Source organism: Rattus rattus, chromosome 9 (genome assembly GCF_011064425.1).
Source record: "Rattus rattus isolate New Zealand chromosome 9, Rrattus_CSIRO_v1, whole genome shotgun sequence".
NCBI lineage: Eukaryota > Metazoa > Chordata > Mammalia > Rodentia > Muridae > Rattus > Rattus rattus.
Window position 1 is genome coordinate 7,446,502 of NC_046162.1, and position 127,623 is coordinate 7,574,124.

At 44.0% G+C, this 127,623-nt stretch overlaps 2 protein-coding genes, 1 non-coding gene and 3 pseudogenes across 4 annotated transcripts in view; 2 read left to right on the forward strand and 4 right to left on the reverse strand.

The window, feature by feature from the left end:
- LOC116909251 (dedicator of cytokinesis protein 2) overlaps positions 1-11,542 on the reverse strand; it is a 148,809-nt gene extending 137,267 nt beyond the window's left edge. Inside the window, exon 1 of the mRNA XM_032912772.1 lies at positions 11,455-11,542. Coding sequence (XP_032768663.1) covers positions 11,455-11,497 — 43 coding nt within the window. The 5' untranslated portion in view covers positions 11,498-11,542. The remainder of the gene's footprint in view (positions 1-11,454) is intronic.
- A 25,029-nt stretch (positions 11,543-36,571) lies between these two features.
- Spdl1 (spindle apparatus coiled-coil protein 1) lies at positions 36,572-58,800 on the reverse strand. Its single transcript, XM_032913741.1, has 11 exons — positions 58,606-58,800; positions 54,710-54,886; positions 52,621-52,818; positions 52,016-52,165; positions 51,838-51,936; positions 51,647-51,757; positions 50,346-50,486; positions 49,352-49,461; positions 48,697-48,884; positions 39,708-40,023; positions 36,572-37,236 (listed from the first exon to the last, which is right to left on the reverse strand). The coding sequence occupies exons 1-11, from the start codon at positions 58,759-58,761 to the stop codon at positions 37,089-37,091; spliced, it is 1,794 nt and encodes a 597-aa protein (XP_032769632.1). The 5' UTR covers positions 58,762-58,800; the 3' UTR covers positions 36,572-37,088.
- A 2,057-nt stretch (positions 58,801-60,857) lies between these two features.
- LOC116909211 lies at positions 60,858-120,442 on the forward strand (annotated as a pseudogene).
- On the forward strand, positions 67,878-68,002 carry LOC116910721 (annotated as a pseudogene).
- Positions 69,386-69,513, reverse strand: LOC116910711. The gene has a single exon (XR_004389238.1). It is a non-coding gene; the product is annotated as a small nucleolar RNA SNORA17 (small nucleolar RNA).
- A 2,093-nt stretch (positions 120,443-122,535) lies between the features above and the next one.
- On the reverse strand, positions 122,536-123,135 carry LOC116909384 (annotated as a pseudogene). The gene has a single exon (XR_004389069.1). The product of XR_004389069.1 is annotated as a 40S ribosomal protein S10-like (transcript).
- Positions 123,136-127,623: the final 4,488 nt, after the last annotated feature.

Below are 127,623 nucleotides of genomic sequence, written 5' to 3' on the forward strand. Positions count from 1 at the left end.
CCACCCTCTGTTTGTTTCTGACCAGGCTGAGGGAGGGCCTACTTGTTCCCACTCTACAAAGGCACAGCCCCTGTCGGCATTCTAAGCGTACAATGGAAAAGGCAGAAAATCATCTAGGACAGGAGCTGGTGGTGTGGCTTGACAGGTCAAGGTCCCTAATGTCAAACCTCACAACCTGTGTTCGATTTCCCAGGACTTGTATAGCCAAAGGAAAGAACCAACTCTTTCAAGATGTCATCCGACCTCCACACTAGAGCCTTGGCATACACACACACACACACACACACACTAAACAAACAAATGTGGGCAAAGGACACTTCTAGAACAAGCACCATTGATATCCTGGCCATGACATAGGCAAATGGGAGACTTTACTCCTAGCCTCAGTCCTTAGCCAATTTACAGCCAACGTCCCATTTTAGCCTCCCCATCACGGATGGTCCCATCTCAGGGGCCTAGCTCCTCACAAAGGACTTGAACATCTCCTGCCTCAAGTGCTACACCCAGGAACAGCAGCAAAAAGTCAGTGAGAACCCATGAAGACATTGTTCTCACAGCCAAGGACTGAAGAGGTGTCTCCAAGGACTGCAACCACCCGAGGCCACTCACTCCAGCAAGGACACATATAGAAATCCCAAACTGGCAATCCTCAAAACAGCTATTGTGAGGCTATGATGGGATGCCTATCAATCCCGGAAACTGAACCATCCAGAGAGGGCCTTGGAGCTTGGGTCCTGGGGCTGCACATCCCCATGTCGTCTTTAGTGAGTCAAAGTGATCCCACTGAGTGAACAGGAATCAGGTTGGGATTCCAACTCTGAGTTCTCTAGTCCAGAGGTCCTCAGTTTGGGACTATTTTCCCTCTGATGATATTTACCTTTGCCCTAATTTGGAGCCAGGTAGAAGGCTGGATGCTGCTTGGTTCACACATGGACTGAGTATGTACCGCAATGGCTCAGGAATTGGAGGTGGGTCCCAGAGTGGCAACACTAGGACATGGTGGAACCCTCAAGAGGCTGAACTCAGTGGAAGCTGGAGAGGTCATTGGGACGTGGCTTTTGGAAATGAGATTGATTTATTCCCCCAGAGAAAGTTGTTATAAAAAGAAGCACTTGGCCCCTTCCCAGTCTCTGTCTTCTCTTCCTCTCATCTCTACTCTTAGCCTGGCAGCACAGGCAGCCCTGAAATCATCACCTGCTGCTGAATAGACAAAGCCAATGATCACTCTCAGGTCTTCAGCCTGAAAGCTGTGACCTAAATAAACCTCTTTCCTTTGTTAAGTATTCCGCTTTGGGTATTTTGTTACAGCAACAGAAAATGGACCGACACAGCACTGTATAATTGAAGAGATAGACCTATATCAAAGAATCACGTCCAACTCACAGTATCAAGGCGGGTAAATCCTGTTCAGAATGATGTAGATGTTTTCCATAGCACAGGCGCACGCAAGTGCATGCACACGACTTTCACATATACACTGTGCAGTTAGAAAGAATAAAATCGACCACATAACCTCAAAGTCTCTGACAGTCTCATGAACCCTTCAGGTTGGAGGATTAAATGTCTCTTGTTCTCCTGCACCCTCTGAAATCTGGTGGAAGAGCCACACAAAGGAGAAACAAGGAGCTCCCTGAACTCTGTGGTAGGGAGCTGCAGGGCACAGCAGCTGTGGTCCTGTGAGGGAAGTGAGACTATGAAGAGAGGGAGGAGTAGAGCAGGGGCAAGGAGCAGAAGAAGAGCGGTGGGAGGGTCGGGAAGGGCGGGGTGGGGAAGGAGTCAGAATGACCTGTGAGGACACAGCAGCGCCATCTCAATGGATTTCCAGCCTGTGAACAAGTGGGATTGATTGGCCCAGTGGCTGGCTGAAAGGGTCATCATCAGGAAAGACGTCAAGATCTGTGGTGCTTTCATAGGGCACAGCCTCTTGGAAGGAAAGGGATGGGGTGAGAAAATGGAGGCCGGATGGAATAACTCAGTCCATCTGAACCTTGTAAGGCCCAGAAATGGGAAAACTTTGGTTCTACCTCCCTGGTCCCTCCCTCATCTATCCATCCATTTATCCCTTCATCCATCTATCCACCCACGCACTCATCCATCTATTCATCCTTCCACCCAGTCAGCAACAGTTAAAGAAGCAGGTTACATAACAACTCCAGATAGAGGGTCAGTCTTGGCATTATATTCTATGGAGGGTCCCAGACAACTCAACAGAGGACTGAAATGAAATATGATAAAGTTATAGCAGGATCCTGGTAATATGATACAAGGGATCCACCTGCCCCAACCTGAGAAACGGGATTAGTAGTAACTGTGGGATATTTGTAACCTCGTCCAGAGATTAACTACTGGTCTGCATCCTCAAAGGCAGGGTTGCTCTGTCACTATCCATCGGGGCATCATGGAGGCAAAGTGATCTAAATAGATCTGAATAGATTGGAAACAAAATGAAGAAAGAAAGAGGAAGAATGTTTTAAAAAAATGTTTTTCCGACTCTTGGCAGCTCTTGAGTTCAAGAATACTTTGACACACAGAGTCTTGGCTATATCCATTATGACAGTTTACAGAGTGGTTACTGAGTTCGCTTTCTCGGGAACTTGAACTAGCTTCCACAGATGGGGTGACTGACTTGTAACACAGACTATGCATGTACAGATGGGCCTACAGCTTCTGCTGGGCTCTCAAGGAACCCATTGTTGAACAATTAGATTCTCTGCCCTCCCATGTTCTATTACTCTTGGGCTGGATGGACTCATAATGAATCCCAGTGGAGCTCTGCCCTCAGACAGCAGACCCCCCTACCTGGAAAGGCAATACATACTTATTAATTCAGATATGATGGGTGCCCCACAAGCTGGTGATTTGGAAATGTAATTCCTGAGTCCTTGCATTACGATTTGATGACATCATGAGTGTAGAGCCCAAGGTGGCTAGGGTTACTTTGAACAAGAACGAAGACTTGAGTCGGTGTACATGTGATGTAGGGCACGTGGTACCGCCCGCCATGTTTGTAAGCTGCAAGAACCCTCAGCAAATGCCAGAGAAGGTGCCCATGCCAAGTTCTCAGACTTCCCAGCCTCTAAAACGATAAGCTAAGCCAACTTCTATTCTTAAACAATTTCCCAGTCTGCAGGTGTGCTGTTATAGCAATAGAAAGAGGGCCACAGTGCCAAGTGGCAAGGCAAAAGGACTGAGGTGTGATTTGCAAAGAACCTAAAGTGGGCTGGGACCCTCTCTCAGCTTCCTCACCTATAAAGGTAAAAACATCCTCCTCCAGGGTACTGGTGAGGTTCGGACACTGAAACACAGGTCTTTCTAGATGCACTGTGCTATGAAAGGGTGAGGCAATTCACTGTTTAAAGGGAGGCTGGTGACAGCTTAGACCAAGAGCGAGTAGAGAGATCCCGCACGCTGTTGTGGCTCTTCCAGATGTTTATGTCGGAAGCCATGAGGACCACCTCAGACACCTCTCTGCCTCTCACATCCCACCTGCAGTACTATGTCCAGAAGTGAGGTTTCTGTGTCAGCACACCTGAAGCCACCCTCGAGGGTGAGCCACTGCCGCCGCTGTCTCACCAGCCTCTTGGCTATGACACTTAACTCCCTTTTCACATCCCGTGAAACCATCAGCCTGAGCATAAGGATGTGACAATTCTCTACTCTGCCTCAACCCCCGAAATACCTCATCCCACTTTCCCATCAAGAATGAAGTCTCCACAATGCACAGAAGTCATTACTCCCCATGACCACCTGCCACGCAGTCCATTCTTACGCTTCCACCCTTAATCCAGCCGCCGGCCTCCCACTCAGCAGAGGGACTTCCTCCTGGAGACGTTATTGCTTTCTTACTGCCTTACAATCAAGGATAGTCTTCCCTCAGGAAACTCCCTCGCTGCTGCAGCCGGTGAAGCAAGCACAAAGTCTCACTTGGCAGGTGTGGTGGCTTGAATGAGAATGGACCCTAGGGCTTCATACATTTGAATGCTCCGTGCCCAGTTGGTGGGACTGTATATAAAAAGGATTGGGAAGTTTGGCCCTGCTGGAGGAGACCTGTCACTGGGAGTGTGCTTTGAGGTTTCTGAAAGCCCACACCAATCCCAATTAGCATCTCTCTCTCTCTCTCTCTCTCTCTCTCTCTCTCTCTCTCTCTCTCCTCCCTCTCTCTCTCCTCCTCCTCTTTCCCTCCCCCCCCTCTCTCTCTCTCTCCTCCCTCTTCTTTCCCCCCTCACTCCCCTCCCTCCCTCCCTCCCTCTCTCTCTCCTGCTCCAGCACTGTGCCTTCTGCCATGCTCCCTGCTGTGACAATTGTGGATTCTGATCCTCTGGAACCAGGAGCCCAAGTTAATTGTATCGTTTTATAACTCGCTTTGGTTGCAATGTCTCTTCAGAGCAATGGAAAAGTAACTGATACCAGGTAGACCCACAGCACTCAGCCGAAACCAGTGTTTCCGCTCCATGGTGGCTGATCACACCAGTGAGGGTGTCTCAGGGTCTGCCCCACTACAAGTCACCCCTGGCCTTCCACCCTCCACCCTCATGTTACAATGCAACTAGAACCTCTTTCCTTCCTGCAGCGTAACCCATGACCCAACAGCAGCAGTGTGTGGTCAGCACTATGAGTTCTCCGAGAATAGATGCCAGAGAGACATCTGTGACAGCAGCCATCCACATGTTGGTCACATCCACATCCCGCTCCTCCAAGCTCAGCTTCTGCCACTGTGAATTTAAGCCAGTGCTGAAGCTGCCTTGTCCTTGTTGGGGCAGGGAGACAAAGGATGCACTTCTCTGAGAACAACAAACAGGACATCTTCAGCAGCTCAGCGACTCAGCCTGACTGCTCTTGCACTCACAGCAATCACAGGAGGGAAGGATGGAGGGAGGTAAGGAAGGGGGAGGAAGAAAAAGAAGGAGGGAGGGTTGGAGGGAGAGGGATGGAGTGGCTAATAGAGGTGGCATTTGAGGTGTCTCTACTTAGATTCCTCAAGAGTTGGGTACCAATGACAAACAACATCACCCCCATTTGTTCATTATATACTACAGAATATAGGCTGTGGTGCCCGTTATTGACAATTAAAGGTCAGTAAGCTTTAGAAGCAGCAGCCTATCCAGACATCCAGAAATGAGCAGAACATTATGGTACCACACTCCCTGTCTCAAGAGACAACAAATCCATGAGGATGCTGGATGCAGGAGAAAGCCGAGTTTGGAAAAATGCATCTTTCAATGGAAATTGAAAACTGGATATTGACTGGTGAGGTTCCCCTATATCTGCGTAGTAGGCTTTTACATGGACTTAATCAATGCACCCAAAGGGTATTGTTGCTGACACATCACAAAGGAAGAGGCCAGGGACCAAAAAATTAGCATCGGGAAGGAACTAAGCTTTCAATCTCGTGTTTTTGTTGCACCAGATGAATATCTTGGGACAGGTCCAAAGACACAGTTGGCCTCTCTTCCAAAGACAGGTGTCCCAGGATGCCTGCAAGCATTTCCTTTAGAACTATGTTCCCACTGCTCCGGGACCTGCAGACGATGCATGTTAAGACCCTTCTCCATAACATGCTCCCCCATGGATAAGTATTCATGTATTTCAGCAGGACAGCGCATAGTTTCTAACTGTATGCTTGTTGATTGACCCACAAGGTTCATTACCAGAATATAAGCTCCTAGATGGTAGGGCCCATATAGGGCTAATTCTAGCAGCCCCTGGTGACTAACACGGTGCCTGGGACTTGGGGGATAACCAACAACTATGCAAGAAACAAGGGAAGGACGAACTAGTGAGCCAGCAAGCGAGTAAACAGTGTTTCTTGTTGCCTTGATGACTAGGGCAGTTGAACCAGTTCCTCTAAAGGAGTGTTCGCTCTCACTATTAGGGAAGCCTGTTGCAGGCATGCCACACATGCAGATGGCATGGTCCCCTACACAGACCTCTACCTAGAAGAGTACTGTGACAAGTCCTATGACCCAAATATAGCCATTAGCAAATTGAACTAGACCAGGACAATGCCTCCGAGTAGAGGAGAACCTGTATGTAGGTTAGCAGTGACTTGGGTGGTCTTTTTAAAATTAAAATATTCCTTAGGAAGCATTTACTTTTTTTTTTTCTGCTTTGAATGATTTTATAAAAGGGCTTTGTTTCTGTAAAGTACAGACTTCGAAATAAACTCTTTGAGTTCCCAAGTACGATAGTTAAGGTAATAACCATTTCTTGTGCTAGTATAAGATTTGTCTTTGTTTTTTCTTATATTTTTGAAATTAAAATACAATTACAATATTTTACCCTTCTATTTCCTCTTTAATCTCTCCCCATGCCCACTCCATTCCCTACCCCTACCCCCACACACACATACAGATTCCCTTTCTCCTTCTCAAAATCATGGCCTGTTTCATGGGTGGCCATCTTAAAAAGGTGAAACGGGTCCCCACTCTGGATCTTCCCTCTTGGAACACAGAAGATTCTATGGATGACTGAAACCATACAGATTTCAAGCAGGGGTCATGGTGGGGTGATTGAGAAAGAGTGATGGACTCAGATGGCCAGGATAGTCTGGAGAGGAGGGCTGAGGTATTTAGTGAGGCTGGGAAGCCAGGAGAGGAGGCGTTGGTTTCCAAGGCTGCCCACGTTCAGACCCTTTGGGAGGCCAATTGTTGCATGTCTAGCAGTCTTTTTGCTAGACTTCCTGGATTTCTGGGTGATCCTCTTGAGCCTTAAAAGTGCATCACTTGCCACACACCACACATGTCTAAAATGAAGTATTTGAATAAAGATTGTTCCTCACAGAAAGAGCCCGGAGTACAATAAAATTCCCGCGTAAACTAGCTCTGTCCAAGGTTCTGAGCTATAAGCGTCTCCATATCCCTGAACTAGGAAGTAGGCAAGAGCCCTTCCATAGCTTTCCCGCTGAGACACAGAAGACCGACCTTTCTCTGCATCTGTAGAGCCCGCCATGACTTCAACCTTGGCCCCCAACCTTTAGAAACAGAGTGACCTCAGTATCCGAGAACATGAACCTATGTCAACACACTGGCTTTCTGGAAGTAATGGGGTTAAAATGGGGTCACTAGAGAGGGTTTCCTCTAATCCAGTAGAACTCAGTGTTCTCATTTAAAAAGGAAAGGTAGGGGCATACTAGCCTGGGGGAAATGTTGAGTGAAGATGGAGGAGACGTACTAACAAACTAACAAACTCAAATACCAGCCATCACAGCACTTGAAAAAGAGGCTCAGGAAAGATTCCTCACCCCTGAGCTGGAGACAAACTGTAAAGGACAAACATCTCACCTTTAAAGGATCAAACTATGCCATCTCCCCCCTCTTTTTAAGCTAGAAGAGAGGGAAACGAGAGCTACACAGAGAAACTCTGGTGGGTCATCTCTTCTCTGACAAAAATTAGGTAATTCTAAAAACAGGAAAGCCATAAATCCTCCCTCAAAGAGGCATTCTGTGGCCATGCAAACCACAGGAAGTAAACTCCAAGATAGATTGAGGGAGCCCTTCCCTGAGTCAGCCTCTGCTGGAAGCCCACACCCATTGCTTTTATCCTGGCACTTGGCTGAGACTTTTTTCTCCCTGGTTAGGCTGCCATATAAGGGCATACTCACAGCAACCCTGAGCTGCTCTTTCCTGGGTGCCCCGGGCATTAGTATGACGTACACTCTAATAGCCCTCTGCTCATTTCTTTTTCTTGTTAATCTGCCCTTTGTTTGTATAAATTACAGGGCACTGGCCAAGATAGGGAAAAACAGATTTTTTCCCCCTTCCCATTGAGTATAAGTGAGGCTCCATACAAATTTGCCTAAGGGCCTCACTTTAGAGGAAATATCATTCCATTTTTTCCACCATAATTCTCAATCAGAAGACTCCTGCCTTGAGGACTGACTTAGTCCCTGGCCACCGTGTGGCAGAGACCTCATGCGATCTGTTGTGGACTTAACTATGTCTCCTTGAAGTGCAAAGGCTAAAAAGTCTCAGTCCCTCCTATCTTGGAATAGAACCATATTTGCAGCAAGCACTTTGAGGAGATGAATAGGAAGGCCTTGGGGGAGGCCCTAACCCATTCTGATCAGCGTCCTTATGAGCAGACAAGGAGATGCCAATGGTACAGCTATAGAGAGGAGCAACCGTGGAAAAAGGCAATGACGTGCCCATTTGCCAATCAACTGGAGGCCACACAAGAAACCATCCTTCCTGGCAGGTTGGGCTTTCAGCTTCCAGAAACATGGAAAAAATGAGTGAAATTACTGAATATTAGCTAGGTCCATGGCTGTTTCTAATACAGACTACATCTCCCAGTTCTTGCAGGTAGGTTTGGTCATGTGATTAGGTTTTAGCCAATAAGGTTCTAAGAGGAAATGTGTGAAGTTGGATCTTCAGAAAAGTGTTCTTAAAGGGAAAGACCAGGCCTTCCACTTTCCCTTTATCAGTCCTGATGGCTGCAGAAAGAACCTGGTGGGTGGAGCTTCCGCGCAGCCTAGATCAGGAGGCAGAGCGTACATGCCAAGGAAGCAGCATGGAAGATATAATGGGCTGCTCGACCTCTCCAACTCACAGCATCTCTGGGTGGAGGCTTCCAAGGGCAGCAAACTGTGACTGGTAAATACAGGAAAGAAACTAATCGGGAATGAGTGTTATTCGATCAAGTCCACCTTGGAGTCGAGGTTCTGTGGATTTTGTGAGCAGCAAAATGAGCGTGTACCTCAACCAATCCACGACGTCACAGGTTTGCTTTCATCCTTAATAAACTTAAGCCCAACCGATACCACTTTGTCTTTCTGCCTCCTCCGTCCCTCCCTTCCCACATCACTGGCCAGTCTCACAGAGGATCAAGATTGCAAATGACAAAGGTCATGCTAATTTTGAGTGGATTTGGGTTGGACCTACTAAGTAGACAGTTAGAGACACGCAGAATTATTATTCATTGCCCTGCTAGTCTATGTCCAATCCCTGCCCATCTCTCCAATGATCTTAGTGGCTTTTTTTTTTCTTTTTTGGTTCTTTTTCTTCAGAGCTGGGGACCGAACCCAGGGCCTTGCGCTTCCTAGGCAAGTGCTCTACCACTGAGCTAAATCCCCAACCCTTCTTAGTGGCTTCTTATATGGGATATTCCTACTCAAAAAACCATAGAACCAGAACCACAGAAGGAAGTCCACTCAAGCCCCTCCTCTCCCCGGCTTTTTCTCTACAAACATCTACTAAAACCAAACCGGACTTCTTGCTTCATCCAATTGCTACTCACAAGCTTTCTACTTGTACCCATGGCACACCCCTTCGAGGGACCTCCTGGTATGGCGAAGAATGTCTGTCTATAGTACTTTAGAGTCTGAGGGCAATGGGATGGAAGAACCAGTTTCATTATCACCAAGGTACAAAGAACCTGGGCGGGGAGGGAGTCTTCATCTATAAAGTAGGAATAATAATACACCCTCACATAGATGTTCCAAAGTCAAAGACAAGAAGGGGTCCTGTAAACTTAAACCACTACCCTCTCAGTAGGCACAGCTGTTCCAAAATTGGCATTGGGAGTATCCTTTTGTGTCCATCTTGATTCTGCAGTTGTTCATTTTTAAGGTAAGTCCCTTGATTTTGGCCAGGAGTCCTCCCAGGTGCTTTACAATTGTGACTCCAGGTAGTGCCCAGAACAATATCATCATCATCATCATCATCATCATCATCATCATCATCATCATCATCATCTCCACCTCATTACAGATGAATAAACAAGTCTGGATTTGAACTTGAGTTTGGTTTCACAACCCACCCTTCTAACCTTCTCTAAACTCCTCAAGGCAGAAGCTGTGCCTTTCTTAAGCACACTGCCTTGCCTGGGAGGAGTCTACCCTAGGCCTTCTCTAGACCTCTGATGGAGTCCTGTGTCAAGGGTGCAGCAAGAATGGGAAATAACCTGGTAGGGAATTGCCTGCTGCCCAGTAGACCTCAAGGTGGCTAAGGATGGTTCTGGTGCCAAAGGAGCTTTAACAGGAGACATCAGCACCCCTTTCAATGGGGCTAATGGCACCCATTCTAAAGAATGAATCATGTAGAAAGGCACCCAGAGAAGGCCCAGCCGTCTTACCTCCTCACACTTTTGCCTCCCTCCAAGCCCTTGGGCCCACCCTGTCCAGCATCCTTCACAATGGAATGCTATGGAATAGGAAATAGTTAACCTGTCATTGAGTAGGGGAAGACGGGTGTGGTCAAGGTGTGGTTTTCATTTACCCTGCACTACACCATTGCCTCTTCTCACAGCAGATTTAAGAGCCCTTCCTTTCTGCGCATGCGTCCCCAGGCCAGCTCTCATGCCCTAGGACACAAGGGTTGCTCCGCCCATACCTCCTGCCCCTTTTCACTGTTTCTCTGTTCATGTGGAGATTGCTAGCAGGGTACCCCAGCTGGATAGGCCGGAGTTGGAGAGGCTTTAAGGTTTTAAAGGAGCCTTTATTGAGTCAAGTTCAAACTTCCCATTTTATAGACAGAGAACCTGAGACCCCTTGTGGATATGATTTGTCTGTTCTCCGGTGGGGACTTTTCATCTCAAAGTGCCTCAAAGTGCCAAATGCTCACTTGTGAATGGATAGATCTGAGAAACCCATTAGCCCTCTCAATCTGTGGCTCCAGGAACACAACATGTGGCACACACACACACACACACACACACACACACACACACACACACACCTCCTCCTGAATCTATCCTCCCCACCTCTGAGTTGCCCCTCAGGCCTGGCTTATTGACCTCTTGGGGAGGTCTGCGATCTGGCAGTGTGGAAATCCCCCAATCAACCTTTAAATTCTCACTTAGAGTTGGCAGGATTGCATCACTGGTGCCACTTAGAGTCACATTACCTGACACCTCCCTTCCCCCAGCCACCACTTCCGCCCCCAATTTGAAGCAGAGGCTTCTGGGAGCTTAGACAGCTGAAGCTGATGAGGCCGTTTTCACGGCGATCCTCGGATAATTTGACAGGACCCATTCTCTCTTCACAAGCTCTAACGAAGGACCCCCATTGGCTTCAGGCCGGCTCCAAACTGGATACCTGGGATGTTAGAGCAGATAGATCAGGGGTCACCTGACTCAGAGCAAACAAGCAGAGCAAACCAGCAAACGAGCCGGCTTTGGAGACAGGAGAGGGAGCCATGATGGCTTGAAGATTGGCCAATGGAGAATGCTCTGTGTAAAAAGCAAAGTCTGGCGCACCGGGCTGACTAGTACAAGGTCAACAAGGACACTTCATCTTAAGGATGTGTGAGGGAGCACTTGGGAGAGATACACTTTCTCTGCCTTCGTTTTCTCCTTCAACCCAGCGACTGCAGCAGAGAGAAGCCCTGTGTCCCAGACCATAAGTTAGCATGGTACTCCCTGTCCCCACCCGTGCTTGAGTTTCTGTCACATCTACCTGCATGAGGCCCTCCAGCCACCTGCCCTCCTCTACAGCGCAGACCCAATGCCCACACCTACCCACTCCGTGCCGCTCCTTGTCAGTTTTGCGCCAGGGGGCCATGGCTAGACCCGAGCCTTGAGAGCCTCCTGTCCTCTAGTGAAGAAGCTGACTGGGGTGGTTAGGCGCCTTGCAGGGCCCCACTTCCTTCCTCTTTTTAAACTCTCTCTCAAGGTCCGCCTTCCCCTCCTCTGGGTTCCCACTCCCTCCTCCCCCTTCTTCTTGAGCAGGGGCACACTCTTTTGCCAAGAGCTAGAAGACTGCCCGAAAAACTTGGAGACCACCCTCACTTGTCTCTTCCTCGGGCAAGTGGCTACAAGGCAAAAAGGTACTTAAAGTCAACTCAGACCACATGTACAGAGTTTCCCTGTCTTCTGAACCCTCTTAGTGACTAAGCATAAGCTTTTGGGGCTCATCCTCTGTGATCCGGGTTCTTCATCAGGAAGATGGATAAGTGCCCCCCCCCTCCCTGCCCACCCCTCCCGTGCTTCACCTGCTGTTCCTGAGGATTAGAAAGAACCTGTGCTCAGTGGTGACACGATAGAGATGAGGTCACTTTAGTTAGCATTCTCTGTCCCATTGAGAGCCCAGGAGACTCCCATCCAGCACTATTCAAGCAGACCATTGGTCAACAGCACCAGGACGTCAAGGGCATCCTCACCACCAGCAAGCATGGGCTGGGGAAGAGGCAGCCAGGGTGAATTAGACGGACGTTTCCCCACAAAACCCCAAGTTGGTTCTTGGAATAGATTCTATTGAAAAGGAAAATATCTCTCAGGGCTACTGTTACGATGATCTAAGTCTCCTTGAATCTTCCCTCTTTATTATTATTTCCCACAACCTCTTTCTTGTCCTACCCCAGACACATTAGGAAAGACTAGGCAAAATCACCACTGACAGCTCTCACAAAATACCAATTTTCTTTCATTTTAATTTATTGCCTTTTTTCAGTTTCTGACAGCACAAGTTGGGTGCATCTGTTACGTGAATTTTTTTTCCTAGGAGCACACGAATCCCTCAGCTCGCCTCAGATATGGCTCTAATGACAAACCTTAGTAATAATTCCTCTCAAGTCTAGGTTGGAAAAATGAAAGATTTTGTTAAACTTGCTTATAAGAACACAACTGAGAGGTTACTTATAGGAGCATGGGTGAACCCCAAAAATAGTTCCATCACTAAAATGCCTCACTCCAACCTGGATGAAAACTTCCTCATAGCTGCATAAGTGCAGTCTCCTCTTATGTTAATTCCCATCACATACTCTGTCACATCTCAGACTATGTGACTATGTATACCTGGGACAGAGTTACATGCAGCTGCCAGAAAGACTCAGAAAGGAGTGGCTAAAATCCCTGAAGGGGTTCTAATGACTCCCCCACAGTCCCTTGTCAACAGGCCAAATCTTGATGGTCTCTTGGGAATAGTCACAACTTCTCTAATGGCCCTGGTAAGAGTTGGAGGACCCGGAGGACAGTACTCCACACCACCATCATTAAGCAACTGTATTATGGCTTTGTCAGAAGATCGAAGCCAGGAGAATGTGCACATGTTCACAACTTAGTAAATTTGCTGTGACAAAACATGAACTATGACCAAGGCAACTTACAATGAAAGCATTTCATGTAGGGCTTACAGTTCAAGGGGGTAGTACGTCCATGATCATCTTGGCAGAGACCATGACGGCAGGCAGGAAGACAGACATAGGGCTGGAGCAGTAGTAGAGCACTTCTATCTGATCCACAAGCATGAGACAGGAGAGTTAACTGAGAATATCATGTGCTTTTGAACTTCAAAGCCTACCCCTAGTGACGTATCTCTTCCAACAGGGCCATACTTTCTAATCCTTCCTAAACAGTTCCACCAATTGGGAACCAAGCCTTTTAATTTGTGAGCCTATGGGGACAATTCTCAATCACCAACTCCACCACAACACACACACACACACACACACACACACACGTACACATGCACACACTCATGCACATATAAATATTACATTGAGCTGGAGAGATGGCTCAGTGGTTAAGAGCACCGACTGCTCTTCTAGAGGTCCTGAGTTCAAATCCCAGCAACCACATGGTGGCTCACAACCATCTGTAATGGGATCCGATGCCCTCTTCTGGTGTCTGAAGACAGCTATAGTGTACTCATATACAAAATAAATAAATAAATCTTTAAAAAATAAATAAATAAATAAATATTACATCTATTAAGTCTGAAATCTGCGTTTCAGACTGCAAAAGCTTCATTTCTCATATAAACTACATGTATATTAATCCCTTTAAAATTCCCATTTACTTTAAAAAAACTGAAAGGATATAGATCTGAGATTGTGGGGCAGGTTGAAAAGCCAAGCAAGAGCTAAGAGATACAATTTCTTCTTTGTCAAGGACCCGCAGCCTTGTCTTTAAAGCCTGTACACTGATTGGGTGCTGAACTCATAGGAGTGCTATCATGGCCTTGGTAGGACAGAATGACATAGTTCCTGCCCCTGGGATAGGGCCAGCAGGTATGGTCCTCTGGGAGTGCCAATGGCTGCTGTGGGCAGAAGATTTGTTTGTATAATAATGTACATAGCTTCATGTTCCTCCAATGAATGTCCTGCCTGTTAATGTTAATGACTCCATGATAATCAGAGACAGATGAGTGAAGGAGGTGAAGGTGTGGTTCACGTCTCAGCAAAATGATAAACACTAGGACCTTCTGGAGAGCCTGTAAGGCTGTGGGAAAGAGCTCTAAAAATATGAATTCGAAAATATATAATTTCTCAACTATGCAAAAATATAAGGATGCAATATGAGTTGCATAAGGGGCTTCACAGATCCAAAGGAACAGAGGCGACGACTCTATGAGCCAGCTTGTCAGAAAGATACCAAGGAAGGATATTTAGGGAGTGGCAAGCACACAGCTAAGGTTCTGTTTGTTTGTTTGTTTGTTTAACCTTACAAATAATGGCATCCCGAGTTCAGGGTCAACCTGGAACAGAGCTAATTTAGGTCCAGGTGTGGTGAGAACTGTAATCTCTGGACAGGGTCCCACTGGGCTAAATTTACAAAGGCAGGCAGATCTTTGAATTCTTTTGCAATGTTAAAAAAAAAATAAGTGTACTTGCTATCCTTTTCCTAAGAATCAAAGGGCTAGGTAGAGAGATGCTGCTTCATAGGATAATCAAAAGGGAAACTGGAATAAATAGCCCCATTGATGTGTAAATTTTAAAAACTGTGCTTTTTGGCCTTTGTGAGATGAGCTAGCAGAAAGAGATAGCATTTCTTTGGAATTTTTTTCTCTAGTGAGATCTGAGCTGTCTGGAGATCTCCGGAGAGCAAACACAGCTCTTCAAGATTCTTTTTCTAACAGGATTTCTGATTTTAGTCAGAAAATCCATGGAGAGCAAACACAGAATTTCTGATCATGCCCAAGAATTACATAGAGAGTGCCACACCTTTTTTTTTAGAATGTTTTCTAGCAGCTACCTAGAGAAGGCTGTCTGAAAAGTGAACACAGCTCTTTTAGAATTTTTTTCTAACAGGATTTTTGACGTGGTAGGAAGATCCATGAATTTTTTACAGCAGTTTTTCTTTGGTCAGAAAACCCATGAGCTATGTAGAGAGCTTTTAGAATTTTTACTAGTAGAGAGAGCTGTCTCAAGCAGAAAAAAAAAAAAAAGCTGTCTTGGGCAGAGAGAACAGAGAGAGAGACAGAGAGAGAGACAGAGAGAGAGAGACAGAGAGAGAGAGAGAGAGAGAGAGAGAGAGAGAGAGAGAGACAGAGAGACAGAGACAGAGACAGAGACAGAGGGAGGGAGGGAGGGAGGGGAGGGAGGCAAGGAAGGAGGGAGGGAGAGGGGGGAGAGGGAGAGCACACCAGTACTCAATCTAGAAAGCCATCTCAGCAGAACATAGGCTGTCAGCTTGGATCTACTATCTGACTTGCAGTCCTTTGTTTCACGGCTCTCAAACACACCTTCTCTCAGAGCCTGGACCTAGCTGAGGCCAGTCCTTGGCAGTTGGGTCACCTAGATCATTGAGAATTATCTCTCTGAAGGCCTAATGAATGATAGGTGAAAATCACATCTATAAAGTTTGTACTAACACCTTGGTGGATATTTGATGGAAAGCCTTGTCAAGTCTCAATCATCATAACAGTATAACAATTTGACACTACACATGAGAAACCGGCAAACATTTCTGCAAATAGCCAAGATAGTAAATATTTCAGTCTTTGAAGGTAAATTCAGGGATACTGTGAAAATACTTACATAATGACAGGCATGTAATTCTGCCTTATGGTTGCAGTCAATATCTAGAAGCCAATGTAGGATTGGGAAAGGCCAAGGGTTGAAAGCTTTCCTGCCTATCAACAACTGTGGTGATTTGAATACGCTTGGCCCAGAGAGTGGCACTCTTAGGAGGGGTGGCCTTGTTGGGGGAAGTGTGTCACTGTGGGCAGGACTTTAAGATCTTCATCTTAGCTGCCTGGTAGCCAGTCTTCTCCTATTGCCTTTGGAACAAGATGTTGAACTCTGAGCTCCTCCTGCGCCATGCCTGCCTGGGTGCTGCCATGCTCTGGCCTTGATAATAATGGATTGAACCCTGAACCTGTAAGCCAGTCCCAGTTAAATGTTGTCCTTATAAGTGTTGCCTTGGTCATGGAGTTTGTTCACAGCCGTAAAACCCTAACTAAGACAATAACTTACTTTATACCATTAACTGCTGTTCTTCCTCAACGTTTATTTTATGTGTGTGGGCATTTTGGCTGCATATATGTTTGTATACTACATGTACACAGGGCCCATGGGGGCAAGGAGAGGGCATCGGTCTTGTTGGAACTGAGGTTACAGTGTTTGTGACCTGCTATGTGATTGCTGAGAGCTGAACTGAGGGTTCTCTAGAAGAGAAGCTAGTTCATCTTTCTAGCCCTTCAGTGCATTTTAAAACTTACTGCTAATGAGGCATACCATAGGGCTGCAATGGGGTTTCTCTCAGTTGTAAGACTAAACTGCCAAAGTCCTAACTAATACTTCTCAATGAATCTCCCATACCCACTAGAACACCAAACACACACACACACACACACACACACACACACACACACACACACACACACACATCATGATGAGGTTCTAATTCCCCTCTAGAGTTTGATTTTTTGTCTCCTCCGACATTTCTAACCCCATTCTTTTCCCTATACCACATACACAATCGCCCTTAACTAGTAACCAGATAGTACTCTCTGAAGACTTTTAAACATGCCACAGAGTTCTACAGCCTGCATGTTCTACCATTCCTCCAGAGAGAATGCGCCATTTCTCCAGATTGGCCTGTTCCCTATCTCCTAAACTGTCCCCATGGTACCTGCAAGAGCCGCGCTCCAGAGCTATTCACTTCCCCCATCCATCTGGAGGACAACCTTTCTCTTCCTGCAAAGTTCCTGAGTGTGGGGCTCTTGTGCATGGGGGGGGGGTAGTGTCTCCACAGCGACCTCTCGGGGCTAGGTGCATGGGTTCAGGGGCGAGGGAAAGAACTCAGGCAGAGAGGAGGACTGCTTCCACCCCCCCCCTCTCCCCCACCCCCCACCCCGCTGCGGTCCTCCTTCGCGTGCTGCCTGTTGGGTTGCTCAGCCCGGCTGAGGCAGCAGGAGACTGACTAGCCAGTGAGGGGTGCAGGGGAGCTTCTGGCAGCAATTTCGGGAGAGCAGATCTCTTCCCCAAGCAGCGGTGTTACAGCTCTTAGGACAGAAGCTCTCAGACGATGGGATAATTCCTACACACCTTTAATTCTGACCACGACTCTTAAATACAGTTTTGACAGCAGGTGGCCTGAGAGCTTGGGAAGACCTCATTACGCATTCAGGGGGCCTGGTCCTGTCTCTACAACTGATCTATCTTGAGCCTATGTGACCTATGGTCATGTCCTCACCTGTGGAGGAGGGGTTTGAGGCACTGCCCTACATGACTGGTCTGTCTCAAACCTCTCTACAGGGGTCTTTGGGGGTCGCAGCCACGTGAGGCCCTGATATCCTGGGAGAATGGGAATGAGCCTGCAGTCTTCGGTGGATTCGACCTATCTCCAACAGGAATCAGGGTACCTTTCACCGCCCGCCACCTCACAGCTGAGGCTCAATTTTTTGTGTGTGATGACATCACCCTTTTCGGTGTATGATTGACAACGAGTAAATCCTCACCTAGACACGTTTATACAGAATAAATCCCAACACTAGCAGTGCAAGGCCAAACAGGAGGGTGGCCTCTTGAACAGTCATATTGGGGTCTCATAGTGTTTAACATTTTTTTGTAATTGCCGATGTTCAACAGTGAAGGGATTTCACCTAAATTCTTCCCTTTCTGGTTTCTAAATAACTGTGGAGCCTGCCTTGTGACAGAGTCACGGAGAGAGGGTTAGCAGCCATCCTTCAGCCAGAGCACACACACTGGTTTGTCCCGTGCACAGTGTTCTCCTTTTCCCTAGAACTGAGTCTACACTCAACTGGCCCTGCTTCTTCGGTGCACATAACTGCTTTTCCTAAGGTCAAAGCAATGGAACACTACTGGGGCTCGTGTTCCACCAAAAGTGGGGAAATAAAAGAGACTGGGAAGAGACAAGATAGGAAAGGTGTGCATATGCACATGAGTGAAGAGGCTTAGATGTCCATTCACGATGAAAGAATACTTCTTTCTTTTGTTTTTAAAGATTTATTTATTTTATGTATGTGGATATACTTTAGCTGTCTTCAGACACACCAGAAGAGGTCATCAGATCCCATTACAGATGGTTGTGAGCCACCATGTGGTTGCTGAGATTTGAACTCAGGACCCCTGGAAGGGCAGTCAGTGCTCTTATCTTCTGAGTCATCTCTCCAGCCCCCGAAAGAATATTTCTTTACCCTTTATTATTTTACTATTACTTAGCTTGCAAAGTCACAGGTTTCTTCATGGAGATTTTAGACGCCCTGAGTTTGAGTTGGTTCCCCCCCAAATTCCTGTCTACCCCTATCTCCAAGTTCCTCACTTCCCCCTTTATATCCCTCCATGACCTGTAACTACTCCTACTTTTATACCTCATGTGCTCTGTTATCCTTCCCACAAATTTAGCAATTAATAAGTTGCATTTTTCTTGCATCTGAGTGAAATTCCATTATGTATGTTTTGCATTTTCATTACCCCTTCTTGTGATGGACATCTAAGATGACCCAGATTCCTTGCTACTATAAATAGAACAACAGTAAATGTGGATCTGGCTCAGTGGTTAAGAGCATTGACCGCTCTTCCAGACGTCCTGAGTTCAATTCCCAGCAACCACAAGGTGGCTCACAACCATCTGTAATGGGATCGATGCCGTCTTCTGGTGTGTCTCAAGACAGCTACAGTGTACTCATATACATCAAATAAATAAATGAATCTTTAAAAAATAAAAATAAAAAAAAATATGGACCTGCAAGTGCCTGTGGTAGGATGTAGAGTCGGTCCCTTGGGTACATGCCCAGAAGTCATATATCTGGGTCATATGGTAGTTCTATTTTAAGTTTTTGTAGCAACTCCAAGCTAATTTCCATAATGGTCACACCAGTTTACGCTCCCACCAACAGTGAATGATGATTCCTCTTTCTGGAATCTTCTCTGCACTTGTCCTTTCCTTTCTTGATGGTAGCCATTCTGGGTGAGATGGAATCTCCATGTAGTTGGAATTTGTGGTAAAATGGATTATATTAAGCACGATCCAAACGAAGAAAGAGCACTCCTTGATCTGTCGTCATGAACACAGACCGAGTGTGCTGGCTAACTTAAGTTCCCTACCTCATCCTCAAATGAGTACATGGATTCTTGACCTCTGGCGGATGTACTGGAAACGAGGGAGAACAATATTTTTGTCTACTGGGGCATATTTGTTTTGGGCGAGAAGCCTACTTAGTCAGGTCATCTTGTTCTGGGCCTCTTACGATCCTTGTCTTCTAGGAGGGAAAGGATGCACATACAGAGACACAGTTTAAGCCGAAGTTTATTTAATAAAGCAGATTTTTGGAATCAAAGACAGGTTGGATACCTTGAAGTGTGGTGGAAGCATAGTGAGTTCTGCGTGGTGGATTTTTAAAGACGATTCTGTGAATAGTCAGAAAGTATGAGCAATCCTCGCAGGGTAACCCTTTACACTCCCAAATCATGGGTGGATCTCCCGTTTAAGGTATTCCTTCCTATCCCACCAGGGAAAGAGTGGGTGTAGGCCTCTTTAGTTTGCATATGTGGAAAAGGGGGCCCGGAGTTTTACATAACAGGCATAACCTAGCTGCAGCTTCAAGGTCATTTAAGTACAAATGGGCATTCTGATTGACAGAAGACACAGCTACTTAGACGCGGCTGGAGTTTCCTTGGTTACCTCGAAACTATCTCCTTTGTGAGCCTGTTTAAAGCCCACATGGATTCGATGGTTCAGATAACTGAGACTATCACGGGAGCTCTGGCCAGGGCTTTACAATAGGACTGGCAGGCATTGCTAGCAGAAAATAAGATATGGACTGTCAGCTGGACTCCCTTCCCACTACTCCACCATTCATGTTTATGTTCCCGTGACATTCTACAAGTGTACAAGGTATGTATTCTTGAGCAAACAAATTTCAAGGGCCACAGATGCCTCGGTCCTGGAGGAGTCACCCCAGAGCAGGAGGAGTCACCCCACAGCAATCGCACACTGCAGAGGAAGGCCTAAATCTCATGAGCCAGCTTCCGTGTTCTGATCAGAATCCTCCCACCACATGGGCTGATCCCCTTCCCAAGAGGCCCAGCACACAAGTCTGTGTGCGCTCCATGCTGTAACTGTTGACTTTCTGAACCTTCATTCCCTGTCCCCTACTCCCAAGCTGATACCCTTTGATCCACATTTATTGAGAATCCATTCTTGTGAAAAGCCAGTTAAGGTAGTAAAGTTTCTATCTTAGGGAACAATGACAGCCCTGTTCTCATGAATGTGGCAGCAGAGAGGTGGGAAAGCAACATGTGTTAAGTAAGGCTAAAGAAAGCAGAGTAGAAATATGACAGGGTGTCCTGACATGAATGGAAAAAGGAGAGGCCAGGGAACCGCTCTTTGAGGAAGTGATATTCAAAAGGTGATTTAAGAAGTGATACCTGGGAGGTGGATGACTGGGAGGTGAGCCACACATATAAGAGTCCTGGTGGTAAAACAAGATTAGAGCATTTGAGGACCAGAAAGGAGCTAGCTAGTGTTATGGGAAGGTGACAGGGCAGCAGTTCTCAACCTATGGGCAGGGTTCTTATATCAGATAATCCTGCATCTCAGATATTTACCGTCCAGTTCTTTTTTTTTTTTTTTTTTTTTTTTTTTTTTGGTTCTTTTTTTTTTTTGAGACTGGGGGGCCAGGGACGCTTCCCAGGTAAAATTTGGGCTTACCACTGAGCTAAATCCCCCAGCCCTACAGTCCAGTTCTTAACAATAGCAAAATTACCGTTGTGAAGTAGCAATGAAATAATTTTACAGTTGGGAGTTGTACTGGCTGGTTCTGTGTGTCAATTTGACACAAGCTGGAGTCCTCACAGAGAAAGGAGCCTCCCTTGAGGAAATGCCTCCATGAGATCCAGCTGTAAGGCATTTTCTCAATTAGTGATCAGTGGGGGAGGGCCCGGTCCATCATGGGTGGTGGTGTTCCTGAGCTGGTAGTCCTGGGTTCTATACGAAGGCAGGCTGGGCAATTCAGGGGAAGCACCCTTCCATGGCTGCTGCATAAGCTCCTGCCTCCAGGTTCCAACCCTGCTTGAGTTCCTGTCCCGACTTCCTCCAATGGTGGATTGTGATCTGGAAGTATAAGCCGAATTAACCTTTTCCTTCCCCAACTTGCTTTTTGGCCATGGTGTTTCATGGAAGCAATAGGAACCCTAACTAAGACATGATGAACTTAAAGGGTCGCAGCACCAGGAAGGTCGAGAACCACTGCTGTATAATCTTGAAGGCCACGAGGGAATTTGAGGCTCACCCTAGGCACTGGAAAGTAAAAATGATGCTGGTGGGCCTCGCTACTGGGCTCACTGCTCTAGTGAACAGGAACACTTTCTCAGAACCTGAGAAAAGGCCACTCCCACCCTGATGGGTCAAGACAAAAGCAAGCCCTTAGATAAGTAGGTGTGACCACTTACTGTAAGCACTGTGCCTATGGGAGAACTGCCACATATCACCCTGCCTGGAGAATGTGATGAATGCTAACTGAGGAAACAAGCAAGGTCAACAGGTGCAAGGGTTCAAACCTTCACTCCCTGCACTCAGTAGGCAGAGGTAGGTGGACCTCTGTGATTTTGAGGCCAGTCTGGTTCACATAGTAACTTACAGACCAGCTAGGGTTACATCGTGAGACCCTGTCAAAAAGATTGAAAAAAAAAAAGTCAAGTTCAACTTTAACCTCATTCTAGTAGTCTTCCATTGGGACTTGATTTTTTTTAAATATATTGTCCTGGAATTAACTCTGTTTTGTTGTTGTTTTATTCTCTCTCTCTGTCTCTGTCTCTGTCTGTCTCTGTCTGTCTCTCTCTGTTTCTCTCTCTCTCTCTCTCTCTCTCTCTCTGTGTGTGTTTAGCTGCATGTATGTATGTGCACTATGCACATGCTTAGTGCCCAAGGAATCCAGAGGAGGGCATCGGGTCTCCTAGAACTGAAGTTGAGAATGGTCGTAAGCCACGTCAGGGACACTGGGAATGGAACCTGAGTCCTCTGCAAGAGCAACGAGTGCTCTTAACAGCTGAGCCATGTCTCCAGACCCCTTATTTTTTATTTATATGTATGTCTGTGTGAGTGAATGCCATGGATAAGTGTAGGGTACTCACAGAAACCGGAGGACGTCATTGGAGTCTCTGGAGATGGGGGTGGGGTATAGGCAGTTGTGAACCTATGTGTCGGGGCTGGGAACGAAACTCAAGTTCTCTGGAAGAGCAGCAGGTGTACCTAACTACTGAGTCATCTCTCGTGCCCTGCCATGCTTTCTTAAGGACAACCCTAAATCATATAAAGATTAAATCCTATAATAAAGTCCCTTTAACAAACCTCTGCTGAGATACCCAGGTTCTCTGTAGTCTGTACGGACCAGCAATAAACCCTACTCTTTCTAGGATTGGCATATTCCAGGTGGTCTTTGAGTAGAGAACAGGGCAAATGTCACCGGAAGACTGTGGACAGCTCTACTGAGACCGTCTCTGAAATGTGTCTTTATTTCATGATTGCACCCCACCACCTAGGTCCAATCCATAGTCGGCAGTCCCTGGATGCTGAGAGACCTTTAACTGCTCTTACCATGTCTACTCCTGAGTTATGAGGCTGATTTTCCAATGATAAAAGTAATGCTTCTTATTTAGTATTTCACTTTTTGAATTTCCCATGGTCCAAAAAATATTAATTAGAAAATTTCAGAACAATACAATCTGCGGGTGCAATATAATTTCTTTAAACAAACAAACAAACGAAGGAACAAACCAGTTGCAATAGCTCCCCACTCCTTTACCTGACTAAGATGAGTACCTGAAGCTGGGCTCTGCATGCTGCCTTTTTCCTGTTTCCTGTAGTGATAAAGCAGAGCATCCAAGTCAATGTGGCTTCCCACGCCTTCTCCCTCTGTACTGGCTGGTTTTGTGTGTCAACTTGACACAGGCTGGAGTTATCACAGAAAAAGGAGCCTCAGTTGTGGAAAGGCCTTCATGAGGCTGTTGTAAGGCATTTTCTCAACTAGTGGTCAAGGTGGGAGGACCCAGCCCATTGTGGGTGGTGCTGGCCCTGGGCTGGTGGTCTTGGGTTCTATAAGAGAGCAAGCTGAGCAAGCCAGGGGAAGCAAGCCAGTAAGTAACATCCCTCCATGGCCTCTGCAGCAGCTCCTGCTTCCTGACCTGCTTGAGTTCCAGTCCTGACTTTCTTGGGTGAACAGCATGGAAGTAAGCTGAATAAGCCCTTTCCTCCCCAACTTGCTTCTTGGTCATGATGTTTGTGCAGGAAGAGAAACCCTGACGAAGACCCCATCCAAGCCTCCATTACATCACATTAGTATTCTCGACCATTAGGAAGTAAACCAAGGCTTACCTGAACAGAAGCATTGCAGTATCACAAGCCTAAATCTGATACCCAAGATAGCTACGGAGTGACTTGTGGGTAGACCATGTACACCGTGTAGATAGATACGCTGTGCAGAAGGACAACACGCATTCCACTCGGGACAATGAGCTAACACACAACTTCAGCGCGCTACTCAAAAGAACAACAGCACACAACTGAAAACCTACAGATTGCATAGTGCTGAAAGCTTCTATTAATGCTTTTGGATGGTGGATAACCCAGAGTGAAGTAATCAATTAAGAAGCACTATTTTTATCGCTGGAAAGCACACTTCATAGCTCAAGAGTTGGTGTGACACGAACAGTTAAAGGTGACAAACCATAGTCAGACAACCCAAATAAAGTCAGCTAAGACAAGATCAAAATCTATCTCCTTTCTGCCTTCCTCCGTACGCTTTGGAGGAAAATTGCTATGGGCGTCTTCTTTTGCCTTTATAACCTATTTGACCTTCGGACTTCAGATTCTGAAGATTAAGTTTGAAGATACACTGCATATTATCTCTCACTAAAAATGCTCCGAATGAGAAACGTGACCGATTGTTTTTAAATGTTCATACCATTAACACAGACAGGAGGAGATTTTTGTTTGCCTTTAAAATAAGGTCTTATTGTGGCTCAGGCTGGCCCAGAACCTGTGCCCATCTTTCGGTTCTTCATATTCCCAGATGCTCCGCTGAGAGGCTCAGCATTTAGATGGGTCCCAAATCTAAAGAGAAAATACATTCATGTTCCACGCACAGACAATTTCAGGGTAACACTCTACAGTACATTTAGTACACTTGGGTTCTGCTGCCTGACGTCAGGTGTGGACTTGCTACTTGTTCCTCTATCAACACCCGAAGTTTTCCATCTTGGATTATTTACCTGGGGTTTTAAACTTTCTGATTAAGGGCGTTCAACATGTCCGGTAGATCCCTTTCCCCCAGTTTGGTGTGTTGCCACATAGTTAGCCCCCTCTGTCTTCTGCCTGGCTTTGTAGAGGATCAGAGAGTCAAGAGGTTTGGCAGTTGCAAACTTGTTTCTCTTCCCTTCACAGAACAATGGCTTTAGTTATCTTTGCCTATTGAAGTCATGAAAATCTAGAGCATTGTTTCCAAGGTTCTCTGTTAAAGGGCGCCCCCTTCTGTCAGTACATCGAAGTACAGTCTTTAATAAATAGTTTTGTTGACAGTGAGATGTTCTGAGGTTCAGGGTCCTCTCTGGTCTTGGTCCTCTGTTACCAAGGTTATTAGGATGCTGATAAATTTCTGACCCTGCAGATCACTTGGGCAGGACTATGGACTGAGTGCCCCTCCTTCCTCTGTTGAAGTCCTAACCCCCAATCAATAGCATTAGGGAGTGGGACCTTCGGATGTAACCTCCTGAATGGAATTACTGACTGAAGAGCTGTGAGCTAGCTAGTTCTCTCTGTCTTGGTCTCTTTGTCTGTCATCCTGTCTTTTTCTTTTCCTTCCTCTCTCCTTCTCTCTCAACATGTAAAGCCATGTTATTGATTTGAGATCTCCCTTTAAAAATTATTTTTATATATAAGGGTATGTTGTCTACACCACATGCTTGCCTATAGGGTACCCGCAAAGGCCAGAAGCAGATGTCAGACCCCCCCAGAGCTGGAATTACGGATGATTGTGAAATGCCTTGTGGGTGCTGGGAATGCTGGTCCTAACCTGCTCTAACCCACCAAGCCTTCTCTCTAGCACAAGAGCTTTCTCTTTAAACGCACGTATTCGCTGCTGTCGGTTTCCCCTGGAGCATTTTCCGTGTGCTGTAGCTCCTGGTTTTACTATTTCCTCTTTCATTCATCTTAAAGCATTTTTAAATTATTCTTTGAAGCACTTCTCCAGTGATTTCTTCCTGGATTCAGTGGTTGGTGGCTCTTGCTTTATTTCTACACGAAGCAGTTAGAGATGTGATGTACCTGACCTCAAGTGCCCACATCCATCTGACCGATTTCCTCCTGCTCCGCTTACTGTGGTCAGCCCTCTGTCACTTTCTCGAAGTTCCATAAGGCAGATTCTGCTCTCTACAAGTCCTTGCCAGCCAACTGACTGATTGTATGGGACAAATGGACTTTTGGATCCGTGGCCCTCTTTAGGATTCTTCTCAGACGTTGCTGGGACTGAACCTCTATCTAAGAAAGGCTGTGAATACGTACCTATGCGTTTTAGGAATGAAAAAAGGGGGAGGAGTCATAAGATCAAATCAAACGTGGGTCCTTGAGAGAGAGGAGGAGGCAGGAGTAAGAGCTACTGTTTTGCAGATGTAACTTTGGGTGTACATCTTACCGCTACACAAAATGGAGATTTGTGAGACTGGAGAGATGGCTTAGTGGTTAAGACACTGTCTGCTCTTCCAGAAGACCCAGTTTCAGTTCCCGCACCCACATGGCAGCTCACAACCGTCTTTAACCTCAGTTCCAAAGGCATCTGGCATCTGGCATCCTCTTGTGGCTTCCGTTGACACTGCACGGACGTATGTGCACGGACGTATGTGCACGTAAAATGCTCATATATGTAAAATAAACATAAACAAAATCTCAAAAATACAAACAAGATATTTTTAAAAGTAACAGCTAAACACTATGCCCAGTGAAAGTCGCCCACGTCTTACATTTTCTACAGAGGTTAGATTTGAGTATAGGTAATCTAAGATGCCCGACGTTCACCACTAGGTTGAGTCATGCCAGACTTAAGATGTGTAGCATACACCGAGACACATTAGCTCCCTCCCATTCACACTTCACTTAGAAAACAAAACATATCTTATTTGCTATCCAAGTTGTAGGTGTCTACTAGTGACCCACTACAGACTGAATAAATTAGGGCTGTAACACTTGACCCAAACAACTACTTTGTCTTTTATGTGTGTGCTATAATTGTATGTGTGCAGGGTGGGGTGCATGTTCGTGTGTGTGTGTGTGTGTGTGTGTGTGTGTGTGTGTGTGTGTGTGTACACCAAGGCCAGGTGGGCATTCTCCTCTTTCTCTCTTTCTTCATTTTATTCCATTGGAAGAGAGTCTCTTGCTGAGTGTGGAGTTCCGTGTTCTTGGCTAAGCTGGCTGGCCAGAAAGTCAGAGTGGTCCTCCTGTCTCTTCCACACACAGTGTTGGGTTATTGGTATGTGTATGTCCAAGCCCAGCCTTTTACATGGGTGTTGGGTATCTAAATCAGGTCTTTGGGTTTTCACAAGTGCCCTTACCTACAGAGTCCCCAGCCTGCCAGCTTCCTTCCTTCCTTCCTTCCTTCCTTCCTTCCTTCCTTCCTTCCTTCCTTTCTTCTTCCTTCCTTCTCTCTCTCTCTCTCTCTCTTTCTTCCTTCCTTCCTTCCTTCTTTCCTTCCTTCTTCCTATACTAGATGTTTTGCTGTTCTGGGGTCAGCTCAGAGGAGTTCTCCTTTTCAGTCATAATAGAGGGAGAGTTTGTTTCCCACAATGGAGTTTTAGTTTGTTTCACACTTTCATATAAGAAAAAACAAGTTTAGAGGCTAAGTATCCAGTATACATCTGTCTCATCCAGGAGACAGAGGCTTCGGGTTTTTGACTTTGAAACAAGCTTGGGCTACATGGCAGGTTTTATTTCAAATAAATGAATAAAGGTTTGGTAGGCTTACTTACAGATGTTTGAAGAAGAACATTTTATTTTCTGTTCACATCAGCAATTGCACGCTTAGAGTCCTGCATGTTATTTACATGTGACTACCCAGCTTGTTTTTTAATCTCTCTGTCTACTTATTTATCTATCTACCTACCTATCTATTTATCTATCTATCTATCTTTGAAGTGGTAATTTAATTATAACATTTCTCCCTTCCGTTTTCTACCTCTGACCCTCTCATATACCCCCTCCCCTATCTCCTTCACATTCATGGCTTTTTTCATTGTTATTGCATGCTTATGCATATTTGTATATACATATATAATTCTAAATATAACCTGTGGAACTATATAATGGTACTTGTATGTATGTTTTCAGGGCTGGCCATCTGTCACTGGACAACTGACCGCTGTGCTCTGTCCTGGGATGCACCTCTCCTGCTTGCAGCATTACTGATTTGGCCCAGCTTCTCTTAAACAGAATACTGGCTCCAAATCCCTCTGTAAATGTTGACCCTGGTTACATTTGCACCAGGACTGTCAAATGGCCAAGCTAATCACTATTTTGTAAAGAAAAAAAAAAAGACTTTCTTCTGAGTCCCATTTCCATTAGAATTTTAGGCTTTCCAAAAAACAAAACAATAACAAAACCAAAAACAAACCCCCATACTGCTTATGGCAAACACTCAGTTTATTCCTGTTGTTCACCTGGTGGTTTCTGTCTCCGAAGGTGTTAGAGGAGAAGCCAGAAGCTGGACGTGTAAGGTTCTCTTGTTGGTCCTGTTCTTCAATGTCCATTCATTTGTTTAATTTGTATATATTTTGGGTTGGAAAAAAGAATCTCCTAAACCCAAACTGCATGACATTGTCCCTGGGTCACCCGACTGTTATTTGCAAGCCATAGATCCCATTCCTTTAGTCTAGCTTGGTGAATCAGGAGCGCACTTAGCAGCAGCAGCAGCAGGAGCAGCAGTAGGAGCAGCAGCACAGCAGGAGCAGCAGCAGCAGCAGACTGAGGATGTATCTCAGCCCCCAGAGCAGAGCCAGGAATTCACCAGGAGTGAATTTCAAGTTGGTGTGGCTCTGGGAATCCCCAAGGAAAGAGACTGATGGGCGAAAACCAAGAGTGTAGTCAGAGTGGAGACAGCACAGAGGATGGCATCCAAACACCCGAGCCGGCCACTGGCGTCCGTATACTTATCTCCTTAGTTCTCACTCCCCCTGCATATCCCTGCTTATATAATACAGGTCAGTGCAACAGGCCAGCCTGTGCCCGACCCCACCACACACGTATATTGTTGATGCCTAGTAACATCTTCCCCCCACCCCCGAGTTTCCTTTCTTCATACCCTTTCCTGTTGTAAAATATAAAAAATAAAAAAAAGTACTGTTGTCTTCTATCCCCGCTAGGTTCAGCACCGCAGTGCCCCAAGATACCTGCTAGATGTCTTAAGTCTCAGTCAGCAAAGCGTCTCACCCGCTCTGCTCCATCCCATATCACACTGCCGAAGGCCTCTCTCTGAGCCTGGCAGCAACCTCTCTACCTATCTAGTTCCCAAGGCAGGTTTCCATGCCAGAAACACATCCCAACTCTGTAGTGGCTCAGACCAGCCACTCCACACTCCCTTACACTTAAATCTATACATGAAAGACCACACGACACAATAACCTTTGGCCCAATTGATAAGATATAATTGCCCACCTAAACATACAAATCCCAATACACATCCATCCCTTAAGAACATTAATAACAACCTGTAAATACACAGAGCGGAATCTTAACATCACCTGCCATGGCTTCTCACCCTCTCCTCTGTCTCTCTCCTTTCTCCTTCTAGTCTCCTCCTCTTCCTTCAAACTTCTCTCCTGCCCATCCTTCTTCTCCTCCAATGACAGCCCTCCTTCTATCCTGTACCTGCCCCTCACCTGTACTTTACAAATTCCATGGGGAGAAGGTTCTGGTGAAGTCACCTGATTCCTGAGTAGTGACTAGGCAGCTGTCCTTGGGACAGTGGAATCAGCATCAAAATACAGGTAACTCCAGGGCAAACCACAGCTCTTTCCTTTTTCTTTTACCCCCTCAAAACAAAGGCGGGTCTTGTTTACCAGTCTTTGCACTCAGCCTGCTGAGGGTTAAGACTGTTCAGTTATCTGAATGCAGATCTCCATCCCTCTGATTTCAGTCCCCATCTTTAATCCAAACTCCCACATCTCTGTCTCTTGCATTTACCCTTCTATGTGTGCACCCCACCCCTGACTTCTTCTCCAGCAACTTAATACTAACCACTAGTCCAACCGTGATTGCTTTCTGCAATTTTTCTTTGCACAGTAACTGATATATTAGTACGCAGGGTCCCATCACTCCTTAAAGCAATGGGTGTTTAAGGAGTGATTGTTTTGAAAACAGCTGCCACTCCATTTTTGTAACAGGCTTCCTAATGGCTCGTGGCTACTGTTGCAGATAGTACTCCCCTCTAAGGCAGGACTGAGGATGGGGCCTGGCGCCCTGAATAGCAATTTAACAGAGGAAGCTATCACCTCAGTGTGGCTACAAGCTAGCCTCTCCTGAACACTACAAATGCATTCACTCACAGAAGAAAGACAATGGGTGGGAGAGGTGGGGGAGAGGGAGGGGGGAGGGAGAGGGAGGAGAGGAAGGAGGAGAGGGAGGAGAGGGGGAGAGGGAAGGAGAAAGGGAGGGGGAGGGAAAGGGAGAAGGGGAGGGGGAGTGGGAGAGGGAGGGAGAGGGCTTAAGTAACAATCTAACCTCAAGATAAGCAAGCCCCCCCCAACAAAAATACAAGAAACATGAAAAACTAAGACACCTCCAAAAATTACCAATTCCAAAATAATTCCTAATGAGAGCAATGTAGATGAAACTTTAGAGGAAGAAATGAATGACTATAAATATGCCCACGGAGTTCACAGGTGACGTGAATGAACCCCTGAGGGAATTCCTGAAGCAAACACACAGCTGAATGAAGGAAGAAACTCAACTCAGGAGATGAAAAGAGAATTTGAAAGGAAAACTATACAGATTTAAGGTTTAAAAATATAAAATTAAAAGAGTAAGTTTCAAAATTCACAGACTCAGGGCTAAACACTGTGAAAAGCAAGTCCAGGCAGCCCCGCCCGAACTAACAGACCATAAAGATAAAGAAAAGGAATGCAGGAACCAGCCCGAGTTATCGGGATTGACTCGTAAACCATTTGGCAGGAGGGCACCTCCCCCAGCTTACTCAGAGTCACACCTTAACCAGTCCTTCAAACCCTGATAAGCCCCTAGCTTCTAAAATCCTGTACACTCGTCAGCACGTACTCTTCTGCTGTGCTGTAATCTCACTGCTATGTTTGAATGAGCCAATCACTTATAGCCGCGCCGACTCTCCCCAACCCCCTGTTCCTCACCCTATAAAAACCCCTTGCTTCTAAAAGTCTGGGTGGACACCTCTGACTCCTGCGCGGGATACGTGTCGGCCCGGAGATCCCTGTAATAGATCTCCGTAATAAACCTCGCCTTTGCTTATTATATCCAAAATGGTCTCTCTGTGTCTGGGGTCCGCGATTTCCCAAGACTTGAATAAGGGTCTCTCTTTGGGGATCTTTCATTTGGGGGCTCGTCCGGGATTGGTGTTTCCTGGGCGCAGCCATCCTGAGACTGGAGCTAGGTTCTTCAAATTCAGAAAAAAAAAAAAAAAAAAAAAAAAAAACCCTTAAAATTCATATGGAGGCACAAAAGAGACGGGATATCTGAAGCACACTTAAGCAATAAGAATACAGCCAGAGGTCAAACCACACTCAATTTCTAGCTGTGTAACACAGGACCTTAGGAATAAACACAGTGATGGTACCAGACACAAAACCAGACATGTAGATTAACCAACTAGAATCAGGACTCAGATGTGAGTCTATAGCTATAGTTACTAGTAGGTATAGCTGCTTAATGTTTGACAAAGCTGTTTTGAAAAATAAATGGATATTAAGATGGTTTCTTCAACATATGATGCTGGGAAAATCAGACATCACCGTGTAGGAGAAAAAGACTAGATTCCTATCTTTAACTGCATAAAAATCAACCTCAGATAGATTAGGAAGGCCTAAACATAAACCTTAAACTCTGGAACTGTTGGGGAAGAGGGAAAGAGGACATTTCAACCCTGAGTTCAAGGTAAGGACTTTCTGAACAGGATTCTTGTGGTTCAGGAACTAAAGTCAGAAGCTGGCAAAAAGGACCTCATGAAACAAACAGCTTCTCTATGCAGCAAAAGAACCTTAGTTAGCTGAAGAGATCGCCTGTGGAACAGAAGAAAATCTTTGCCAGCTATACCTTCAGTGGGGGATTAGTATGCAGAATATACAAAGAACAAAACTAAACAATAAGAAGACAAAAAAAAAAAACAATTCAAAAAATGGGCAAAGCAACTCAACAGAGAGTACTCATGAGAAATATAAATGGCCGAGAAATATTATGGCAAGCGTTTAAAACCCATAGCTACCAGGGAGATGTAAATTAAAACTATGTTAGATTCCACAGCACTCCAGTCAGAGTATCTACTATCAAGGGGACGATGGGAAACGGATTCTGAGGTCACAGGGAGCTTCTAGTCTCTGATGGGAGGAGTGCACCAGTCCCTGCAGCCACTGTAGAAATTAGTACTTAGGTTTCTCAAAAAGCTAAAAGGAGAACTACCATATATCATTACTTGATACACACCCAAAGTACTCTATATTCTACCATAGAGAGTCTTGCATGGCCATTTTTGTATGGCTCTGGTCACAATCACCAGAAAATGGAATCAACCTAGATGGACAGATCAATAGATGGACAGATAAGGAAACTGTGGTTCATAAACAGCGGAATTTTAGTCGGCCATAAAGTAAATCCAGATTGGGAAGTCTGTAGGAAAATGGATGAAATTAGGCAATGCTACACCGAATGAGGAAACCCAGTCAGGGGATGTTTTCCCCTGTGTAGAGATTGTGGCTTTGACTTCTCAGCGTGTTGAGTTTAGAAAGCTTATAGAATTTGGAGATACAGAGAAGACTGGGGGAGGATGGCGACATAAAGGAGGGAGGGATAGTGATTTGAATGCGGGGGTTGGGGGGGTAAAATAACCCTGGCAGAAACAGATATTCCGAAGAGACCCTCGTCTCTCAATACTGTCAGACTATTGAAGCAAGCGGCCTCCCGCTTTCTCTCACTTATGGGAATTTCCCTAGGAACCTCATACTGAGTGAAGAAAAAAAGCCACAGGCACAGGAAAAATTCATGTACCAGAAAGAGACTTCATAGATTTAACAACTCGATGGACTACGATGAGATTGAAGCCCAAGCAAAGATGGGTCAAAGGCAGGTCGCATCTTGACCAAGGGTGATGGTTTGGATGTGCTTGGCCCAGCGAGTGGCACTATTAAAGGGTGTGGCCTTGTTGGAGTAGGTGAGTCACTGTGAAACCTAACATTAAAAACCTAACTGAGACATTAAGGCAGCTTAGATATGTATACCCCTTCTTTGGCCCTCTGTTTAAACTTTAACCTCACTTCAAGACCCTCAAAAGACTTTTAGGCTGTGTTAGTGTTTATTGTTGTGAAGAAACACTGCGAGCATGTCAAATTTTATAAAAGAAAACACTTCATTGGGGCTGGCTTACAGTTTCAGAAGTATAGTTCCTAGCTTAAGAGTTTTAATGCTGGGAACAGACACCACAACCAAGGCAACTCTTATAAAGGACAACATTTAATCGGGGACTGACTTATAGGGTCGGAGGTCCAGTCCATTATCAGCAAGGCAGGAACATGGCAGCATCCAGGCAGGCATGGGGCAGGAGGAGCTGAGAGTTCTACATCTTGTTCCAAAGACAGCGAGGGGAAGACTGGCTCCCACGCATCTGGGAGGACACCCACAGTAACACACCTACTCCAACAAGGCCATACTTCTTAATGGTGCCTTATCCTGGGCCAAAGCATATACAAACCATCACAGTCCACTGTCCTGTGGGAGGTGCAGGCAGGCAGACATAGTGCTGAGGAAGTAGCTGACACACAGATCTACAGGCAAGCAGAATGACGAGAGTCACTTGACCTGGCTTGGGCCTTTGGAACCTCAAAGCCAACACATTTCCTCCAACATGGTCACACCTCAAAATCTTTTCAAACAGTGCCACTCGCTGGTGACCAAGTATTCAAATCTATGAGCCTGCGGGGGCGCGGGTGGGGGGAGGAATTCTCCTTTAAACCACCCCAGAGGGCATCCCCAGATACGTTTGTCCTCTCCCCAATGTGGCCACATGTACTAAATTACCCGTTTATGCTTTCTATTATTCATTTGGCTCTTTAAGTATCTTTACTGCCGATGACGGGTGACTGAGACTGGCTAGACAACACTAGGACTGACTGCGTCCCTAGACTATGAACAGGCTGTGAGCACTAGGAATGAAGATCTTTAAGCAAGGATGGGAGTGCTCGAGGGACAGGGAAGAGAATAGCGTATGTGGGAAGATTAGCCAAAACCAAGGATGTATAAACAACAACAACAAAGAAACAAAACAGAAAACCTAATGGTATCTATTCATTCATCTATTTATAATCTTATTAAATATACACACACATACATGTTTATATGTAAATATACATATTATATAAATACAATATATATTATATTACTATATTATATATATTAACATGTGGCTAGATAATACTCCCCTAAAGAAGCCATGAGGTTAACGGAGAATCTCAGTGCCAAGCGTGGGATATACCTCCTTATGAATCTTCGGTCAGGGAGACCTCACACCCAATACAGACTGCTGGCATTGCTTTTGATTGGCTAACAGAACTGCAAAGCGAGAGCCGACTGCTGAAGAAACCACACACTGGTTTCAGGACATAAGAAACCAAGCTGGAGCCCCGCTGGAAGGTTCATCTTGTTGGCTCCCATTATCATGCCTGAATGTGCTGTGCAGGCTGCCAGGGAAGAAAAGCCATCAAAGGTCCTCCCTAGCGGTGGAGATCCTGCAATTTAAAATAGTTAGCCAGGCAAGGTGTGCCCACTGGTACAATAGTGGTGTGATGGGTTACGGGACTAAGAGGCCTTTTTTTTTTTTATAGGATTTGAGGACCACGTAAATGGAGGGAGCTCAAGTCTCGTCCTGTAACCTAGTTAAGAGCTCATGGATGGGAAGGTCACAGACCCTACTACTGCTCATTTGCAAACTTTCTTTCAAGTGCCCTCTAAATACATGTCTTTATATTCACAGATGATGACTAGGGTCAGTTTTCATCAGAGAAGCTGCTTCTTTGCAACAGTCAGTGGCTAATGGAGAGAGAGACTCCTAACTGGCTAAGTCAGAGCCATGGAAGGCTCGGCCGAGATAGATATAACCCGTTCTAAGGCTCTGGGAGCATTTTCTGAAGAGGGGACAGAAAGCACGTTACCACTGGAGGATGTGGAGGAGTGCTACAGAATAGACATGGCTGTCCCACTCATAAACTCACAGCAGCTATGATTGTGTGCACAAGGCCTGCACTGCCCTGAGTTTGTTGTTGTCCGGTCATGGAAGAGGGTCTCAGGACACTGTGGCCCCCACTGATGTTTTAGTGGCCGCTGGGAGTATGTGGGGCATTTTCTTCAGTGGTGTAACCACCAGTAAGTTGTTCCTGCTTTGGTAAATAAGCCATCACCCGTATTCATACATGCAACTCTAAACTCAGTGGGTTACACACCCCAAAAGATATGAAAGTGGGAGAGGGAACTGTGGGGATTCATGGGGAGCCAGGTAGCAATCAATGGGATTGTGGAAATGATCAAGTTCGTCATATACACATATAAAGCTGCCTGAAACATTTCGCAGTCACGCCCTGAATATTCTCCTGTGATACCATCCTCCCCAAGTCTTCGGGAATTTACAAAACAACCTAGGCAGCTTGCTTCTCCAGCACTCTAGCGTAGGCTGACTAATCCCTTCCATTGTCATCACTTCTGACCTTGATAGGCAAGCTTTTATAGTCTTGGTCGCCTTTTCTTATCTACAACATGAAGATAACTATTGCGAATAGTTACCTGATATGTCCAGTCAAATGTAGTAACGTGTGCAGAGTGCTAACCATAACACATTCTGGTACTACCACAACCATCTCTTCTCATGACCTCTGAGGGATTGATTCTCTGTTTATGAAGATGTTCACCTAAGCGCTGGCTGGTTTTATGTCATTTGGGAAGGGACAGAAGAGAAATGGCCCTACTAGATTGGCCTGTGGTGCATTTTCTTGATTGATGTGGGAGGGTCCAGCTCATTGTGGGTGGTGCCACCCCTGGGCGCTGTAAGCATGCAGGCTAGGGAAGTCAGAAGCAGCAAGCTAGTAGCCAGCACTCCTCTCTGGCTTCAGCATCAGCTCCTGACTCCAAGTTCCTGCCGACTTCCATGGTGGACTGTAGTGTGCAACTGTAAGCTGAAGTAAATCCTTTCCTCCCTAAGTTGCTTTTGGTTATAGTGTTGTGTTACAAAAACCCAGCTAAGACTGTTGGAAGAAACTGATGCATTTCTCCAACATGTCATCTAAATGGACTCTAATTGGAAACTATCCTCAGGTTGAAATTGTTATGTATTCCGTAGTGCCTTTAGCTATTTTTTGTGATAGATACTGAACATACATATTCTAATTTCCTAAAGTATGCTATAGCAAGTTCAATCTGTTTGGATGCTAGAGGCAATTTGCTGTTACCTAACATGTTTTAATAGACTTAATTTAAACTATTTTTATGCCTAGAAAATGGTGCCCAAGCATATACGGTGTTCACTGTTTTTGGATGAAAGACTAAGTAAGAGGTTGCCTTCTCTAACAAGGGCGGGCCTCCCAATCTGTTGAGCAATTTTTGTGGGCAGCTGGGTCCATGGGATTGATTTTGAGGACAGCCAGAAAGTATGAATGTGATTTCTGACAAGGATTAAAAATTTTCAATATATGATAAACATCTTTAAGGCTGACCAAAAGGCCCAGAAAGACCTAAATAAAACTTTAAATACAATGGGGTGCCAACCACAGCACAGAGACCAAAACTAGGACTCTGCTATTACCTCTTCTCAAGCTTGCCAAGCCCCACTGCATATTTAGACTCACAGCCCGTGAGCTAATTCCTGAACTGAAATCTCCTCTCCTCTCCTCTAACTATATATACCCTGCTAGTTTTCTGAAGAGGCTGAATTCACCTACCTATAGGAAAGTATTCATGAAATTAAGTTAGAGACAAATCTATAATCCCTTAAAACTACTTGGCAAATTTAAATTCAAGTACCTTTTACTATATGTGTGGCCATGTAATTTTAAGTAAAGTTACATGAGAGATAAATTAAAAGTATATATATACAATTATGTTATCAGGAAGTAAGAATCCTTAAAGCTCATTTCTCTTCTCATTCTCTTTCATTAGTATCCTATTGTTTATAAAAAATTAAAAACACAAATAGAAGAGACTGCTGCAATTTTACTTTACATTCTAAAATTTGAGTCATGAAAACCTAAGTTACACATATGAATTAAAATAGGTACTTCAAACTCTAAAAACATTTTGTAGTTAATACACATTCAAGCCATTTTCACTATTTTTACAAGACAAGGAAAATCTAAGTTAAATAAGATGTACACAGAAAACTATAATAAATAATTTTAAGTGTTCTAGTTTTTAATTTTTGGTTCTTAAGATAGATTATTTAATCACATAACATTCAAATTCCATATCCAACACAACAAATAGGTTTAAATTATAACGTTCTCTTCTGATGATGGTCTGTTCCCTGTGATTCATAGTTCTGAGCAGGATCATCACTTAAGGAACTTCTGGGTCACAATCACAGCCACATCTGAATTCTTGGTCACCGAGGCATGAACACACTAGGTCTTAGCACTGGTTTATGCAAATGCTCCACAAGGGTGTCCCACCAATAGAAATGACGATTAGCAAGGCCACCACGCAGCACCTTACTACTGCTGTGGGCACTGCATCTCTGGGGTTGACTTCGAGGACACATACATGATGGTGTGTGATTTCTTAGAAGCTCCTTTTTCCAATTTGCTTGTAGCTTCTTTTCTTTCCTTCACTTTTGTTGGAAGCCTTGATTCTTCAGTTAACCTACCAACATTAAGAAGATATTCTGAATTCAAGTATGGTCAAGAAAAAGAAGTGCCTAACAGAGTGGGCGTCCAAAAGGGGGAGTGTTATTTTAAATACACAGGACAAGAACTATTAGTAGATTCCATTAGGATACTAAGTGGGTGACTCTAAAACGAGTTTTTATATCAGTAGGCTTAACTTTTAAAAAATGTTTTATAAGTATCTTTAAGTCTGACAAAAGGTCAAGGATGCCAAAGTTAAAGTATTAAGTAAAAGGAGATACTCAACATAAGAACATGGAATACAAAATTTAAAATGCTAAAGCAATATTTTAAGGTTGATAACACATTCAAAAAGTTAAGCACAAAGATTAAAAAAACAGAACCTCAAGCTTCCCAAGTACATGTCTGTCTCAGTCAAGAAAGCAGAAAAAAACAACCAATCAACAAAACTCTCCAAACTGAGTTTCCATCAGGCAAGCAGTAACAAACAGTGCAGATGCTTGAAAGGTCTAAAGACTCTTCATGGGAAAGCATTCATTATCTGACTGAAGCAGGCCGTACTCTAGTCGTAGCAAAGCCCACCTTTACTGTGACTAAGTTAACTCTGAATTGTGTGTCTAAGCTAAACAAGCAGAAATGATATAAGGTTGGCAATTTTTGTTTACAGATGTATTTATTTATTTACTATGTATACAGTGCTCTATGTGCATGTATGTTTGCACACCAGGGGAGGGCACCAGATTTATTATACACAGGCACTATGTGGTTGCTGGGAACTGAACTCAGGACCTCTGGAAGAGTAGCCAACACTCTTAACCTCTGAGCCATCTCTCCAGCTGGATTGGAAATGTTTTTAGTAGATGGACTTACACACTTAAAAACAAATGCTCTGAAGTATTTTCTAGTTTTGCTGTGGTTTTTAATCAGACAAAAACTTTCCAGTGTACAATGGAGAGCATTAGTGGCGTGGCATGCATCTGTGTACTGCTGCTCAACAACAAAGGGCAGGGAGACAAACGAGCACAGCAGACAACAAGGCGCCATGGCCATCTGAGATTCTCCAGAGAGACAGACACGTCACAGGCAGTGCCCGCTGGACTCCTCTCAGAATGTTTGAGGCTGGGGGAGATATTCGCTAGAATACCGTTTTAATTTCATGTGTCTTATAGACTTAAACATTATTTTAAAAATCCAACCAATTAATGTAATAGTAGCTAGCAGCTGATGTTTTAACTGGTGAATACTTTGTTTAGTAGCACTGGGAACTTAAAATCACGTGAAGCACACCAGGAGGCCCTTTGGTATGGGGGCTGTGTCTCCCTCTCTCAGTTAAATGTCTGATTCTGCACTCACTCTTTTGAGACTCATACAGTTCGCAGAGAGCTCATCTCATGGTGCAAATGCTCATCGATATGCTCAACCTCTAAATGCATGCAGGTCTACGGTAACACATTCGTCACTGCGCTGCGTGTAGACATCACTCAGCTCCTCACACAGTCTGGCTCCTTCATTTTCCTGACTCACTTTTTGTACAGGTGTGTGGGTGTATGTGTTCTGCCTGTCCTTCCTGTGCCCACCCTTTCGACTTTGCTTCTGTTTTTGTGTCACATGCACATATATGATTTTAATCACATATAAAATTTGGGTGTCACAAATGAGAGAAACATATATTGTTGGTCTGAGACCAGCTTAATTAGTTTAGCATGAGCCTCTCCACTTGTATTCTTCTTTCTCCAAATTACCCAGCCCTGTCACCTCCAAGGCTAAAAGTCCCACTGCATTCAGACCACAGAGCCTCCAACCATGCCCGTGCTGCTGGACATCCAGGTCAGGCCCACACTCACTACTGTCCTACTGACCTTGCCATATGTCCAGACCCTCCGTCAGGTGCCAGGCACAGAGCCCTGGAATGATATTTCCTTCACATACCCTCTGATGCTCTCTGTTAGTCACAAACTCAATTACACAGAAAGATGGAAGCTTTCAAGTTTTGAAATAAAAATGAAACTAATTAGCTTTGATATTTAAAAACGTCAAACAGGCATCAAAGCCTATTTCTGCAGGCTTAGTATAAATATGAAAAACCATAAAACTTTTACCTGTTCTTACCAAAAAACTTAAGCCTAAATGTTTAAGACTACTTACTGGAAAGCTCTTTGAGAAAGTTGGTTTTTCTTTCTCTTGAACAGAGAAAAACAACATTTACCCCCCCCCAGCAGGACCCTCTGGAACAGTGGGCTGGGCTGTCTCTGCTCTGTGGGCTGGGGAAGTGAGGCTGCCCAGCATCACTTGCTGTTCACAGCCCTTTCCTCCTGCAGCCACCTTAGTCTACCTGACCCTATGACAAGAACCAAAGGACGGTCACTCAGACAGCAGAGCTCCAAGTGCAGTGCTGGGAAGAGAGACAGAGCCACACGGCACAGTGCAGGCAGGGAGGAAGGAAAGATGGAGAAGGCTGCTGGCGGCCAGGCAGAAAGACACACTGACCTGGGAGAACTGGGGGTGTTCCCGCTTTGTTCATGTAGGACCTCAGTGCTGGCTGGACTAGCCACAAGCGTCACACACTTCTCCTTCTTCGGCTGTGTATCCAGAGGCAGGCTCTCATGAGGAGAGAGGCTGGCTGGCTGCTTCCACTGCACCGTGCTATCTTTTAAGTTATCAGGACAGGACTCCTCCTTCCTCTCAAGTGGAAGTCTAGAAACGTCTTCCCCAGTGGCACTGGTAGCAGCCGTTTCTTCTGGGGTGTTTATATTCAATGGCAGCACCTCACGCCTCCTTTTGAGTACAGGTACTTCAATTCTCTCTGAAAAAAACAAGCATAAAATAATATGCTTATCGAATAAAAACAAAGACACATTCCAAGAAAACTCAGTGAGTTATACACGAATTCACTTCCCTTTTTGGTTCTCTGAAGATACACTTTTCTCTTTGATAAAATATATACTCTTAAGTTAAATTTTCATATAAATATACATTGCATGTTGAGTACCCTTCCAGCCCACTTCGTTCTCCCATTTTCTCGGCTCTCCTCCTGCCTTCTTCACTCTCCTGGTCATCTTCACTTCCGCTTCCTCCTTCTGTCTTCACATCTCTCTGACATGCACTCTTCACTGTTCTGTCTCTGGGGTCCAGGAAAGGACTCCAGACTTCACCCTCACTCAACTCCAGCTGTGGCCCCACACACCAGCAACTCTGTCCTGTCAGACTATCTGTAACCTTCTCCTTGTCAGTTCTGTAATACAGAAAGCCCAGGAATGGCCAGGATGTGCAGGACATCTTCCTGAACCTCTGGGAGGTACAGCATCTGTGGCCGAGTCCAGGAGTTCTGGTTCGAGTCTCACACTGCAGCCAGGTGACCTCGGGCAGTAACTTCTCTGCACTTCAGTATCTTTAAATTGAAGAACGCCAAGCCTGCTTCACTCAGTACTGTCTTACAGAGGTGAAATGAAAAGGACAGATGGACTCTGAATACTGGTGATGTACGCCTCCTGGACTCATCTATAGAATATACTCAGACTCTTGCCACTTCTACGATGCATGTCTCCCCAGCTGCAACCACATCCTGCCTCACAGCAGCGACTGCAGAGCATCTGGCCTCATGGCCTCCTGATCCCCTGTGAGGGTCCCACAGCCGCTCAGTGCTGCTCTATTTAATGCCTTTCTCCCACCTACACATTAAGGTGCCTTGTCGTTTTCAGTATCAGAACAGCAGCAGTCTGAGTCCTGCAGCAGGACGCTTCCCGCTCACACTGCTGCTTTCAGATCAGCGAGCTCCCGCCTCTCTTCTGCACTGTGCGTCTGAATCACCCTGACCCCCACCTCAAGTCTTTGCTGGGTTGACAGACCACTGAAATTCATAACGGGTAATTCTTAATCAGGGGAGCCTATTGGAGTCAAAGAGAAAAACAGTAGAGAAAGAAGCCTTTTTAAAACTATAAAAGAAAAAAAAAATCTTCCTATTGTCAACAATCTCCCCCTAGTGGTGAGACTCACTATAGTTCTCAGAGATGACTGCAAACAGAGTTGAGGCAAAGGTAACCCAGTGGTACAGCTCTCCGGACCCAAATCCCACCCAGAGAGAGCTGGTCTCTGAGGAGTGCTGTACTCCTAAGTTCACAGGTGAGATGAACACTTTCGCTCCAATAACTGGCCAAAGAGGAGACCACGGGGCTTAGGAACCGCAGAGCAACCAGGGACAGGATTCTTCTGGTCTCCATCTGCACCTGAGTTAACCCAGTAGCACCGCTCTCCAGACCCAAATCCCACCCAGAGGGAGCTGGTCTCCTAGGAGTGCTGATACACTTAAGATCACAGGATCACAGGAGGGACAGACTCCAGTCTGAGACAGCAAGACCAACTAACACCAGCGATGACCAGATGGTGAGACACAAGCACAAGAACCTAAGCAATAGAAACCAAGGCTACTTGGCATCATCAGAACCCAGTTCTCCCACCACAGCAGGTCCTGGATTCCCTAGCACACCAGAAAAGCATGATCTGGATTTAAAATCACCTCTCATGATGATGATCGAGGACTTTAAGAAGGACATAAATAACTCCCTTAAAGAAATACAAGAGGGCACAGGTAAATGGGTAGAAACCCTTAAAGAGGAAACAAAAAAATCCCTTAAAGAACTACAGAAAAAAACACAACCAAGCATGTGGAGGAACTGAACAAAACCGTCCAGGATCTAAAACTGGAAGTAGAAACAATAGAGAAACACAAAGGGAGACAACCCTGGAGATAGAAAACCAGGGAAGAGATTAGGAGTCACAGATGCGAGTATCACCAACAGAATACAAGAGATAGAAGAGAGAATCTCAGGGGCAGAAAATACATAGAAAACATCGACAGAAGAGTCAAAGAAAATGTAAAAACAAAAAGCTCCTAACCTGCAACATCCAGGAAGTCCAGGACACAATGAGAAGATCAAACCTAAGGATAATAGGTATAGAAGAGAGTAAAGACTCCCAACTTAAAGGGCCAGTAAATATATCCAACAAAATCATAGAAGAAAACTTCCCTAACCTAAAGAAAGAGATGCCTGTAAACATACAAGAAGCCTACAGAACTCCAAATAGATTGGACCAGAAAAAAAATTCTTCCCGAAATAATCAAAACACCAAATATACAAAACAAAGAATATTAAAAGTAACAAGAGAAAAAGGTCAAGTAACATATAAAGGCAGATCTATCAGAAGTATTCCAGAGACTCTAAAAGCCAGAATATCCTGGGCAGATGTCATACAGACCCTAAGAGAAAATAAATGCCAGCCTAGGCTACTATACCCAGCAAAACTCTCAATTAACATAGATGGAGAAAACAAGATATTCTATGACAAAACCAAATTTACACAATATCTTTATACAAACTCAGTCCTACAAAGGATAATAGATGGAAAACTCCAACACAAGGAGGGAAACTATACCCTAGGAAAAGCAAGAAAGTAATCTTTCAACTAACCCAAAAGCAGATACCTACACAAATATAATTCCACCTCTAACAACAAAAATAATAGGAAACAACAACCACATTTCCTTAATCTCTCTTAGCATCAATGGACTCAATTCCCCAATAAAAAGACATAGACTAAGAGACTGGATACATAAACAGAACCCAGCGTTTGCTGCATACTAGAAACACACCTCAGTGACAAAGACAGACACTACCTCAGAGTAAGAGGCTGGAAAACAATTTTTCCAAGCAAGTGGTCCCAAGAAACAAGCTGAAGTAGCCATTCTAATATGGAATAAAATCGACTTTCAACCAAAAGTATCAGAAAAGATAAAGGACACTCCATACTCATCAAAGGACCCAAAAGACACTCTAACATATAACGAGGACACATGCTCCACTATGTTCCTAGAGCCTTATTTATAATAGCCAGAAGCTGGAAAGAACCCAGATGTCCTTCAGTGGAGGAATGGATACAGAAAATGTGATACATTTACACAATGGAGTATTGGAGGATTAGTGTGGCTAAGCCTCCAGGCCTTTAGGTATCTCATTGTAATGGAGATCTGTCTTGAGCCTATGTGACCTGTGAAGGGGCTTGGGGCGTTGCCCTTACATGACTAATGGTCACAAATCTATGGAGGACTGCAGGCTAGTGACCGGCCTGGTTTCCTAGGAGTGAGGCAAAGCACATACCATCCCTCTCAGGATCTTTAGGATTCAAACATCCTCAATTGGGAACCAGGGCATCTTTCACTGTCCCACAGAGTACTATCGAGTTATTAAAAACAATGATTCCATGAAATTCTTAGGCAAAAGGATGGAATTAGAAAATATCATCCTGAGTGAGGTAATCCGGTCTTAGAAGAACACACATGGTATACACTTACTGAGAAGTGGATATTAGCCCAAAAAAGCTCTGAATACCCAAGATTCAATTGACAAACCACATCAAGCTCAATAAGAAGGAAGACCAAAATGTGGATGCTTCAGTCCTTCTTAGAAGGAGGAACAAAATACTCATAGAAAGAAATATGGAGACAAAGTGTGGAGCAGAGTCTGAAGGAAAGGCCATACAGAGATCCATCCCATACACAGACAACAAACCCAGACACTATTGCAGATGCCAAGAAGTGCTTGCTAACAGGAGCCTGATATAGATGTCTCCTGAGAGGCTCTGCTAGAGGCCTGACAAATGCAGAGGTGTTCTCGCAGTCAACCATTGTACTGAGCACAGGGTCCCCAATGGAGGAGTTAGAGAAAGGACTGAAGGAGCTGAAGGGGTTTGCAACTCATAGGAAGAACAATATCAACCAACCAGACCTCCCAGGGACTAAACTACCAAACAAAGAGTGTACGTGGAGGGACCCATGGCTCCAGCTGCATATGTAGCAGAGAATGGATGGCCTTCCCATCAATGGGAAGAGAGTCTCTTGGTCCTGGGAAGGCTTAATGCCCCAGTGTAGGAAAAAGCCAGGGCTGGGAGTGGGTAGGTGGGTCGGGGAGCACCCTCATAGAAGCAGGAGGAGGGAGGATGGGATAGCAGGTTTCAAGAGGGGAAACCAGGAAAGGGGATAACATCTGAAATGTAAATAAATGAAATATCCAATAAAAATATGTAATATATATATTATATATGCTCACACATACGCGCGCGCGCGCACGCACGCACACACACACACACACACACACACACACACGTGGAGCAACTGAACTATAAAAGGTTCTCCATGCCTGTGATCCCCTTGCCCCCAGCCACTATGAGATCATGCACAGAACCCCGTGACTGTGCTCAAAGAGAGACGTGAAGATGGAGACATCTGACTTCCCTGTCATCCTCACTCACATCCTTCCTTACAACCCTGCAGTGTCCCACAGGGGAGACTACCAGGGGGTTTTTCCACTCCAAGTTAGAGGAAAACAGGTCAACAGGAATTAAGATCCAGATTGTGACAGTAGCCCTTTGTCCCTGCCAAACATTCCAGACAGACTACATTAGGTCCCACACTGATGGAGGCGTAGGCCACATGGCCTTTGGACTTGAGTGTGTGACTGGCTCTCCCATGTCCTGAGTGTCCTCTTATGGACTGTTCACAGGCCCACCCAGGGTGGATACTGTACAGGACACAGAGCCATCACAAAACCGACAGCTAACCTGTGCTCAGAGTGACCCCTAAATGCTGAAGTTGAAAAGTGGGCCACTCAGTTTCCAAACAAACAAACAACTACACCACTACCAAAATAATCAAACAAAAGTCACAGGCAAAGGCAGATGGCAAGGAGCGTAACAAACACCTAATTCATCATCCAGAGATACAGTTAGGGACTGAGATAGCCAGGGATGGAATGCCTCAAAAAGGGTGAAACAAGGTACCGATGAAAGAACTTAAGACAGGCATGTGAGTGATCTGGTGGACAAACAACTTAACCATTTTAAGAAAAATCAGGAGACTGGAGAGATGGCTCAGCGGTTAAGAGCACTGATTCTTTTCCAGAGGTCCTGAGTTCAATTCCCAGCAACAACATGATGGCTCACAGCCATTTGTAATGGGGATCCGATGACCTCTTCTGGTGTGTCTGAAGACATCAATAGTGTACTTGCATACATGAAATAAATAAGTCTCAAAAAAAAGAAAAAAAAAAAAAAACAACAGAGAACTTCAAACCAGGTCAGATAATGAAAAACATAAGAAAAAACAAACAGTAAATGAAAAATGAAGTAGATGATATAAACCAGAATAAAGAATAGTGAGTCTTAAAGACAGGCTTGTTGGAGAATAAAGGAAAAAAAGAAAATGAATGAGAAGGAAGAAAACGTCAGTAGTTTAGGAGACAGCATCCAAAGGGTACGTCTGCCACTGGTACCAGAAGAGAACTAGAGAATGACAAAAAGTGTATTAAAGTTTATTCAAAGGAGTAACAGAAAACATTATAAACCCGAGATATGTAAAAGGATGGGAAGGTCAAAAGCACGGCAGCCCCGCAGCAGACTTTCAGAGTACAGTAAGCCCCACAGACAAGGAATCCACTTGACTAGACCCGTCTTCCAAGAAAAGCTAACGGATGCTCAAAAGGAAAGGGTGAAGATGCTAATGTGCGCCATGACACCACATGAAGGTCATGGCTCAGTGGTTAAACGCGCTGGCTGCCCTTCCAGAGGACCTGAGTTCAATTCCCAGCACCCACACGGCAGTTCACATCTGTCCTTACCTGCGGTTCCAGGTTATCTGACATCCTCTTCTGATCTTCACAGGCACCAGTGTGCACATGGTGTACAGACATACATACATACATGCACGGACATACACACACCTTGGGTGGCGAAGAAGAAGCACCTCAATGTCACCTGAAATGCCAGAGAAAATCCTCGAATATTTGGACTTGAGAGCCACAGCCTTTGTGCCCTCAGCAGAAAGATTTAAAAACAATACTAACAAAGGGACGATTCCAATCAATTGTTACGAGATAAGAAACATCAAAAGATTTGAATTTTTGACAACAAAAATAAAAGCAAGGAGAGAAATGGAACTAAGTTAAGGGTTTTTTTCCTTTGTATTTAAAACTGTCACAGTTCCATTCAATATAACTTGGTTTTTTTTGTTTGGTTGGTTGTTTTTTTTTTTGTTTTTTTCTTTTCTTTTTTTCAGAGCTGGGGACCAAACCCAGGGCCTTGCGCTTGCCCAAGCGCTCTACCACTGAGCTAAATCCCCAACCCCTATAACTTATTTTAAATATTAAGATGTTCTTTATAAGCCGCAGGTAATTTTAAGTAAAAAAAAGTTCAAATCTGAGGCATGGAACCAAACATAACAACTGAGAAACATTACTCAGTAATGGAGACAGTAGGAGAGAAGAAAGGAAGAAAAGGCCTAACAACCAGCAAACAACCAGTATTGCAGCGGCACCAGGGTCTTAGCGATCAGTAATTGCCCTGGATGCAGATGGATCACATAATCTAATGAAGACAGAGAGTAGCTGACAGGTTACAAAAGCGAGAGCAAATGATGCTGCTGGCACGAGACTCACTTTATCTGCAAGGATGTGCAGAAGCTAAAAATGAATGAATAAAAATGTAATCCACCAGAGAAGGCGAGATATTTATGTCAAGTCAAATAAACTTCACATCAAAACTATGAGACTGGGACATTAAAGAATGATCAAAGGCCCCAGACCAGACCTGTAGCATGAATATACACAGTATCCCGCCATGCAGGTGCCATCAAATCTGTATTAGAGGGACAGCAGGACAAGCAACAATTGCAGAGGCCAACACCCTGCTTACAGCAATGGATGTCATCAAAGTCAGCAACACTGTGCACTTCAAGTGCACTCCAGCCTTCAGTGGATACAAACTGACCGTTATCTACATACAGCTGTAGAACTCCCATTTTCTCTACTGCACATGAACATCACATATTATGGAAAAAGCAATTCTGAACAGAAACAAACCCAAACTGACCCCAAGGAAATCAGCAGTAGAAAAGACACTGAGTAACAGAGCTGAACAGAAAGCTAGGAATTAACTAACCCACCAACACACAGCCCCGACGTCCACAGAGTCAAAATAAGTAATGGGGAAAGGGGGATTTCTCAATTAACTGTGCTAAGAAAACAGGGTGATCGCTGCATGACTGCGCTAGTGAAGACCTCGAGGAGACCTCAAAGCACAAGCAGTCAAAGCAAGAATAAACATGAGGCCATATCATCCTAAAACTCCTGCAACAGCAGAGGGAACGATGAAGACAGCCTACTCAGAGGAAGGAAAGGACAGCAAATTACACACCTGATAAAACCTTAGTGTCTACAAATTATAAAAACCCCAAAGCAAATACCTCTCCAACAATCTCATTTTATAAAAGAGCAAAATAGGGACTACTGAGATGACTCGCTGATGCTTTCCTCAGGAACCTGAGAACGTGATTCCGAGCTCCAGGAACTGAAGGTAGAAAGAGGGAACCAGCCTTACACTGTTGGTGTCTGATGACCACACACATGCTGTGGTGTGTAAGCACACATATGTACAGGTACACACTCACGTGCAAGAATGAATACATGTTTAAAAAGTAAATATCATGTGATCTCCTTCACCTGGGAGCTCTAACAGTCAACAATGATGCACTGTGTATGTCAGAAACTTTCAGAGTTTTCCCTACTTCAAAGGGATAAAAGCATAAAGATATTCAACTGAAATCATGAGTAGTTCTGAGACATTTCTACAGGAATGGATTATCTTGATTTAATCATTATACAATACATAAATAAGTGGAAACATCACACTGCACCCTAATAATTGTGTCCAATTGCTATGTGTCAGAAGAAAAACAATTAGAACTCTCAATTGGGATAGCGCTTGAGGTTAAAACTATATCTCAGTATTTTTGGTGGTGAGTCCTGGGACACATGACTAACTTCTGGTCAATAGAATGTCAGCTGACAACATCTAAGGAGCCTTGATCCTAACATGCACAGTATTCCATCAGTCCTGGAACCTCCAGAGGTCCATCAGACGGGGAGAAGGGTGGGCTGAGGGTGTGAGAGAGAGAGTGAGAGAGGAAGGAAGGAGTAAGTCCTTGAACCTAAGTCTTGCTTAGTTCCTCTGCAAACAAACCTAATTGGACCAGCTCCAAGTATCAGCTGTTTCAACAAAATGAAACTCTGAGTTGGGCATGATGACACACACACATCTATGATCCCACTCAGGAGGCAGAATAAGGATTATGAATATGAGGCCAGCCTGAACTGCACAGCGAGACCCTTCCTCAAAGTTACTTCAAAACTCTTTGGGCACCCTGAGATGCTTAAAGGAGAAAAACTTAAGTCCTTGCTGTACAGTATGTTGAACTCAGACATCCTAAGAGAAAACATGACTATATTCATGTTTATGTAGTAACCAATTTTCTTAATTTCCCTACACATTTGAGAGCTGCACTGTACCACAGAAACGTAATAACAAGTTAGTTTACAGTGACATGGGTAAAAAGCTATAAACGATTTGAACAATGAGAGCCTACAAAACACACCTTCAGGCTCGTACTTCAGCTTGAGTTCATCTAGCTTAGCTCTCAGTTTCAGGTTTTCACTCTCTGAGAGCTGCAGGTGTCTTTCATTTGCAAAGAGTTTCCGTTCAATATCCAGGGTCCGCTGGCTCTCAAATAATGCCTTCATCCTCTGGATGGACAGTTCACCCTTCGTGCTTTCATTTTCTTTGCTACAGGAACAGGAAAGAATAATTAGAGAATATGAAGATAATACATGCCACGGACATGATGGAATAAACCTTGTGTGTTAAAAAGGTGTTTTTCTGAGATTTTAGCAATAAAGAAAAGAAGACCGAACAGTTAAATAAATCCTAACAATGCAACCTCCATAAGACTTCTATAAATCCTTTAGAGAAAAGAGAAATTATTTTTCCCAAATGCACACATGCATGAAGTTTTGAATTATTTGGAATTTATTCTTAAATTCTAATTGGGAACTTAGAATCCCTTTCACTTTCCAACCAGACACCGATCGTAAAATACATACTTTATATAAACCCATATGCTGCACAAAGATATTTTATTGACTTTCTTCTGAAATTTTTTGACAATTAAAAACAAACAAAAAAGAAATGAGTAATACCACTGTAAGCAAGTGGACCTCTTCATCTGTGCATTCTCACTTGCAAACACTTACTTTAGTTTATCAAGCTTCAGCTGAAGTAAATCTGTGTAGTAGGTGCTGTCTTCTAGAGCACAAGCGCTGTCTGATGTGGAAGACTTGGATTCCATACTTTCATATAAGTTCTAGTGAAAGCAGACACTCGTTACACTAAGTACACAGCAGATGAGGTCTGCTATGGCGGCTGCAGCCACCACGAAGGAGGTGCTCATCAGTTGGAGGCGGAGGCCACCATGCTAACCACCACCCTCTGAACCACCTGCCTTCTGGAGCGGGGAGACCCAGCGGTCCCGTTTCTCACTTAAGGAAAGTGCCACGATTTGACACGGGGACAAAAATGCTTAATTCTGAGACTAAGGCTCCCAACCACACCAGTCCCACTGTTCCCTCTCCTAGCTCTTACAATGGAAAGAGCAATGACTGCTAGGTTCAGTTCTGGACTTTAGAGGTCAAATGGAGAACCATGGAGAGGAAATCCTTTAAGTTACTTCTGATTTCTGATGTCCCACCCCCATTCCCAGAACTGAAGAGAACTCTTTGTATTCTCTTGGAGGTGGGAGGTAAATTTATTCAAAAAAAATTTATTCCAAGAAATTTTATAGGCTGCAGAAACCCCAATCCTCCTAATTTCAAAATAAGTGTGTGTGTGTGTTAGATAAGAGAAAAGAAACATGTAAAATAACTAATCATTGTAAAGAAATGTAACTTGAATAACGTAACAGGGTTGTGCAGAGGTAAGTGTGGAAGATGCATGCACACGTAGCAACTTGGTTTCTGAGGTAGCTGATAAACCTGGCGTCTCCCTGGGACCATGTTTGACAAATGTTGCTGGAACTGACTTCACATCCTACATCCAAGACTGAGGTAAGACTGCTGTTAGTTCAAGAGAATTTAAACACTGGGTCAATTTGTACTGAAACTGAAAGTTGATTATATAATAAACTATGGAAGCTAAAAAAATTGAGAAATTCAATTCAAAATTTGGCTTTTGGAAAGATGTTACATATACCTTAAATTTCTCCAGTTTATTAATTTCCCCTAAAAGGTGTTTTATTTCACCATTCTTCTGCTCTAACATGGCGAACAACCGTTCCTGCTGCTCAAATTCGGTTTGTGATCCCCTCATCCTCAGCAACGTGGAAATTTGTAACTAGAAAAAAAAAAATCACACACACACACCCCCAATCAAAATTGAGATTCTGGTAAACATATTTCTGGTATGATTACTGTTTTGTGCTCCAAGATTTGAATTCATGTTGGAAAGTAAGTAGTTCTTTTTTATCTCAAAATCTGAAAACATTTGCATTAAACACTTTGCTGTGGATGTAACTTTGAAGTACTTATTTTGACTATTTTTATACTTATCTGAAGTCTTCAGCACAGTATTTATGTGTCTGTAATGCACCCTGGACTACATGCTGTGGCCTGGCGGCGTGCCATTCCGATGGTGCATGGGCCTAGCCACATCATGCCTGCCAGTCATCGCCTGAATTACCACCATGAGTCTAACTGGGAATTTCCTAAAATTTTTAATTAAGTGGGGGCAATTGTTAAGTTACCTACAGAAATAAATGACAAAGATGGGAATATGCTTTACTACGTGTGAAGTCCACGACAACTCCAAGAGGCCTGTGGTGGCTACCGCTTTCCCACTTGCACACACAACCTAACTCCACACCTCGAGTAGCTCATCTAACCCCCAAGTCCGGCTACTGAATTCCTCATTGCTCTGTAAACACTGTGAACAGAGAACGGGAGGGAGCCTTTCTCGCAACCCATTACTTCTGAAGCAGCATCGGGCAGAAGGAAGGAGGGGTTGGAGCCAAAGGACAGGTGCAGACAGGACTGTGTTTTCTTGGTGCTACAAGCGTCTTCATAGCTGCTCAGCTGACTGGAATGAGGAACTGAAGAGCGAACCTCCCACTTCAGACAGTCTATACTGAGTAAACGACCGGCAGGGATGAGGGCGAGTGTGGTGCAGATGTCAATAGTTCTTCATGTGAGAACGGGGAGAGAGTAAGTCTAGGTGAAGCAGGAAGCACGGTTATGCTCAAGAAGACACTGTGCTAGGAGCAAAAAATCAACTCTCTCAATCCAACTAGACGAGACTCACTGTCTACCTGGCCGAGTCAGCGAGGAACCACACCACTGAAGCACTCAGCAGCTACTGCCCCAAGATTGTTTTTAAATAAAAAATAATCATGCAATTTACAAATGATCTCGTGTACACTTTCTGAAGGAAACATTTCCTGCACAGACGTGCGCAGTGCTAGGACTGCGGATGTGAAAGCCTTTGCCAGTCAGCCATACCTTCATCTTGTTCATCTGATCTCTGGTGAAGGCATTTTGCTTCTTCAGTGACTGGTATTTGTCTTTCATCAGGTTGAGCCGGCGTTCCATCGCCACCCTTCGATCCTCCACCTGGAAGACATTAACGGGCTTGTTCCTGTACTAAATGAACTGCCGATGCAGTCAGTTCAGTCAGGAGAGGCCGGCATCACCTCTGCGAACAGAGAGTTTCCTTTGCTGTTGGGATCTGCCGCCTGCTGGAGTGCATGGCCCAGCTGCACCTGGAGATCCTGATTTTCTACACGAGCTTTCTGGGTGGAAAAGAAAACAGTTTCAGTTTCAGTAACGGAGGGCAGTGGCTACTAACCAGCGTGGTGACCCTCGTCGTACCTCCAAGGCATTATAGTAAGAGACCGCCTCCTTCTCTCGCTCCTCCTTTTCTTCTTTAAGCCGGTCTACCTGGTGCAGTAAGGAAGCGTTGAGACATTCTAGCTGCTCCTGTTTGCACTGTAGTTCGTTCACCTCTTCTCTGAGGGCGTTCTGTTCAACGGGAGCACAGACATGAATTCTCACTCAGCAGCTGACTCAGTATTTATTACTGGTTCCCAACCCACGTTAAAACAAAACCATTCGAAGGTTGCCAAGTATATCTTTTTTTCTAGCAGAGAACCAACAAAAGTACTTTCCTGTGAACTTTATGTTTTAATTATCTTCAGTTGAAATAAAAATCCATACTGACATGTGCTGATATTTTATATTGGGCTTTTAGGACCCAAACTCAGATAGGAATAAAAGCCTATAATGACGCCAGAGTTTCCATAATCTAAAACCTGCCTCACATCATCATAAATTAGAAAATCATTTTATGGATGAAGCAATCTGAAAGTTCTGCAGCATCAAAACCATTTCAGTCCTCAGCCTAGATCTTAAGAACAATTACAAGAACATGCAGAGACATTCTGAAGTAAAACAAGAAAACACCCGGAATGCGTTACCTTCACACCCTCCACCTCAGTCAGCTCAGTCTGAAGAGCCAGCAGCTCTGTCGACACGCTGCTGAGTGCCCGCTGCTCAGACAGCAGCCGGAGCTCTTCCGACTTGTGAGAGAGAAGCTCCCCCTGGTGATCCAGCTTCTGCTTCAGCTGCTTCTCACTAAGCCTTGCTTCGTCTAATTCCACTTTCAGATTCTCTAACTAAATCCAGAAAAGAGACAAAGATTCACAACTCCAAACTCAAACGCTATTTCCTTTCCAAAAGCCGTATTTAGAGTCCATACCTGACTTTCCAGTTGCTACTCTACAGAAACTTGCTGGGTCTGAGTGATGTAAGCAGAGGAACTCTCCCTCCCAACCAGTGGCGCTGGGAACTGAAGGCAGGGTCTTGGGTTTTCAGGTTAACTCTCTCTCACCAAGTCACATCCCCACCCACTAAGCGTCTCTTCAACAAACTCAGGAATAACCCACACCAGCATCCAAGTAGACCTGGTGTTCTTAGAAGCAACTAAGGTGGGAGAGCTAACCATGAGGTATCTGTGTAGAATGGGAAGTACTCCTCATCTCCAGCAAAGAAGAGGATAAGGGGGAAGAGGAAGAGGAAGAAGAGGAGGAAAAGGAAGAAGAGGAGGAAGAGGAAGAAGAGGAGGGGGGAGAAGGAAGAGGAGGTGGAAGAGGACAAAGATGAGGAAGAGGAAGAAGAAGAAAGGAGGAGAAAAAGGAGGTGATGGAGGAAGAGGAAGAGGAAAATAAGAGGAGGAGGAAGAGGAAGAGGAGGAGGAGGAGCAGCAGCAGCAGCAGCATGTGTAACAATGGAGCAAGCTGGTAACCTGACTAGAAAGCCACAGTGGCGTGATGATGGTGGAGATGGTTTGGACTCCAGGGACATGAGCTACCATAACATTTTATAGGTCAACTCCCTGGAATTCAATGAGAGATTAAATGTGAAAAGTGAAAAAAATTAGTAACCCTTGAAGGTACTGGAAACAAATGTTTGAGAATATCAGCAATACCACAATTTTAAAACATTTATTTTTCTTATAATCTTTATAATTATCATTGCTTTACCTAGTCCCCAAACATTTCCTTTATCATATCTACTTAGGTAATTAGGGCTACCGCTAGTTCCATGTGAATGAAAAACATCATTTCCAGTTATCCATGTCTCAGATCTGATTAGCTGCAAATAAGATTACTACCTGTCAGAGCCACAGGCAAGATACACAAAAGCATCATTTACTTAATATGATTTCACTGATACCATTATTTAAAATGGAAAAATATTAAGAGACACTACTAAATACTAAGAATTGAAAAACAGACTTCTGAGAAAGTAAGGCATTAAAAAATCTTATCGAGTTTTCATAGAGTAGGATCTGAAAAAAAAAAAAAATCAGACTACAAACTTCATACGCGTAAGCAAAGCCCTACATTTCACAGATGCAAACTGAAGGCACTGGGCAGCTGGGGTTTGAGAGTGAATGGACTCACTGAACAGCTGCCTACTCTGTACCCAGAATGCACCAAGCGCACCCAGGCTTTCCTGACAATTTGTGGTTCTTCTTTTGTTCAATTTTCTCAGTTTGCCTAGACATTAGCATCCTTGTCTGTCACAATGGAGACAATGTTACCTCCCCCACAGAGTCCTTGAGGACTGGATCATCCTTATTTCTTCCTTCCACAAACACATTACAAAGTTTCACCTCTAAAGCACATTGCCTTGCAGGCAGGATGCTGTGTAGTGCAGAATATCAGCACATAACTCAGTGCAGGAACTGCTGCAGGACCAGTTACTTTGCAAGGTGAACCACACCACATGCTACACAGAGGCTACACTGGTCACCAATATTACAACTATTTCAAATACCAATATTCATCTACCCAATTTAAATAATTAAATAAATATTACCTGTAATTAGAAGCCTAGCATGTATACAAATTCCTGTCATAGCTTGTTTCTCGGTATTTCCACTCAAAGCGTAACGATAGAGAAACTTAGCTGTTTTGTAGAGCTAGAACTGACGCACCCACGCGCCCAGTGCTTACAGATAACCATGCAGCACAGGGAATGCACTCTGACACAGATCCAAACCTTGTCTCTCAGGCCGTGCACTTCCTGCCGGTGGCTTCTGTGCAGCTGCATTTCTAACTGTTCCAGCTGTGCCTTCTGCTGCTGCCTCAGGGCCTCACACTCACAGCTCAGACTCTCCAACATCCGACTCTTGAGCTCTACTTCTCTTTGAAGGGCATACTTCTCTTGGTTATAATTCTGAAAACACATTTAAATGCATAAAATCATTGGATATTATCAGTTAGCACCTTAAGCTGGTTGGTTCATACCTGTTTCATTTGCTGCTTTCCAAGGAACAGCCACCTGTCAAGTTGGGGCTAACATAGCTAATCTTTCGTTTACTTTTTTGAGTTGGGGGCAGGGTTACATCATGTTCACACGGGGAAGCACACATGTATATGTATGTTACTGCAGGAGAGATGACAGCTTCAGGTGTTGTTCCTCGGGTAATGACCACCTTATTTTGGGGACAGAGTCTCTCACTGACCTGAAACCTGCCTGCTAACTAAGGCAGGAGGGACTGCCAGTTGGGCTGAGCTGGGATCCACCTCCTTCTGACGCTCCAGAGCTGGATAACAATAGGACCGTGCTTCACCATGTCTGGGAACTATACTCAGGACCTATGAGCCCAGACCTGTAACCAGTCTAATGAACCCCAAAAGGTGGATTTGGATCTGCAGGGGTCTCAGAATGCTCAAGCTGAAAGAAGGAAAGACACTGGTCCCAGGAAATTACTGACTTTGCTTTCCAACCTGTGGTCTCTGCTGCCCCGAAAGCCAGCAGAGCAAGTAGTAATGGAGGAGTCAGTCTCTGGATGTCAAATCCAGAAGGAACAGACTGCAAAGTGTTAAGGATTTCCTGAAAAAGTCTTGCTCTTGGCTAAACAATAACTGTAAGTGTAACTGTAAGGTTTAACATGGTAGTAAGCCTTATTGCACATTGATCACAAACTAAGAATTTGGCTGATTATTAGAACAGTAAGTTATTTCTTATTTAATACAACAGTACAATAACAGAATCTTTCCATAATTAGAATCCACTTGAGACAGCAAGAAAAAATAAAGGGGCCTTTGGTATCAACAGACCAGAAACACTATAACCACCTCAGAGAAACTCAGCCCTCCTTTCCAACAACTATCCATTCTGTGCTTACTCAAAAAGCTAACCTCAAGACCATCTAAAGCAAACACTCAGCAACCTTAAGCCACAGTGACAGGTACTGAGGACAGGGGCAGGTTAAGAAGAGACTTTCTAAGGGAACAGGTATAGGGGCACATTCTCCAAGCAGCAGGAGCAAATGCTCATGGACGCCAGATGCTGTGATGCACAGACTACAAGGGAAGCCTGTTCAACAGATCACCTTGTGCCAGGCATCCAAGCTCAGGACTGGATGTCATTTGTACCTTATCTACCAGGAATATGTTTCCAGAACCCCTGCCTGATGCTTGGACCCATAAACAGTACCAAACCCTATACATACCATGCTCACCCGTGCCCAATATGTAGTATTTGACTTAATAAAATTTAATTTTTAATTTGACAGAATAAGAAACTAATGATATAACCAATGATAAAAAAGCAATTTAAAAAGTTATGTCATTTTTCTCTCAAATATCTCTATACTACAGTCACTATTCTTAGATGTGAGACAGTATAATGTCCATGTGATGAGATGAAATGTGTCAGGTGTTGTGTAAGGCATTTGACATCGTGTTAGGTGACTAATGACCTCACGAGACATCAAGAGGAGCAACATCTGCTTCAGGTACCCAAGCAAGATGTAACCATTACAGATTTATAAATTATCATTTCATATAAATATCTAGAGTTGTCCATGTGTTATCTATGAACAACTATAGATAGGAGAAGTATGTCAAGTCCGTGCTGGAGGGACAGCAATTGCTGCAGTTTTCTCTCAAAGATGAACCTCACAACATGACGGTCCACCAATCCCTATGGGAAGACAAAACAAAGGACACCGTACCAAAGTTAAAGGACACATTACTCCAATGTTCCTGGTAAGCATTACTATCTGATAATGAGATGTTCTTCCTTGACTGCTTTGAAAAACAGTGGGATGGGTAAGAGGAAAAATACTGAATACTTTCAGAGCATTGTTACATTTACAAAATAACTATAGACATGGTTAAAAAGTATTGCAGTTCCGTTTCTTTTTTTCTTTTCTTTTTTTTTTTAATGAGATAAAGCAGGGTAGAGGGGGGATTTGGGGGAGGAACAACTAACACCGAAAACTACTGCAAAAACTACTATAAAAGGTTCCTAAGATGTATACATCTATTAAAAAGGTATTTAACAGTGTTACCATATAATTCTGCACACCGACTTTGTTTCCATTCTGAGATGTATAATCTTTGTTTCATGATTGGGCATGGAGTACTTATTAAGAACAGCAGTTCTTGGGAAAATGACATGTCATTAGTGATGTCTACCTGTTATATTCATAATCCCAAACTTCAGTTTTAAAACTCTAAACATTTAATATTAAACTGATCTAGTAATTTTAAAACCATTTGTGGGCAGGTAATAGGTGTATGGTAGTGCGTAAGACTAGACAAGATTTCCTCTCACACAGCTTGCAGCTCTGGAGGTAATCGGCAGGAGAGCATGAGGGACAAACTTCACAGTTTTACATTATACAGTCAGTGTTAGCCACCATGCTTACAGGACATGTAACTGACAGTCTGTGGTTGAGGACACAGTCAAGAAGAGTGGACGAGTAACTCCAGAAGAAACATCCAATATAAAGCCAGTATAGGAACGACTACAGAAAACACATTTGAAATGTGTTGCCCCCTTAGGAAGAGAGCAGAACACGAGAACATACAAAACCTAGTAAAGAGCTCAGACTATACCAAAAATACAATAGAAAGCCCCATGTGGCTTTCAGAAGGGAAGAAAGGAGATGGTTTATTTTCTCATGACCACTTGGATGTGTGACGTATGAACGGTAATGATGAACGCTGGCAACCAGTTAGAAGGATACAGCAGCTGTCCTGTGGAAAGGCGGCTATGGTCTGGGCTTGAGCAGCAGTACCTCAGGCAGGTGTTTTAGTGTGTTGCTTGTTTTTTGACAAATTAACTCAAACCTAGACATATGTGTGAAGAGAAAATCTTAACGGAGAAAACGCCTTTGCAAGACTGAGCAGTAGGCAAGTCTGTGAGGCATTTTATTCCCTAATGACTGATGTAAGAGGGCCCAGTTCCCTGTGGGTGGTGTTACCCCAGGACATGTGGTTCTGGATAGTATCAGAAAACAGGTTGGCCAAGCCAGTAAGCAGAACCCCTCCATGGCCTCTGCATCAGTTCCTGCCTCCAGATTCCTGTTCTGACTTCTCTAGATGAAATCAACCCTTTCCTCCCAAGCTGCTTTTGGTCATGGTGTTTTACCACAGCAACAGAAACCTAAATAAGATGTAAGTCAAGTCCTTAGATTTATTGATGGGCAATAAATGCGGGACCCCTTGACTTTAGGCTCAAGCAATTGGATGAAGGCCAATCCATTTACCAAAGCAAGTGAACATCCAGTTAGCAGACAGAGAATGAGTTGTGTCAACCTTGAGATGTCCATTAATGGCAGGCACTTGGACATACTAATTTAGCCTTCAGGGAGAACTCAAGGCTTGGTGAAATGCCATGCAGTACTCAGAGGTTTAGAAATATAAAAGGAGTGAGGTCACAAAAGCAGAGCATGGGCCGAACAGCACTTGGCCATGGAAATGTAGCCAGGAAATCGAGCTGAACTCAGAGGCATCCAACTGCTGGAAAGAACACTGGACATTCATTTAGTTTTTCCCCTTTTCAATGCAGCTAGGGTGGGTAAAAAGAGTATGGAGTTAACACACAAACAAGTTTCTAGGTCCTAAGCACTTCCTTGTAAACAGGTGCACGGCTCCTACCTCAGCTGTGGTCATCATTTCTTCATGACATTTATCCAGCTGACTCTGCAACTCCGTCTGCCTCTCCAATAGCTGTAGGCCATACTGTGCAGCTTTCAGTCGCTCGTCTTCACACTCTTTGAGCTTGTTTCGAAGATTTGTGATATCTGCCTCCATGTTTTCTGTTTTCAACCTACTGGAAAGACAAAATACAACTACTTGAGCTGAACTTGGAGCTAAATGTAGTGACATCAGAGCAAGAGAAGAAACATATATAGTTGACAGTACCGTCATATAAAACCAAAAGGATATTAGATTTCAATTTCTGAATTGTACGAAAATTCCTCTTATCAGAGATAGCACAGTAGGGATCAAGAAATGGCCAAACTCAATAAAATTTGTGAAGGTAAAGTCAATACGATTTTCTGGTAAGTGGATTCTGGGAGGTAAAAAGAAAAATTAATGCAAGGCTTCTGGCCAGAGCAATTACTAGAATGGAACTACTCTCAGATGAGGCACTGAGGTACAGAACGTTACAAGAAAGAAAGTAAGAATTCATATTTTGAGTATGACATGGTTAATTAAGCAATTGAATATGGACAGTGACAACATTAAGTCCTTAAGATTCTTCATCAGTAGAAGATGAGCACGATTGCTGACAAGACTCAGAACTGAAGACCGCTATGAAGAAGACCCAAAGTACCCTTAGGCATGACTCATGAAGTAAGCCAAAAAAATAAAATTCCTCCAGGGGGTGGAAAGGAACCATCATGGCAAACGATACTAAGGCAAATTAAGTGAGAAACTGGAAACTGCAAGTCCTGGCCCAAGTTGCTCTGCTGGAGAAGTGAGGCAAAAGCTTGCTTGGGGTAGGTTTGAGAGAACCTACACAGATATGGCAAAATGACATAAAAATCAGAGTGGAGGTCCAAAGCCTGGTGCACCAATCACTTTACACTCCAACATCTCAAAAACACAGCCTGAATATGGTATTAAAGTGAGAGGAATTTCTGTGGATGAGCTAGCTATCTGGGTTCAAAGCTCATTTCCACCACCAAACTGGCTACATCGTAAAAAAAACGTAAAAAAGTTTTGCAAACATCTTGTTTCATCTATCTTATAAATTCTGTAAGATAAGTAGAGTAAAAGGCCTCTGTCTAGGTATCAACAGAAATGCCATGTGAGCCAAAGGGATTTTTAAACTTTCTGGGAGTCACATTTTCACAAATAAATACGAGGGAAAACATTTAACCAAAACATCCAAAATGTTACCACTGCAACCTCTAATCATTGAAAAAAATAAACAAATACATAAATCAATAAATCAACACGCAAAGCTTTGAACCCAAAAGTTCTCCTGCCTATAGGATGCACAGGGATAAAAGACGGAGCAGAACCACTGACTGGCCCAACTTGAAACCCATCCCATGAGAGCAAGCCAGCCCCTGACACTACTAATGCTACTGTGCTATGTTTGCAGATAGGAACCTAGCAGAACTATTTCCTGAGAGGCTTCATCCAGCAGCAGATAGAAGGGATGCAGAGACCATGGCCAAGCATCCAGCGGGACTCTGTGAGTTTTGTGAGGAAGAATAGGGGATAGAATTGAGCAAGCTAAAGGGGTCAAGGCCACCCCAGGAAGGCCAACAGAGTCAAATAACCTGGGCCCAAGGTGGCTCACTGAGGTTTAACCAACAACCAAGGAGGTTACAGGGGTTGGGACCCAGGTCGCCCCCGTAGGGTAACAATCGGGACCCAGCGGGGTGATCTACCTGTCGAGGACCCTCTGATTCTGTTGCCTGGACCCATTGATTCCCCTTCCCCTACCTGGACTACCTTTGCAGTTGGAGCTGACCTATATATTTATCCCCTTTTCAGAAAATCCTGCAGGGGGCTTGATGTTTTCTCACCATCCCATTTGAGATTCTTGTTAGTGCTGGGTGAGAAAAAGAGGGATCCTACTAGAGGAGGTTAGGAATTTGCCTGCTCTCTTCAGGGACAGGACTGGGAGAGGAGGAGGGGTTGGAGGGGCAAGATGAGATTGGGACGAAAAAAACTAGACTAAAAAAAAAGAGATGAATAATACATAAACAACTAGGAAAAAACAATTAAACAAGTAAAAATGCAAAGTGAATGAGACTGTCGACAATAAGCCTCCACCGTGTTTACATATTTGCTGCATCACTGGCCAGGGCTTACAGTACTAGAGAACTGGACCAGCACTCGGAGGTCACAGAACTAAATATCAAGATCACCCAGCACCTGTGTTAACCATGCTGGGAGATGAATGCAGTCAACCGGACACCCAGGCAGCGCAGCGATGTCCGAGTGTGTCCCCGATGGGACCACTACACCGATTCTCCCGGAAGGAGGCTCTGAGAACTCAGGTTCGGACCTGGAGAACAGGCGTTCCGCCTGGCGGCCGCCTCCTAGGTTCTGAAAGCCGGGGACCTTCCCGAGACAGTTCTCTTCGATCCCTTGCCTCGATGTCATCCTGGGACGCCTGGCTCCATGCAACTGCAGATGCCTTTGCCATCTCTTGGTCCGGAGAGCATTCATTGCCCAGGAAAACAGGAAAAGAGGATTCAGTGACATGGGGCAATAACAAACAGATAAATCTACCTCAGGAAATTACAGCCTGCAAAGAGACAACCACTGGGAATTGGGATTGGACTAAGGGATGGCCTCCTTAGAATGTAAAACAGAAGAAAAGGCTCAAATAACGGAAAAAAACCTTGAGGGGCTATACTCTGGGGATTTAGCTAAAAAGTATGGTATGTCAGAGTAAATAATTAACAAACAAACGCTGACCTAGAGAGTTTAGGAAGCGCAAGGCTTCCTGAGATAAAACCAGTAAAAATATAATCGATCCCCTTGTAGATACTCTGAAAAAAAAAAAAAAACTGACTCTAGCAACCACTAAAAAAAAAGAAATCTGGTCAACAACAGCCCTCTATGACTGGTTGATTGTTGCCGGCCAGGACCTGTGGCCAAGTACTTAGGGGTCGGTACTGTTAAAGCGTCAACTGGGTTTTTTTTTTTCAGGCAACAATCACCCCTCCAGATTGTTACCCCTTTGATATGAGAACTCGGGTTTCTCACGAGATGTTTGTCCAAGGCTAAAAGACCTAAAGGGTGATACGCTCACCTCCTATGCCCAAGAGAGGGCAAACGAGAGGCAAAGGAGCCTCGCTGGAAGGACGGCCTGGTGCTGCTGACCACCCATGTGTCATGCAACCCGTGAGCTTGGGGCTTTAGTCAGTCATGTTTTCTGCTTGGGATCAGTTTCCATTACAAATGATGGCAACTGTTTTTTACTAACTGTGTCTGCTTTTAGTGAATTGTGTTTTTGAGGTGTTATTTATTTGTTGTGATCTTTAGCAGCGCCATTGTCGCCGGGTCTGAAGGTAATGGTAGTTCCACACTGGCCCGCCTGGGCAATCGCTTTTAGTGGCTTTTATAAAAAAAAAAAAAAAAAAAAAGGAGTGCTGTTGAGTCTAATCCGGGCCAACACAGTGTAAAATTAAAAAATTAATACCAAGGGAGACATTCCACAGACAAAAGAAAAAGTGGGGCCTGTGGATCCTCCCAATGGTTCCCAGCCGAAACAGGCATGAAAGGTTTCTTTTGAATAGCCATAATGATCCACTGGCCGTAGAATGCCAGCTCCCGGTATCTTGTACCCCTTTTCCGCAGAGGAAATTAAAAAGCCACCTCCAAAGAGCACGTTTCCTAGTAATTCAAAAGTCCCAAAGACTTGATAGGTCCCCCTTCCTGGGGGATACTAGAGAACTATTCAAACGATCACCCAGCACCGTGGTTCAGTCAAACCCGAAATGTAGCAGTCCGACCAAAACACTACACCGGCCAAAAGGAGGCTCCTGAGAACTCAGGTTCCAGGAGAACAAGCATGCTGTGTCTAAAATAGAAACCCTCAGGTTGGGGATTTAGCTCAGTGGTAGGCGCTTGCCTAATTTTACTTATTCTTTAGCGCCACTTAAACTTAAATGTCTTGTCAAGTTGGAAATTTGGAGAGTTCTGCGCGAGTAACTGCTTTGTCAGTTTCATGGCAACTGTTTTTTACTAAGTGTCTTTTTTACTTGGTGTGTTTTGAGTGTTATTTATTTGTTTGTGACTTTGGCTGTTTCGCCGGGTCTGAAGGTAATGGTAGTTCCACTGTCCGTGATTAACTGTGTAATCAGGCCAACAATCTTTCCGTCCCAGTTAGGCCCGCGATGAAGGTGCTCCTGCATAGAAATCACCTCATTGTCAAAAAAGCTAATCGAAAACGGTTCTGCTGAGGACAGCTCGATGTCTTGCATGCGTGTCCAATTTTAGGCTTATTCTTTACACTTTTAAACCATGGCATCATGTCTTTTTTTATCTAAGGATGTTTCTTTTTTTCTCCACCTTGTTTCTTTCCGCAGTAGATAACAAAACGTCTGAGAATGTTTTTCTTTCCTGAGAAGGTTTTCACTATTCAATTTTCTCCTCCTCCTCCTCCTTCTCCTCCTCCCCCTCCTCCTCCTCCTCCTTCTCCTCCTCCTCCTCTTCCTCCTTTCTCCCTTCCCCCTCCCCCTCTTCATCATCATAATCATCATCTCATCTAGATTTTTGAGACAGGGTCGCTATGTAGCCCTGACTGTCCTGGAATTCTCCCTGCAGACCAGACTAGCGATGAACTCAACAGAGATCGCCAGCCCCTCCTCACGATTCCTGGGATTCGTTTCTTTTACTATTTTGTATTCCACCTGTCATCTAGTCTCAAACCAGTATAGTGAATTGTCTCTTGACAGATCACCAGAGGGTTTTGTTTGTTTGTTTGTTTGTTTGTTTTGTTTTTGTTTGTTTGCTTGCTTGTTTTATCATGCAGGCCAAACTTGTACTGTACCCTGTTGATTTTTACCTTCAATGTCCAGAGGTCAGTGTTTATTTTCCCCTTTTCCTGCATTTGGTAGAGTTGAATGTCTCCATTAAATTTTAATATCGTGATGTACCATAGCCTTTGACCTCCTGCCTTTTCACTTATAGACCGGTATTTCTGATGGAGCTAGACCAGACTTTAAAGGACTGAACTGGTTTTTAAGATAAACAGTGATCTGTCAAGCAGATATAATCGTCAGGCAGATTAAGTGAAGCAAATTCTATTTCTTCTACCATTCTCAGATTGTTCAACTCAGGAGTCAGGAAGATAACCTCTAGCCTTGGCCAGTCATGACTAGTTAATGCTCGTAATGAGAATCTTTATGAACTCCTTGTATTGTTCTTTGATTCAAGAGACGGTAAGTCACATACTATTTCTCATTTTGCTTCATGCCTGCCAGCTCTTCCACATTGTCGCTGTGATCTGCCTGCTATTCATTGACACAGAAAGATAACTTACCTCAGGGCAAGGTCATGTCGATCACATAACTTGTTATGTTCTGTATGACAACTGTTAATCTTAAATTCCACAAAGCTTTACATAGGACCCATCGAATTAAAGGTCAATACAAACTGTCATGTCTGAAATGGCTTGAGTCAGAGCTGACCACTGGGCAGCACTTCCAGCACCTACACAGGAGCTCATTGTGACTTTTTCCTTCATAAGCCTGCCCTGAGGAATTCTCAGTCTTAGCCTCAGCTGCCAGATTCTGAGCTACAGCCCTGATAGATCAGTCTTAGGGTGTGCATTCAATAAACCATCCCTGTCTGACTGAGCTTTGCATTTGTGTGGTTTCTGGGGGGGGGACTCCTGAACCCCAACAATATATATACCCCTACATAGAAGGAGCTGTGTAAAAGGAAAAGCGTATTTTGTCTGGATATTCAAAAGATGCACTGGCGCTAAGCAAGGTCTTAAAAGATGGCAGAACTAAGGAAAAATGGACTGGGGGAGAGAACCATGTTCACAGAGTCTTAAAAGCCACTCTCTCTGTAATTGTTAAACACAGTTTATAGGAGAACATTGATTTGGGCTTGTCTTTCTACACTGGTCATCCACACGAAAGCAATATGGAATCACTTGTGCTAACTGGCACACGAATAACTGAGCTTCAAGACCATCTTCAGTGACCAGACAGTTCAAATCAGGCGGATGCTGAGCTGGGAGCTGAAGAGGTCTTGTTGTAAGACCCCATAGTGGCCTTACCTCAGGAGCGCCACCCACAGAGCACAGATTGACAAAGTGACCGCTGCAATAGCATGAGGTTTTTTTAATCCACGTAAGTGGGGTGGTTCATCCACGCAGGGAGAGGCAACCCTGAACCCAAAAAGCACACAACTTTTATTCGTTACAGAGGGCAGATTTCAGCAATAGGGTTAGCTGGCCTATTCTCATTGGTGGTACACAGGACAAAGGATCTGGTCAGGTATTGGCTGGCCTGCTCAAGGGGCTGCTCTTGGCTCAATTAGTTACTTTCCTCATCCAATCTGGTCTTGGAGAATCACTGGGAAAAGGCTAAGTTAACACATCCCTTGTGAGGGTGAGGGTGAACTGGGTGGTCGGGCAGGGTCAGGATGACATCTTGCAGTTGTTCTCGGAATTTACCACAGGGAGGGGTAGGGGGTCTTCCCGAGAACAGTTGTTTTTGTTTAATTAGCTTAGTCAGAATCTTGTTCACCAGAACTTATTTCATATCACTTGGACATACTGAAGTCAGATGTATCTCTCAGAAAGGTCACAGATTTGTCATAGGCATCCTGACCACCAGAAGTATTTCTCAAAACCTTGTTTTTATAACTTTGTTTCTCATATCTATGAAACTATGAAACTTTATTTCTTCAGTCTCTCCACCTTGCTTGTTTCCTGTCTGCAAATACTTCCTGATCTTGTTGAGAGGAGTTGTTAGAATGTTTTCTGATTCCGAGGAATGCAGTAACTTAGCATCATAAATAAAAGTCAGTTAGCATTTTTAAAGTAAACCTGTTGTGGTTTTTATCCTTTTGACATAGTTAAAAGTCCTTGTTTAGGAATGCCCTCAATCGAGTGTAGCCAGTACCACCACCAGACACTAGGTGTCGCAAGTGAAACGATTTTAGATAGCTTCCTAGATTAACTTGTACTCTTTAGTAGTTAGAAGAACAGGTCTTCAAAACGAGACTGGGGTCCACATGCATGCCTGACATGCCAAAGGTTTAGGGCGTGGTGGAGTCTTCTGTGTCTGTCACTTTCATTTTTTTTTTTTTTTTTCGGAGCTGGGGACCGAACCCAGGGCCTTGCGCTTGCTAGGCAAGCGCTCTACCACTGAGCTAAATCCCCAACCCGTCACTTTCATTTTAAATCAGAGAGGGCGCATTCCTTCTCACATGATAGTGGGTTCACAGGGTATAGGAAAGTCTTCTGAATTCTGAGAAGCAACAAAATATCCACGGTTGTCTCCATTAAAGTTCCTAATACTATAGTTATGCAAGTGCAGGCTGGCTGCTGTAACAAGCTCGTCACCATTCAGTGTGACATACTAACTCACCTGTTAGAAATGCTGGTCTGGGGGTGTTGCAATGCCTTGAAAAGGCATTTATTTTGATGCAAACCTATCTCATGATTGCTGAGGGCACTACAGAGGAAAGGCTCTGTACTCAACAAGCTTAGAGTTTAGTGGAAGAGACACCTGCCGAATGATTCTTGCCCAGAGAATGTCTTTGATGCCCTTGTTCTCCCATCATTAAATAGGGCTGTAAGTTAGACTTCGTTGGGGCCAGGCAAACACAAGTACAGGACTCCGAGACGCCAAGGATTGATTGATAAAGTTCCATGATGGACAGAGTGGACTGAGAGATGACGTTTTAGGAGTTATGACAAAGGTTGTGTTCACTGAAGCTTGTAGAATAGCCGAAAGCAAAGAGAATGGCTGTCCAGGTGCACGATATGGGGATTGTCCTGTGGGGAATACGGAGGTAATAAGGACCTAACAGTGGTTTTCAACCTAACGCTGAGAGCCTTTAATACAGTTCCTCATGTTCGGGTGACCCCCAGCCATAAATTTACTTCATTGCTACTTCGTAACTAATTTTGCCACTGTTAGGAATTGTAATGTAAATATCTGTTTTCCCAACATTTCAGGTGACCCCCTATGAAAGGGCCATTTGGCCCCGAACAGGTTGCAACCCACAGGCTGATAACGGATATAATAAGAACCATGAGACAGACTGGAAATCTAATTGTCATAGCTCCCAATGTCAGTTATCAGAAAGAATAATTGTCCAAGCAGGCGGATTCAGCTGCTTAATTGTAATAAAGAGAGTGGGGCCCAGCACGCGGTCTCTTCCTGCACCAATGTTAACTCCCAACGAGCCCGACTGCTGTGTTCTGCTTCTGTCTGAGACGAAGCCTTCACTCAGCAGTGTCACGCTGTCTCAGTACAGTGTGTTGATTAGCTAACTTGCTCTTTTTCCTGCCCGAAGCATTGTGTGTTTTATAAACAACCCACCTTTCCACCCATGTTCCACCTGGTGGAGTCTTTACAGCCGGTTCTGCCCGCCAGCTTCCGTATACCTTTTACCTGTAGGGCACTCATCATCCTGATTACAGAAACTGTTTGAAAGATGATTGAAGAATGTGTGATTTTTTTTCTACATTGGGACTTTCAAGGAAATAGATTTTGTTAATTCCCTTTGTTGTGGGCTGAAGTATGGCTACCTAAGAAGACAGCATCGTATTTAGATGGCCTAGTTTCTCTCTCTCTCTCTCTCTCTCTCTCTCTCTCTCTCTCTCTCTCTCTCTTCTGTGTGTGTGTGTGTGTTTTACATCCCTACCACAGTTTCCCCTCCCTCCTCTCCTCCCACCCCGCTTCCCGAACCTCCCCTCTTCCCCCCATCTACGCCTCCTCTGTTTCTCTTCAGAAAAGGCCAGGCCTTCCATGGACATCAGCCACCTATGGCATACCAAGTTGCAGTATGACTCACCACCTCCTCTCCTATTAAGGCTAGATAAGACAACCCTGGATGCAGAAAGGGTATCAAAGGAAGGCAACAGGGTCAGAGGCAGCCCCTCCTCTCACTGTTATAAGACCCACACGAAAACCGAGCTACACGACTGTGACGTGCAAGGGCCTAGATCAGTCCTTTGCAGGGTCTGCTCGGCAGTTCAGTCTCTGTGAGCCACTGTGGGCTCAGGTTAGGCGATTCTGTCAGGGGTTTTGGTAACGTGTTTGGTAGTGGGAAATAGTTTTGAATGCATTGGCAAGGATTCAGGAGACAACTTCCTGACCAGAACACCAATTCATGCAGGGACAATGATCAGGAATTTATAAATGGGACCTCATAAAACTGGAACGCTTCTGTAAGGCAAGGGGCACGTCAAAAGAACAAACAGACCTGCCCCTAGAGGCATTGCAGTGGCTGCTGGGTCCCAAGTGCATCAGAAGGTGGCAGAGAGGAGAGAAGCTATGTTTATGCTCAGTGTTCTTGATCCCTCTGTCTCCTACAATCTCTTCCCACCCCTGCATCCTCTGTAGGATTCCCCAAGCTCCACCTAATGCTTGGCTTTGGGTCTCTGCCTCTGTTCCCATCAGCTCCCGGATGAAGCTCCAGGGTGACCCTTGGGCTAGGCATTCATTTATGAGTAGAGCAGAGTATCATTAGGAATCGTGTCACTGACTTTTTCTTCATTTGCTGGTTACGTTCGGTTCTACCCGAAGTCTTTGCGCTCTCTAGCCTCTGGTTCCTGGCCCTCCAGGCAGTGTGAGGGTTGGGCTCCCTCTCCTGGCATGGGTCTCAAGCTGGGCCAGTCATTGATTGGCCACGGCCACAATTTATGTGCCACCTTTACTCCAGCACACTTATAGACAGGATAAATTGTAGGTCAAAGGTTTTGGGCTTGGGTTGGTGTCCCAGTCCCTCTAGTGGAAGTCATGCCTGATGACAGGAGATAGCTGGTTTAGGCTTCATATCCTCCCTTGCTAGGGGTCTCAGCTATGGTTACCCTTGTTGCTTACTGTGAGTTTCCATTGCACTGGGTTTCCAGCTCATCCCAGAGGTGATCCTCTCCCCTCATTCCTTTCGGCTTTCCCAGTATTTTCTCTGTTGTCCCCCAACTTGGTTCCTCCTGTTTCCACTGCCCCTCCCCCTATCCAGAACCCTTCCCCATCCACTCTCGATGTCTGTTCTATTTCCCCTTCACAGATTTATGCATTCTTCCTTCGAACCCTCCTTGTTACCTAGCTTCTCTCCGTCTGTGGATTGTAGCATGGCTACCCTTTACTTTACAACTAACATCCCCTTATAAATGAGTACATACCACGTTTGTCTTTCTGGGTTTGGGTTACCTCACTGTCTTAGTTAGGGATTCATTGCTGTGAAGAGACACTGTGACCAAGGCAACTCTTATAAAGGAAAACATTTCATTGGGACTGCTTTACAGTCTCAGAGGTTTAGGCCATTATTGTCATGGCAGGAAGCAAGGCGGCAGGCGGGTAGGTAGACGTGGTGCTGGAGGAGCCAAGAGTTCTACATTCTGATCCACAGGCAGCAGAAGGAAACTGCGTGACTGGGCGTAGCTAGAGCATACACAACCTCAAAGCCTGCCTCCACAATGACATTCTTCTTCCAACAAGGCCACACCTACTCCAATAAGGCTTGTGTACAATATCTCGGTAGCAGAGGGGCGGGGTTAGGATTCCTGCCTCCAGCCTTTAGGGACACCTCTCCCATGATGCCCCAGGTGAGGGGTGGGGCCAGTTCTGCACAGCCTCAGACGTTAACAAGGGAGTCTGTCCCGGTCTGCCTGGTGCCACTGGTGATGATCTCAGGCTAGTTCCCTGTCCAGGTTCCCTGGCGCTGGACTAGTGATGATCTCAACCCCCGCTCCCCTTTATTTTCAAGGAATGTTAGGCTGCTAATCAGATGTTCCTCGGTCAGAACACTGAGCATAAACATACCTTCTCTCCTCTCTGCCACCTTCTGACGCACTTGGGACACAACAGCCACACCTGCAATGCCTCTAGGGGCAGGTCTGTTTGTTCTTTTGATGTGTCCCTTGCCTTACAGAAGCGTTCCAGTTTCATGAGGTCCCTTTTATTAAGGATTGATCTTTGTCCCCGCATGATTTGGTGTTCTGTTCAGGAAGTCGTCTCCTGAATTCTGTGCCAATGCATTCAAAACTATTTCCTGCTTTCTCCTCTATCAGGTTTAGTGTATCTGGTTTTATGTTGAGGCCTTTGATCCACATGGACTTGAGTTTTGTGCGGGGTGATGGATATGGATCTATTTGCATTCTTCTACATGCAGAGATCCAGTTAGACCAGCACCATCGGTTAAAGATGCTCTTTTTCCCATTGTATGTTTTTGGCTTCTTTGTCAAAAACCCAAGTGTCCATAGGTGTGTGGATTTACTTCTGGGTCTGTGTGATTTCATCCATCAACCTGTGTGTTCTTAGGCAGTTTTTATCACTATAGCTCTGTAGTACGGCTTGAAATCAGGGATGGTGATGCCTCTGGTTATGATCGCTTTGGAAATCCTGAGATTTTTGTTTTTATATTGTTCTTTAAAGGCCTGATGATGTATTTTATTTATAGGGAAAACCAATGGGAAGTATAGGCATTAGACAAGGAAATTGAAGTCAGCTCTACCAGGCAAGCACCTAGTACTATTTTGTAATTCAGTTCGTAACCACCTGCCTATTGGCACTAGGTGGCAGTGTTGGCAAATATTTTATGCGAAGAAAGCATCTTTCTCGGTGGTAGAAGCTAGATTATGCTGAGGGAAGTGTCCCTAGCAAGTGAAACTTGCTGGTGTCCCTTAGATTAGCAAGTACCTGTGTGCATGTGCATGTACACACACACACACACACACACACACACACACACACACACACACACCAATAACATGCAATGTTAGCTATCTGACCATGGTTTCTACCTCAACTGGAATTGTCTTTCTCTCCTATTTAATTCATTTGCCTTGTCCTTTGTCACTGACGAGGCCAGATGACCAGTGGATAAGAATATAATATAGGAAGAGATGTTATAATGTAGATGCTATAACGTAGAAAGAAATAGAAAATAATAAAGAGATGTTGTGGATTGAGCACTGACGCTGCGGTGCACGCTGCATCACAAGGGCTAGCATTCCTAAGCATCCATTCCCCTGGGGATAATCAAAGCACCCAACGTAACAGGCGGCTGTGAACCCAATCAAGGGAGCACTTCTAGCATAGCATCAGTAAGTAGCAGTTGTTCTTTTTCCATGTCCAAATATCACTCGGAGCCTTTCCTGGGTTCTCAGCCTAGGGCTTACCTCCCGTGTATGCTTCATAGCACCCGGCACCTTCCCTTCAGAACATGAATTGTCTGTGGTAATTTGTATCTGCCTTCAGCACTAAACCGTGAGACTTCGAACCCAGAGAGGAGCCTTGTCTATTTTGCTCAAAGCAGTTCCCCCCGCCCCCCCAGTAATCGTCATAGTGACTGGGACAGGACTTTAAGTTTGACGAAAGAACTTTAAAAATATGTATCACTAAGGTTAAATGCAGATTAATTCGTTTAGATGAGAATCTGTAACCTCTTAGATCTCTGAGAGATCAAAGCTTCTCACAAAAGATATATATGCTGAACATTTATTAATTAGCTTACATAAGTAGCCTTTGGTCTATACCTCAAGTAAGTATGTGGGGGCATTTGATCCCCGCAGTTTGATTGCTTCCTTCACCAAAACAATATAGGTACCCCTTACTTAAACCAACATTTTTTCATTAAAAATTTATATTTTGACATTATTTCTACAATTCCAACAATCCTTCCTTCCTTCTTTTCCTTCCTCCTTTCCTCCCTTTTTTCCTTCTTCCTTTCCTCCCCCTCCTTCCTCATTTCTTGGTAGATTGAAGATGAAACCCAGGGTCCCTCACACTCCAGACAAGCACTCTATCACTGTGCTTGGACTTCCAGCTCCATCAAGCATTTTCAACATACCAGAGAATGTAGTGTGCAAACTAGCTCTGTTGGAGAGGCCCATAAAGCAATGAATCCTTGGCTAAGGTATAGGCTCACTGTGTAAATATCAATTCTGTGTATTATGATCTCTTTAGGAGAAGAGCTGACCCGATGAACTTAAAGTTTTCTAATATTTTATCGAGGTCATGACCGGCTCATTTACATTCTTCAAACAAATCCGATGTATGTCCTGTTCATTTTCTCAACTAGAAAATATTTGAGTATGTCGTTTCAGAGCCCTTAAGGTCCCTGACTTACCGTATGATCAATGAAGCAAGTAAAAAGGGACAAAAACAGCTGTGGGAAATAACAGAGAAAGGTCAGTTTACTTCTAAATGATGATGTTATTTTGTTTCCAAACCTTCCTCGCACTATGAAAACGAGGAAGCTTTGTTTTTGGAGAGCAGCGCGGACCATGTAAACTCTCCCTTTTCCTGCCTCGTTGATAACGTTTTAAACAGTCCTGTGAAGTAGATGTGCTCATTTCTTTGCTCCGGTCATTCTTTACTGGTTGTACTTAACCCCACTACCTGGCAGGATGCTGAGACCATTGCTTCATTGCAGATGAATCCCATCAACCACCCACGGTACACTGTGGGCTGCTGGCTGTATGTGACCGCTTTCGATAAGTCGGCCAGTCTTGTGAAATAGTTCCCTGAAATGAAGTTCTGGAACTCATCAGGTATCTTCTCTGACAGTCATATCTTCTTCCAGCACTCAAATTTCCCAAGCAGCTGGGAAAGGGCCCGTGTCCTCCCACAATGCGTGCTTCTTTGCAAATTCAGATCTATGAGCTTTGGCACTAAAGTTAAGCTCCCTTTGCTCTGTGTTAGCTCAGGGCTAAGAAACCTCTTGAGGGTGAGTAACCTTTTAAATATTAGAGGACAAGCAGTCCCAGGATCCGTGTGCATTTAGCAATCTGTAAGAAAGGTTGCTGTCCCTTATCGCTGCTTGTAACTTTGCAACGCCCACACTGTGCTTTGTCTTCTTGCGAGCTGAGCTGGAGGCTGACATTGTCATCTTTTCGTGTCTATCTGGTGGTGAGATGTCCCTGTTGGTGCAATCTTCACACGGGAATGAAGCACGGCTTCTGGCTAAGTCAATGTGTAGTTTTCAAGTTTTCTTGAATCTACAGTCACGAACTGTTCCGCAGCATAAACACCTTCAGAGAACTGTGTTAATGGTGTCACTGCATGAAGACCGTGGAGTGCAGTTAGGCAACTTACATCACCCAGGTCAATCGTGTGATGTGCTTTCTTGATGTCAGCATGTAACGTCAATAGTTTTAGAATGCGCCTCTGGTCTCAGCACTCGGGAAACCGAAGCAGGAGGTTTACAAGGCCTAGGCCCACCTGAACCACGTAACGAGACCCTGTCTCAGGAAGAGGGAGGGCGGGGAACAGGTGATGCACAGAGCTGCGGGCAGTCTAAAGTGTGCCTGTTTTTCAGTAACTTCCAAGCAGTTTAATTTTCAGTGCTGGTGGCTGAAGCAAGAGCTTTGCGTGTGCTAAGCTGGTGCATCTGCCAAGCCACACCCAGTCCGGATGCCTCTTGTTAGGGTTTTATAAAACTTATTTATTTATGATTCTTTTTTTTAAATGTAGGAGTGCTGTTTGCATGTACACTTGCATGCCAGAAGAGGGCATTAGATACCCTTATAGCTGGTCATGAACCACCATGAGGTTGCTGGGAATTGAACTCAGGACCTCTGGAAGAGTGGCCAGTGTTCCTAATTGCTGAGCCATCTCTCTCTCTCTCTCTCTCTCTCTCTCTCTCTCTCTCTCTCTCTCTCTCTCTGTGTGTGTCTGTGTGTGTCTGTGTGTGTCTGTGTGCATGCATGTGTATGTGTCTGTGTGTGTGCATGTGTGCGTGTGTATGTATGTGTCTGTGTGTGTGTGTGTGTGTGTGCATCTGTGTGTGCGTGTGTAACCAGCTCTCCGACACCTGTCCTTATTGTCATCATTGTTATTTAGTAAATAGGAGTGCACTCCAAAATACTTATAGAAAGTGTATGCCTTAGTTTGCTGTGAAGAGACACCATGACCAAGGCAACTCTTATAAAAGACAACATTTAATTGGGGCTGGCTTACAGTCTCGGAGGTTCAGTATATTGTCATCATGGCGGGAAGCATGGCAGTGTGCAGGCAGGCATGGTGCTGGAGGAGCCAAAAGTTCTACATCTTGAACTGCAGGAGGCAGAAGGGCACTGTTTCTCCAAGGCAGCCAGGAGGAGCCTCCCTTTCACATTGGGTAGGGCCTGAACATAGGAGACCTTAAAGCCCATCCACATACTGACACACTTCTTCCAACAAAGCCACACTTCTTCCAATAGTGGCCACACCTCCTAATAGTGGCACTCCCTATATCCAATCATTCAAGCACATGAATCTATGGGGACGAAACTTATTCAAACCATCACCGTGTATTGTAGTAAATACATAAACCAAAATGTGGTCATTTATTATTATCATCACATATTAAGCACTGTACATAACTGAACGTGTGATACATTTATATGACAGACAGAATGGGTTTGTTTTCCTCAGCGTCATTACAGACACATGAGTAATGCATTACTGTGGCCTTCTGATGGCTGCACTATGACTTGGTGACTATGCTTGTTCAACTCCTTCCTGAATGTATGGGCCCTCTGCTGTGCATGTATTCAATCACAGATATTGTTATATGGCCATTGCTATATACGTGTGACTCAAGGTGCTTCACTGTGGAAAGATCTTGTGTGACTATCATTTGTACCATAGAATTCCTGGCAAAAGGGCTAACATGCATCCTACAAACAGCGCCATGTTAAAATTTTCGAAAACCACACCCCGTTCATTAAAATTGAGTCTTCCAGCCAATGTAGGGAAAACGGGCTTGAAAAAATACTATCTCATTTGTTTCATAACCTGGTTAGAAGATTACGTTTCACTTCTGCTCCCATAAAAGTCATTCGTCAGCTCTCGTCCTAAGAGTGGCTCCCAAACCTTGTTGCACCGTAGAAATGCTTTCATTAGAGAGTTGGCAGCTCCTCATGCCTACAGACTGTACCCAATACTAAGTAAATCAGAGTCTGCCAGATGTCGGTAGGTGTTGCAAATCCCCACATGAGTTCCATGCGCAGCAGTTTGAGAACTTTACACTGAAGCAATCATGCATGCTCTACCACGTCATCGGGCTCCATGCATGCTCTACCACGTCAAAGAGCTCCATTGCCTCTGTGGCTCAGTGGTTCGCAGACCAGACTAACTGTTCATCAGCATTGCCCTTACAAAAAGTCCCATTCTGATTCATCACATAAGGGACGCATCAAAAAATGTTCAGCCGCGTCCCCAAGTGACTACTGTCAGCCAGTGGTGGAGAATCACCTTGTCCACAGATCACTTAGAGAAGTAGTGCCATGTGGGTCCCTTAGCATCTTCCTGGCAGTTAAGAGCTTTACACATGGTTAAAATTCTTATTCAACAGTAATTTTATAGAACCTGTGGAACGTTCAGTTTCCTTAAGATTTCTCAGCATTAATGTCCAATCCTTTTGTTTAATCTCCACTGAAGAGATTAAACAATAAAATACAGCTAAACAAAGTATGGTTTTGTGTATTTATAATGCTTCCACACAATGTTTGGAGAGGGTAACACAAGTTTACCATCTATCTAAAAATCAAATTTAACCAGCATCCTCTTTTCCTGGGGGAAGGTTGGCAGCTGAGCTGATGTCGGGGAGAGCTTTGTGTCATTCAGGGTTGAAGCTTGCTCGCTTCCAACTAATGCTGGGAAATAATAAGGCAGGAGTGGTTTTAGCATCCATAAGGCCTAGGTTTAGTCACTAGATTACCTCCCCCAACACCTCGCACCCTCTGCAAAAGTTCAGCACTTTGAAAATTAAAAATAAGTTTGAAATCCCCCATGAATACTTCTAGTTTCATATTCTTAAGAAGTGCAGGAATGGGGGTTGGGGATTTAGCTCAGCGGTAGAGCGCTTGCCTAGCGAGCGCAAGGCCCTGGGTTCGGTCCCCAGCTCCGAAAAAGAAAAAAGAGAAAAAAAAAAAAAAAAGAAGTGCAGGAATGGCGAGGTCTTGTGCATGTAGATAGAGTGTAAGAATTGGTGAAGACCTTTGCCCTGAGTCTGGGCTATGGCTGTGCCCATAGCTTCCAGCTCCAGGGCCACAGCTCTGACCACAAGAGAATTGCCACCGTATCATTCTAACCTGGGGTAATTGATCAACCTCAGTTCAGATTCAGGAAACTTGCATGCATTAGTAAAACTTTTAGGACGCCAACTCTGAAAAGCAAAGAGGTACATGTCTGTGCATCTGGGGAAGACAGTCTGGTCATCTCTCATTAAGAGCATTCAATCTTCATAGATGAGCAAACCTGAAGTGATTTGCAGAAGCTTCTAAAATCCATCTTCTTGGATGTAAATACATTGTTTTAGGACAATGGACAATCTCTTCCCAGACTGGCTTGATATTTTAACCTCATGCTTCAATGTTTCACTAGTTATCTATGTAATTTGTCTTACAGGAAATGGAATTGAATATTTTATGTATGTTGAGAAGTGTGCAACATAGTAATCTCACATTATTCTATTCTCCCATTCACGATGCAAGGGGGAGGAGAATCTTCGAGCATATTAGAAAACTGGGAACGTGCATACAGAGTCTACGTTTCCAGTTTATTGTCCGCATTCACTGTGACAGACGAGACGCTTACTAGCTCTCGCTATTGAGCTCCAAATACTTTTTCCAGTTCACTTACCACTGCCTCCTCTACTATATTTGGGCTTGCCCTTTCAGTGTAGTGCGTAGGACGTAAGGAGAAAATTAGATTATGTGCATGGGTTCCTATATGCATTCGAATGTGCTGGCCCTGCTGTGAAGCAAGATTAGATTACTGTATTGCTCCATTGTCCCCCCCAATACTGAGTCTAAGATTCTTTTCTATACAAATGGAGTTCTTTGCATTGTTACAGGTTATCTGATAACCACTTGAGGAGAGAACTCACTGTCATTTCTGTCCTATTTCAACTTAGACTGCTTGGAGCGTGAGTACATTTGTCCCCAACCAGATAGTTGTCAAGTCAGCTTGCTTTGGCCATGTTTTCACTGATTGAATAAAAAGGCAGTCATTAGGATGAGCTCATCAACACGCAAAGAACAAAATTAATAATTTGAAAAGAATCTGAAGAGTTTGCCAATGCCCAGGCAATCTAGCAAGGTGCTGAATCTGTTCCACTTGACTTCAGATGTTAACACCGAAAGGGTCCTCAGGCTGAAAGCTAGGCTCGTTGTTGTGTATATGAAGCAACTTAGCAGAGGCAAAACACTCATTCTTGATCACCTTGTGGGTTAATGTCAGGACGGAAATCTAAAGTCATCAGTTGACTTAAAGCAAGACCACTATCCTTCATGGCTGTAGTACACGGTAGACACCATTTCGTGTTTATTTTCTGGTCCCCACTGTGGTTGAGTTCACTAACCATTATTAACAATAAGAATTATAACATTGTCATAACCTTAACTTTTAAGTAACAAGATTTTGTCATGAATCATCAGCCATTACACCAGTAGGTTTTTTTGTTTGTTTATTTGTTTTTGTTTTTGTTTTTTTTTGAAGATGATTCCGAGTGGTGAAAGCCTCCTAGCTCATATTAGGGAAAGATGCATAACTCTCAATGGTTCCTCTGTTTATTCTTTTCACTTCCTGTGTGCCCGGTTTTCCCCTGAGGGATCTACGTCGATTTTTAAATTGTTAGAATGTCTGAGTATCTAAGCCTGATAAAGACGTGAAACATTTTTGTGAAATTCTCACACCTCATTCATTCCCGAGTAGGATGTAAAGTCCATTTCCTGTGACTCAAATATCCACACAAAGAGAGAAAGGGCCTGACACTTTCCCACAGTGAAAGAAAAATGTCTGGTGGTCATGACTGCAAGGGGCATACACTGAGAGCCGTGACCTAGAGTACATTCCAGGCTGAGCAGCGCCGACTTTAAAGTAGAAAAGCCAGCAGTTTCCTTTCCGTGAGGACCCCTTCAAAGGGTATGGCCAAATGAACTCAGCCTAATGTGCTTGAATGGACTTGGGTTTTCTCTGAGGGCCTGAAGACGGGAGAATGGAAGGGCTGGTATACCTTTGCCTCCTTTCAGAGGGCAGAACGGCAAGGCAGTGAGCACCCGCATGCCCTTCTCCCCCATGGCTGGCAACAGCTGCTTGGTTACCAAGAAAAGAGTTCACTTGGGTGGGGAGGAAATACTTCTTTATAAACAACGTGCTTTATGACTCCTGTTTCTGGGAAACCTGATATAATGCAACTACAAGTATTTAGGGTCAAGTTCCAGCGGTTTTAATTAAATATTTGACTGTTTTATGTGTTATTGCATTTGACTAAGTTTGAGACCTGGGTTGTTAAGAAGTCAGAAATTTGCTGGGGTGTGTGTGTGTGTGTGTGTGTGTGTGTTCTGTTCTGTCTCTTTTCCTCCTCCTCTGTCTTCCCTTCTCCTTTCCTCCCCCTGGGCTGCCTCCCTCCCTCCATCTCTAGTCTGCATCCACAGTCCACAGTTGCAGTTGCAATGACCTGGGCTGATGGAAATGGATAAGGGGGATCTCAGGCCTGGGTTGGTAATACTTCACATGGCATAGTAAAATCCTCTCTCTCTGACTTTCATACTCTTTTAAGGAATCTCTTTTTCTTCAGAGCAAGGATGGTTAGCAATGGCTTCAGGCTAGAACATCTCTGCTCAGACACACAGGCAGGCAGGTGTCTAGAAGAGGCACACAGCATCTCCATTCAGAATCAAGAGCAACTGACGAAACCCAGGCTGCATTTGGTTTGTTCCTAGAGACAATCATAGACAGTCAAAAATCTCTCCCTTTCTCTTAGTGTTCTTGCTTCTCCCCTATAAAATGTGTGCTTCTGGAACTCTGCAGTTCTTAGCCTAACGTAAACGTCTTCACTCTGGAGATGCTTTGAAGAGAAGTTTAAGGGAAAACTTTACTACGAGATTTGGGTTCTTCGAGAAGTCTTGCAAAAATAGTTCTATAAATCATTGCTAACTTAAAATATTATTGATGTTGGAAGATGAGTGAATCTTTCATACTGTCTCATGCTTGAGCAAGCACAAACACACTGTATTATGTAGTGAAAGAAAAATAGGGTTGTTCCTTATGTAGGAAATGGTTAGTAATCTACTCAGATACCTGATTTCCTTTAAGAGTTTAATGATCAGTTCAACCCGCAATACAGGGAGTGGAAATCCAGACGGGCTTGGCGTCATCACTAGAGGAATGCCTCCGAGGAAAGGTGAGCTCTCAGAGCCCCAGGCTGGCCCTACGAACAATGAGCTCCTGCTGTAAACAGCCGTTCCAATCCTGGTTTTTCTCTTTACAGACCAGGGGGCCTTGGAATCCCGTTTCTTGAATCCAAATCGGGGCTTTCATTTCTTATTCTGTGACGTTGTACAGCTTCCTAGTGTTTCTTACCCGAGGCATAAAAAAATAGTAGCTCCTGACTCATAGCAGCGCAAGGATCCAATGAGACAGCAGTGTGTGGAAAAGACTCTGGCGTATGGTAAATAATAAGTTATATCACACTGCAAGGCTGCATCGGGATAGTCATAAAGCCTTTGTAAATAACGGCCCCTCGTCTCATTCTATTCATATGTAAAACCAGACAAAAACAGCATGGTAAGGACTGGAGCCAGTATTATCATAATTTAGGGTTTATTTTAAAAGTTACTTGCGTTGGGCTGGAGAGAGGGCTCAGCGGTTAAGAGCACTGACTGCTCTTCCGGAGGTCCTGCGTTCAATTCCCAGCAACCACATGGGAGCTCACAACCATCTGTAATGGGATCTGGTGCCCTCTTCTGAAGACAGCTACTGTATACTCATCATATATATATATATATATATATATATATATATATATATGAATTTTTTTAAAAAGTTGCCTGTGCACACAAATGCAGAGAAGCTAACATGGTGACCTCCACATGCCCCTTGTTGACCTCTGATAATGGTCACCTTTATAGTTTTCTTCCACCTATTTCCCCACCATTATTTTTCTGGGATGTTCTACAGCAAATCACAGACAACAATTTCTTTTCAGTCATAAATTCTGGAGTATGCAACTGTAGTAGAGCGGTTGAAGGTGGCCAACGTGATTTTCATATACGTGGTCCCTTTGCAATGTGACCCTGTCACTCATTCTAGCATGAGGTGGAATCTCTTTCTCAAGCTCTGTCATGTAGGCTGGCTACTCTTGGGAGCCTGTAAACCTAGTTACTCTTGAGGTTAAGGCAGGTGGATTTTGAGTCTGAGATCAGCTTGGGCTACATTGTGACACATTGTCTCAACAGCCATAACAAAAAGCGATGCGTAATAGCTAGGCAAAAGAATGCTTCAACTGAGCATGACCTATATGATACTGACCTTAGAGGATTTTAAACAAGTCTCATGATTTGCATATATGCTCAGCCCAGGCAATAGCACTATTAGAAGCTGTGGCCCTGTTGGAATAGGTGTATCACTGTGGCTTTAAGACCCTCATCCTAGCTGCCTGGAAGCCAGTGTTCTGCTAACAGCCTTCAGATGAAGATGTAGAACTCTCAGCTCCTCCTGTACCATGCCTGTCTAGATGCTGCCATGTTCCTACCTTGATGATAATAGACTGAACTCTGCACCTGTAAGCCAGCCACAATTAAATGTTGTCCTTATAAGACTTGCATTGCGAGCAGTGGTGGCACATGCCTTTAATTCCAGCACTTGGGAAGCAGAGACAGGTGGATCTCTGTGAGTTCAAGACCAGCCTGATCTACAGAGCTAGTTCCAGAAAAACCCTGATTGCGTAGAGAAACCCTGTCTTTAACAAACAAAAAGAAAGAAAGAAAGAAAGAAAGAAAGAAAGAAAGAAAGAAAGAAAGAAAGAAAGAAAGAAAGAAAGAAAAAGACTTGCATTGGTCATGGTGTCTGTTCACAGCAGTAAAACCCTAACTAAGACAGCCAGCCAGTATCACCATTAAGTCATTAGGTTTTCTTGGTTTTTGGAGTGTGGACAAGGGACTGAGGTCCCTATTTTACATAACCAAGCCAGACCTGACCTCCAGGTTCTCCCAGCATCCCTCTGTCCCTGGCTGGCATATCCTGCCTGCAACCCTGAACTTTCTAGCCCAGGGGCTGGGCTGCCTTTCTCCCAGAGGCTCTTCCCTATGTAATCTAGATATTTTGCTCTCACTCTCTTCATTCTCTGTGCATGATCCCCTTTCTCTATTTCTTTCCTCCCTACCCCACCGTCCTTTCCCCATGGTCACTTCCCTCCTGGCCTTGGTACTTGGGGACCAGTGAACTCACCCACTTGACAGCAGCTTTCCAATAAACCTGCCTTTAGTATAATTTAATCTGGCTTAAATTGGCTCATTTCGTCAGTGGTGGAGAAATAACCCATCAGGTTTGGGTGGGTTTTTAATGAGTGAATAGACAGCACAGTCATTACAGTAATTTTTTTAAATGCTTAAGCCAGATCTTTATGTAATAAACCTGAGGCTTTTAACATTCTTTCCAAAGTACTGAACTTAGAAAACACAGGGACTTTATGACCGTGAAGGAGCATGGCAGTGGGCTAGGGTCTGTTGGGAGATCTGTTCTGTGACTTTCCCACTAAACGCCTCTGGCGAAAGTAGCTGATCTATATAATGGTCTAAAGCGACTTGATACTTAATGCAAGATAGTTGTTCTTGAGCTTTATTGGCCCACAGTCTTCTTGGAAAATCTGATGAAACGCGTAGAGCTTCTCCTTAGGAAAAAAATGCATGAGAGAAAGGGGGTCCCTACTTTCCTAAACAGGGAGTAGCGCACTGGGGGTGATGCTCACAGGCTAGTCAGTGTGGGCATAGAGAAGAAAAGGCTGATGTTCTTGATGGAGCATACTTGAATCCCCAGGGATGCTGGGCTGGCTTTTAACTGCCAAAGACTCTGTTTATGTTTGCCAGGCATGTGCTTTCTTTGTTGTTACTGTTACTGCTACGTTTGTTGGACAAGCTTCTGGTTGGATCTCAGCTTTCTTGACTAGATACATTTCAGTGTCTTCCAAGTGTCAGTGGTTCCTGCAGCTCCCACTCCTAGACCTTCCTTTGGCCCAAAGCCCTGAGTGATGGAATGAGCAGGAAGTCCGGGGGCCCCTGAGACAAGCCATCGTAGTTGCACCTTACCATTGCTGATGCTATCTGATGAACTGGATGCTTCTGTGGAACTAGGGCTGAGTGTCTTGAAGACTCTAGGTGATAATGTGTTAGGCTTGAGTCAACAGTTAATGCCACCTTGGTTCAAATTTCACCCCACGGTTTGAGTGTTGTCTGTGCGTATGATACACATATTAGCTTATCCATGTGGAGAAGGACAATCTTTTTCCTATTGCTACTTCTTCTCTTGCTAGTACTCCACATGACCAGTTGTCTACGAAACTGGGATGAAAAGGAGCAAGGATTAAAGGCTGAAGATCCAGCACCAAGTTGAGGTAAACTGGAAGATTACAATGCTTCTAGAACAGTTACTTTATTGTTAATAAAAGTGATAGACGAAAGTTATCGTAAATCCTCATATTAAGAGGTGCCCATTCACACACTCCCTCTCCTCATACGTTGTTTTGTTTTCAATAACAGCAGGGACCACCCTGCACTGTATTAACTTACGTACTTACTGGTATCCTCCATTGTAACACACACTTTGCTACAACCCAACCCTGCTGAGTTCGGTGTTATATCTCTGTCACAGTAGCTGGCATGATAGGTGCTCACCCACTCCAATTATGTTTTTGAGAGACAGGTGAACAGTTAGATAAGGTGATGTTGACTAACTGGCATTTCCGGAAGCTCTGATGCTGGCCTGTGTAAGAACACCCAGGAAGGGCATTTCAAAGATGCAGCTGTTCCCTCTGTGTCTTTAGTAACCCTTACCCTTCATGTGAGAACTGAGTTTCAGGATAAAGGGCCTGGTTACATGCTGATGCTGAGGAAATGACCATGCAAAGCATTGTGGGAAATGACCCTGCAAAGCATTGTAAAAAGGCTATTGTTATGTGACTTATGTGGCCTCCAAATGTGTAAAACGGGAGAGGTTCATTCACTCTTTTTCTCTAATGATTTGGGACAAGTCAAAATAATAACAAGCCAAATAAAACCGCGAGGAAAATAAAAACAATCAAATAGGTGGTTCCCTAATCCAGTCTCATTAAATGAGACATTCTTCAGGATTCTCTCCCCCGCCCACATGCTTTCAAATAAGCATGTCTTAGGAGATGCATATTTTACAAATATTCTTCTTGGCTATATATTTCCTTCAAGCTGTAAAACATTCAGTAGCAATGAGAATAATAAAAAAATGAAGTGAAACAAATTTCCACTGGAGTCTTCAATTGAAAAGGCATATAGACCAAGTAATACTTCCAACAGTTAAGCCCTGAAGGGTATCATTAAATAATTAAAAATAGGCATGGTTAAAACCATGTTAAAAGATAGACTTCTTTTCTACTGACCAAAGAAATGTAAATTAAAGGAGTAATGACTTTTTTTTGTGACTGACCAACTTGGCAAAGTTATTATCAAGTTATGGAAGAGCAGTTGTCTGTGCCAAGACACAAAACACAGGCATCTGAATACACTGAAGCAAGTTCTATGGAGGCAGTGTGGAGAGGGGCAGCAGGACCTTAAATGTGGACATCCTCTGTCCCAGAAATTACACTGGGGACTAGGTCCTTAGGATATAGTCAAAGATCTATTTTCAGGGATATTAATGGATGGGCCATTTATTTATAAAATCAAGTATTTAAAAGATGTTAATACCCACCCACCCATTTAGGATTAATAAAACTGCTTGACATATTTCCATATACTAAAAATAGCTGGCATTTATTTAGGGCCGCTGCTTGGCTGGCACTGCACTGAACACATCGTAAGAATTAGTTCAGTTTTCACAACAATGGTCCTCCACATACACGGTCGTATTATCTCCTATGGTAAATTCAGGGTCACAGCTGACAGTCTGGCTTGAGTCTGTGCTCTTTGCACCGTCCGTGGATATAACACAGTGACCATGAAGAGAAAGAATACAGATAGGTTCAACAGAGGAAAACAAACGTCAGAAGGGGCAGAAGAAAGGGAATGCACAGACTGCTTAGAAAAGAAAATGGGACTGGAGAAATGGCTCAGTGGTTAAGAGCACCGACTGCTCTTCCAGAGGTCCTGAGTTCAATTCCCAGCAACCACATGGTGGCTCACAACCATCTGTAATGGGATCTGATGCCTTCTTCTGGTGTGTCTGAAGACAGCGACAGTGTACTCATATAATGAATAAATAAATCTTAAAAAAAAAATGGGTCAGAGGATCTTACAGTAGATAAGACACATTGGGAGTTATTCAGAGTGACTTACTTTCTTCTTTAAAACTTACCACAGTCTAAGATTATTATTCAATAAGTTATATTGCTGTGAAGATCGTAAAACGTGTCTTTTAAAAATCAGCCAACTATTAGCCTTATTATTTACAGCAAATGTCGAAGCCCCAGATGAACTAGGTTGGCCTTGGCTTTCCTGGTTCGTCTCTTCACAAATTTCAATCATTTTGCCATTCGGTTCTGGTTCTATGTCTTTATTAAGAGCCTGAGTAAGGCTGCTAGGATTCACCACTGAAATGCAAGTGGGTATGGACATAGAGACTGAATTGGCTGTAATAGACACATTGCTTGGCTGACCCAAGAAACATTGAAGAAACTGAGATCTCCACTCTTCAGGCTGCAGAGGAAAGACTGTCTGCAGTTGCCCTTGGATGTAGACTTGGCCAGGTGACATATGAGGAGTTGGCCACTAGAGGATTTTCTATAAAATGTCATTCTGCGGTTTGAGAATGGCTCAGGGTTCCCCTTAGAAGTCCTAAATTTGCACTCCCATGGCAACTCACAACCCTATGTAACTCCAGTTCCAGGAGATCCAACACCCTCTTCTGACTTTGGAGGATGGTACACAGACATACACATGTAAGCAAGGCATCCATACACGAAAAAGAAAAATGTTTAAAAAGATTTATTTATTTATTATATATAAGCACACCATCACTGTCTTCGGACACACCAGAAGAGGGCATCTGATCCCATTACAGATGGTTGTGAGTCACTATGTGGTTGCTGGGAATTGAACTCAGGACCTCTGGAAGAGCAGTCAGTGCTCTTAACCGCTAAGCCATCCCTCCAATCCATAAAAGAAATTTTTAAAAGATTTAAAATGCTCTGCTTTTCAGATAGGTCAGACCAGGCCGGTACTGCTGCCCTCTCCCCCAGTCTTCTGCTGAATTATGAAAACATGAGCTAACCCTGACATTGTGGTGCTGCTGAGTCAAAGCCAGCTGACGTCATATGAGAAAAAGAAAAGTGTCTGTTCAGGCTGCTGTTGACTTGCTCATTGGTTGAAGCCATTGGAAGCAGGTTTCCAATGGATACAGAACTCAGCATCCCCAGAGGTGGTTCCTCCCCACCTTTAAGCAAGTGTTTGATATCCTACCTTGTAAAAAACATATTGTCTGAATCATTCTGATGGGATCTTAGAGGACTAGGATTAGAATTTAGAGTTCCTGTTCTTAAAGTTTCTTCTTTCATATATTAAGAATGGGCATCGGAGGAGGGTAAATGGTTATCACAAGATTGCACAACTAGCGATTGGTTTACGCACTGCAGAACCTTGCATGGGGTCACCTGCAGGCAGTCGTCTCTGCTGACTCCAATCATAAATCACAAGGGTTATGCACTATGAGGTATAGAATGATGAATAAGCTGCAGCATCTCATAGACGAGCTTCCTGGTAAGAAGTATGAGCACGGGAACTGTGGGCTGATCTGAGTGGAAGGGTGCCTGCACCTGAACGGTCGTTTTGTTGGACGACGTGGGTTGCGGAGAGCAGCTGAGACGTGTGAGCCCATGGCAGCTGGCCCAGCAATGAACTCATTATTTTTGTCTGAAAGGCCAGCTCCGTTCCTGCAGGTATTTTTATATCAGTTAATAGCTGATGGGTCTAAATTTGCCCCTTATATCTTCAAAACGAATTTGAGTAATATAAGAGCATTTTTTAAAATGAAACTTAAAATTGCAGTAGGTAGAAGCCGAGAATGTGATATCGAGTCGAACTTTCAAGAGCGAGATCATGAACGCTCGACTTAAATGAAGGAGATTTTTTTTTTCTTATGGCCAACAGGAAAAAAGAAACCTAAAACTCAAATATGTTGCCATAGCTTAAACACTTATGACCCAGTCCCAGCCCCAAAGCCATTACTGCTGGAATGTTCTTCGAACCCTCGATGTGGTGCCTTCTCAATAATTGTATGAAAGCACACTCTTCTGGTTCCCTCTTGACTTACCCTCTAATCACTACTTTATTAATTTCAATCTCTGTCCCCTCTGTGCCCTCACTGGCTTGTTGGAGATAGTGGGATCCATTCTCCACCGTTTACTATGTTGCCCCTCGTGAAGTTACTGGGCCACAGAAACTTCAAGAAAGATTTGTCGAATCCATGAAGGATGTCTAGACACTGCTACTCAGTCAAGTCAACAAATGATCCTTCTCAGGGGAGATGGAGAAGGAACCTCTTTTTATTTGGGCGATAGCATGGGTTGGCACACTACAGGCACGTGTGCATTCCTGGTCACAGTTGTAAGTGTATGGGAGAGTATTGGAGTGATGGGATTGTGTCTTAGTCACAACAAAGTTCCTGTGTGTCCTGTTCTGGTTGATTTAAATTACTTTTGCCCGAGTGAACAACAAGGAGGAGATAACTCTTAACTGTATTCTGTAGACTGCTTCGGTGTTTTCACTCTTCCCAGAACAGTGTTTTCCACCGTCGTTTCACAACCTCCAGTTGATCCTGCACCCTCGACATGTGTATGCGTTGGTCTGCTACCCCGATAGAGAAGGCATCAGGAGCTTGGCAAACGTTAGCTTAGCTTACAAAGCCTGCAGGGAGAGTGAGTGAATGGAAACTTGGGTGTTCATAAGCATTGCATAACAGGAATAAGAGCATGACACATTGCCCAAGACAGAAGGCCCCGAGAGAGTTCCACACACCCCACCCACACTCGGGATGAAGATTCGTGTGGGCTCTGCTGTGGGAAGATCATTACTCAGCTCCAAAGAGCAGCTGAGTTGCCAGCAACCTGAATGTTCGGAATAAGATAAAATGTTAATTACAGATGTCAAGATTAGAGCTGCTTTTTCTGCGAATTCCAGGGGGTCTCCAGGCAACTTGATCTTTGAATCCCCGAGGGAACTAAAAATCTACACAGAAGAGATTCTTATCTTGATGTTCTAAGAATCCCCACCTTGACTGCTGCCAAGGAAAGATCTAACTTCATGACACGAACTACACGGAGTGTGTCTAAGCTCTTTCAGAGGACTGACATTTAAAACACAATTTAAGCTTCATCTAAAATACTAAGGGTATATGTACAAGGTGCTCTGCTAGAGCTTAAAGAAACACTGCAATCACCAAGCCCGAGTTCTTGTGTCAGAAAACCTTGCAACAGGCTACGTTAAAAAATATTTGTCATCTTAAATTGTTTGCCATTTCACCAAAGAGGCACATCCCAGAAGAGGAATTTGGCTGCTTGAAGACAAAGAGCTGAGTCCTTGCATTTGGAACTCATAGATGTGAGTCACCACCTCCTCTTTTCTTGTCCCAGACTATTAACACTGATCACAGGGGATCCCGGAGAACAAAATAAAGGTTAAATTACCAATGCCCAAAGTCCTGAGTCATTCCCAACTCCCAGCAGCATCTGTTTGTCGGAGAGAAGTGTTGGCTCTCCGAGTAGAGTCACAAATGCAGATGTACAGGAGCTCAATCACTGTTAGGTTTGGTTTTGTTAAAAACCTAGTTTCACACCAATACCTAAGATCAGTTCTTCGGGGTGGACAAAAAGAACAACATAAAATCAGAACTTTGTGACTCAACTGTGTCTTTTCCTGATTTCCGCTTGGTAGGGTGAGCATTTCTTTCTCTCATTTTTTTCCTGGAGGGGCAGGTCAAATCCTGGCATCAGTGGATGATGTCTGGAGCTCACAGACATCTGCCTGCTTCTCTCTCCTTAGAGCACTGGTATTAAAGCTGCCACCACCATGGCCAGGCACCTGCCTCCTCGCTCTTCTTTTAATTCTACCTAAAAATGTGTGCTTGAGAAATGCAACCATTATCTAGGTTCAGAAATAGTTTACATTTGGCCTTGGTTACTTCATTTGCCTTTTCTGTGCGCGCGCGCGCACACACACACACACACACACACACTTTTCCTGAATGAAAAGACTCGCTTTCCTGGGTCATGACATCTTCCCTTGAAATTCATAACAATTTATCTCCATGTAAAGATAGAACTGATACTACGAATGTCTCCCAACCCTCATATACACATCACAGCAATACATGCCACTCCACATGTGATGATAATAATACACATTAAAAATGAAATGTTGTTCATCCTCACTAAACCTCATGAGTTATCACCCCAGGAAGGAGTTATTGTTTGGTGCTAGGCAGTAGCTTAAGTATCCTGAGATCATCTTACTTATCTTCAGAAGGATCTGTTAAAGTGAGATCTCACTCTGTGTGTGTGTGTGTGTGTGTGTGTGTGTGTGAGAGAGAGAGAGAGAGAGAGAGAGAGAGAGAGAGAGAGAGAGGGAGTGAGTGGGGGGGAGATGGAGGGAGGGAGAGAGAGAGTGGGGGGGATGGAGGGAGGGAGGGAGGGAGGGAGAGAGAGAGAGAGAGAGAGAGAGAGAGAGAGATAGATCGATCTTGGTCTCTTCTTCACACACCTGCTTCTCTGATACGTAACGTAGCCAGGCGTCCTCAGCAGTCTTGAGCCTGGCTTCCGAACCCCAGAACTCTGATTTGGATGAGATCTTTTCCTTTTTAAATATGCAGTGTGTCTAGTTTGCCTAGGTTGGCCCCAAATTGTTGGGTTCAAGTTATCTCCCTGTCTCAGAACCCCAAGTATCTGCAGCTGGGACTGCAGTTGTACACAACCATGCCTACCCACCTCTTTTCCTTATGCCAGGAATTCTATTGCATCGATACAAAACAGTCAGGAAGCAATGCTACATACGTGTGCGTAAAACAAATCAAACCCTAAGTTTGTTCCCACAACTTCCTCTTTAGAATCCAGCCTGGGAATCACACAGTACATTTAGTCATCATGGATTTGAACCATTCTTTAATTGAGAATATCACTGAAGAACATTGTTTTGTCTGAGTATAGGGAGGGAGAGGAGGGAAATCTTGTTTTATTCTTCGGGCCCAATTCTCAGCTTTTAAAGTTCAGAAGCTAAGAGATCAATTCTTTCATCACTGTCTGATGTGGTGTTTTCCATTATACCCTATCCAATGTGTTATATAAAAACAGGATGGCAAATGTAATCTGAGGGCTTTTCTATGCCTCCTTATTCCAAAATAAATGACACAGACACCATATATATGTATATATATAAATTTATATAACAATATAGTTAAATAGACATATATGATATATACACATATTCATAGACACACACATACACATATATATACATGAAATTTATATATATATATATATATATATATATATATATATATGAAAATTAGTGATAGTTACGGATGAGATTTTTTTCAGGACCCTGGTATTGATATGAAATGCTCTCCCATGGACCTTGTGTGACTGGAAGTGTCAGTGGCAGCCTTGAATTTAGAGCGCCTTCTCTTCGTATCCTTCTGAAAGTGATACTTTGATGATGAACTCACTTTACTAATTGGAGCCAATAACTTTTTAACCTTAAATTAGTTGCAGATTTTGTGTGAGGCAACTCTGTTTTCTGAGAGGATTCCAGTATAAAGCCAGCAGTTTTTTTTTTAAACAACAATCTAAGGGGAGCCTTACGATGTTCTTAACAGATCTTTTATTTGACATCGGGGAGATAGTTTGTGCATCGTTCGCTGGTGGAAACCCAGAAGACTAATCCTAGTTCACATAATAGCATAAACAACTCAGGGTGTGAGATGCCCTGAGCTGACTCTTAGAGGATGAGCTGTTGCTGAGATGTACAGAAAATAAAATAATATATATAAAAAAAACACGTTTATTTCTGTTTTTTAAAGATTATCCCCCATTGTGCATATGCGTCTCATATATACATACACATGAGTGCAGGTGCCGTGGAGGCCAGAAGAGGGATGCAGACCTCCTGGATCTGGAGTTACAGGCGGCTGTGATCTCCCATGTGCACGCTGGAAACTCAATTCAGATCCTCTAGAAGACCTGCAAGTCTCTTAACCACCGAGCCATCTTTATAACCCTCCAAAGTCATTTTCCTTGAAAGAAATACCAGGACATGAAAAATATCCTCTAATATGTCTAATATGACAGGGACTTATATCAAGAATAAACAAAGAACTCTTGTGGTTTGTAGTAGGAATGCAGACAACCAAATTTAAAACAAGCAAGAGAGGCAGACAGATTTGCTAAGTACACAACAAGCAGAGAAGAAAACCACACTGCAGTGCCACTTCCCGGCCACTAGAGTGGCTAAAGTTAACAAGGCTGTTGAGAGCGAATGCTAGCAGTCAACATGCCCATCAACGCCTGGACAGATAAGCCAAGTTTACTGTGTGTATGCAATAGAGTTCTAGTTAGTAGAACAATAAAAAGGAATGAAGCCACAGCATGGCTTAATCTCAAAATAGTTTTGCCAAGTAAAACAGCCAGGCCCCAGATGAGTACATTTTGTACTTTCCTTTCATGCAATGCTCGAGAAGAACAGAATCATCTATCGTGATTGAAAGCATACCGTGGGTGCCTGAGAATGGGGTTGGGAAGTTAAGAGGGTGAGGCAGGATGGGAACACAGAGAATTCCCCCCACGTGTTGGGTATCTGTGCTGATGGTTTCATGTGGCCTAGACACGCCAAAGCTCATTTGAACTGTCCTTAGGGAGTGTGTGAAGTTCACCATACGTCACGTATGCCTCAGTAAAGCTGCTCTTAATAGAGAGGCATGGTCTGGACGGACATGCTTGTCGTAGTTCACCAATACAGAGCAGAATAAGAAGAAAATGTCAAAAGCTAGAATGATTTTTAAAGTTCCTGGAAATCAGTAGGAGAAAGGGTAACCCAGCAGGAGAATGGGCAGATAGATCCAGTGGAATGCGGATTTGAGTACAAGGCAAAAGATATGTGGGGGCTGGAGGGAGACAGAGAGAGAGAGAGAGAGAGAGAGAGAGAGAGAGAGAGAGAGAGAGACAGAGACAGAGACAGAGACAGAGACAGAGACAGAGAGACAGACAGAGGGACAGAGACAGAGACAGAGACAGAGAGAGACAGAGACAGAGAGAGATACAGAGAAAGAGAGACAGAGAGACAAAGAGAGACAGAGAGACAGAGAGAGAGCACCAAAATAACAAGGCAAGAGAGAGGTAAGTGGAGCCAAGTATTCTCACATCATGAATTGAGTTGGAATATGACAAATTACACATTTATATTAGATTTAAACACATTAAAATAATGTAATTTCCAGGAAATTCATTTTAGGTTAAAAATATATTGTAGTGAGGTAGAGAAGAGAAATATTATAATAAAAATACTTCATCTAAAAGATAAAACAAGAGAGAAGAAAGTTAGTAGACCATGTGAGAGATTCTAAGTTTATATAATTTAAAACTACAGCAAATTTATATTCTTATTTTAGACACATGCACATACAAACACATACACACAGACTCTCTCTCTCTCTCTCTCTCTCTCACACACACACACACACACACACACACACACACACACACTTGTGGTATATTTTCATGTTTGCCATGGCTCTGTCTTATATCTTGGACTTCATAGCTCCATCTGATCTGGTATCAATTTCCTTCCACTTAAGAAACTTGCTGTATTGTTTTCTGCTGAGGATAAATTCTTTCGGTGCCAATTGCATTAGGATATCTTCTCTGTGCTGCAGCTCAATTTTTTTCTTGGACAGTGGTGTGCTAACATTCATTTTCAAACCCTGTTTGTCTAAAAGAGTTCACTTGGTTTATGTTGAGGAGACAGTATTGTTTTCCACTTCTTTGTCAATAATACAGTTTTCCCTTTGCCTACTTTTCTGCTTTTATTTAACAATAAAGAGAAAAACTGTGAAAAAATAAGATACTACAGTGGAAACCTATTTACACTTTACCTATATGTACCAACTGTTGACATATTTATTTTTGTGCTCTAATGTGCATATATACTCCTTTTTATTGGATATTTTTTATTTGCATTTCAAATGTTATTCCCTTTCCCAGTTTCCCATCCATAAATCCCCTATACCCTCCCCCTTTCTATTGACATACTACACAATGCATTTTTTTTTTGGTTCTTTTTTTTTCGGAGCTGGGGACCGAACCCAGGGCCTTGGGCTTCCTAGGTAAGCGCTCTACCACTGAGCTAAATCCCCAGCCCCTACACAATGCATTTTTAAAGCAAACTTAACTTTACAAATGATTATACTAAAATCATACTTGTTAACGGGAGATGATAAATCTCGTATAAGATCCTTTGATACTTCAAAGCTTATCATTCAGGCATTTGAAAAGACCCATAAAACTCTCCTCAACTCTGTATCTTTTGTTTGCTTGCTTGCTTGTTTGCTTGAATTTTCTCAGGAGACATTCCCAAAGGGAAGAGTGAACAGCTAAGACAGACATGGGACTTTTCTGTAGGGTATACTCTTAAGAGACGGCACATGGGACATTATAGACACAAGAAGATTAAATTCTTGCTCATTTTGTGATTTAAGAAGGATGTGAGGAGAAAGAAGGCTATCTTGGGCACTTCAGGACTCTGGGCTTATGCTGTATATTCTACTAATAAGCAGGCTCTTTGACTGTGGCCATATTAGTTCAGTGACAGGTCTAAAGTTCCTGCACAGCATGGCCCTGAAAGTGAGGCCCTCCTAAGCCTCTACAGTAGACACACAGCCTGATTCATCCCCATCCTGCTTGTGTCTGACCCTCGAACACAGATTGAAAACCACAACTTCCCTTTATCTCGGGCAGTTATCTGATTGTTCCATTGTAAACAACTGCTTGTCCAGAATAATTTTAGTTATTAATTTTTCATTATTTGTCTATGTATTAAATTTACAAAATTATCATGTTTAAAACACATCAACAGTACACCATTATGTAGGTTTATATTTTTCAAAGCCCCACTTTTAATAAGGGTTCTGGAAAGCTTTAACCTCCCTTCTAGTCCCCCAGCCACCAGAGGTAGTGTAAAAGAAAGGTTATTATGATATGGAGGAAGTGGACCTGTTTAGGAATAGCTCTTTGGAGCAAATCTAGTCTGTATTGTCAGGCTATCAACAGTTCAGTACACACAAAATAGCAGCAGTAGCTCTATTCACTCACAAACACCATTCATGCGTCAGCAACCACAGTTGATCCAGAAGAAGCTGTTTAGAACTAGTTCCTTGGTGGAACAATCTTCAATTGTCAGGGTACCAGCAGTCCAGTTCAGTAGTTTCGGGATACCAAATGCAAATCAGCATCGGTGGCGTGACCCAACAGAAATAGCCGGTCCTCCACCAAATCGCAGGAGTTAGCAGGAGTGACCAGGACCCCCTGTTCCCTGCTGTGCCTCTCTCAACAAAATGGAGATCAGTGAAGACAGACACAAGACCGAAGAGTCGTTGCAAAGCTAGCTACGCAAGCCCACAGTTACCGTCCATCGAGTCCTATTTATACCCCCTCCAAACATCACATCTCCCGCGGGTCTTGCCTCAGCAAAACACCACGTGAGTCTGCCTTAGCAAAACTCTAGGTGAGTTTGTATCAGCTGACATATCCGGAAGCTTCCACTTCACTCGACCGATCGGCTTGAATCGTCGGAAGCGGCAAGAAGCCACCAGAACACCACCAGAGGTTTTTGGGTGCATTTCTTTCTATGAAGTCATGGCAGATGATATTCAGTAAGGAAGGCAAGGCATATTAGTTCCATGCTGTGCCTTGTTTAGGAGCCCCGAAAGACCACCCGGAGCTGACTCCCGTGTAATTGCACTAGGGTCTGTCTCTTGAGTACAAACTCGAGCTTAGGCTTCCATACCACGGACCCTGATGCAGTTTGGTGAAGCAGCCCCAAACATCAGTGGGATAAGGTTTTATAGGAAAGGAGAGCAGGTGAGGTGTGTGTGTGGCGGGGGGTTCCAGCCTGGCAAGCATCTAACTGAATGACTATTGTAAGCCGACAGGTGGGTGCTCTGAAGCAAAACCGAGAACAATCACAAATGGTCTGAAGTAGATCTGAAACCATCAGGCTTCTCTTGATTGGCTGTTGCTTGGAAAGATCTAGGGAGTAACTCTGGGGTATGGGCCAGACACACACTATCTGGTTCTTCCTGGAACTTAAGTGTAGCTTGGGTTCAGCTTCAGGTCAAGTTCTCAGGTTCTTTAGAAATGGAGTCTAGTCCCAAGATGGAGTAGGCTTGGTCTCTCACCATCCAGTGTCATTCACCGTCTGTTGGATTATTTTTTTATATTCCTTCTTATCATCACGTATCCTTTCACATATCTGCTTTAGCAAAATATCCTTTCACCTGTGTGAAAACACAGGAAAACACCATTTGACATAACTAACCTTCCAAGAAAACCAGAAGTTTCCACTTCACTATTCCTCCTAGGACAAATCAAGTGACAAAGTAGATGGGAGAAGAGAGGGAGGAACTCTTTCCATTATTATCCCCTCATTATTTCCACTTCCTTCTCTGGGGATAACTCTTGATCTCTCCTAGTCTTTGTACTTATATTCTATGCATTTATGCAGATGCAAATCTGCTTGCAAGAACTTCATATTTATATCTCCCTGTGGTGGTTTGAATAAGAATGACCCCATAGTCTCATATTTGACTTCTTGGTCATTAGAGAGTGATGCTATTTGACAGGGATTAAGGCATGAGGCCTTATTGGAGGATGTGTGTCACTTGGACTGGGCTTTGGGCTTTGGGCTTTTGAAAGCCCCAGCTAGGCCTACTGGCTTTCTCTCTTTCTACTTCCTGTGGATTAGGATGTAGAACTCTCAGCTACCTTTCTAGCACTATGTCTGCCTGCATGTTGCCATCCTCCCTGCCATGATGATAGTGGACTAAACCTCTGAAACTTTAAGCAAACTGCCAATTGAATGTTTTCTTGTATAGGAGTTGCCACAGTCCTAGTATCTCTTCATAGCAATAGATCACTGCCTAAGACAGAAGTTGCACCAGGGGGCATGATATTGCAGTGACAGGCCTGACCAGACTGTTTGTTGTTAGGATGTTAACTTTGAGATGTTAATTAGGATAGCTGTTGACCTAAGGGGCCATGCTAGTAGGAACATGGAAGACAGTGGTGCAGAGGTTATGAAGTCCCTCCTCAAGAGGTTTCAGAGGAGAATATTATAAATATAAATGTTATAAATGGCCTAGAGAGTGTTCTTGTGAAGTTTTAGTGAAGAATGTGGCTTGTTTTTGCTCAAATCCAAAAAATCTGCCTGAGGCTAAATTGAAGAGTTTCGGATTAACAGCATTGGCAAAGATTTCAAGACAGCCTAGTACTATGTTGCTTGGTTGTTAGTGGCCATGCTTACGCAAATCTATAATGAAAAGGAGCAGGGTGAGGAACAGTAGTTACAAAATGTACAGTTTGAAGAGAAAGGCAGCACCAGAAGTGTAATGAGGCTTAATCCACTGTTTAAGGAGATAAAAAGTTTAAAGAAAAACCTGATCCCTAGAGGAAATAAAGAGCATGGTGACCTCAGGGCAAGACTTCACCCAGTTAAGTTTCCAGCTCGTGAAAAGGAATTAAAGGAAAGCTTAGGGTTGGGTGTAGTGGTGCACACCTTTAATCCCAGCAGTTGGAAGGCAGAGGCAGAGGCAGAGGCAGAGGCAGAGGCAGAGGCAGAGGCAGAGGCAGAGGCAGAGGCAGAGGCAGAGGCAGAGGCAGAGGCAGAGGGCAGAGGCAGAGGCAGAGGCAGAGGGAGGCAGAGGCAGGGCAGAGAGGCAGAGGCAGAGAGGCAGAGGCAGAGAGAGGCAGAGGGGCAGAGGCAGAGAGGAGAGGCAGAGGCAGAGGCAGAGGGAGAGAGGCAGAGGCAGAGAGGCAGAGGCAGAGCAGAGAGGCAGAGGCAGAGAGGCAGAGGGGGCAGAGGAGAGAGAGAGAGGCAGAGGCAGAGGCAGAGGCAGAGGCAGAGGCAGAGGCAGAGGCAGAGGCAGAGGCAGAGGCAGAGGCAGAGGCAGAGGCAGAGGCAGAGGCAGAGGCAGAGGCAGAGGCAGAGGCAGAGGCAGAGGCAGGCAGATCTCTGAGTTCAAGGTCTACAGAATGATTTCCAGGACAGCCACGCTTAGGCAGTGAAGGAAACCACTGAAAACAGAAAGCTGGTGAAAAATGTTTTTTGAGCAAGGGGGCTGTGTTCCAGCCCCAGTAAGCAGATGAACTTGGCAGCCATGAGCTTCTGGCTTTAGAGTCAAAAAGGGATTGTGGATTCTCCCTCCGTGGCTAAGGAATGCTGTTGAGGCCAGGTGCGTGTGTATCAGAATGGCCCACAGAGGCCATTGCATGAAGCTGTGAATGTGAAGGCTGGATTGCCTTGCAGACCCCAAGATGCTAGAGACGCCAGAGTTTTGGGATACCGGCCAAAGAGAGCTGCTCACAGGGAGTGGAAACATCCCAAGAGAAAGAAGTATTTTGCAATCAACAAAGCTGAAGGGAGTTGGAGATCTGAAGAGCACTTTGACATCAAACATGGAGATACAGAGCTTGGAGTTTGTCCAGCTGGTTTTGGGTCTTGCTTTTGTCCAGTATTTCCTCGCTATGCTCCCGTTACCCCACTTTGGAATGGTAAAGTGCATCCCATGCCATTGTATGTTAGAAGTGCTCAATCTGCCTTTTTAGCCTTGATTTTACATGGGGTTATGGTTAAGATATTGCCTTGACTCTCAGAAAAGATTTTGGACTTTAGACTTTTAAATAGTGTTGAGGCTGTTACAGACTGTGGGGGCTTTAAGTTGGACTGAATACACTTTTGTATTGTGGTATGACTACAGTTCCATGGGGAGACACAGAGTGGAATGCGTGCTTTGACTAGGAATGGCCTCCGTAGACTAATACTTGAATGCTTGGTCATTAGAGTGGTGCTGCTTGACAGAGATTAGGAGGTGTGGCCTTGCTGAAGAGGGTACAGCACTGGTGGATGAAGTGTGTCATTGGGGGAAGAGGCTTTGGGGTTTCAGAAGTCTGAGCCAGGCCCACCAGCTCTCTGTCTCTTTCTATTGTGAATCTGGATGTAGAACTCTCAACTACTTCTCCAGTACCATTTCTGCCTGCGTGTTGTCATGCTCCTAATGGTGATGATAATGAACATCTGAAACTGTAAGCAGGCCCCAGTTAAATGCATCCTTTCACTAGAGCTGCTGTAGTCATGGTATCTCCTTAAAGCAGTAGGACAATCACTAAGATGCACCCTCATATACCGCTGCCCAGTCGTTTCTTTGGTCTCAGTATGTTTTGAAGCGCTCTTTTTCATGACAAGTTACAACTGAACTCTAGTCTTTTTAAATACCACACAGCAGGGTATTCAAAATAGCAATCATGCTACCAGGAATCTGGCATGGGTCAAATGTTCTGTCCCTCAATGGAGAGTAACTTGTCTAAGTTTTATGATAGCTCTACAAACAATGGGAGTTCACTACTGTTTTACATTGGAGCAAAGCTGAATCACTAGGTAAGCGGTGATTAAATTTTGGCAAGTTTAAATCGTTAGTAAGCAGTGGACTGTAGTTCTCACGGCTTTGTTTCAAACACTGTCGTTTGTTCCTAGTGTAAGCGTACCACAGTCTTTTGGTTTTTGTTCTATTTTGGTGTGTGTGCATTTGTGTGTTTGCATGTGTGTGTGTGTATATATGTGTGTGCATGCACACACATGCTTGTACATCAGTGTGCATATGTTGCATGCACGTGTGTGTGCATGTGTGCATGTACACATTTGCTCATATATAAGTGTGTGTATGTTGTATGCATGTGTGTGTGTGTGTGTGTGTGTGTGTGTGTGATAAATCCATAGGTATGGGGGCACACATGTATGTCTTGCTTTGTTGCTCCCTTTGCTTCTTTAAGAAAGAAATGGTTTCTCTCTGAACTGGAAGCGAAACTGCCTGTCAAGTAAGCTTCTGGGATCTGCTTGCCCCCACCGCCCCTGAGTGCTATGGTACAGACTGTCACAGACCTGCTGGGGCTTCACATGGGTGCTGAGGATTTTAACTCAGGGACCAAGCTCATGCTGCTAGTGTGGTTACCCACGGAGTCACCTTCTCAGCTCCCAATGCAACACACTTTAACACCCTTCTGTTTATACATAATTAAGTTGCTCCAATATGTTTATCCTAAACAATGGTACATTGGAAAGCTTTGATTCCTTGCCTTTGTATTTCTAAGTGCAAATACTTAATATAGAGTAGAGGTCTAAAAAGGACTCCCTGGGTCAAAAGTCCAAAACATGGCAGATCGTGACAATTTAAATAGGAGGATGCTTGTTGCATTGCTCAGTTATTTGACTTCCTCAATGGCACTCTATGGCTGGTTGAACTGTCGATCTCAAAAGCTGTCTAATCCCTCAGCGTGGGCGGTCCTTTCATACCATGATCTCAGCTTCTGTTTCACACTCTTCCTTGGACATGTACGAGGAGCAGTTGGTTATGCCACAAATAGTTCTACTCCCAATTACTCCTTATCAGCTTTGCATGTTACCTATCTTATGGGATGCGGCCAGTCTGTGTATGAGGTTCAGCGGATGATGAGTGAGGACAGGAGTGCCATCTCCTGATACACCTAGGTCCTCTGGATCATTTAGACTCTCAGCAGAGCTCCTTGCTGTGCTTGTTCTTGTGATCAGAGGATCCAGGTTGATCCCTGCCTTGTTAGAGTACCGCGAAGGCATCAGCAGCTTAAATTCTCCTTTTCATAAAAACATTAACTCACTTTTGCTTTGATAAAGCTTGCCGCCTTTCTCTCCTCCACTGTACACAGTCACTTTCAAACAATGCTCAATACAAATACCATTTGTTCAAGGTCATGCATGCCTGTGTTAAGCATTTCCTTAAGATGGGTGCCATAATTGAACACAGAAATTGAAAGTTTCTGAGCAGTCAAATACTACTGGCTTGATTTACTGAAAATACAAGCAGGGATTCATCTTTGAGTGCCCTAGGCATGGAGTGAACAGGGACTATGTTACAAGAATATGAAATCATACTAATATGAACCCTTCTCTTCCTCGGGAGCTACATGAAAGATCTTCATTTGGATATACAAATGAAAGCATTTTTATAAGGATCTGATCCAATAATAATTTTCAGAAAAGACAGAATTTAAGCTTCTAGCCCGTGCTTGTTGAAGAATTAAATCTTGTTTTCCTGGAAAATATACTTCAATATAATCTATTCTCTGCTGAGTCATTAATAAATTTTTATATTGTATTTTGTTCTTTGTCCCTTAGGTAAACTGGTAGTAGATAGTTTAAATTGAGAGTATTAGGGAGAGGTTGTTAGAAATCTCAAAGCCTGATATATATCTATTCACATACATATATGTGTCTACACATAAATACACACACACACACACATACACACACACACACACACACACACACACACACACACACCTTGCAACCCCCTCAGTTAAACACATTTTTCTTCATTTTAACTTTCTATTCCATGTTTAAGTAATGATCTTTCTCACCTTACATGAAGAGAGAAATTAATTCAAAAGTCTTATCACTGGATTGAAGTCGGTTCCTGAAAGTTAACATTGACCTCCTTGCAGCCCTGGGGATGGGCCCTCCTGATGGGAGAGAGGAAGTGAGTTGCAGTGGACTTGGGTGGGAAGGAGCCAATAGAACAGAGGCTGTCCTGAAAACAAAGGCTTTTCAAGTGCTAGAGGATTCCCCGGGTTTATTTCCTCTTTGGTGGTCTCCTTTTTGGTAGAAGAATGCTCAAAGTTAAGTAAACAAAACACACAGGCAGGCTGCCTGTGTCTGGTAAACTGGAGAGAGTGTGAGAAGTGAGAGTTCATGCATGGACAGATTAGGCCGAGATGTAATCTGTTTCCTATTAAAATATGTCTTAGAAACAAGAGCATGTTTGGGGAAAACAACTCAAGACAAAATGCTATTGAATAACTTTCCACTTGAACTGCAGTATCTACCTTACCCCATCTCGGCCACGCAGTCATTGCTAGGTCATGTTAATAAAAACAAAACAGAGAGTTGTATGTCGTGACACTTCCATTCCTATTGCATACATCATCCTGTTCAGTGACTTTAAGACGTGGCACACTTGGAAAGCAGAGGCAAGGGGAATTTCTGAGTTCAAAGCCAGCCTGGTCTACAAAACAAGTTCCAGGACAGCCAGGGCTGTTCTCCAGAGAAAGCCTGTCTCAAAAACAAACAAACACAAGAGTGTGAACATTGAGAATTCTTCCTTTGATTTCTGAAAGTTCCCATTCTCCTGAGAAATAAGCTAATGCCTTGTTAGAAGGTGAGTTGGCCGACCACGCTCCACATCCTCATCGGCAGGAGCATTTTAACCTTGTAAGCATGTATGGATTTTATAGCTCTCTCTTGCAGTTTCCACATGTTCTAAAACATACAAGGAAATTTCCACAGGGGAGGCTAACTCCGCCTATCAGTTTGATATACCAGGCAAGCAGACTTTGTGGAAACTATTTTGTTGCAGTTGCTGTAGAAGATCAACTCCCATTGCCTTGTATGATTTGCTTATAGAGAAAGAAGCTGGCCCAAGTCTCTTACCACATCTTGACGATGGGGGCTACATTAAGCACACTACTCATCACTATTATTATCTGCTCCTTGATCAAGCTGAGTCAAAGAGATGTCTCAACAATCCTAACTGTAGCCACCTCGAAGTTTCCTTTGCAGGGATTGCTCTGTATTTGTGAGTGAATGCACTTTTGCTGATTTGCTTCTGGGAAACATTATTAAATGGGAGAAAGGGCTTGTGTGGGAATTCCGTCATGCCAGCAAACATACTCAAAGCACAGAATTCTGAATCAGTGCTCTTTTCAGTCTAAGACCTATCTAAACAAAGTTGCAAAGATTCTCTTGTAGACATTAAGTATGAGATGTTTGAGAATTATTGTTTTGATTCTTGTAGCTGAGAGGAGGGAACAGGGAGATTTGAAACACACATGGAATTGGTTATTTAATTATTTTATTTTGAGGCTGTGTCTATACGAGAATGGAACTGACTCCCCAGTCAACTTGGGATAATCACCTTGAGCTTCCTGAAGCACGTTGTTGAATGCAGGACCATCCCGAAGCTGGAGTTACCCTGGCTGACATTCCCCTGCTCTCAGGCTCCCTTGCCTTAGCTGCTGTCTGGAATCTTTGTAGAGTAGCTAGCTGCCTCTCCCGGGACCATTCTCAAAGACTCATTCAATTCTACATGTTGTTCTACATGGAACCCTACACAGACAGGCTCTCTGTCTATGAGAACACTCATATATTAATTCCAACCTGTGTCCAGGCAGATTTTTCCACATTCGCTTGAGCCATAAATAATTGAACTTCTGGTGAGGAGAGCCAGGTCTAGAGCTGGCTACTTCTCCTAAACTAGCCCTGTGGATCTCAGTTCCCTTCTGCATGTGCACTGGGCATGTAGTCTTGAGCATACTTGTCCTCCGTTTTCCCTCTGTGCCCACCAGCTTGTGCCTTCAGCAGACGTCACTGGAATGAGGAGAGGCTTTCATTTAAAAGAGAAAAACAGACACATGAACTGGAATCATGAGGTCTCCCACAGCCAGGCATCATGACCGATAATTTCCCAAAGTAAGTCTAACGATTTAATGTTCAGCCTTTCCTACATTATGGTCTTCTCTTTATGTTAACAATTGAGAGGGATTATATTTCTATATGTATTACAGATGTGACTAAATTATGTTTTGTTGCTGGGGTTGTGGTCAGGGTCAGGTGTTTCGAAGTTTGGGGCCTCTTATTCAAGGAGTTCAATATAAAAAGCCCACACACATTGCAAATGCACCTAGAAATCCTGATTCGAAGAAAAGCGATAGAATAGGTCTGAATATCCTGCAAGATGGGCCACGAGAGTGAAGATACTCAGGTATTACAGTTATTATTTGAAGCTTCATTTTAAGTGCTTGACAAATGGAAGGAGGAGCTTGGGTACTAGGGACACGGAGAAGGTGGTCCTCTGTTTTTATTGACAGGTTGGTCATAAAATCTTTTTCTGTCATACATGTCTATACCCATAATGCATCTGATTTAAACCAGACGCATGCCCAATTCTTCAGAGGCCTAAGATGGTCATTAGGAACTTCTGCCTAAAAAAAATTCACTTTAGGGACGTTTTGCCTTGTTGTGTATATACCACGGACCAGTTCAGACTGGGTCTCACCCCAGATTCTTGTACCCGAACATAAATGAGAATATGTTTAAGTAGGATCTATCCAAGTTGAATGTTAGTAGGGTAGGGGAAACTTAATTCCATCGTTCAGAGTAGAATGTGCAGGTGAGGACCCGAGGTCGCTAGGTGCACGGATCAAGGAAGGGTATTGGTGCATAGTACGTGCAGGCGAAGAAGCTAGACTGTCAGTTGAATTATTGGAACAAAGCTAGGAAGTAAAAGGGTTTGTCTCTAACCCAAATGAGTCTGAGGTTACTAAACCATTCTCTATGCTGGCCTGCCTCAACAGACCACTGGATGTCACTCTTAAGCTATGTAAGCATAGCTCTTGCTACAGTACGTTTGAAGCTAGACGACCTATCTAGGGACAGAAGTCCCTAAAACTGTTTGACTGGTACATTTGCAGCATCTATGAACTACAGCAACTTTACTGTAGATTCCTGTACATTTTCTCTAACTTCGTCCTCAGTAGCCATTAAGAGGGCTAATAATCAGAGATCACCCCATCAGTATCAAAAGACACGTCTGTCACTCGACGTCGTCATTAGCTGCGTGCTGCAAGCAGGACATTAGGAAAATGAGCGATCAAAGCGACGGACAAGAGGAGGTGAGTTCATGCCATGTGCACGCTTAACTCACTAGAATCTAATTATGGCAAAAGAGCGTGAAAGAAAAAGCATCTAAATCAGGTAGCACTGTGGCTTGAATACACCTTCCAGGCTGGCATGGAAACTGTCATTGTCACAGTGTTAGAGGTGATTCGGTCACGAGGGCCATATTGTCCTGGATGCATTAAAGCCAGTATTGGGCATGCATTGGTTCTTGCAGATTGGCTTTGTCATCAAGCAATTTCTCTTGTGTCATCTGATGCTCTCTACCGTGATACAACCTCACAGGTAGGCACTTCAAAGATCTTTGCCTTCTCAGCCTGTGGAACTGTAGGAAGTATCTTCATTGTACAGATTACCTGGTCTGTGGCTGTTCGGTACAGCAGCAGATGAGTCAGAAACTCCATCTCTCCATTTGAATCAGTGACTTCGTACCTCAGAATGATGGAGCCCAACTTCTGCATTCTGCTCTGGGAGCAGGGGTCTGGAAACTCTGTTCCACAGACTTCATTGCTAAGGGGCTTCAGGCTAGATTAAACCAACTTGAAGCTGTGGCAGGAAGTTGGAAGAGGTCAGAGGCAGAGGGTGTTCTCTGTCTGTTACAGCTCTACTCAGCTTCCTTCCCACTGGACTCAGACAGGACTGAGACTTAACTCAGCATGTCTTCACCATTCTACAATGCAATCCTTTCCCTTAGAATCCAGTGGCAATCATGCGATGTACCCCACAGAGGCTCTGCGCTATCTTACATTGGCACCTTAGTGATCTGGGCATTAACTGTGTGAATTAAGTGTCTGCCCCAAGTGTCTGGCTTTAGGAAATATCGGGTCTTCTCCTTCAGTCCAGCTCCAGTATCATAAACACTTCTCAGCGCCTCAAGCTCCAGATGACAAGGCTACTTGAGCAGTCATTGGTGGTTGTGGTCGGAATCTGATCTTGCCAGGTTCTTGAAATTGAAACCAAAGACCACACAGATTTGCAAAGTGGCAAGGAGATTACGTAAAACCACAGCAGCAGAGAAGGCCTGAGTGTCCTGTAAGGCAGCAGCAGGTCACGTGAGCAAAGATAGGCAAAGGCCCTGATTATTGTTTGAGGCTTCAAGAGTTTTTTGGGGTTCAAGAGTAAGACAATTGAGGCTACTAAGTAGTGGAATGAGGGTGGGTCTCTGTTTTGATAGGTATAATTATTTTCTACTGCACATGTCATTTCTCATGATTTTAATCTTAGGTAACTCCAGTAATGCATACCCAAGAAATGGGAAACAGGGTTTTATCCTTAAAGTTTATTCTGCCTTACTGCCCATGTGCCCCAAACCAGTGCAAGTCTGATCAGCCTTTCTACCTGCACACGCCGGGAATGTGTTTGATTAGAAACCATCCACGTTTGATTCTTGTTAGCAGAGGAGAAACGTGTCCCACTGTTCTGAGAGGTATGAACCTGTACATCAGTGCAGATGTGAGTCCACCATTACTGTGGTATATGTACACAGCACACACAGGCTGCCCTGCACATTTCTTGGAAGATAGAAGGTGTGCATGACCCAAAACAAGTAGAGATCCAGGTTGCTAAACTATTCCCTAGGCTTGCCTGCCTCCTGTCATTTGTACTCCTTTGGCCTCCCAATAAATGTCTAGCTCATTCACTGTATTAAATCACCTCTCGTTCAAAATCGCTAGACTGGATTCCTTTTCATGTTAGGGCTCTGACTGTAGTAAACATGCCACCGGAGATATACATGTTTTTATTCCTCATTCAGTATCAGATTCTCATAGCTGAGAAGCACTCTGAATGAGAATCTAATGTTTATAATATAGACCTAATCATAGGGCCAACTGGTGGCCAGTGAAAAAGGATAGAATATAAACCTCTAGACGAATGATCCACTGATGGATCCGTTATGGCATTAGACAAACCCATGTTGAATGAAGTGAGCTATGGTCTCCATATGGTCCCTTTCTTAGAGATTTCCAAAAATAATTTAGCCATAGGAGATTTTGGCCTTCATTTGTTGGTGGCATTTTGAGATAGAGTCTTGTTATGTGTCCCAACTGACCCAAAATTCTTTCTGTAGACCAGGGTGGCATCAAACTTACAGGGATCCTCCCAAGAGCTCGAATTGCAGACATATACCACCACACGTAGCTTCCTTTCCATTTTGACTACAGGCACTAAATCTTCCCCAACACTGTCTCCACCGTATGACCTTGCCACAGTGAGCCAACAATGCTTGCATTCAGAAACTGTCAGCCCAGCAGAGGAAACATGGCATGTGCAAACGGTAAGAGGAGACACAACAGGGCTTGCTGGGAGCAGTGCACACAAGGACAGTCCATTTGTCACCTGCTGGCAGTCAGGCTTCATGAAATGCTTTGGGAGAGAGAGAGAGAGGGAGAGGGAGAGAGGGAGGAGAGAGAGGAGAGAGGGAGAGAGGAGAGGAGAGAGAGAGAGGGAGAGGGAGGGAGAGAGGAGAGAGGGAGAGGGAGAGAGGGAGAGAGGCGAGAGAGGAAGGAGAGAGAGAGAGAGAGAGAAGGAGAAAGAGAGAGGGGAGGGAGAGGGAGAGGAGGAGGAGAGAGGTGCCACCTTCTGCTGTCTCTCCCATCCCCTTGTTTACAGCAGAGGTTGGGGGGTTTGTTAACACAGGCTGAGTCTACCTCCTCTGAAATCTTTAGGACCAGAAAATCTGAAAATCTGAAGTAGGATGTGCTCCAACCACGCCTTGTTTATACTCAACAAGTTTCACATTTTGGGATATTTTATACTTCAGCTTCTTTGATGAGGGACATCTGACCTGTATTTTAATTGTTTTTTTTAAAAGCGTATTTTATTTATTTTGTATGTGCATACACATGTATGTTGTGCATTGGGGGTGCTCATGTGCCATAGCATGTATGCGAAGTTCAGAGGAAAACTTGCAAAGGTAGCCTCTCTCCTTCTACCACACAGGTACTAAGGATTGAACTCAGGTCTGAAGAACGGTAGCTAGGACCTTTACCCACTCAGCCATCTTGCAAGCCCTTGTATTTAAACTTTAAAGACCCATTTGAGAAAAAAGGGACACTTTTCTAGAGAGAGCTTTTACTTAGTGCAGACTCTCCCCCAACTTGTCAATGCCATTTTATTTCTTTTTTTTCAGTAACCATGGAGAACACGTAATAATTTCTGAAAGTCTCTCAATAATACACGTTTGAAATTTTAAATTATTTATTGTTATTGATTGTACACAATAAGTGTCTTCTCTATCATTTGCATGAATGTATTTATCCTGCTTTGTGAGAATTACCCCAACCCCCCATGCCCTCCCTATGACTACGTCATCCCCTATTTCTTTTCTATTGGTCACTCTTCTGCTTTCAGACTTTTTTTTTTGAAAAAAAATCTACAAATAAGAGAAGCATAGGATCCCTGTCTTTGCGTTCATGTCTTATTTTTATTATCTTTCATTTCATTGATTTTCCTGCAAATCACATGACTTTATGCCCTTTTATGACCAAATTGTACTCCATTGTGTATATACAGCATGATTTGTTTGTCCATTCCTCTGAGGACAAACATCTAGGTTGACTTCATAGCTTGGCTATTGTGACTGTATGCAGTCATACGCTCTTGAGTTTCTTAATAGAGCAAGGTGAGTGAATTCTTTGTTCTGTGCAGCGAGTTTCTTCTTCTGGGTGTTCATCTGTTTGATTTCCCCCTAAGGAGCATGTGATTATATGTCCTGGCTCCATTTTTTTCTCAGTCCTGACTCTTCATTTCTCACCTCTGGAGTCAATGAAGGAATCAGTGTCCTTTCTGCATAGAGCACCAGGATTGGAAAGAAAAGGGAAAGATACCTTCTAGCTGCAGCGTGGAGCCATCCGTCCGCGGGAGTGTTTGAACCTCAATGTGTTTCATCCTCTTACCAGGTCATTCATCTTTGAAGGTGGTGACACACCAGGGTGAGAGATGACCTAGTGACGAGGGAGGTCTTCACAAGCTATCGTTTGAAGAAGTGACTTTTGAAGAATAAGAGGGAGCTGTGGGGAGGGGAATTTGCAATCAACTCTCCTCTTCAGCTATTAAACCGTTTGAGTGCTTTTTCAAAATATATTTGCCTAAAATTCTCCAGGGACTCACTTAAAAGAGGGAAGCCAGAGGCAAGAGGAAGAGGGTCTGTAACAGATTTGCTGCCCGCTCGGTCCAGGAGCGCATGACTTGAGCTTATATGAGTAGCTTCTCTCCTGCTCACTGACCTGGCTTAAGGAATTCTGTCCTCTAGTTTCGGACAGCAGTGGAGGCTATGAAAAAAAAAATTTCCCTGAATGTGCCTCCCCCATTACTTTTTTCTATATCAAAGCATGTTCCATGCATAATTCTGTACATTTAGTGTTTTTTTTCCCATAGCAACTCATTCCAGATGGATGTGACAACCTGATACGTACTAATACAATAGGAGCAACACACTTATTTAATACCGGTTTTACTTTACCCTAAAACAAAATATCTCTGTAACGATGGCTTGCTGGGCAAACTGCAAAGCTTTTTACAAATGAAAGGGCTAATGAGATACTGATATGTTTTGAATATGGGTCCAAGAGAAGGCTGGAAGAACTTGGCTGCTTGACAGCATTACATTACAGATCAACTTCGGTGCAGAGTAACACACAGTTCACATACACCTTAATGGGAACCTTGTGACTCTGACTCACAGCAAGACGCAAAGCCAAAGGCTCGAGTCTGAAGCCCTTTCTTAAGTTCCTTGATTGAAATCTGGACTTACGTTTACTCCGTGTTTACCTTCCAAAGTCAATGATATCATGGTGGCCAGGATTCCAAGTATAGTTCGGGGCAGCTTCAGATGGGGAGTGTTGTCAGAGAGCTTTGAAGGGTCGGTCTAGAAAGGCTTCATTTTTCAGAAGATAGGATGGGAGCGAGAGGAAGAGGGGGGACATCAGCTCTAATGTCTGTCGGCCCTCACTTCATAATCGGGCGAGTCACTGTTAACAGTCTCACAGAGAACTGCACCAGAGAGAAAGGCGAGACAGGAATAGAGCTTTATTTAGGAGTCATCACAAGAGGGTGTGTGAAGAAGGTAAATGCTAGGTTGAACGTAAGCAAAGCAAAAGCCCCCTTAAAAAGGAGAAATAATTAATAAGATTAGGTTCTTAACCCATTACTCCTCTAGATCACAAGAGCAAAAACATTTCTGCGCTCTTGATCAATTAAATAAAACCCCCAAACCAGCTGTTATCCTAGGGATAGATAACTGTTTGATAGACTAGTCATTTTGCTACCCTAAAAGGTGAGGACCGGGGCTAGGTTTGATCATAGCCATTTCTCTGTAATGTGATTGAGTTACATGGAGAGAATGAAATTATTATCATTTTTTTTCCTAACTATTGGTCGTGTTAAAGGTAATTTGATCCACAGCGATAAAACAAAAATTCTGTCTTTGAGAAGAGCATCGTTGGTCCATAGCTATCTCGGTTGTGAAAACTGGGCCCCAGTCCCTGTGACTTTACGTGACATGAGCGGGTGGGGGCTGTTCTCAAAGGAAATACTGACTATTCTGGAGATTACCTGGGTCGTTTGACAAGAACTTTGCTTGAAGCAGCAGTTCAGTAAAGTTTCCAACTCTCAAACTTGCTCTTGCCAGAGAGGCACAACCTACAGGAGGATCTGGACACAAAATATACATGACAGATGTAAGAAATTTTTAATGAGGCTTAAGTAGGTTTTGTCCTATCTGGTAGCTTCTGTCTTACCCAAAAGTAGGGGAAATGTTGTTGATTTAGGTATTTGCTATGTTGGAAGTACTGTGGGGGGGGAGGCAAAGGAAGGAACAGTAGTCCAGGGCATCACCGAGGTGGGAGCTGTAATACCACCACATTGGCTTTTCGAGCCGATGTATGGATTCATGCTCTACATTCCAGGATTCTTCCAGAAGGTGGCTCATGGTTCATCCAACATCCAAGATTGCATTAGCTTGTAGAAAACTCACTTTTCTAAAGTGGGACATTTCTATGACAACAAAAGAACCTTCAAACTTAAATGCCAGGAAAAGATGGCTGAATTAAATGATTGGATGAGAGCCGTAAGGGGCAGGGGTCGGGAGATTATGACAAATTGAATCTTCCATGACCCATCAAAAGATGACAATTCCTTCTTCATCTTTGGCCAGTACTGCATGTAGATATTACCACGGCACTGCCAGGTCTTCCATTTCCTGATAAAAGTCGGCAGTATAGGCATTTTGAAGAAAAAATTTCCAGTGTTTAATGGTTGGCAACCTCTTGGAGTTTTCAGGAGCTAATTAATTACACCTCTCTCTTCTCCTCTTGCATTCATTACCAGTTGAGAAATGACACGGGAGTGGGACAGATGGGAATGAACATGTCATCGTTATTAGTGACAGAGCTGATTGGGGGAGAAGGCTGGAATCTGCAGCCAAGTGTATTTTCTAATTCCCACTTTCAGAAGAAAGCATGGGCGTTCACGACTGCCTCGTACGGGAGGAAGGGTGCGAAAGAGAGGCGGTATGGTGCTCCGAGACTATTAATAGAATAACTTACCCAATTGTGAAGTGAGGGCCAATGGACACCAGAGCTAGCCTCCCTTCCCATTAGGGAGCCAAGCAGAACAGCCTCAGAATGGGAATGATCCGCCCCTTCCCGCCCATCCATGAGAGCTCTGCCTTAACAGCAAGAACTTCCCTTGAAAGAACTCGGTGAGAGACAAGCACACTTAGACTTAGCCCAGAGCTGTCACTCTGCTCCCCCTGCCTTTATGACTTGGGGCACTCTGTTTTAAGGTGTTTTGCTTTTTTCTTTTGAGTCAGTTGTCCCTTTTAGTCTTGCACTTTTTGGAATAATAATAATAAAAATAAAGCCACAGTACTGTTGTTGCAAGCAGAAATGCTAGACACATTTTTTTAAAATAGGAATTCAGCAGATATCTGAGTGTTTCTTGATGGCTTGGCAGCAGCTAAATAACTGCATTTTATGTCACAGAACCCTGTCAGCTGTCCTGACAGTGTTGGAAAGTGCATTGTAATTGCAACTAGCTCACTATGTTTAATTTACCTGCTCAGGTAAGTAAATCTGAGAGACATTTCTAGCTCCGGTTCTCATATGTGAAGGCTTTTGTTCAGATCTGTTGTCTTCCAATGTCTTTCCTCGCCTTACCTTTCTATTTAAACATCTGCTCCATTTTCCTGATTCTTCCGTGTTTCTGCTCCCTCCTCCCTTGGCTCCTCCCCTCCTCCCTTGGCTCCTCCCCTCCATCCTCAGCTCCTCCCCTCCTTCCTCAGCTCCTCCCCTCCTTCCTCAGCTCCTCCCCTCCTCCCTCGGCTCCTCCCCTCCTTCCTCAGCTCCTCCCCTCCTTCCTCAGCTCCTCCCCTCCTTCCTCAGCTCCTCCCCTCCTCCTCTCCTCTCCCTAAGCTCCCTCTTCTCTCCCTTCCGTCTGGTCATCCTCCCTACAGACTCGCAAACACTTGACCAAGTACAATAGCAGAGATGGTCGGACATTGCGATTTCTCCCATCTAGCTTACTCCAGACACTTAATCAGAAAATGACATTCATAGCTTTCCTATTCTCTGTGGTTTTAGAAATGCTTACTATTAAGTACAGTTTGCCATGAAGGTTCCTTGGCCTGAAACAATATTTGTCCTAACAAAGTAGGTTGTCCTCAATGCTTGGCAATGTAAATGGATGTTGCATTTAGCACAGACAGCACCTGAAACCACTTTAAGATTTCATTCATGTGACTGAGTCCCAAGAAGTGTGAAGTCCAGTGTATCTTAAATAAATCCACTCCTAAGATCTATTTATAAAAGGTTTATTATTCTATTTGTGTGCACATATATGAAAGTATGTATGTGCATCATGGCATGCCTACAGCCTGCAGAGACCAGGAACAACATCAGAGTCCCTGGAACTGGAACTATAGGTGGTTGCAAGCCTCCCAGTATGGATGCTGGGAACTGAACTCTGGTCCTCTGCGAAATCAACGAGTGCTCTTGACTGCTGAGCGATCTTTCCAGCCCCCACCCCTAAATTTTAGTTGACTAAAGATATCTTTTGAGTTTCACTGTGGTGATGGTCTGGGTTGTTTCTGATGCACTGCCTAAATTTACTATTCTTTGGTCTGCTTTTGACTACTCAAAATCTATTTTTTGTTTGTTTGTTTGGTTGTTTGGTTGGTTTGGCTTGATTTGGGTTTTGTTTGCTTTTGTTTTGTAAACAATGCTTACCATCAGTATGATAACCTTTTCCTTCCTGGTATATATGATAACCTTTCCATTCCTGGTATTTTCTCATCTGGAGTTTCTCCCACCAATTGGCGAGGAAGCTTTAGGGGGTCAGGTACTTTGAAGCAGACACTAAACAGGATGCTGGAATTTATGGCTTACAATGTCCCTTTTTGTCAAAAATGACCCCATGAGTAGATTTTAAGTGGGCTGTAGACAGTCTCAGCACAGACTACCTCAGCTGCATGCCTTGAGCTGCTACCCGGCCACTAGGGAAGTTCATATCCAGCAGGACAGGTAGAAGGCCAAGCACTAGGCCCTAGCACCCAGGAGTATGCAGTGATGGAGACCCAGAGCTCTAGGCCACGACTCCCAGGCATGCACCATCCCTCTAAACTTCCATTTATTGGATCCTTCCCACATTTTCAGAACTGCTAAATATATCTCCTATATTAGCACTTTTAATCTAATAATTGTTATATCCTGACGAAGGGAGCCTCATAGTGAGGAAACTTGTGCAGAATCATTAAAGCCAGTCCAGTCCCACAGTGAGCAACAGAGCCAAAGTTTACCGTAGGAATCTGACACCCACGCCCACCCATCTTGTCCATTGGCCTGCTCCTGCAGCTTCACTTTCACCCAGACATTTAATATTGCTATTCTAGGTTCATAGCAATATTATGGAAAATCTAGGAATATCTAGGAAAGATAGCGTCCTGCCTGGAGTTTAGTAAGCACTACCCACATGCGTTGTTTATAGCTTCCATCTCCAAAGTAGATTGTATCGTCTTCGCCATCTTCGTCGTCTTTGTCTTCATCGTCGTCCCTGTGGTCGTTGTTGCTGTCATTTACACTCTTCTCTAAGTCTGGGACAGTCTTCATTTGCTAGGGTTATCAAAACGATAGCAGATGGGATGGCTTTAACAACAAATATCTATTTTTTTTTTACATCCCCAAAGGCTCGAAGTTTATGATCAAGGAGTCCACATATTTGGTTTCTTTAGATGCCTGTCTCCTTGCCTTAGGGTCATGTAAGTCATGGGTCCACTGGGCCCACATATGTTTTCTTCAGATGACACATACCTCACATACCTGGTGTCTCCCCCAACACCCTCAGCTCTTTTTCTTACAAATTAGTCTATCTCCAGGGGATTTTACTCAGTGATAGTGTGCTCGTGGAGCAAGTGCAAGGCCCTGGGTTCAGTCCTAAGTGTCGGGTAGGCAGGAGGTCACACCAGTCAAATTGGATTAGGATAGACCCCAACGACCTCATTTTCACTCAGTTTGCCTCTTTGAAGTCTCACATCCAAACAGATTCGTGGGTTTCAACACGCAAAATCAGCCTATAAATGGGGCTGAGAACTTGTTCCAAATGAATTGATTAGTCAGGACTCCAGAAATATATTTATTTTTGGGTATCGCTCTTGGTTAGAATGTACTACTGTCCTAACTGCGATCTAGAAGGGATGCCTTAGGACGTAATCTAGCTGTAAAGCCAAGTTTCCCATTGCTCTACATGCTAATGTCCACCTAGATGCTGTGTGAATATCTTTGTTTACCCAACACTTGCGTTTGGGAATCTAATGACCAATGAGATAATATTAGAAGGTGGGGCCATTAGACTACAATCAAATCAAGATGGCTTCATCCTCACAAATGGGGTTAGCTTCTTATAAAAAAAAGGCTTGAGCAAACTCACTTGTCCCTTCTATCCTGTGATCATATATAAACAAAGCACCTGTGAGGATGGGTCCTCTCGAAACACCAAATCTCTTGGTGTTTGGGTTTTCCAGCTCCCAGCACTGAGAGCACTAAGTCTCTATTGTTGATGAATTAACTACTCTAAGGTATTTTGCAGTAGAAGTTTGAAATCACAAAGACACATCCCTCCCCACTGACATCACACAGAAAAGGGACTTCTAAGTGCATAGCTGTGCTCATACCTGATGCCTAAAGGCAGGCAAATATGTTTCTGGACAAAGAAATTATTCTCTAGTTGCATTGCCAGTTAAAAGATGCATACTTATTTTGAGATTCTTCATGTTCACACCATAGCTGCTGTCTTTTAAAGCATTAATGTGATCTCTAAGGTGGTTACAGTTAGGCTAACTTTTGCAAAGCACACTGGGGTGGAGAGTGAGATACCGGAAGTAGAATTTTGCAGCTAGGCTCAAAGTTCTAGCATCAGATTGCCTGGGTTAGTATTCTCACATCCCCTTATCCCTGAATGATCTTGCCCAGTCCACTTGACCTTGTAATCGAGGTACACTTTCTTCATCTGTGAACGATAAAACAGTAATGCACGCCTGATGCATTTGTTGCTAAGTGTAAATTAGCTAAGACATATGATTGAGTTAAAATGGTGCCTGCCCCAGAGTTAGTACTCAATAAAGTTGAGCTCTGAATTTTATTACTAGTGCTGGAATTTATAGAATTGTCTTCATTGGTTTGCCCTGCACAGTTTTTTTAAAAAATGAAATTTGTATTTATTACCATTTATTTTTCTACAGAAGGTAAAAATTCAACTCAAACTGGTCAAGTATGGAAAGAGGTTTACTGGATTTTTATACATCAAACATTCCAAAGACATAACGAATTTAGATAGAGCATGACACACAGCCCAAATGGTGTCACTAAACTGAGTTTTTCTCTATATCCTAAGTTGTCTATTCTTGGCAGCTCCCCCCATGGTTGAAAGGTAACTGCTGCCAATGCATGGACTGGACCAGTCTAGGCTGAAATCCAAAGAAAGAGAGAATCTTTTAAAAAAATATTATATATTGTAGCTGTCTTCAGACACACCAGAAGAGGGCATCAGTTCTCATTACAGATGGTTGTGAGCCACCATGTGGTTGCTGGGATTTGAACTCAGGACCTCTGGAAGAGCAGTCAGTGCTCTTCACCATGGAGCCATCTCTCCAGCCTGAGAATGTCTGTATTCTAGAATCTGTAGGAAAAAAAAAAAAAAAAAAAAAGGGAATGTCTTCTGATTGAGTAGGTCAGTCCATACACTACTGTCAATTTAATTACAAGATAGTATTAGATTTGGGACTTTCATAGGCTAGGCCTGTGTCAGTGTCCCTTGCCCAACACACACACCCTGAGTTAAGCACAGAGATAATTCCACTGGAAGCATGTGGTGTTAAAATGAGAAAAACTGGGATGTAAGGACTGGAACAAACGTTAAAGGTCTCCAGACAGCAAAACAATAGATGCTCACAGCTTGCATGAATGTAAATAGTTTTGGAGGATTATCGCATATTGCAGCTCAACACTACTGTGAATTCAAACTCATCAGTTGGTTATGAATTATGCCTATTGTAAAAGAAAATATCAAGAAGGCAAGTCGGTCTCCTGTAGGAGCCAAAAAATAGACATTAATGTCTACAACACTTAGGTATGAAAGATTTTCGCATTTCAGTTCCCAACAATGAAGAAACATTCATTGGTTCTTCTGATTGTCATCCCATGTCTTCCCTCTACCAGCAACAAGAGAAGGGTGAGGATATTTGGCTTCTATGAACAGTTACTCTGTGGGGTTAGAAATTGTAATCAAAGTATCCCCCACCCACCAAATGTCCATTTCTTTTCCAATCAGTTGGAAACAGGCCTGGACCTGTTGAACTGTAAGAACTACTAACTTTATTTGGATGTGTCTTTTCCCTTAGATCCTGAGAATGCCCAGTTTGGTTTTTATACCCTTTGCAGAGGTAAGCATGCCCAGAAGCAGGGACTTTGTAGAGACAGGTCAGCCTTGTCATTGCTTCTCATCCACTCAAACTTGTCTCACTTGGCTATAGGATCTGTCTACGGATTCTAGTCAAGCTTGTATGAGTTCTACCTTGGTAGTTGGGGTTAAAATCCTTATGTGTTTTGTACAAAATTTCCTTAGAGATGTTATGGAAGTAGCTGCGTAACCAAGGCAAGAATTCAGGGATGTTAAGGCCCTGACTGAAACCCCCACCATCATATTAGCCACTTTAAAAAAAAATCCGATTATAAATTCCAGATGCAGCCTTTGAGAACATTACTTGTTATGTCACTGTCTGTAAGTTCGATAGTTGAAGATTTAGAGTATGACTAAGAAAGAAATCAAAGGCACATTCTGTTGCTTATGTTCATGGGGGAATATAGGTCAGTAGTCTGAGCACAGCTGTCAAAATCCTTGTTAAGAATAAAGTAATGTGGCTCAGAGGACTAAACTTGAGTAAAGTATCTTAATGGCCTGTTTACTAATATGCTTTCCATGGGAGGAAGCTGGCCCTCACTCACAAAACATTTCTAACACATGCTAGTAACCTAGGGGAATTTAATTTTTTTAATCAAAAGCCTGTAAGGCATTTTTTATAAAGTACGCCTCTATATATTGTGTGCTATGCATCCCCCTCATTAAGAGAAAGAGTGAAGAATATCAGATTTTCTCAAATGAAGCAAAGGAAAATAATTTGTCTTTCACTCGTGGAAGAGAAAGTGACGCCCTAGGGACTTGAATGCCTGTTCTGTATTATGAGGCAGTCTCTAATTGGACCGGCTTTGAAAAATTAGACTTCACGAGTTATATCTTAGAAATTACCTCTAATTTAAAACACTCAGTAGTTTAGCATGTGAGATTGTCACCTTCTGAGAGGAAAGGACTAATAAAGGGAAACCTGTGAGATATAAAGGTATTACTTTCCCTCGTGTGAGCTTAGTGGTTTAGGAAAGACTGATATACCAGGTTGTTTGTGTGTGTTCTTTTTTTTTTTTCCTCTAAATTTAATGACCTTTCCCACATGCACTCTCCCTAATTCCCATAATAACACTTTGTTTATACAGATAATTTTCTTTCCAGCATTACAAGTTCTTACAAGCATTAATAACCTTATCTCATAAATCAACTCAGTGCACTGTTTAGTTTGATGGAGTGCAGGGCTGAGGGCTGGGACTCAAATGACTCCATTTCTCCCTCGTGGGAATTCTGCATGAGATGTTGTTGGCATAAGGGACTAGGACCAGACTGGGCAAGGAGGTCACCTGACATTTGCACACAGGAATAGGTACAAACTCTGAGAAACAGATGTCAAAAGAGGTTTCTTGTGAAGAAGCCAAATCCTGAATTTGCGTCCATTTTGAAGGATCATAAGTTCTTAGGGAGGAAGGTCTTTGTATCTCCTAGAGATATCATAGTTCTCATTTATCTAAAAATCCATTTGCAAATTAAAAATATCACCACTGGATGATTCAGAAAAAAAAACCCCAGGTTCAATGGACATAAACAGAAAAAAATTGGATGGATAGTTATACTGATAAGTATCTTGACTACATCTTGGAATGACCTAAATCAAAGCCCAAAACGTTGGGTACACCTGGGAGGGATTTTCCTTAGTTAAGTCATTTGAAACGGGAAGATCTACCTTTAATCGGGATCTTCTAAGGCGGGAAGCTTTAATTTGGGCCACACTTCCTGCTGGCAGCCTATATAAAGGAGGTGGAAGAAGGGAGCTCTTTGCCTGCTTGCCCTCCCTCTCCTTGGCCAATCCATTCCTTCACCAGCATTGGAGGCTACTTCCTCTGGAGTCAGGCCTGTACTGAAGGTCAGGGGAGGCAACAAGCATCAAGGATGAACTCCAACTGAACATCTATTGGATTCTTGGACTTTCTGTTGGCAGACAGCCATTGTTGGACGAGCTGGACAACAGCTTGTAAGTCACTCTAATACATCGTGTGTGTGTGTGTGTGTGTGTGTGTGTGTGTGATCAAGAGGTTATTTCATCTGTGGGAAAATACAAGTCAAATACTTCTTCTTGTTTCAATAATGTGCCAGAGCTTAAAGGCAACCCCACTTTAAGCAAAACCAAAGTCCAGCAGTTTAGTTCAACATCCTGTAATTCAAGGTTCAGTACCTGGGATTCACTTCTGATCCCTTTTGGAGCCAGAAGATTTGGGAAACTCCACTTTTGTTTGGTAAGTATAGGCGGGCTTCACTCTACTGCTATCCCTGTAAGACAGTCCGTGGTTCTGCTATCGCTGATAATCTATAGTCTGTGCTTCCACGAAAGCTACACCATCACTAGCAGCCTTTCCTGGCCTCTTGTGAGAAACTCTAACTCTGCCACACTGTGTCAAGCCTTAGTCGCTCTCTACAAGCCCCTCCTACATCTCTCCTGACTTCAAAACCAGTACCAGGCAAGAAATTCTTACACATTATTTGCTAAGTTTTGCTACTAGTTTGGTGTGTAGCTTTGGCCCCTTGATCAACCCTGTGTGCTGACCCTGAAGAAATACTTCCAACTTCACCACAATGATTCTGATTTCCTACTAATCAGAGCTGAATCTTTAGTCCGACATGACCAGCATCTATTGTCCTAATGAAGGCTTCAACGGTGCTGAGTTCTTTGACAATCACAGATCTTATTCGAAAGCATCATTCAAATGGCCCTCATAGAATTTTCTATTCCCCCTCAAGTCTCACAAGTCAGGCTTCCATTGTCTTCATTTGTTTCAGCTTTCTTACTTCCCAAATTCCTGAAGAACAGACCATTAAGTTCTGAACACTCTATGACTTTTCTAGTCCAAAGCTTAAACACCTCCATGATCCTTTTAAAAACAACACAGTCAGCTCCATCACACCAATGATGTGTACCAGACTAGGTGCCAACTTCTGCCCTAGTTTGATTTCTGTTACAGTAACAAACACCATGACCATATGCAATTTAGAGGAGTAAAGGTATTATTTTATCTTTACTTCCAAGTACCAGTCCATCATTGAGGGAAGTTAGGGCAGAAAGTGAAGACAGGAACCCAGAGGCAGGAACCATGAAGGAACACTTCTTACTGGCTCTCTTCCAGGCCTACCTGCCTAGGAATGGTACCGCCCAGACTGACTAGGCCCTCTACATCCATCAACATGTTCTCTCATGTTTGTAGCCACAGACCAATTTGATCAAGGCAGTTCTCCACTTAGAGGAGTGGCAGCTCCTGATTGGCTGTCATTGTCTGTGTCACCAATCTCTAGCCTTCCAGGCAGGCTTCAGTTTGGCCCTCATGTGGAAGTTGCCTCTGAGGTTGTGCAGCCCTACTCACTGTTTACCAATGTTTATACAGAGGTGGTGACCACCTTGTCAATGACACCTGCCATTCCTCCTACACTCCTTGCATGGTAACCACTGAGCCACCCCCTTCCCTTGTACCCTTTAAATCAACATCAACTATATCATTTGAACATATTTTTTTTTCTGGCACTTCCATTTCCAACATTTTACTTTGCTATCTATCCTCTTGGATGTCTATCGAACTAGATGGTGGATTATATTTTACATTATAATGTAGCATAGTATATGTTCCATAATAGAAATAGCCCATAATTCTAATATACAGCATTTAATATCTTCTTCTATCAGTGGATGCTTAAATACTCTTAAAATATGTTGTCCATTATAAACAAAGCTGAAGTGAACATCCTTTTCAAAGACCTGCCTAGATCATAGACATCCACAGAGCATCTAGCATCCATTATTAAAGGCCAACAGGTGCTTCTTCTGTGGTCACTGCATGGTCCTCTGGGGCCATCTTACTTTTGCTTGCAAGACATAACTATTTTAAGTTCAAGAATTTTCAAGGTAGTTATTAAGACTTGTAATTATAAAAAGCAAAATTATGTAAATTTATAGTGGAACAAATTAAGCTATAATTGCTATTAACTACTCCAAGTCCACCAGTCCCTAATTATTTCACTGTGCTTTTCCACTATATGTGCTTCTGAGATTAATGATTGCTGTGTTTTTGAGGCGGAAGCATGGGCCAGGGGCTCTGGACTGCACTCTTCCCAACTTTACATAATAATAATTTTAGTTTCAAAATAGCCATAGAGGAAATATTTATACCACAGAAATCAACAGTGCTTCAGAAATCAAAGCTAACTTTATGATTTTGTTCACTGGATAGACTAAGTGTCAGCAAACATTTAATATAAAGATCCAACTAGTAAATATTTAATGTTTTACTTGGCATGAACTTTGTCAATTTTCCTTTTCTTCCTCCTCCTCCTCCTCTTCTTCTTCTTCTTCCCCTCCCTCTCTCTCTCTTTCTGTGTGTGTATGTGTGTGTGTGTGTGTGTGCATGTGTGTGTGTGCGTGCGTGTGGGTGTGCGTGTGTGTGTATGTGTGTTTGTGAAGGAAAAGCCAGTAATATAACTGGCTATACTTTGCTAACACCAGAACCAGGTCTAGATGCAGAAAAGCAAAGCATTTGCCCTGACGGGAGGGCTGGGTACTGAGCAATGTGGCACAGACTCAGGGGACCAAGAATGACGGGGATGTTGGAAACTACTATTATGGACGGGGCACCTAGTGAAACCTCACCGAATCTGCATGACTAACAATTTGCTGCTCAACTATGGTCTCTACTGAAAAATGGAAATCTATCATTCTCACAAAGCCAGTGCTGAGGAGATGACCAAGTACCAAAGTGATGACTACATTAAATTCTTGCGTTCTCTTTGCCCAGATAACATGTCTGAATATAGCAAGCAGATGCAGAGGTTCAACATGGGTGAGGACTGTCTGGCATTTGATGGCTTATTGAGTTCTGTCAGTTGTCCGTGGGTGGCTGTGAAACTCAGTAAGCAGCAGACGGACTTTGCTGTGAACTGGGCTGGGGACCTGCACCATGCAAAGAAGTCTGAAGCATATGGCTTCTGTTAGGTCCATGATATCATCTTGGCCATCCTGGAACTGCTAAAGTACCACCAGAGGTACTTTGACTTTGATATTCACCATGGTGATGGCGTGGAAGAGGCCTTCTATACTACAGACCGGGTCATGACCGAGTCTGTTCATAAATACGGGAGAGTACTTCCCAGGAACTGGGGACCTATGGCATATTGGGGCTGGCAAAAGCAAGTACTGTGCAGTTAATTACACACTGTGAGACAGCATTGATGATGAGTCCTATGAAGCCATCTTCAAGCCAGTCACGTCCAAAGTAATGGAGATGTTCTAGCCTAGTGCAGTGGTCTTACAGTGAGGCTCAGACTCCCAGGCTGGGGATCAGTTAGGGTTGCTTCAATCTGACCATCAAAGGGCATGCCAAGTGTGTGGAGTTCACGAAGAGTTTCAACTCGCCTCTGCTAATTCTGGGAGGAGGTGGCTACACCATCCGTAATGTCGCTCGGTGCTAGACTTAAGAAACAGCCGTGGCCCTGGACACAGAGACTTTGGACCAGATTTCAAGCTTCACATTAGCCCTTCCAATGTGACTAACCAGAACACTAATGAATACCTGGAAAAGATCAAGCAGAGATCCTGAGAACTTGAGAATGCTGCCCCATGAGAGTCCAAACGCAGGCCATTCCCGAGGATGCCATCCCAGAAGAGAGCGGTGATGAGGATGAGGAAGACCCTGACAAACTCATCCCCATCTGCTTCTCTGACAAACGCATTGCCTGTGAGGAAGAATTAATTCTCTGATTCCAATGAGGAGGGAGAAGGCGGTCATAAGAACTCTTCTAACTTAAAAAAAAAATCCATGAGTCAAAACAGAGGATGAGAAAGAGAGAGACCCCAAAGAGAAAAAAGAAACCACAGACGAGGAGAAAGCCAAGGAGGAGAAGCCAGAAGCCAAAGGGGTTAAAGAAGAGGTCAAGTTGGCCTGAGCAACGTCTGCAGCTCCATCTTCTCCCCAAGTCTCTCACTTTCCCTCAATTTCTCAGATTTTATATTTTCTATTCTTCTGTGTATTTATATAAAATATATTAAATATAACATCCACAGGGACTAGATAGGAACCAGGGCCAGGGCCCGGGGCAGTGGTGCTGGGTGAACTCTTCCCAGATCTTCCTTGTCCGTCCTGCCCCAGGTCTGAGTTTTGAACCACATAGGATCTGAGTGGAAAGAAAGAAACCAGAATACAAAATCCTGAACTGCCAAGTGCCTGCTTAGGAGCTCTGCTAAGATGCCTTGTTAAGCTTTTGAGAAGGGGTGACTGGGTCTTCTGGGATCCCTTTTCAGGCTTGGGTAATATCAGCCATTTTCAGATTTGTTCTGTTTCTACCTCCCCACCCAACCTGGGCAAGCAGAAAAACTTACATGTCCCCGTCTTCCCCCAATTCTGTAGGTGCAGGTTGTTGACCTAGCTTCCTTTTTGAGACATTTTCATTTTGTGAGATGCTTTGTAATAAAACAGTGCATCTCTATAAAAAAACGAGCAAGGCACATTTAACTTGAAGTGGGTTGTGTGTGTAGTCTTCACACTAACTACATCATGCAAAGCTTGAGGGACTACTTGGAAAGCTTGAAGAAATGTTACTCCGGTGTTTGAAAACTATCACCCAGTGCAGCAAAGAAGCTTACCCTTCACAAACAGATCAACTCGTGACATATGTGCTCATTATCTTTGTCACCTTCGTTTTACTCGATAATGTAAGAGAAAGCAAAAACCCCCATTCATCAGAAACCACACCTGGAAATGGAGTTGTTAAACGTTCATCAACACTACCGAATCAAGCCCATGAAATTTATGCAAAAGAGGGGTCCCGTTCATCTGATTAAGATCCCTTATTACACTTAAATTGCGTCTTTTCTCTCTCTGGAACATGCTCACATAACTTTCACTCATGGAGTTGGCAGACCTTCTTTCGTCTTGCTATGGTCTGCTTAAAGCTGTTTTTAAATTGTTATAAATACCTGTCATTTTGTGCTGTGACACGCCGTCATGGCGGTGACCCTCTTAAAGTCAGAACCCACACTACGGTTATTCCTTTCTTTAGTGTTTCGTTTGAAAGATGGGCTTAGAGGGCAGAAAGAGTGCTTTTTCATGAAGGACACATTCTGCCCTTTCTGAGGACCAGAGTTTAGTTCCCAGCGCTCACTGTGCGTCGCTCACAACCACCTGTAACTACAGCTCTGGGTACTGTGATGCCTCCTCCTGGCCTTTGTGGGAACAAGCACACATGTGCATGCACACACCCATGCAGGCACAAACACACACACACATACACATATACACACACAAGTGAATCATTTTTTTATGCTCATGGGCCACTGTAGAAGAAGATGCAACATGATTTATAAGAGCCAGAGGGTAGGGAAGACCAGGGCAAAACAATGTCTTCTGGATATGACTGGACCACTGCACTTACAAACCCACAGCGATGGTGGCTGCCTACAAAAGACGACAAGATCAACATTCTAACATGGGATGGGGAGGGCCTCACAAGCCCCACCCTTAACAGAGAAGCTATTGACAGTACACGGCTTCTGGGGAAGGGAAAGTTAAAGATCCTAGTAAGGTCAACCACACTTCAGGACAAAGCCCCACACCCACACTGTATGAGCAACAGAAATTGAACTTGGTAGATTGTTTTTTTTCCACGGAGGAGGTGGGGAGGTAAAAGTGAATCCAGGAGGAGTTAAGGGGAAGAATTGTGGGTGATATGTTCAAATTACATTGTATAAAAAAATCCTTAAAAATGAATAAAATATTTCATATCTTAAATTAATAATAAAATATTTAATAATAACGTTGGGGGCAAACCGTAATACTTTATCAGGGTTACTATCAGGAAAATCGAGATTAGACGCATCCACTGTGCAGATGACACTCTGCATAAAATACGCACTTGGTGCAGGTTAGCTGCCGGAACTGTTAGCAATTTGCATGGTATTAGGACCATCTCCACCATGTTTAGTGCCGTAGCAGCCAAGATCCCCTAACATTCCCTGGCCCACAGCAGGCACGCTGGAGTTGTTTTTTTTTTTTTTTTTTCACGTTTTTCTTTAAAGTTTATTCAACACAACATAATCTCCAACTTCACTGAGGCGGCTGACCACATCCACGACCGAAACCTCCTCAAAACTGGAACTCCGTTGCTGAGCCAGCCCCAGCCTCAGCTTTCTTGTCAGCTCCAGGGGGCACAGCGCTCCTTCTGGCTTCTTCTGTAGGTGTCTGTCTGCCTCCCCTCCTGTGAATCTTGCAGGCCGCTCACCCTCTGGACCTTTGGGCCGAGGCCTGCCTGTCTCGGAATGGCTGCGGTGCAGGGTGGCGGGCACGATCTCCGGAGGTAGGTGCAGGTAATCTCGGAGGTACTGGATGCCCTCATTCGTGAGGCACCAGTAGAAATGTCTCCAAGCAAACTGCTCCTTCACATAGCCTCGAGACTTGAGAGACTGCACGGCCTTCATGACGTGAAGGTTGGGCACGTTCTTGTCTGCCAGCTCGGGGTGTTTGGGCATGTGGACGTCTTTTTTGGCAACCATCACCCCTTCCTTAAAAAGGAGTTCATAGATGGCAATCCGGTTCTTCTTGGGCATCAACATCGCGGCGGCTGCAGGGTCCGAGGCGGAGGCTGGAAAGCCACACTGGAGTTTTAAGTTCCCAAATATGCCATCTTTTTAACATATGGAATGCACCAATGACCCAAGAGCTAAAACAAAACTGCTTCTAATGTCTCTAGCACAAGATGTTTGGTGATGTAGTGATACAAAGAGGAGTCAGACATAAACAGGACTCCCCGCTGCAAAGGGCTCACGATCTGGCTGAGGGGCTCGCCCTAAGTAGTAGATGGAAATAAAGGAGACCGTAAGTGCCAGGGTGTTAGCGATGAGAGAAGATACTGTTTTCTATGATGACAGGGAGGGACTGAGGGGGAGGTAGGTCCCTCTGCCTCTCACTCTTTAGAGATCGTTTTCTCTCCGTGAAATACCCTCAACCCCTCTCACTTATATAGACCAGGAAAGGCGCTCACATCTGGAATGACTAGTGCAAATGTTGCTATATGAACAGCTCCGAGAATCCCCGGAGACACTGGCAGCTTCCATTCTGAAAAGCCTTTCCAAATTCCTAACAATTACAAATGGCATTCTCACATCCCATAAAGTGCTGTAGCAAGCCACGCTGGGAACATTTTCACATCCTTAGTAATGTTCTCCGTGTCTGAGGGGGACATCTGCCTAGAGTGTGCTTGATGTGCATTGTAACAAGAAGCCTCCCGAAAGTGAGGCTGAACCAGGTCCATGCAAAATGACCTCACCCACGTCTCTGTGGGCCTCTTCTCTCTGCACCTCCTGTGATAGCTCTGATCTATGAGGTGCTGGAGGACCCTCATCAGGAAGGGTCTGGAGAGAAAGCATGATACCTGAAGAATGGGTTTTCAATATTCGTCAGCTACCCAGAGAGGTCCACATAATCTGTGAGTTGAGTTTTGGGCCTGGGAGGTAGAACTGTTATCAGATGGTATCTTTCCTTCCCTTCAGTGTTAGGTTTCTGAGAGAGCCAGTAACTAGCTGGGCCCTGAGTGGCAACACCGTCAAAGAAGTATGTCCTGATGGGGGCCCACTAAGCATCTTCTTCCTTATTCCTCATCTAGAGCGTGAGGTGAACACACGGTCAATAATTTGCCTGGTCAGGCCAATAAATTGCCTGCTAACAAACCATGGCTAGTACATCATTGTGCCGAGCTCAAAGGCCTGTGAGAAAAACACAGAGATTAGTTCCCTGGCTTTGATCTCTGTACAACACAGAATGGCTTGTCAGTGGATGCTAGCACATGATCACTAAATGGAGCTGCTGAATTTCCTCCTCAGAGAACCAGTTAGAGTGAGAGAAAAGAAGAGATTTTTCTGGGAAAAGGACCTTGTTATTGGGGGTGGTCAACGTCTTGAGCAATGGTAAAGACTTCTCCATATTTTCATATCCATGCCTCAGATAAAATTCTGACATCACTGGGCCCCCAGTACCAGGGTCTCCTCCTACCCTGCCTTTGTCTCTTCTGCCCCTATTGTTCTTTCTTTCTCGTCACCTCCTCTCTTTCCTTTACATCACCTTTCCATCGTATTCCTGTGCTAGCTGGTTTCATGTCAACTTGACACAAGTTAGAGTCATCCAAGAGGAAGGAGCCTCCATTGAGAAATTGCTTTCATAAGATCAGACTTAGGTAACCCTGTAGGGCATTTTTAAAATTAGTGATTGATGGGGGAGGGCCCAGTCCATCATGGGTGGGGCCAACCCTGGACAGGTGGTTCTAAACGAAAGCAGGCTGGGCAAGCCATGACATGGAAGCCAGTAAGCAGTACCCACCATGGCCTCTGCCTCAGTTCCTGCCTCCAGGTTCCTACTCTGTTTGAGTTCCTGTTCTGATTTTCTTCAGTGATGAAAGGTGTCAAAGAAGTATTAGCCTAAGAAACCCTTCCCTCTCCAAGTTGCTGTGGTCATGGTGTTTCAGGACAGCCATAGTAACCCCGACTAAGACAATTTCTCTGATTTTTCTTTTCCACAATTACTTTTGAGTGCTGAGTATGTGTTGATGTGATGGTAAACCAGATGGCTACAGTTTGTTCTTTTAAAAAGTATGTGCTGCAATGAACTAATCTGTCATCCAAGTAACTACTTGAGCAAATCAATGCTTATAAGACGTAACAAGGAGCTGGAGAGATGGCTCAGTGGTTAAGAGCACTGGCTGCTCTTCCAGAGGACCCAGGTTCAATTCCCAGCAAGCACATGGTGGTTCACAACTGTCTGCTACTCCAGTTCCAGGGCATCTGACACACAGACATATATGCAAGCAAAGCACTGATGCACATAAAATAAAAATCAATAAATGAGTAAAGCAACAGCAACAATGACAACGACAACAACAACAGCAACACAAGGCCCTGCCCCTTGCCTGCTATGTGGTGGCCTCAGTGAGGGAGAGACCCCTTGTCCTCCATTTTACCCTCAGCATCTACACCAGGCTGGAGAGTTGGTCCCAACAGGGTCATGAGACAGAATAGCTGTCCCTGCCCCTCACCTGCTGCAGCACTAAGAAGAGCAGGCCCTGCACTTCATCTCGGCCGCACAGTATGGCTGGCCTTGTGATGATGATGCAGGTGAGCTAGCTCGAGGGTGTGAGCATGGGAGAGCTGGCCCAGCAACTTATCTGCCATTATGGTGACATAGGTGAGGAAGAGATGTCCAGCCCCTACCCTTTGCCACCAAAGGCAAGTAGTTACTTGGATGGCAGATTAGTTCATTACAGCATTTACTTTTTAAAAGTACAAACAGAAGAGCTGTCCCAAGATCCTCAGAGTTAGAGATCTGGCTCTGCCCATCACCTGCTGCATCCCTTGGGAGAGCAGGCCCCGCATCTCACCTGGGCAGCACAGTAGAGCTCCTGGTAGGGGCTGCTGGTGAGTCAGCCCCAAGGGCATGAGAGATGGAGAGCCAATAGGATAACCATATTCGATACCCCTTAGGCCTAGGGCTTAGAATTGGCCCACCCCAACATCTACCCCATCAATAAACCGCTGGAGTTCATGAAGAGGCCGGTCCTACAGATCCAAACTACAGGATCCGATGACCCAAGGCAACAACAAGATATTTAAGAGGAGTCCCAGTGAGGTTCCGGTATTGATAGAGTAGCAGAAGCCAGAGGCCTCAAACCAGACCGACAAGTCATTACAATGAACATTTGCAAAGAAATGTGAACAAAAGTACATAGTGTGAGCCACAGTGACATTCTATAGCTCCCACAATGAGATTTCTTTCCTCTGCTACGGGGAAGGTTGCATAGGTGGAGGGCAGATACAAGCAAAGGGGGAGATGGGTAGGATTGGGGTGCACGAAATTCACAAAGAACCAAAAATGTTAAAAAAAGAAAATAGTTCATAAAAAAAAATAAGATGAGGTAAATGATATGAACTCATCATACCAAGAAGAAAGGGAAGAACTGTAGGAGGAATGTAAGCACTTATTTGGATACCTAATGTCTCTAAAGAAAGATGTCTTTGGACGTAGCAGTTCACTCGAGCCCTTTAAAGGCCTGAGGTGAGAAGCAGGTGGAGAAGGGGAAGGGAAAAAAGAAGGTGAAAGTTCACCCAAAACTACCTAAAGAAGTGACTCTTTGCTGTGACAAGAAAGGACAACCCAAGCCACTGTCTAGTGGCTCAATTGATCTATTGGTTCAAATTTTGCAGACACTTACGCCAGGCACGCAGGTGGCAGGCGTGGACACAAGTGAACAAAATGGTCACTTCCTAGACTGTCATGTTCAGAATCTCAATGTCTTCCAGGGTTCAGTAGTACAATGAACGGTCCTTGGAATGTTGGTTCGAGGAGAGCACCAGGGCCCAGTTACTGTTTCTGGCCTATTTGCTCAGCAGACTAATTATCGTACAGGTCATAGCTGGGAAGGCAGTGGGTCAGGGGCAAACCCCTTGTACCCAATCCAAGGCCTTTGCTCTTTAAAATCCGTATAAGCAATGAGCTTTCAGGTTAAATGCATCCTATCTCATCCTAATTTATTTATCCAAAGGTCTTCCATAGCTCTCCGTGCTTCTTAAAGCAGATGAGCAAATCCCTAGATGGCAGAGAAATGAGGGATAGATGTAATTTGAATAATCATTATAACGGATACTTTAAAAAGCATTAGCTTTCTATTAATAAACAAACCCATCCTTTCAGTAAATCTATTTTATTAAAGCCACTTTCTTAGTAAATATTACAGGAGCAATACATGTAAATACAGCGAAGATGTGAGGCTATAAAAGTGGCAGAAACCTATAAAGCGCCAATTTAGAGTTTGTCCAGCTTAATTTATACTCCATTTATACTCCTCTCCTCAAAAATTAATACGTGGAAGCCCTGGTCCTAAGTCCTTCCAAATGCAAACGCAGCTCGAGATGAGTGTCTTTACTGAGGCATTCCAATTAAAATGAGACCATTAGGACTGTCGCTGGTCTAACTAGTGTCCTTATGAAATTTGAGAAGTTTGAAGCAGCTCTCTGCTCCCAGAACCCGTGGGAGAGATACCTTACCGCCTGGTCAGGTGGGCACTCCTGAGGCTGCAGAGTAGAAGAG

Excerpts from the sequence above, each read along its gene's own strand:
- Spdl1 (XM_032913741.1), bottom strand. The coding sequence starts at position 58,761 with ATGGAGGCAGATATCACAAATCTTCGAAACAAGCTCAAAGAGTGTGAA. Across the intron at positions 48,885-49,351 it reads CTGAAGCTTGATAAACTAAA|CAAAGAAAATGAAAGCACGA; the intron begins GTAAGTGTTTGC and ends CTGTTCCTGTAG. Across the intron at positions 37,237-39,707 it reads AACACCCCCAGTTCTCCCAG|GTTAACTGAAGAATCAAGGC; the intron begins GTCAGTGTGTCT and ends TAATGTTGGTAG.